This window comes from Triplophysa dalaica, chromosome 12, assembly GCF_015846415.1.
Source record: "Triplophysa dalaica isolate WHDGS20190420 chromosome 12, ASM1584641v1, whole genome shotgun sequence".
Lineage (NCBI taxonomy): Eukaryota > Metazoa > Chordata > Actinopteri > Cypriniformes > Nemacheilidae > Triplophysa > Triplophysa dalaica.
Window position 1 is genome coordinate 603,318 of NC_079553.1, and position 111,909 is coordinate 715,226.

General features: G+C 39.0%; 7 protein-coding genes and 1 long non-coding RNA gene across 8 annotated transcripts; 5 read left to right on the top strand and 3 right to left on the bottom strand.

The window, feature by feature from the left end:
* The first annotated feature begins 1,619 nt into the window (after nucleotides 1-1,619).
* On the top strand, nucleotides 1,620-18,568 carry mtf1 (metal-regulatory transcription factor 1). Its single transcript, XM_056762170.1, is given in 13 exon segments — nucleotides 1,620-1,731; nucleotides 2,170-2,214; nucleotides 5,464-5,962; nucleotides 11,020-11,258; nucleotides 11,356-11,487; nucleotides 11,571-11,644; nucleotides 13,907-14,040; nucleotides 14,124-14,198; nucleotides 14,275-14,371; nucleotides 14,894-14,956; nucleotides 14,959-15,353; nucleotides 16,125-16,182; nucleotides 16,262-18,568. Coding segments are annotated over 12 exon segments (2,139 nt in total). The 5' UTR covers nucleotides 1,620-1,731; nucleotides 2,170-2,191; the 3' UTR covers nucleotides 16,612-18,568.
* Nucleotides 18,569-20,535: 1,967 nt separating this feature from the next.
* On the top strand, nucleotides 20,536-26,284 carry yrdc (yrdC N(6)-threonylcarbamoyltransferase domain containing). Its single transcript, XM_056762171.1, has 6 exons — nucleotides 20,536-20,746; nucleotides 21,762-21,957; nucleotides 25,133-25,247; nucleotides 25,322-25,441; nucleotides 25,529-25,659; nucleotides 25,825-26,284. The coding sequence occupies exons 1-6, from the start codon at nucleotides 20,593-20,595 to the stop codon at nucleotides 25,892-25,894; spliced, it is 786 nt and encodes a 261-aa protein (XP_056618149.1). The 5' UTR covers nucleotides 20,536-20,592; the 3' UTR covers nucleotides 25,895-26,284.
* Nucleotides 26,285-29,988: 3,704 nt separating this feature from the next.
* On the bottom strand, nucleotides 29,989-34,868 carry eaf1 (ELL associated factor 1). Its single transcript, XM_056762190.1, has 6 exons — nucleotides 34,598-34,868; nucleotides 33,711-33,805; nucleotides 33,493-33,629; nucleotides 33,112-33,278; nucleotides 32,692-32,892; nucleotides 29,989-30,798 (listed from the first exon to the last, which is right to left on the bottom strand). Exons 1-6 carry the CDS (start codon nucleotides 34,698-34,700, stop codon nucleotides 30,749-30,751), a joined length of 753 nt encoding a protein of 250 aa, XP_056618168.1. The 5' UTR covers nucleotides 34,701-34,868; the 3' UTR covers nucleotides 29,989-30,748.
* Nucleotides 34,869-36,661: 1,793 nt separating this feature from the next.
* On the top strand, nucleotides 36,662-42,252 carry pmvk (phosphomevalonate kinase). Its single transcript, XM_056762191.1, has 5 exons — nucleotides 36,662-36,848; nucleotides 36,931-36,994; nucleotides 38,476-38,628; nucleotides 39,332-39,461; nucleotides 41,108-42,252. Exons 1-5 carry the CDS (start codon nucleotides 36,760-36,762, stop codon nucleotides 41,251-41,253), a joined length of 582 nt encoding a protein of 193 aa, XP_056618169.1. The 5' UTR covers nucleotides 36,662-36,759; the 3' UTR covers nucleotides 41,254-42,252.
* A 5,300-nt stretch (nucleotides 42,253-47,552) lies between these two features.
* LOC130433381 (uncharacterized) lies at nucleotides 47,553-48,640 on the top strand. The gene is made up of 3 exons (XR_008908573.1): nucleotides 47,553-47,708; nucleotides 47,863-47,981; nucleotides 48,072-48,640. It is a non-coding gene; the product is annotated as an uncharacterized LOC130433381 (long non-coding RNA).
* Nucleotides 48,641-50,487: 1,847 nt separating this feature from the next.
* Nucleotides 50,488-52,345, top strand: LOC130433380 (serine/threonine-protein kinase pim-3-like). The gene is made up of 3 exons (XM_056763215.1): nucleotides 50,488-50,780; nucleotides 50,910-51,038; nucleotides 52,228-52,345. Exons 1-3 carry the CDS (start codon nucleotides 50,495-50,497, stop codon nucleotides 52,305-52,307), a joined length of 495 nt encoding a protein of 164 aa, XP_056619193.1. The 5' UTR covers nucleotides 50,488-50,494; the 3' UTR covers nucleotides 52,308-52,345.
* A 3,359-nt stretch (nucleotides 52,346-55,704) lies between these two features.
* On the bottom strand, nucleotides 55,705-60,090 carry LOC130432661 (tropomyosin alpha-4 chain-like). The gene is made up of 4 exons (XM_056762148.1): nucleotides 59,286-60,090; nucleotides 56,570-56,630; nucleotides 56,050-56,121; nucleotides 55,705-55,787 (listed from the first exon to the last, which is right to left on the bottom strand). The coding sequence occupies exons 1-4, from the start codon at nucleotides 59,391-59,393 to the stop codon at nucleotides 55,705-55,707; spliced, it is 324 nt and encodes a 107-aa protein (XP_056618126.1). The 5' UTR covers nucleotides 59,394-60,090.
* Nucleotides 60,091-67,885: 7,795 nt separating this feature from the next.
* Nucleotides 67,886-106,268, bottom strand: arhgef2 (rho/rac guanine nucleotide exchange factor (GEF) 2). Its single transcript, XM_056762768.1, has 21 exons — nucleotides 106,005-106,268; nucleotides 82,044-82,206; nucleotides 80,941-81,008; nucleotides 78,464-78,527; nucleotides 78,085-78,217; nucleotides 77,615-77,724; nucleotides 76,040-76,183; nucleotides 74,985-75,235; nucleotides 74,755-74,880; nucleotides 74,490-74,607; nucleotides 72,661-72,909; nucleotides 72,499-72,575; nucleotides 72,237-72,409; nucleotides 72,043-72,110; nucleotides 71,775-71,963; nucleotides 71,585-71,689; nucleotides 71,142-71,194; nucleotides 71,028-71,069; nucleotides 69,914-69,964; nucleotides 69,456-69,822; nucleotides 67,886-69,095 (listed from the first exon to the last, which is right to left on the bottom strand). Exons 1-21 carry the CDS (start codon nucleotides 106,068-106,070, stop codon nucleotides 69,043-69,045), a joined length of 2,670 nt encoding a protein of 889 aa, XP_056618746.1. The 5' UTR covers nucleotides 106,071-106,268; the 3' UTR covers nucleotides 67,886-69,042.
* Between the last annotated feature and the right edge of the window lie 5,641 nt (nucleotides 106,269-111,909).

Consider the following 111,909-nt stretch of genomic DNA (forward strand, 5'->3'; position numbering starts at 1 on the left):
GTGTGCTAGGGGGTAAAGTGCAGTGCTTGATGAGTAGATTGTGGGTCTGAAGGGTTGAAGTGTGTTTGGGTAAAGAAGCTGTCATGTAGTCTGCTGGTGAGGGTTCTGATGCTCAGTTTCTCTCTCCTGATGGAAGGAGGAAGAACACACCGTGACTCGGGTGGCTAGTGTCTCTAGTAATCCTCCTCACTTTCTTCATCCACTCTCTGGTGTACATTTCCTTGAGGGAGGGAAGCTCTCCTCTGACGGTGTACCACTCTCTGCGGGGCTTTCGGGTTGAGAGCGGTGCTGTTTCTGCACCAGGCAGAGATGCAGCCAGTTAGGATCCTCTCTATTGTGCCGGTGTAGAGGCGAGTGAGGATGTGGAGATTCAGAACAAACTTCCTCAGCCGTCTCAGGAAGAAGAGATGTTGGTGAGCCTTCTTCATTACGGCGTAGGTGTGAGTGGTCCATGTGAGCTCCTCTGTGATATTCACACCAATGAACTTGAAAACAGTTGCTCTCTCCACTGGTGCTCAGTTGATGTCCTCCCAAACCTGTTCTAAAACAGCTTAATGGTTGATACAGGTTCTAAAAATGTAGTTACATGCATACATACATGCAAAAGTTCTGTTGATATTTGTTAGTGACTTTCTTACTAAACATTTTTTTATTGTTTTATAGTAAAAACATCTTAACATTCTGAAATAACGATGCATTTTCTTGACCAGAAAAGTGACCTAAGAATGAAATTTAGTCCTGTTTTACGAAATAAATTATGAGAATTGGGGAAATTTATGTTCAAAACAATAATAAAAAATGTGAAACTAAATTCACGTGTATTATTCTCACCACATTGGCAGACTTTTTTGATTGTTTTAAACCTAAATTTTACAAATTCTTATATTTTCTTTTTTAAACAAGACTACCCATCTTACATCATTTGTCTTGTCTAGATAATGTTTATTGATTTTTAAATGAAAATTCTGTCATCATTAGCTCACCCTTCTGTCATTTCATACCTGTGTAAATGAAAGAAAGATATTTGGAAGAATGTTTGTCAATTTCTATTCTGTGACATCATTGACTCCCATAGTAGGAAACATTCAATGGTAGTCAAGGGTGCCCCTGTTTTCCTAAAGTCTTCAAAATATCTAACTTTGTGTTCAACAGAACAAACAAAATATATTTTTAAAAATCCTACTATGGTGGAGGATGATGTCACAGAACTGAACATGGCTAACATTCTAACCAATATCTTACAAAACATTTACATTAAGTCATTGAGCAGACGCTTTTATACAAAGACTTACAGAGCGTTAAGAGCAATAAAGCCATATGTCATATAGCAGCAATAATACAATGGGTGCTAATACCAAATTACTACTTTCAACTAAAAAATGTTTTTCTTCTCATTTTTCTGTCAAGTATTCACAGAAGAGATTTGATTCGGTTTGAAGTAAGAACTTTTAGATATTTTTAATAGAAAACGAGTACGAATGTCATTTTATGAAGCGCGATTTCTAAAACTAAGAAATTGATGAAAAAGATTTTTTGTAAATGTACTGTTTGCAACATTTTGTAACCACAAATAAACCTGAATTTGCACGACTTCTGTAGGATGAACCTTAACTTCCATCAGTGTAGCGCGCAGAACACTGATCTGGAGTCAGTGCTGTCGTCCATGATGGCGCCGCTGGGCAGCGATGAAGACTCACCATTACAAAGGACCCTGTCATCTTTATAACACCGGTAAATAAACATGAAATGATTTTCATCTTGTCCATTTAATGGTGTAAGCGCGTATCGGAGTCGTCGATGTGTGTAAACTGCCTGTCTTTATTGTATTCCTATGTTGATGCTAACGGGTTAATCTGTTAGCACACATCCACCCTACAGAACATTTCACAGTTTTAACTTCTCACATTCATGCCACTCACAGTATATTCAAGTTCAACGATTGTTCGAGAACAAATAAGATCGTATCGTGCAGCGACAGTGTTTGAAGTGGCTTATAAACTAATGTCAATCATGTGCTAATGTTGCTAACGCTGCCATTGAATCCATGTAGCCTGTTAGCCTGTCGATCTACTCATGACAAAAATAACCCATTCAGCGTTGAAATGTCAAACGTGTGTTGTTGAATCGTTAAAGCCCATTTGTGTTGTGGATGTGATTGATGTTTTACAGACAGACACAAGCACATGAACCGATGACAGGAGCTTCGCTACACAGGTGAGCTAACATCAGTTAGCATGTCTGACAGGACTCACTGCGTGTTTTCATCTCATTCATTTCGTAAATGTCACTTTGTCATGAGATTTCACATCTACAGCGTGTTGTTATTCGAGTGCGTTAGATCAATAAAAAATGATGTTTTTGCTTGATAACTGTGAGTAAAGTCAAAGTGAACGTGGAAACTTCTAGAAAGTGTCCAAAATCATGACAAACACACGTTTGAACGCGTGTGTAAGTCGCTTTGGATAAAAGCGTCTGCTAAATGTAAATGTATATGAGTGTTTCTGGGGTTTATCGTTTACATGATGAATTCCTTTAAGTGTGCGGAAGGCTGTAGTAACATGTATGTTAATGTATTGAGACGCATATGTAGACATCGTTCTGATCATCACACGCTGATCACTTTCACTCATAAACACACTGAACATTGAGTCCATCACATCTACACACTCCCTCCGGCGGTAATAAACACGAGCTCACATTGTGTCCATCACATCTACACACTCCCTCCGGCGGTAATAAACACGAGCTCACATTGTGTCCATCACATCTACACACTCCCTCCGGTGGTAATAAACACGAGCTCACATTGTGTCCATCACATCTACACACTCCCTCCGGCGGTAATAAACACGAGCTCACATTGTGTCCATCACATCTACACACTCCCTCCGGCGGTAATAAACACGAGCTCACATTGTGTCCATCACATCTACACACTCCCTCCGGCGGTAATAAACACGAGCTCACATTGTGTCCATCACATCTACACACTCCCTCCGGTGGTAATAAACACGAGCTCACATTGTGTCCATCACATCTACACACTCCCTCCGGTGGTAATAAACACGAGCTCACATTGTGTCCATCACATCTACACACTCCCTCCGGTGGTAATAAACACGAGCTCACATTGTGTCCATCACATCTACACACTCCCTCCGGTGGTAATAAACACGAGCTCACATTGTGTCCATCACATCTACACACTCCCTCCGGCGGTAATAAACACGAGCTCACATTGTGTCCATCACATCTACACACTCCCTCCGGCGGTAATAAACACGAGCTCACATTGTGTCCATCACATCTACACACTCCCTCCGGCGGTAATAAACACGAGCTCACATTGTGTCCATCACATCTACACACTCCCTCCGGTGGTAATAAACACGAGCTCACATTGTGTCCATCACATCTACACACTCCCTCCGGCGGTAATAAACACGAGCTCACATTGTGTCCATCACATCTACACACTCCCTCCGGTGGTAATAAACACGAGCTCACATTGTGTCCATCACATCTACACACTCCCTCCGGTGGTAATAAACACGAGCTCACATTGTGTCCATCACATCTACACACTCCCTCCGGCGGTAATAAACACGAGCTCACATTGTGTCCATCACATCTACACACTCCCTCCGGTGGTTTCGTCCGTCATAAAAATTCGGACTGGGTTCGATTTTGAGAGGCTTTTTAACACATTCAGAGTCACCGTCCAAACGAGAGCCAAATACCAAAAAACGCAGAAGAAAATGTCGGACTGTATGTGTAAAGACCTATAGATTTAATCTGACTGGTCACGTGCTCTTAGACAGCAGGAGGGTGTTGTGTCAGCTTATGTTTATTGTGACTTTTCTTGGTATAGTTAGTGTAAAACTGGACATAAATAGTTTTCCTGCATTGTCCTAGTTTCTCATCACGTGACGTCAGAGAAGCTGTTAAAGGTGTAGTTCACTTAAAACATTACTTTTCATCATCATTTATAGTGCTGGGTATCGATTCGATTCCGATTCACAAGCTCTGGATTCGAGTCATGGTTACCCCGATAGCAAGCAACCATTGAATCAATTAAAAAATGGTTGATTTGTCAATGTTAATTGTATTGAATCAATGCAATTAATGCAGACTTTTTTTTTAAATTTCAACAAATCACCATTATTGTGATCAGGCAACTCTTTTACCACTTTCAATGTTTACAGTAGTGCTTTAATAAGAACACTTATACATTGATAGAGAAAGAGATGTTTTGAAAAGTTGACTTTTAAACATGACCAGTTAAAGAAATCAACATTAAAATACAAGAGTCTGGAGCTAAATTAAAAACTGATCACAATAATGGTGATTTGATGACATTTCAAAAAAATATCACCATTAATTGCGGGTGCAAAACTGATATTGATTCAATGCAATTAATATTTACAAATCATCAATTTTTTTAAATTGATTCAATGGTTGCTTGCTATCTGGGTATAGATTTAATACAAATCCTGTAGATATTTCTAAAAAAGATCAGTAAATATCACATTACAATGGTGAATTAAAAAATGAAATGAAGAGCCACAAACCTGTATATTAAACTTGTAACACACTTGGGTATATTGAAACAGAAGTGGTTATTTTAAATGTAAGATACAGTATAAGAAACAACATTTCACAGAATGATCTGTAAAGAGAGTAATCATCTGTAATCATGTGAACCGCTGCCTTTTATGTGAAGGTGATGTTACATTCAGCACATCCACCCGTTGTAAAAAGAAAAGTAACATCTAGTGGATAGTTATAAGCTGTAAAACTCACGTTAATGAATGTTCAGTGCTTGCGTATATATGAAAGATTTTTTCGATTTTTGAGAATCGATATTGTATTGATCTTTTAAAAAAACGAAATTTTGATGGAAACATTCCAGGATTCTTCTCCATATAGTGACTTCAATGGACTCCAAATGGCTGAAGGTGAACATGACAGTTTCAGTGCAGCTTCAAAGGACTTTAAACCAGACCATGAATCGCTCATTTACGAAAATAATTCAAATGTTTTTGCTTTATAAACACAAATGCTGGCCTTGCTCTGTTCTGCGATGCACGTTCATGACTTCATGTAATACGTAATTACGGAACAAAACAAGTCAAGCATTTGTGTTTATAAAGCATATACATTTTAATTTTCTTTAGAAAATGACCGAAGGTTTTTCTAGATGATATTCATGGTCTGGTGTGGTTTAAAGTCCATTGAAGCTGCACTCAAATGTCATTTACACCTTCAAGTGTTTGGAGTCCATTGATGTCCACTATATGGAGAAAATGTTTTCATGAAAAACCTTCATTTCTTTTCCACTAAAGAAACAAACACATAAACAATGATTATGAACATTTATTTTGAAAGTGAACTACTCCTTTAAAATGATTTATTATTTGTAACAAATGTTGTTTTGTCTTTTTGACCAACTCTATGTTACAGCCGAAAGAATAGCAAGCGTGTGGACACAACCCCAGGACCAAGGTCGTCCGTCAGGATCATGGAAGAGCATGACCCTCTCACAGAGGCAGTCATGCTCTTTGAAGACGAGGAAGAGGACAGACTGAGCGGAGAGGAGGAAGACGAGGATAAGATCGCTCATTTCGACAAAGATGACGGCATAATATCTGGCCCCTCGTCCTCCACCGGTAGGGTGTATGATCGCACCACCGTGCTCATTGAGCAGGACCCCATCCGTCTGGATGAGGACGGCGAGGAGGACGAGATGGGTTTTCTGCAGGACGGAGAGGGTGAGGGGGACGAGGGGTCCCTGGCTTACATGGCTGACCCGGACGGCATGTCACAGGGCTACATTCATCACACCATCTCACAGGACCAGATCCAGTTCATTATCAACCCCGGCTCCACCCCTATGCCCCGAAACATCGAGGGGGCCACGCTGACGCTACACTCCCAGTGCCCGGAGACCAAGCTGAGAGAGGTGGGCATCATATTCCTTTTCCTGCTGTATTTTAGGAAAGAAGGAAAAACACACACCTCACTGACTCGTCGTTTAGCTAAACTGAAATACCTTTTATAAGCAGATTGATATTTTAAGGGTGAAGACTTTTCAAGCATTAGAGCTTTGAAAACATCCTCCAGGTTTATCTCAAATTCATGGCTTTGTCAGATGAAAACATGACTTACTTGTTGAAAGAGGTTTCAAAGCTCAGGTGTGTTAGTCAAATACACAAGATTACTGTGGTGATGCGTAAATGAAAAGTGTTCTTAGGCCATGAACACACTTGACGTACTTGCGTCTGTGCAAAAAGGCAGCCCAGAGAAACAGATAGGCAGCGCAATAGAGGTCTAGTAGAATTGCTATTTGAATGAATACATCTGAGGCCCGTTCAGGGCTGTAAAAATGAGCATAAATAAAGTTTCTCTGAATGTTTGATGTGATTTCACAGCTGAGCTCTGGATCTGAGCATTCTCTTTGTCTTGACTGACAATTTATTTTATATTCGACCAATAAATGTGAAATGTTTGATCGTAGGTATGTCGTCTCTTTAGAGTATTTAAGTACTGAAGTATCACTAGCTGGGTTTCCATTAGGGCTGCACGATATTGAAAAAAACGTACATTGCGATATTTTTTTTCCTGCGATATATATTGCGATGTGTAGAAATACAGAACTGTTCAGCAGATGTCTTGAATTTCTCCAAAAATAAATAATTGATTCAATAATAATTGGGGTGATTTTGTGGGCATGTTCATGGAAAGTAAACGATGTGAAACCCTGAAAATGACTTTTTTATTTATTGCTATTTAATAATAAATGTTGCTTCTTACCCGAAAATAAGGGTTCATTTGTGAATGAAGAAGTGCAGTCTGGCGTCTAGAAGCAATCTAGTTATGGTGGATGATATATGCATGTATTCCAGGTTAAAACAGAGCGCTACACTAAAGAGGACACATAATTATCACATTAGGGAATTAACATGAGTGACAAAATAAGCTTTGCACTCGTCATACAGAGCTCTGTGGTGCCGACTTAAATGATCAAACAAATTAGTTGTGTTTATGCGTGTTGTGGCAACTACTGCACGGCACTCCCGACAAAGTACCTGTTTTTGGTCAACATCATCCTTTCTGTTGCCAAAATATTTCCAAATAATTGACGATGCGCTTCTTTTTGCGACCAAGTCGTGCATTTCATGCAGAGGCTGCGTGTCAAAAACGTGAAGCAACAACATGTGCTTTGTAAAAAAAAGCACCCATAAATCAGAATTCATTACTTTATATCAGGCAAATATAGAAAAAAAACTTTCCCTGCATCGCACCTCGTGCGATGTGACTATTGCGCATGCGTATATCGCGATATCGATGCTAAAACAATATATCGTGCAGCCTTAGTTTCCATACAAAGTTGCGAATTTATGGTATGTTCAAATTTGGAACATTGCATAAAAGATTTGTGAATAAGCACCGTTTTCATCCAACCAGTCAACTGTCACTTCCTAATAAGTGCCACTAAATATCAGTAAGAAGTAGGGATGGGTACCGGAACTCGGTACTTTATCGGTCTCGGGGCTAAATTGTGAAAGACCGAAGTATCGATAAGCTCTGACGTTAACGGTCCTGCTATCGGTACTTGTGAAATTAAGAAAAACATTTCCTATTTATTATTGCTAAATAAACGTTACATAGCATTTTAACTGACCAGCCATTTCTAATTTGAGATAATATTTAAGACATTTACCTGCATTTTCGTTATTCGCAATCTCGCACCGCACGCAAAATGTACGTCTGTTCCACACTACACGGAGCTCGCGCGCACACAACACGAAAGCTCGCGCATATAATAGTGACGATGGCGGAGAGAAACAAACGTTCTTAAGTCTGGCTATATTTCAAGCGAGTAGACACAGATAATGCTCGTTGCAATAAGTGCAACAAGACTTTTGCTTGTAAGAGTGGTAACACAAGTAATCTGGCTAAACATCTCTCTAAAGTGCATTATGTGCAGACAGAGAGATGCAAAGTTTTCGACTGCCTGCTAGCTAATAGTTCGTCATCCACGTCCTCAGGTGCGTATGCTAGCCCAGCAGTCTTTCTAAATAAAACAGACGAAATTTAAACATTGCATAAGGTTTCTTTAAATTATTATGTAATAATTGTATAAACACACATCACATAAAAAATAGCCTACATATAAATCTTTAGAGTGTTTTTTTCTGCAGTAGCCTAAATAAATCTTAAACATAAAAACCTCTTTCACAGTACTGAATTTAAAATGGATGAATAATAATAAATTATGCTTAAGAAATTATAAAGCAGAGCTTACCTAAAAAATTAATTTGTAGCGATGAAATACATAAACTTTTTTGTGTTTGTGTAAATTGCAAGAGGTTCCAAACCTATATAACTTTCAAGCCCAAACAGAGTTAACTACATTGTAATTTATGTGAATGTAAAGCTGCAGTTACAGTGAACCAAGCCACTCCAGCATCTGGTCCAAACAAAAGAGAAATCCAAAACCCCTTCACACTGAGCAGCATGTGTGTGTGTTTGTGTGTTCATACATATTATGTCCCTATTTATCATAAGTATTAAATGCACAAACACACAAATGAAGGAAATATGTGCTGCACTACACACATCATCACAAAAGAGAAGATCTCCAGCCACAACACATAATTGGAAAACATTTCTTTATTATTATTATTAAACAAAAACAACAAAAAACATAAACAAATTTAGGACCACATGCATTTTATCTAAATTCTCTATGAATAATAGGCGGGTATCAGTCATCTTTTACCTGCATTAAGATATGTTAGGTCAACGAATGTAAAGAATACGAATGTTTTAAATAGTGAAAAAAAACTCCAGCTTTAGTTTCGTCTTTCATAAAAAAAACGCAACAAAAAGTACCGATAAGAGTACCGTTAAAGTACCGGACCGATAAGTGGTACCGATAAAAGTAGTAGTACCGTTAAAACCTTAACGATACCCATCCCTAGTAAGAAGAGAAAGAGAAGCCACTGAATATAATGATTTTCATATAGAATAATACTTGCGCACACAGACGATTACAAAACACAATAAATGCAGTGTTTTTGTGGATGCCTGCTCTTTGGGGAACACGGTCGCAACAGTTCTATGAGGCAATTACAGAAATACTTGAGGACTTTGGTCTGGTATTTAAGAATGACCATAACAACCGTTCAGATACTGTGTAATCAGACCAATATAGTCTGGTTAGTTAGGTTATGCCGTCTATAGAAGGAATGCACGTGTCGTCACTTTACCACGTGAACACCACGAGAGCTTGCCGGAACGTGCCCTCCTAGTTGGCAGAACATCCAGCAAAATGACTACTTAGAATATAAGGAAACCCATTATTTGCATTAACCCTTTTTCGCTGAAATGAAAAACCACCTCAAGCAAGCGTTAAAACATTTTTGCAAATTGAGGGTTTTTAATTCAAAAATTGGCGTTTCCATCACTCGTTTCTGATGCGACGGTTCAAAATGCAAATAAAACCAGAGTGATGGAAACCTGCTTACTTACTGGCTGCTTTTGTTGCATTATTTAGTCAAAAGCCCTATTGGCACGGGATTAGTATTACTGGGGACCTCTGGTCATTTGTAATAATTGCAGATTGTCTGTGATCATGTGGCACATTCGCACGAGATAAGTGAAGCTTGTGATTTTACTCAAATTTACTGACTTTCTTGGATGTGATGGCAAGGCTTCTGTGTAGTTTTTATAGCCTATAGTTGCATTGTGTTTAATGATATATGACCGTACCTGTCAGCATTTAAGACCCGCTCTCGCAGTGATCTTCGCAACCATGGGTCTCAAATGCTGACAATGTTACAACGTTTCCATGATAAATAAATAAACGGGAGACTGACGGTCAAACCAAAGTTTTGCCAATGTATGGAAATGACCCAGCAACCAAATGAATGTCAAAACACTTCAGAGCAGCCTCCATTATTCGCAAACGGTGGATAAACCTTGAAAAATGATATGAGCCCGCCAAATCACAGAGATGCTGATTCGCATTGGACTAATATATCACAGGACCTCTGTGTTCGTCAAAATATGGCAGGTCAGTTGTGGGGGAATTTTGTCATTGTTTACTCATTCTCATGTCGTTGAGACCTCCAGAGGCTTTCAGTTGTTGTTTAGAAGCTAAACATGAATTCTTTAGGAAGTGGTGTTTTGAGTATTTTGGTTACAGTGGGAGTGGGCCGTCCGTCCAGAGACACGATAACACGAGCGGATCATATGCACGTGTGTGTATGTCAGCAGACAGACTCTTCAGTATTCATTCAGAGTCATAATGCTCATTTCAACACGCTACACAACAAACCTCTTTATACTGATGTAATGGCAACCAGAACACCCGAGCAACCGCATAAAACACTCATCTTCAGCAGTAGCAAATCAGCAGACAGTTTTTTTGACAAATGAAATATTAATATGTCTTTTTATAACATGAGGTGCATCTCAATTCATTAAAATATCGTGAAAACCCTTTCAGAAGCCTGACATTTCTGTTTCAAATATCCATTTTTGATTGATTCTATGTAATATTCTAATTGCCTGAGACTCTAAATTTTGGGTTTTCGTTGTCTGTAAATCATAATCATCAAAATTTCAAGAAGTAAAGGATTGAAATATTTCACTCCATGTGTAATGAATCTATATAATATATTGGTTTTACTTTCTGAAATGAGTGAGAAAAAATATTGACCTTTTCCACAATATTCTAATTAATTGAGATGTACATGATTCAACCAAATTGCCTGTTCATGATATTTGAACATCATTCTTACCTTAACACTCGCTGAAGATCTGCATTCAGGAAAAATAAGCTCATGACATCTATCAAACACATATATCACATATATCAATTCACATTCATGTCCAGTTTTTCTCATGTGGCAAGTATGTGCAATATTCTGGTGTCATCTGTGTCATGACATAAAGGTTATTTGTCAGGCCGTAGTGTGTGTGTGTAACAGTTGTTTGTTTGTGTGTCAGGTGAAGCGTTATCAGTGCATGTTCGAGGGCTGCACGCGCACCTACAGCACAGCAGGAAACCTGCGCACGCATCAGAAGACGCACCGCGGTGAATACACCTTTGTGTGCAACCAGCAGGGCTGCGGCAAAGCCTTTCTCACCTCATACAGCCTGAAGATCCACGTCCGTGTCCACACGAAAGAGAAACCCTTCGAGTGTGACGTTCAGGGCTGCGAGAAAGCCTTCAACACACTGTACAGGTGAGCAGCACACCTCAGCCGACGCCTCTCGTTCTTCTGTCAGCCCGGGTTTATTCTGTGATACCTCACACGAGGTTTTGGGTTATTGTGTCATCAGACTGAAAGCACACCAGAGGCTCCACACTGGCAAGACGTTTAACTGTGAATCAGAGGGATGCACCAAATACTTCACCACGCTCAGTGACCTGAGGAAACACATCCGCACGCACACGGGAGAAAAGCCCTTCCGGTGAGCTTTCCTCACACACTTCTGACATGCACTCCACGGGCCTTAAACCCGACAGTTTATTCACGCGTGTCATGTGTTTCTAGATGTGACCATGATGGCTGTGGTAAAGCTTTCGCTGCTAGTCATCACCTGAAGACTCATGTGCGGACACACACCGGTAAGAGAGAGAGAGAGAGCCATGAGTCTACACTGAGCAGCTGTTTGTTAAAGAAAACCCAACATCTGAGATAATTCATTGCAGGGTTTAAAGTTTTGGAGCACAGGACATCAAACGTCTGTTGTCATCATTAAAAAATATACGAGTGCAGTTCATCACATGAATGACATTAGTGTTACATACAGATGGATAAATTAGGGCCATATCATTTTTAGTTCTAATTATATAGAACCGTATATTTGTCCACTTAAATGACTCTAGTATACTGTAGTGTTATTTACTATAATAAACAGCGGTACAATTCCTAGATACTATCAACCTTACTATAGTATACTACAGTTGATCAATTTAGCACTACATATTTCTCTAGAAATAATACAAAAGTAATATTTTCATCTGAGTGTTCAGGTTAACAGGACTTTTATTTTGACGGGTTGTCGGGAGAAGGCTTGCGTTTTAGTGTGGATTTGACGATAGCTTTGAAATTCTGGTGAAATAAACTCTCAGAGCAAGTCTGGAGATGAAGTTCATGTGATCATATCATCATACAGTGCAGACGCAGACAAATCCTCGAGCGTCACACGTAGGGTGACCACCACTCAACAAACCAAATGTGGGACAGGTGTGTGGGACTGAAAATGCGTAAAATTGTGATAAAATAACAGAATGACAATATTTTAAAAACATTTTATAGCTTATCATTTTTTATTTTATTTAGTCCATTCCAACTACAACATAATTGAGGCATGGATGATATGTTATATAACATTAAAAAAAAGATTGTCGATTTCAATATATGGTTCACTGTCTCTTTAAATTTTGAGCACAGATCAGATGTAGAGCTATCATGAGGTTCACTTTGAAGATCTTCTCAAAAGGAGAAAAGTAAAGGAACAAAGAATAAACTAATAATTACTGTAGCTCAGTGGTAAGAGCATTGTGTTAACAACGCAAGGTTGTGGGTTCGATCCCAGGTGTTTGCACATACCTATGTATAAATGTAAAGGTCACTTTAATGTAAGTCGCTTTGGATAAAAGCGTCTGCCAAATGCGTAAATGTAAATAACGAAAAATAATTTCTCTTTTAAAACGTATTGTTGTCAAATAATGAATTTGAAACTTACTGTACAACTTACTCTGGCTTTACAAAATAGTTGTGACGGGCAGTTTGATACAGCACTGTTAAATATTTAAATAAACAATGGCACAAATAAACGTCTCATTTTTCGGGTTAAGAACGTGTTTCTTAATGTGAAAAAAATTACCGACAGACTGATGACATTTTCTCAATAGGCAACATGGGGGACAAGGGGTGAAAATGTTGTGTGGTACAACGCAAATCGGGACGGGTGGTCACCCTTGTCACGTGTGAAGTATGTTAAATTGTGTAAATCACAGAACAGACATGCAGAACAGCCAGATAACATATTAAAACAACGTCTGCATCTTGTTATATGCATTTGGCAGACGCTATTTTCCAAAGCGACTTACATTACAATATCCTATATATTTATACATAGGTATGTGCAATCCCCTGGGATTGAACCCACAACCTTGTGCTGTTAATACAATGCTCTTACCACAGAGCTACAGGAAAGCTAGTACAGCTGAAAAACTCACAAAATAGACTAAAACCAGTCAAATATGGGTGCGCCAGTGATAAATGTCACACACAACAAGCACAATGAGAAACTCACTTCACACAAACACGCAGCTCTGTCTAATTCACTACACTGACTCATTACTCTCAGCACTGTACAGCGCTGCTTTACTCAACTGTGCAGGACAGGAGCGCTCCAGCGGCCATTTACACTAATGGAATATAAATACAAATATAGAAACAAATGTTGTATATCAAATATTTGTTTAAAAACGTCATGTAAGGTAATAGTCATTTTTACCTGTAGGAGGACCGTATACTTTTTTGATGAGGTTGCACACATGTCTGAAGTCTTAACTGAGAAAGGAATATAGAAACACTACTAATCTTCTCCAGTAGATATAAAAAAAACCATGGAAAATAATTCTTGAATATAACATAAATACAGACAGTATTCTGTGTTTGAATACAGGGGTCGTCAGTAAACTTTAAGCATCTTGTTAGTTTGATTTTCAAAGTTGATCAAAACTAGGAGAGAAGCACACGGTTTGTTTATTTCACATAAGCTCAATGTCTCTGTTGATATCACACCAGTCAGGGTTGTTTTGAAGGAAAGAAAACATTTGCTCTAATACCAGCTCATCTGTCTCTGTGTGTTCCAGGAGAGAAGCCATTTCTCTGTACGAGCGATGGCTGTGAGAAGACGTTCAGCTCTCCGTACAGCCTGAAGAGTCACATTCGTGGTCATGATAAAGGTCCAGGATTCACAGTGAGCGGCTCTCATCCGCTCTCTGAGGTAGGCGCCTCCACGAGCTAACGCTTGTCATTGGCTGGACGGCAGGCCTCGAGTGATGCTGTTGCTCTTATTTCACATTACAGGACGCCAGTCATTCGCTGTGCCTCAGTGATCTGAGCCTCATCTCCACAGACTCTGAACTCCAGGACACCCACAGCGTAAGTGTCTCTTTTCTTTATGAAGACCTCAGCTTAAGTGTCTCCAGCTCATCTCGGCAAACGCTTCATGTTTCAGTCGCAGGGTTTGGATCTGAACAGCGTCACTCCAATAAGGATCTTTGAGCTGATGTTCCAGAGTCCTGAAAACAGCCAAGATGACCCTAAAACCAGCGGTGAGTACTTTAACTCCACCAGGATTATTATTCAGGACGATGGCGATGGATGAACCTGCTTTAGTAGTTCAGTGAGCGCTTTTATGCCACTCTGCTTTGCCGTTTTATGCAATAAAGAGAGATAGATAGTAGTATTTTTACTCGGGTCAATTGAGACTTGGAATTTTGTCATTTTGATAAATATTTTTAAAGTTTTATTTGCTCATATTTACCAAGGTATCATGTTCTAGTATTTCATAAACACCTTTTAAACGTTTTTCCCTTTTATACAGTACCTAAGTACATTAAACATAGTCTTTTTTTACACATTTTTTTTTTTAAAACATTCCATTAAAAGAAAATTGTGATATTAAAGTAATCGAGGATTAAAAAATGTTAAGACATCAAAATGTATTTATGGAATGTAGTGGAGTAAAAAGTATGAAATGCTTTGTAATGTTAGAAAATACTATAAATTATTATCTATTGGGAAGTTTTCATGGTTATCCAAAAAATCATGATTTTGAGCCTCTGTTCCTGCAGATAACCTCGTGGAGTCTTTTGGTCTCGAGTCATCCCCTCAGTCAGCCGTCTCGGACGCCTGCACACACTTCCTCAGTCTACTTCATCAACCTCATCCTGTTCCATCCCAGCTCCTCTTTTAGAGGCTCAAGCTCCGCCCACGACATGCCCCTCTGTGCCGGCCCCTCCCACTGCTGCCAGCGGACCATTATTGACCACGCCTTTCCCCTCTGCCCAACCCACTTCATCACACTCACCAGAAGTGCCCACCCCATTGATACCTTCAGTGGGCCAGCACTACACGGCTCAGAAGCCGGCTGTACCGGTGGCGACGACGGAGGCGGCACCTTTGCCTCCTGCCCCTCCCACCATAACCCTCTCGCCCACTCTCGGCCTGCAGCAAAACATCGTCATGTCCGATCACAACCTGCAGTGGATCCTCAGCACTGCCCGAGGCACACAGCAAAATCCTGATCAACAGGTCAGCTCATGTGTGTTATACAATTACAGCTCCAGCTTTAGTGCGAGTGACGCTACAGGAAATCTGAGAAGCTTCAAAGCAGAAACGTTTGTAGTTTGTAAGAGCACTGAGCCCGTATACACCAAACTTCTTAAAGGTGCAGTTTGTTACAACTTTGCAGTAAAATATCCTAAAACCACTAGGCTAGTGTTATATATTTTGTTCAGCTGAGTACTTAGAATATCTCAAATGTTTCTGTGCAGTCGCCTGTCAATGGCGTCATATCGGCGTTACCCTTTGTGACCACCTTTACTGACGTAGAAACCACATGACAACAATGTTGTGGACAAATGCGGAAAAGTGTCTAGCAAGCCAATTTCGAGCAGTCACTTATTTATGGACCACAACTATTCGCAACATTTATAAAACTTATCATCATCCGATAACATGATTACTCGTAGCCGTATGATTGATGGCCATCATTGGTGGAGTTGAATACAACAGATCCCATCATCCCAAGCTTCTTCACAGCGTCATCAAGCTACGGCATTGTTGATTATTTGATCATGCGCCCTCTAGCGGCGGTTTAACAAACTGTACCTTTAAAGTCCATCACTGAAATCATCTTGGAGGCGTTATTTTAAGGTTGAAAAACTAAAAGTGTTGCTTTAATGCTAAATGTATATTTTTCCCGGGTTGGGCTCATTTAACACATTATGCTGATACATTTCTGTGATCTGTTGTATGGATTGGTTCCGATACTGAGTGAAGTGTGTTGGCTTTCTATTTCAGGGCTCAAAAGTGGAGAAGGTCTTTTTTACGACAGCCATACCGGTCGGTGGACATCCTGGTAAGACCACCTCTAACTGGTGTTCTACAATCACAGTCATATGTGATGTGAAAATGTCTGTTTTTGTTCGTCGTCTCAGGGAGCGCGGTGCAGCAGATCGGTCTGAGTCTACCGGTTATCATCATAAAGCAGGAGGAGTCGTGTCAGTGTCATTGTGCCTGCAGAGACTTGGCTAAAGACAGGAGCGCATCACCTCCTCCTCCACCTCCTCCTCCACCACCACCACCAACCCTCCCTCAGACTCCTCCCTTGTGCTGCCCGTTAACGAAGGAGCCCATCGAAGCCTCCGCGCCGGCGACAGCCAACCCCCCCACCGACGGCATAGATGTGTCAGACCTGCTCAGTCCGGTAACAACCCAAAACATTGAGGTGCTGCTGATGGTGGCCGACGAGCTCTCCAACAGCGCCACCCAGAGTACTCCGAGCTAGAACCCGCTGTGTACGGATGGGTAGCTCGGTCATCCGTGTATGTGTGTGTGTGTTCTGGTGCACTTTTAAAGCGAGGGCAGTCAGATGAAAAGAGGCTTCTACACTGGCAGCATTGAGCCTCAGGAGAGTTCGACGAGCCCTTGTGCGGTGTGGAGGTGTTCAAAGGTTTTTGAAGGATTGCAGATGTGCACAGGAGATGATTGATCATCCAAAACAAACCCTACTTGAGTTTATAACTTGAAACCCGTGAGATTGATGTGAGAATGTTCTGCACATGTGTCTATCTGAGACTTCATCGCCGCACATTCATCTGTTTTATGACGTGTAATTTATTAGGAAGGCTGCAGTCATTGACTTGTGGTGAAGGTTTTTGAAGTTCGTTGACCCACTTGCCTTTTAAATGTAATTCTGAGGTTTGTTTGGCTGCCTATAACTTAGTATTTAATTTTTTATATGTTAATTTATTGAAAGACGTAATCGTTAGATAAATGTTGCTCCCCCGTCACTAAATGTCGAACACTTATTTTCTCTCCTGACTCCAGTTTATATTCTTTAAGTGAAGCCAGAAAAGAACATGCCCAAATGGTTTATATTTTACTCCTAAAGCCAGACTTGGATTTGGAATTGTGACGTGATGTTTGGGATTTTTCAAGCACGTTTACCCTCTTCCTGCCCCCTGGTTTTGAAATGATGTACTGAATTTAGATTTAGATTTTGAGGATGATGGGCAGTTTTTGCATTCTGGTCCTGGAGAATTGGGGCACCACAGAGGATCAGCGTGCTTGATGGTCCCGTCACACTCCACAGCCAATCACTGACATCTTCCTCTGAGCTCGTGGTTTCTCATTGGTTGTTACAAATCGGTATATTCCTGCACTTTTTTTCTTTGGTTTTAAACCGGCGTGAGTGTGGATGCAAGTCGCTCAGGGATACAGAGCAGTGCTTTATTATCATGTTGTGTGTCAGCTGCGTTCATTGGTTCCTGCTTGACGTGCATTACCCAGCCACGCTTCAGCCGAACCGTTGAATGACGCGTCACCTCAGTCACCTGCCACTGCTGTACAGAGGTTTTAAAGAGCGGGACATCGTGTAAATAATGGCTTTGAATTGTGACATGTCTTAAGCCTTTAGATTGTATTTGAATTTGTATTTTTGTACAGAAAGATGAGAAATCAGAGATTGACGCCCGTGCATCTCATGCACTTCTGCTTCTTCACATGTATGTCATTTCCCACATAGAAACACAGACAGACTGTTCACGTTAGACAAAACTTGCCTTACCCGGTATTACCTGGGTTCTTTCATGTCAACAATAATATGTGACTTTCCACATGTCATGAAACCTGACGTCTCTCCTTGTCGGACATTTGGCCTTATGTGCCGTGCCAAAAACGAATCCTTTTTTTATTTACGGTACGTAATGTCAGTAGGTCATCGTGCATCAAAACGTTTGGCTTTACAATGACAGCAGAATTGAATATAGTCCACTGCGAGTGTTCATATGCGGGTGCTGTGTGTGTACCTGAACAAATGAACACTTCCTCTATAATGGATCGTTAATGATGAAACTTTACAAGGAAATGATTGAAGATTTACCCAAAATTCACTTTAAGGAAAATATGTAACTATGCAACATCATGGAACATTGAATACAGACAAGAGAACGAAGCACTAAACGCTGGACCTCCCTCCTCACATGTTCTCACTTGTCAATGCTCCTTTTTAACCATATGCAAGTCATCACTAGAAAAAAAAGATGAGTGTCTACAAGCCTGTTTTTGTTGCCATCATAATGTTGCACACACGGTTTTGTTGCTTCGTATCATTTTACGATGTGAATCTGGGCATTGCAATGTTCTTTATTTTCATCCCTGTTCAACTTCTGCTTCTGTAGGTTGTACTTCACGGCACCCATTAACACTTTTGGATTTATTGTATAACACTCAGTTTTTATTTTCGCCTCATCCCATGATCCTCTCTGTGCCGTAAACCCTTGCGGTTTCGCCCGTCTCGTGTCATCTGAAGGCATTTTACTGACGGGTTGCAGATTGTAGACATGCATTCCTTCTCATGATGATATTTATTCATGCTTCAGAAGACGCCAAACATTTGAAGTAAATGAGTTTAAGGTTAAAGGGGAGACAAGAACTGCTTTTGTTACCCAAAGTGTGAGGAAACTGTACATGTAAAGATCTGTATTTTTAAAGAGAATGTGTTATGTGGATTTTCCCCCTCATATGCTTGTTTTGTATAAAGTATTATGGCAGAGTAATAACTTTTTGAATCAAAAAGCAATACAATACCAATGAAATCCTGTCTGTTTTCTTGCATTACTACACGTGTTGCTTGAATCAAACACATCAAGACTTTATTAACACATACCAGCGAACACCATTATGATAAAAGAGAAAGCGTTTAGTTATCCGGTCCTTGAAATGTCACGTTTTCAAGTCCTCTTTCCTGTGAAAACGCAGATATGAATGAGCAGTGTTTCTGACACTAGATGTGTCATGGATTAAATTTTACAAACTTACTTGAATAATTCTCTGAATCTGCAGAAGGTCATCGAGGATCATAGTGGAGAGTTCAATCTGCTGCTGTCTGTCAGCAATCCTGTCGTCCAGTTGACTCACAGACGGGCTGCAGGAACACTGCTTCACCAATGAAACACCAATAGAATCAAATCATGACTGAAATAGAACCAATTCAATGACATCACATGTACCTCATCTGAGGGAAGGTCTTTCATACGGCTGTTTGCATCTGTAGAAACGACAGGGTGAAAACATTGAATATATAAAATGTGTTTTCCTCCTGAAACAGTTCCTGATACAGTCTTACCGGAATTTAACTCCATGTTTGTGGGTTGTGCATTGAAAAAATCCAGAAACTTTTTATAATATCGTCCTTAATTATATTCATTAGTTAGGGCGGTAATTGTATCAATTATCTTTAGGTCCTAATTGTATTAATTATATATCAGTGTTAATTATTCGGTTGTTAAGTGGTGACGTAAGGAATACTGTTTCCGGGTCCAAGCATCTATTGTTTTGAAGCGGGTGTAACGTTACATTTCAAACAGCTGTTCATGAGTTCTGTTTACTCACATCGCGTAACTTATCGGATCATTTATTAACTCAATCTACAGTCTCCAGGCTTAAGGAATTTTAGACATCAATATTCTCATAAATTATGAAGAATAAGTCACTCACTGGTCATGAGAGATTTCTTAATGAAGATACAGGTGACGATCGCGGTTTTACTGCTCGCGATGAGCTTATATTAGCAATTATGTTATTGTTTGCCTATAGCGTCTTACTGAGCGTTTGTACCCGGAAGCAGTATATGAAGCAGTATTTGACCTTCAATATATTTTGATTCGTGGCGTCAGATTTAACAGATTTAACCGAAAATTAATTATGAATGGGTGTTAATTAAGCGCATTAACGCATTGACGGTTGACATCAAGTATCGCGTGATTAGACTGCTCCGAATGCCCTCGAGTCGCTCTCGCGCTACTAACGCTCGCTACTAACTTTTATCAGTCTGCGCAGCGCCGCATAAATGTCTACGAAAAATCTTACATTTCTTTCTTTTTTTTAACCATGATCAAAAGTTTTTGTTGCTCACTCCCTACTCTCACTTATTTTTATTTGAGGTAGACTCTCTTCTCAAATCTCTTATTTAACTATTAAAAAATGTAAAAAACAGATTCATGAAACTAACGTACATTATGGGAACATAATTACCAACAACGTCACTTCTGCCCTCAATTTCAGTTTCCTTTTACCAATTTCATTCGCACTTCTCAACATATTCATGTTAAAATAGTTTACAAGAAAATGGTAACGGCTGTCATATTTCTGAACTAAAGGCTTTTATTTGATCACTTCCGTAACAGGACTTCTATTATGAAGTGTTGCTGCAAGTGTCCGACTGAATGAAAGCATGTTGTGTGTGCGGCGTTACTCTTAGCACTTTATGAGTTTCTTTAGATTTATTTGTACGACTATCACACGCTTACACAGAAACTCTTTATCTTGTCGTAATCCCTTGAATAAAAGTGTGGACATGTGTAAAGAGCTGAAGACGAGAGTCCTGCGACTGTCAGACGACCTGAATACACACACACATGGTAATGAAATGTTACTCGTGCATTATAAATGTCATCTTATATCTTATCTTATATTATCTCGAGTCCTACTTTAGGTTCTGATAAGTCCTATAAGCCAAACTGTAATGATCGTTCTAGTGTACAGATCGGATGTTTCTATCGGACTGTAGTGACGCCTTGTTCTGTACACCTGAATAATACACACGTGGACTCGTGTCACTGCGGGGACCAACATTGAGTCAAAAAGCTTATAAATCATACAGAACGATGTTTTTTGAAAATCTAAAAATGCTAAAAGTTTTCTACGATCCTTAGGGGGTAAAATATACAGTGTGTGCAGTACAGAAACCATTATGCCCATGGACTGAGGTGTGTGTGGACATGTTTTTATATCACTCATGGGGACTCGTGTCACTGTGGGGACTAAAATTGAGGTCCCCATGGGCAAGAAAGCTTAGAAATTGTACAGAACGAAAAAAAAAAAAATGCAAAATGTTTTCTATAATAAACTCATAATATTATAAATCACAGAATTTCTAGAGACAATGGATGTGGAGGATTTGGTTAAAGTACTTCAGCCGGGGTCCCAACGTGTTGTGGCATATGGATTCATATAATAAACTGAAGCAAACATTGAAATATTAAAACAATGCTTGATTACCTAATGTACAAACATCTGGTTGCATCAAGTTTATAAAAGCCACAATCCTTAAGGATTTATAAAAATGTACAAATGTGAACTAAAGAGGTTTTAAAAATGACTGCTGGTGTTTGCATGTCCTTCCGTAGAACTGAGAACTAACTCACTGGTTCAGATGACGTTTAAAATGCAACATTCACGTAAACAAAATATGTTTTACGAGAAGTTTATTCTCGTAACATTTCGACTTTATTCTCGAGAGCTTGGATTTTTTTATTTTTAACGTAATATACAGTTAGTACAGTATAAAAAACAGCACGCCAATGAATATTCCTCACGAAGATAGTAAACCAGACGTGTGTGTGTGTCTTGTTGTTTTATTTCATGTGAACACAGATGTGACAGAAGTGTTGCAGTGTACAGCGATGGCTCTGAAAGTGGGGCAGGTTGTGGCGGTGCCCACGGACACTATCTACGGTCTGGCCTGTGTGGCACAGAACTCAGACGCCGTCCGGAGAGTTTATGACATCAAAGGCAGGAATGGAGACAAACCTTTGGCCATCTGTGTGGGTGAGATACAGGACATTTACAGGTTTGTTAACATTTCATACATCAGATCCTAAAAAGACTTCTTTAGGCCTTATATAATGAGCACACTTACAAGAAAGTGCAATAGCACGATGAGGACATGGCCAGCAGTCTTTCAGCAGTGCACCCAATAAAGCGCTCAGACAGCTTCAACGTCTAATAGGGATGTAACGATTCACTCATCTCGTGATGCGATCCACGATTCTGATCTCACCATGTGATTTATTCAAGATTTACTTAAGATTTATTTTGACAAAATGAGTCAAAACAAATTAGAAATGAACAACTTCCCTTGCATTATTTTGTTAAATGCTTCCCGTTTCTTTGTATGCTAAAATTATGTTTTGTTTCAAATTGCATAACTGAACTTAAATTTTAAAACAAGTTAATAATAGGAAAAGTTTCTTTAAACAAACTAATACTGTCCGTGCTTTTCTTGTTTTTTTTTTGCATTTAAGAAACATCAGCATGTCCACGTTTATGTTTGAAGTCAACACAGCAGCCCCTGCTGTTCAATTTTTTTTACTGCGATTCAATTCACACCTTAACCGATATGTATCATCACACATTATAATCGATTTTCAACCGGCTCACGCTGAATCCTTACATCCCTAACATCTAATGTCATTGTGTTGAAAAACAAAGCACACAGTGTGTCCAATGAGATGACACAAGCAGACTAGAAGGAAAAAGGTGAAAAGGTTAACTTTGTTCTCTCCAAAACTAACTCAGTCCAGCTCAGCTGTTTTATATCTCAGCATTATTCCAAAGCACCTATAGAGAAAATCTATTATAGCACAAAACAATAGAGACGGAAAACACAAGAAACTAATTCTGCCTGAGGATCTTATTATTCATGAAAGCATTAAATATCACATGATATTTATCATATTAAATATCACATAGGGGGCAGTCGTGGCCTAATGGTTAGAGGGTTGGACTCGTGACCAGAAGGTTGCCGGTTCGATCCTCAGGTCAGGCGGGTAACGATTGAGGGTCCTTGAGCAAGGCACCTAACCCCTACTTGCTCCCCGGGCGCTGCAGCGATAGCTGCCCACTGCTCTGGGTGTATGTGTGTTCACCACTTGCTGTGCGTGTGTTCACTACTCTCTGGATGGGTTAAAAGCAGAGGTATATCTCGGATATGGGTCACCATAACTGACAAATTAGTTACTTTCACTTTCACTTTCACTTCACTTCATGAAACAGTGAATGTCTTCAGGGGCCGGATTCACAAAACATTCTTAAGAAAATTATTCTTAACTGACATGTTTTCTCTTAAATCCTTATTTACAAAAAGGGTAAGGGATTTTACTTTTTTACCGAATAAACTTCTTAAGACCGTTCTTACAATTTTATATTATCATAAGTATATTTTTAAATGCTTGGTAACATAGACTACTAGATTACATGCGAACGTAAATGCCGTTTAACACATCACATGATAATATATATATTACACCTACAGGCTACGTAAGAATGCGATGACCTTGTTACACACATTACGCATATTGTATTGATATACATACACAGGGACCACACGAGCAAGTGAGTATTGTTTTATATATTATTTTAATAGATTGCCTAGAAGACAAACAGCGTTTCTGTGTCTTCTCTCTTTCCTTCCTGTGTGTGTGCGAGTCCTCGGTCACTATTAATGAGTTTGGTGCAGTGTTTGTGTTTCAGATAGAGGTCGACCGATATGCATTTTTCAGGGCCGATACCGATTATTACCGATTACTAATCATTTTGCTCATCATTGGATTATCTAGCACAATTTGAATTTATATAATAAGTGTAAATAATTTAAGTGCCTTCATAGCTTTATTGTGTATGTTGTTGAAAAGACTGCAAATGTTCTCATGAAGCTATAACGTATATAAGACAGGCATTTAATCACACCCATGTGTGTCTCTGAACATTTATGTGTATAAATAAGTTGCAAAAAATAACTCGATCTAACATCTGTCGCGAGCAGCTTGAGATGCGGAGTCTGTGTGTGCGCGTGTGCATGAGAGCGCTCTGACAGAAGACCGACGATTCATTCTTTATGATTTAAATGTCTTGTATTTTTGAAATGGCGTAACTTAAAATGACGTGCAAAACGCCAGCTCGATCAATTACAAGAAACGCATGTGGATGTGAATTATATCTACATGATAATAATGCGTAAATCCTGCGGAACCTGCAGGAAACCCACAAAGCTGCTGCGAAATTCAGGCACTAATTAAATTGAAGTGTTTTGCATCTTCAGTGCAGTGGATTGAGATTTATTTCAACGTCTGATGTTGCTTTACCTCAGAGAGCATGAACCCGAAGCAGCGCTTTCGGTGTGAGAGTGAAAAACACTTTCTGTTCCGCAGCCTCCCGTGTTGATTGGCCGGACTCGTGACTTAGTCCCAACAAATCAGAGGGGCAGTGGGCGGGCATTACTCTAGGCAACACTAGAGTGACGTGTTCCGACTGCTCTCACTAAATCCTTGTCTGCATCAGAGCCAAATAGCGCATTTCAAAATTAAATGACTTTATCAGCAAATCGGCTTTGAAAATGATCGATATTGATTATCGGCTAAATCCTTAATATCGACGCCGATAATCGGCCGGTTCGGTAAACAGTCGACCACTAGTTTCAGACCCCTCTTTTAATTTTTTTAATTGGTTAGAATAATTTATTTTTGAACAAAGACACTTTAGTAACAGTGCACTTTATTTTCACTCTTTCAGACCATCTATTTATTGGTGTATAGATGCAAATGTTTTGCTTTGTATACAAGGAGGGAGGGATTGTTCTAAATAAAATAGTTTGATCAGATGTGTTGTTATCAGTCTGTCAAAAACAGAAGTATTAACAGTAAATAAATATCTGTTCTGCATATCGTACAAAAACATGCAAATAATCAAATAATCTGTTTTAAAAAAACAATATCATTCGATCACTATATTTGATCTTAAGAAAGTTCTTATATTTTGTGAATCCGGCTTCAGATTTTGTTGTCTGTCCATGCTCATATTTGGGTTAGACAGAGTGGAAAATGAAACCAGAACCCTGTTGTCTCAGTTTCTAGATGGTCAATATGTATGATGACATTTTCGACTGAGATAAGCTGCTTTCATATTGTTGTGTGTCGAGTACGTTCATGTGTTTGAGTATGTGTGAAGCGTCTGACTGGTGATTTCAGTTTCTGTAAGGTGTCTGTGAAGGAGGATCTGTTGAGAGATCTGCTGCCCGGGCCTGTCACACTGGTTCTGGAGAGATCCGCCGCTCTCAACAGTGATCTCAATCCTTTCACCAAGGTGAGCGTGTCACTCTTTGTCACATGTGATGTTTCATGGATGCGTTTGTGTTTCATGGTGATTTGGTCCTGTAGCTCATAGGAGTTCGTATCCCAGATCATCCGTTCATGAGACGACTCTGTCAGATGTGCGCTGAACCGCTCGCTCTTACCAGCGCTAACGTCAGCTCACACACCAGCACGCTCTCTGTGCATGTACGTACACGCCAACATCATTCAAACATGATCAGCCCAGTGTTTCCTGGAGTGCACGCTGTTGAAACTTGATTTTTCTCTCTGAAGGAGTTTGAGGACCTGTGGTCCAGTCTGGCCGTGGTGGTGGACGGCGGCCCAATCGCAGACAGAAGTCGTTTGGGTTCTACTGTAGTTGATCTGTCTGTGTGCGGCAGATACCGTATCATCAGACCTGGCTGGTGAGGAACACAGCCAATAAAAATGCTCTGACTCTTTGTGAATGTTGTATGTAATCTATCTCTCATGGTTTCGTTGTGGTGTGTTACAGAGGATTCACTTTGTGGAATTTGAGTGATGTCATTTGTTACAGCTGCTGTTGTTGTTCTCACACATGTCTCTTGCAGTGCTCTCTCTGCTACGCTGAAGATACTTGAGGACAAGTACGGATTGCTGGAGGACTCTGTCAGTCATTGAGTTGGTTGGAGACCAGCAGATGGTTCACGGATGATCTTCAGATGTTTGTCTCTCTCTCTCCTGCGGTGAAACGTGTGTCAGCACTGGGAGAATGCAGAAGAGAGATCTCATGGACTGGTGTAATTTGGGAGAAATGAAAGACTTTAACAGGATACTGTACTACAGTAGATTCACAGCCTGCTTTATTACTTCTGGGTTGTTTATTCATTTCAAATGTATTGTGTTATGCTGATGATCGGACACTCTCTGGCAGAGCTGCAAGTTTGTATAAAAAATGAATCTAAACTGGAGTCTGATGTAAAGAGTAACTTCTTGCAGTACAGAGTTACATTGACCCAAAGTGGGTTATTTCTTATTTAACATAATAAAACTACTTTTACTAAACAGAAATATTCAATATTATTTCATAGCAGGTTTTCTAAACCACTTCTAAGTCTCATCTCATGATATAGTCAACTTTACTGTGAAGATATTATTTGTTCTGGGATGGTAACTGTGGAAAGTGACAATTGTTTTGTGATCTAGAATGATGGCAAACGGGTCAGTGGTGTGATGGATCTCTGTGATGGATCTGACATGAACATTAGCAAATCACAACAAAATAGTCCATAGCCACAAACAGGGCAAAGTATAACATAATGTATAGAGTATAATTGTGCCAGGGCCTCTCAACTGACAGAGGACCAAAAACCAGCACACTTGACCTAACTAATACTAGACAAGACATACACTGAATTTATAAGAGGTGGCAATACAAAACCATACAAACGATCAAACCACTAACAATACAAACCATGGAATTAACATGATATGTTTTTAATGTTTTTAACTTAAAGCCAAACAACTAAGCCTGTGCTCTTACTCCGTACAATTACAAATAAAGATATTAAAACAAATCAATAAAGTAAAGTCTTAATTTATTGATCAATGCAAAGATGAAAATATAAGAATCTTGTTTGGCATAAAAATCATGTGTGGCATAAATCCTTGCCGTCCCAATCTGCATGCAATTGTGATCCAGACGCTGTGAACCTACAGGATCACAATTGTGAAGTCTTGTGGAATTATTGTCCTGATGTTACAATTAAGAGAAGAAGTGTCTCCATGTGTAACTCAGTGATAATAGAGACAAATAAATCCATAAATCTTGTCCATGCATGTCTTTACCTAAAGAATCTATGCAACTTATTTGTTAAGTTTTAAATGTGTTATAATGTAACAAAAAAACAATGATATGTATGACAATGGCAGCTGATCAATATACTACGTTTATCAGTTTAAACAGTAATGGGAAACACATTAGATTAAATGAAAATGGTTAAATGTAATGTAGACTACACTCGGTACAACACAGCACACGGTTAGAAGATAAACACACAACCTGCACGCATACATTCACTGAAACATAAACAGTTCATTCCAAAAAATCATTCCAATCATTTCTAGATGTTTTGTGTCCAGTCCAGTGTTTGTTAATTTTAAACAAAATCAAACCTCAGGAGTGGCATGAAGTCATCTAACAGCAGTGTGGAAGACACACGACAACTGTGATCAGAACTTAGATTATCACATCAAAAATCTTTCTGTTATTTTCTCCCGTAATTTGACAGAAGTTTTCCCTGTAAAATGTAAAAAGAAAGAGTTTTTTAAAATTAGATTTATATAGATACAATTTTTACAGGTTGTTTCTAAAATACAGTCAAAAACTGTAAAACTACAAAGTTTTACTGTAGGCCTATATGTTGCTCAAGCTGACAGAAAATCTGTTTTCATTTTCTGCAAATAGAGAAACTATATTTTTATTTAAGATTTGTGAAAAATATTATTAGTAGTTCATAGAATGGAAAAATACCATTTTAACAGAACGCATACCTAGAAATAGTCCATTTTAAAATGAGTGAAATAGTCTCTTAATGTTTTGTGTGGCTTTACACAGCTAAATGAGCATTTGGCCCCATTCTAAAGAGAGTTAAAGTAACTCTGAATCAGATAATGAGGTGATGAATGAAGTGATGATTGAGCATTGGAGATGATAATGAGTAGAATCACTGAAGCCAAGAACTAACTGACTCACATGAAATAAACAAGATAAAACTATCTCTAGATATTCAACTCCACAAACAGCATTACCAGCTTCACTCATACTAACCAGATCGACTTGATTTCTGTCGGACCTCTACACAAGCTCTTATTGAGAATGTTGATGTTTGATTCTAAATGTTTGGTCATCATTATGGCCATCAGTTTTTCCTTTAGTTGGGCAGTTTACCATTTTCATTTTTCTATGTTTGCATCATTGTTTACTCAAACATTTAATTTGTTGAAAAGAAAGTCAGAAACCAAGATGATCTGATGATGCAACTTTCTGAATTAAAATTAGATTAATTCACTCATTTTATACCTGACCAAAAGTAGTTATTATAAAAAAATGATATTCACCAACGAGGTTATAGATTATTGGTTAGGATGCGGTCTGATCTCTGCTGTATTTGTTGTGTATTTGTGTTCTTTCACTAATGTAAAGTAGCGTCACTGGCTGCCAGATGTCTTAAGAGGCAAATATACATATGAATAAAGTGTGTTTATAATAGTTTACTGTTTGTTCTTCTGTGTTTCAGAACGTCATATCAGAGAGAAGCAGCGGTCAGGATTCATGGTTTTTTCAAGAGAACCTGTGAGGCTAAACAGCGTCTCTTCATCCTCCACCGATGGTACCTCCACTGCTGCCGGACCAACCTCTCTGTGATCCAGACGTCAGACGTCTGTGCCGTGTCAGTGCTCCCTCCTGGCTTCAGCAACCACATCTCGAGAGCAGAATGGCTGATCTCACACACTTTTTCCTGAAAGAATTACTCCTTTCACTGCTTTAAAGTCACCTTCTTATGATTGTGCTGATTAGTTGTAACACTCCTTATAATCCCTCCTGTGTGGTCACAGATGTGTGTGTGATTTTGTGTTTTAGAGCCCTGTGTCCCAAAGAAGTGGCCATGGTTTCTTTAATATGATGTGAAGGCAGTGAAGCACTTTCATCCAGGACCTTGAGACCCGACTGAATGCGATCGTGTCTCTGGACTGCTGCTGCCAGACGCTCGTCCGCTCGTCCAGACACCACACCTGTGCTGAGATCACCTGACTGAGAACAGACTGTTTCAAAGGGGTCTTCCTACACACATCCCTCCCGGCCCGAGCAAACATCTGACTCTGACAGATTCAACTGTGATCTCTTATCCCTTGAGCCGACTGATGTTGAGTCACTCTGGAGTTATACCATGACCTTATGTTAGTTCAGCCCTGCTTTTCTGTTCCATTTAATGTCTGTTTTAATTAAAAATCTGTGTTCCAATATTAAGAGCGTCCAAGTACAGTTTTCAAACTAAGGTCATGTACACACAGGGTCTGTTGCTTTATTTAAAAAAAAATATTGGAAGAAGTCATCAAGTTTGTATTCAGTTGGCATGACAACTCTCTTTTTGTTATCTCAAGATTGCTATATATGAACCTTAAAAATGTATGTGTATGTATCTTAGTCATAATGGTGCTCATCGTAAAAACACTGAACAATGTGATTGAATGTAAAGCCGCGGTCACACTTGAGTTTCCACTCCATTCATACGCATGCAACAGCCCGGAAACGCAAGGCCGTGTGGAAATATTTCGCATTGCGTAGCAAAATTCATGTTTGGTGAACTCTGACCAGCGAATTCACATCACGTGAGACCAAAAGAAGATCAACACTTCACAGCGTGACCTCTCGGTACAGAAAATCCAAAATGGTGGAATCGCTCATTATAGCAGTGTCACATCATCCTGTTTTGTACAACACAACTTTAAAAGATTACAAAAACAACTAAAAAGAGAAGCGGCTTGGTTTGAGGTGGCAATAGAAACAGGAGCGGATGGTAAAGTTTAAAGAGTGAAAACTTTCATTTAATATCATTATGCGTGTCATATCCTGTTCCCCCACATTTTTGCAGCACCGTCTGAATGAATTTCGCATGTGCAAATTCAAGTGTGATCGCTGCTTAAGAATGATGCACCACCAGCCAGTGGACACATGAAGACATGTTACACACAACAAACACACTACACAGTCGTTCAATTGAAAAGAACTGCAGTCGTTTGAGTTTATTGAGCGTGTATGAGCTCCCCCTTCATATTTATGCTTTATGTTAGCGAAAGGTCAGAGTTTGTTAACATCAAATCTGTTCCATACATTTCTGTTTTGTTGGTTTAACATGTATGTGAAAAATACACACACATATATATATATATATACACACAAGATATTTCTGCTTTGAATATTTTCATCTTTTTCTGTATTTGGCAGCAAGACATCAAATAATCATAATTACGCCTATGTTAATACACATTACATTGAATCATCTTACACACTGTATTCCGATACACATCAATATTGGTTGACGCAGTAAAACTCCAAAATCAGCCTTTGACAAATGAAAATAAAATTATTAATTAAGGTTTGAAAATAATAATGACATCATCTGTATTTGACCTCAACAACAAAAAAGAATCAAAGATCGGACTGCTTTAGGTGTTGCCAAATGTCCCAATAATCACAGAAAAACAAACATGTGACCAATGAACTTGATATATAACTTGATAAAATAAACAATGAACATTTAAAACCAAACAGTGCAATAGGTTTTGGATAACAAAGATTTACACAATCACTAAAACCAAATCTACATACACATCTAAAAAGCTTTCTTCTCCAGACCTTCTAGAACATCTTCCTGTTAAACTAAAGATAAAACCACTGATATTACAACATACATGAAACACTGAATGCACACGTCCCTCTTCATGTGAAACAGCAGGACATCATAGAGACGATCAGTCCATATCACTGTCACTGCCCGATTCACTCAGCTGAAGATCATTTCCTGACAAAACAACAGCACATCACTACAAACATTCTACACACTGAAGAGATCTTTATAACAGCAAAACAAAATGCATCAAGATTGAAGGCCCTATCCATGGTATAACTCCTTACTGAGTTTGGTTCAGTTTGTGAGGCGCAGCGCTTCACAAATAAGTTCAAGGAGAGGAGATGACGCAGCACATCCTTGTTTTCTTTATTTTGCAAAAGCACAAAAACTCACTTTGAAAAGGTTAAGTGACGTACTCATACTATTCATATCTGTTTGACCATAAATGTATTTAAAGTTGTTATTTAAGTTGTTTCTGCCGTTATAAGTTACTGCACAAGCAATTGCACCGGCGCCTTACACAAACCCACTAAGTTCAGCACATTGTCATGAGATACACAGAGCTCTGGAATGCTTGATTCTGATTGGCCAGTTGTGACACTCAAGGGTTTGTTATTCTCACATAACAACCTCTCAAAACTAACCCGGATGATGCAAATCATTATGACAGGTGCAGTTTAATATTACAAAAAAATGCAATACAAATATGTCTTTTAATAACATATATGACATTATAAAACAGTCAGTTCAGGTCCTTGATTTTGATTTTGATAGCGGAGTTCTAAGCTGTTATAAAATACCCCGATATATATCGTCTGACCGCACCACATAGCCTAAATATCATTTTATTTACATTATTTTATGAATCCATGCTAAGCAAATGGAGTAACTGTTTTATAAAAGCAATAATCCCCAAGAAGCAGTGTTTTACAGTGCATTTTATAACAGCTACAGGGTTTAAATGACTTCGCGTCATGCCACCACGCCCTTAGTCCTTATTAGAATGCCCTGTAGCCCATTGCTTCACATGGTTTATTTCTTTATTATATTACAAATGATTCATCCAAATTGCGTGTTCATGGCATTTGAAAGGTCGTGTCATACCTAAAAACCAAAAGTAAACGTAGTTTCCTTGTGGAAGGTCTGTATTTCTTTAAAAGGAGCTAATCAAAAATTTCAAGTCAATTTTTCATGTTCAATAACTTACTTATGTGGCAGGTAGTGTGTAAGTATGTAATAAGTGGTATAATGTACAGGCAGCCGGCTGGTATTTGCGGCGGGTCCTGATCACACTATCGGGGCTTATTTCTGCCCTAACAACCGGCTGCCTGTACATTATACCACTTATATTATGGCGTTATTCTATATCAGCGTGCAGACGAAGACAGACAGACAGAAATTACATGCACAGAAATGATTTAAATGCAAAATGGCAATTCACACACGCGTGTTAAACTGTGGATGTCGTAACTAACGATTCAATATTATATTGAGAATTGTGGCATCATTAGTCTTGTGCACATGTTAAACCCTTTAATGCGCAGCTAGCCGTGGATTATCTTGCTTATACCACAGTCATTTGTCAAATTAAAGCTGTTATTGATGTTTACAGTGTCATTTGTGATCAGACAGGTGAAAGCGACTCGGTTCATTATATCATTGATCATTGATATCATTGATATAACATTGATCAAACTGACTGGAACTCCCTGTGCATTAAACGCTTTTAACGCACACCTTCCAACCAGTCAGAATCCAGTATTCAAACAGACCATGGTAGAAATAGTGATAATTGATGTTTGGTTTTTTTTCTTTCAAACATTCGTCCCTGCAAAGTGCAAATGTTTCCCTTGGGGCTCTCTGTCTGTTGTTCAAGACTTGATTGGGAAACGCTGCTTTAATCCACTTTCTTGAGTTGAAAAGAACAATGTTTGCTCAAACTAGAGCGCAAACTTACCTGGGGAGCTCCTGAAACGGGCTTTTTGCGACCGGCGTCAGAACTCCTCTGATATAGTTCAGTTTCTCTATTAAGCCCAACACACAATTGTACAGATCAACACTCACTCAGTGTGTTCATCAGCTGGTTGCTGCCCTGGGGTTTGCTTGTGCCATTGGCCATATTATTCCTGCCGGGAGAGATGTGATTGTCCTGTTCTCCATCACTGCAGGAGCTGTCGTCACCGCTGCCTGAGCCACTGCCGGAGTCTGAGGAGCTGCTGCCGCTGCTGCTCATCTGCTCAATGATGTCCACCTCCGCCCGCAACTCTGAGACGGCACAATGAAAACAACCTGCATGTTACTGGTCCATGTAGAGATGTATGTTTTACATGATATCCCATATTCAAAACCTGACAGAGCAGTCATCTTGTTGTACTTTGCGTTAAGCCTAGAGTTCCCTTATCGTCACACAGCCTAAAGCATTGAGCACGCGTCACAAAGACGCACACCCCTGCCACACAAGAATGAAGAAGAGAACTCTCCAACCTCGCTTGATATCATCCAGGTGAGGCTCAGGTGATGGGTTGTCTTTACTCGGTGAGGTTTTGGGGCCGGCTCCTGGTTTGATGGGGGCTCGGAACTGTGATGACGGCTGGTTGGCTCTCACTGACTGCTGCTCTATGCGAGCTTGGATCTTACTGCTGCCCTCAGCTCTGGACATCACAAACAACAACACAATCAGGAGAAAGAAGAAGATGTGGTTTACATGGCATCTTAACCGACCAGTGTGTGTGTGTGAGTTCTCTCTCTTAACACTCACAACATAATGAAAAGTGTATTAGCTGCTGGTCAGGCTTTTTAAAGCAAGTCCAGCCGCTTGTTTATTCTGACAGGTTGTTATGAAGTGAGCTGTAATGAACGCTTCACCTTGTTTTCTTGACCTGTATGCTGCTGCTGAGCTTTTCCAGCATAAACCCTCCGGTGTCATGATTGATGATCAGAACGCAGTCTTTCTGATACGGCCGCTTGTTGCCCTTAAACACCGTCATCGGTGGAGTGGAGCCCTTCAGAAATAGATTGCAGCATGTGGAAAATGCAGAAATGCACATAAGAAGAGCGAGAATTTTGAAAAGATGAGCTCTTACTGGTATGTGTGGTAATGTGATGGTGACCTCATCTCCTTTTCCTACTTGTAACTCTCCTTCACAAGATGTGTCTATGGATGCAGGTTTAAAATCATCTGTAAAGGAAAAACAGCACACGTTTGTCTCCTGATCAATAACAAAATTACATTTGCCTCATTCTACTGTGTATTGGCCACTGTTGCTTTTCTTTCAAATGCTTACAAATCAATGGAGAGAGAGATGGACAGTAGGAATGTGCGAGGTATAGCGTAAATGTTGTATTAATGATGTGTGAAATCTCATTATCGCATATGTCACTCACTTTTAATAACCAAAATCAAAAACCCTTTCTTACTGCAGTGGTTTTTCATTTCTTTTTATGTTATTTAAAATATTTAATCTTTTCAATTTATTGTTTTCATCGTTGTTATTATTATTATGAGTAATCAATATTCTTATAATTACAAACACATTTTCTAAGGATGGAATTAAAGTATCGTTTGGTTATCATTATCAGCAAAATCCCAGAACACATCGAGATCTATTTTTTATTTTTATACACCCCTAATGGACAGATGTACAAACATTAAATCATAAATCAACTTTTTGGTATCCTTAAAATAGTATGTACGCATTTAGACAATGGTGCATCATCAATGTTGTGAACATTATATCTCTCATAATCCTACCACTAAAACTAACCATCACAGAACACCTTTGGCTATAATAATCACAGGAAGTGCCATGTTTACGTTGTTATACACGTGATGTCATAATGACATTTGTGCCCTCATAAACAACAGCACACACACGGATAGCGATTGTTCGTTATTTCCTAAATAAACAAGACACTGGTGTGTTATCAGCTCCTGCTGTGTAGAATGTGTTGTTGTAATCTATAGACTCACATCTGACGGTGTGAAACGATGATTTCGGTTTCTTCTCGAAACTCTCCCCGAGCTTTAACACGTGCTCCTCTTTATCCAGAGTCGGGTTCAAGCTGCCGTTCATCACTGCACATCACAGCTCACACATTCACATCAATTCTGACCTTTTACCATCATCATCATGACCATCAACAACAACAACAACAACAACAACAACAACAACAACTGAAAACTTGTTCAACACGCCCCAGACAGAACTAGCACTTCCGGAACACAGTTGAACGGAAACTGATATGATGCTGCGCTGAAAGTCACAAAAGTCCGCCCTCTCGCGGTGAGTTCTGGGTAATATCACCTAGTCGAGTGAACAAATTTACATACAAAACTGCCATTTAACGAACCATTTTAACAATTGTAAAAAGGCAGACATAGTGACAACTTGAATCTGAAAGTCAAGTTAACTTTCAAATTAAAACATGATAAAAAGGAAAATAAATAATCCTATTTAAGAAAACGATATTGGAGGAATGACATATATAGGAAGGAACAGGGTAGAGCTACAAGGTACTTAGGTCACTGAAGAAAGTGTTAAAAGGATACATAGCAAAAAAATAAATTAGGGTTTAAGTAATTTTCAAAATGAGCATAAGGCTATTAAGAAAGTAGTGTTGTAAACAATATTTCTAAAGTACCCCAAACTTTACATTTTCAACTCTGATGAATTAACACTGTATTTGCAATCTTATTTCATTGCAGCTTTACATAGACTGCCTTACAAACCCTAACAAAAGATAGAGAAAGGGAATTATAGTGAGAAAAACTCACTTGACAGAAATACAAATACTACTGAACAACATTTATTAATGTAACTGTAATCATTTACATTATACTTTTACAAGTTTCTTTGTTTTTTAAACATACTGGTGATTTTTCAGATCGAAAAATTCAAGTTAAATATTCACATGGTAACATCCGGGCTACCCAGGATAGGAAAAACAGTTGAGCCCAGAGCCTGTCTGCAATTGAACCGAACCATTGAACCGAACTATTGAACCGAACTATTGAACCGAACCATTGAACCGAACTATTGAACCGAACTATTGAACCGAACCATTGAACCGAACCAATGAACCGACGTCGGGCGGTCTATCAGAGGACGACAACCTGACTGTCTGTCATGATCCAAGAAGAGGTCAAGGCACGGATATAAAACATGTCAAGAAGATGACTTCTAGGGAAAACGAAGGCGCTCCGGTAAGTTTGCTGTTTCTGTACAATCAGACTCTACAGAACAAAAGTATGTTGTTGCTAATTATTTTTTGGAACTAGTATTATTATTATTTTCCGACGTCGGTTCGGTTCATTGGTTCGGTTTATTGGTTCGGTTCATTGGTTCGGTTCAATGGTTCGGTTCAATAGTTCGGTTCAATGGTTCGGTTCAATGGTTCGGTTCAATAGTTCGGTTCAATTGTTCGGTTCAATTACAGACGGGCTCTGGGCTCAACTGTTTTTCCTATCCTGGGTAGCCCGGATGTTACCATGTGAATATTTAACTTGAATTTTTCGATCTGAATTTGAGCAGTCGAATTAGACATATGTTTTCTTTGAAAAGTATTAACTTGAAATTTGAGATCTAAATAAGAGCAATCGAATTTTTTTTGTATCTGAATTTGTGAGCATTAAATTCAGGTTTTTAAATTGGAAATCAAGAATTTTCATATTTAAATTTCATAGAGGTAAATTCGAAACAAATAAATTCAGATACATGGTTTCCAAAGTAAAATAATTCAAAATCAAGTATTCATAGGCTGTTAAATTTCAAAACATTATGTCTCTTATTTGCTTCCATACCCGTGAGCTGATGGCGTGACGCTTGTCCGATTACCGTCAATCCAGCTAAGAAGTATAAACGACCCATTCACGTACACTTAAAATACACCAGTAACAGTTAAACATCACACAAAGCCTTCACTTACGCCCCAAAACAAAAACACGAAGGGGAAATTATCACGACGGTTAATAAAAACTTAAAGAGTAATTTAGATCAAAGCGCATTTGTACATTTGATGTGCGCAGGCTGTGTGTTTACTACGGTAATGTAAGTAAACACGAAGGCGTTCCTAGTTGAACATCGGAGAGCACACCGGACATGTGTCGCGAGTTGAGTTAACGAAGATAAAGTCATGACACCTGCACAGCCGAGGACTGTCCTTTTATTCAGTGGAAAACGCAAATCAGGGAAGGACTATGTGACGGATTTACTCCAGAAAAGGTGAGACGTCGAGGATTTTTGTGATATTTGAACATGCACATATGAGCGAATATATGACTAATATTGTAACTGTACATTACAGACTGTCTTCTGAGACGTCCTGTATTCTTAGACTGTCTGCACCTCTCAAACGGCAGTACGCTCAGGTACCACGCGCACGCGCACCCTCTCGATCAAATACTGAAGATGTGATTGACAGTACAATGTAAATAGATTAACAAAGTGTGAGTGAACAATGGCTCCAGACAGGTTTGGACAAATCGGGAACTGGATCATTTAAAAGAACAGACTGTGTGGATATAGAGTAGCAAACACATGCATATCAGTTATTTGTAAGATGTTAAAAAGGTTCAAACTCGTTTGGAGTGTTTGCCTAAATGTATAACTTCAGTCAATACTGTTGAACCTATTATCACTTCATCTGCTTCACTAACCCACTATAATAGCAAATTAAGTTTATTATCTTGTTGTTGACTAGTCTTCGCTTCAGTCGACATAAGAAACCCTTTTTTGTACGTAAACACTGTGATATGTTTTTGTGGGCGGAGCATAGGGCTAGATCGAATCTGATTTCATTTGAATATTCATTTAGTCATTTAGCAGAATATGCGAGATCCCTCTCTGCCTGGGACAACAATAGAGCGTTTTCACAATGACGTCAGTTAACTTCCGCGTTTCTCAAAGCAGTGTAGTCCAACATCCGGTTCGCCATCGTCTGTAAAATGCAGGTAAGTTTATTAAAAAAACAACTGTTATCTAGCTACCTGGACTTATAGCAAGAATATGACTTAACTAAATAGAGAAGTCCACCTTCACCAGCAGTTGGAAGTAGTGCAAACTGACGGTAAAAACCAAGAAGGAGAAGTTTTGAAATGTTGTGAGGAAAAAACATCCGCTGAACCTTCACTAATAAACAAGTAAAAGAGATAACATGACATCTTCCGCAAACACTGCTTCAGAAGATCCGACGTCATGTGAAAAGGGCCTATTGTTGTTATTAAAAACTTTAACGGAAGGAACCATATTGGAGGACACACACACGCTCAGTCAGTGGATGTGCAGACAGGATGACCTCCAGTTAAGTGGCCAGATATTTACACCTGTCAGACGGAGAAACCAAACCAAGCGTGTATAGTGAAACTGAGCAAATACAACTGCTTGAGCACACACCTGACACATAACATGAGTCGTCTCACTGTTCCCTCTCCCTTCATTCTCATGCACTTATGGAAACTGAACAACAAGAGATGACAAACAGTTTTATTGATGTTAAGTCTCTGGCTGCTAGTTGCACAGCTAACAAAGTTTCCATATATATGTGCTCAAATGTTAAGATTATGTAAAAAATAACTTTCCCCAGTTTCTAATACGGTTATTAGACACATACCCAGACCATAATCCAGACCAACACAAGACAACAGTTTATTTCATCTTCAGTGATATGAAGTGTGCGCTGCAAATGTGAGCACTTAATGATTGTTTCTGTCCAGTGGGCCGGTTTTATTATGTGTAACGACAGCTGTGGTCAGTGGTTTAGTCTGGCGGTGGCACCAGGTATGTGTTAACCTTCATATTAGAGTCTGTACTGTAATCTCTGATGAAGTTCATGTATATGTGTGAATTTTAGGATCATCATCTGGACTACGAGGAGCTGTTGGGTGCTGGTCAGTATAAGGAGCGCTACCGCTCCGACATGATCCATTGGGGTGAGATGAAGAGACAAGAGGACTCGGGCTTCTTCTGTAGACTCGCCATTAAAAACGTAGTACAACCCATCTGGGTACGAGCGCCGACAAAATGCAGTCTTCAGATATTATAGAGAGATAAATTGATCCCGGAAGCTGCAATCTGTGAATGTTTGGGTTAAAAATAAAAAAAAACAGTTACTGACCAAGTACATAAAACAAACTGTGTCTTTACCTGTGCCGAGCCCAGGTTAGTCGTCTGGTTTAGTTTCTCTGGTGTGTTCCGTTAAAGTAAGTTCTGTCTCCTGTTGTATCGGTGGCGGAGCCCGTCTGGGAGTCAGATCACTCTCATTGGCTGTTCGGCTTAGCGAACTAGCGCACAAGAAAAAAACTGTGTTGTGTTGAGTATGAGAACACTGGCCCTCCAGAGTTTTGACACTGCTGTCTTATCCCGTCGCGACCATAAACGTTTTTTTTGTTAGTTTTGAGTAGCCATTGGGCTGGTTTTGTCAGGCAAATTTGACAACCAACTTTTCTTCACTCAGAGAAGCAGTGCCAAAGCACAACACACATAAAGACTCCTGCAGTTTTAGTTTTTAGACAGAGGCCGTGGAAAGAGGCAAACGTTACGGATTGCAGCTTTTAGATTTTTTAAATGACACCCCAAAGATATTTGAGTTTTAAATTCAGAGTCACTTTATATTGATGACACCGAGCTCCTTCAATCACAATAGTTGCTAGGATGATAGTTGATCATCTGTGTGACTGATCTCACACCCATTTGTGTTCATAACTCAGATCATCAGTGACTGCAGAAGACTGTCAGATGTTCGTTGGTTTCAAAAAGAGTTTCCTGATCAATGCATCTGTGTGCGGGTGGAGGCGTCTGAGGAAACACGATCACAGAGAGGCTGGAGTTTCACTTCAGGTAGATATTTGAACCGTACTTTCTTGAATTGACCCTTCATTTCCTTTATGTGTTTACTTCTCCCGTTTGAATCTGTAGGCAGGTGTTGCACAGACACACTTTTGCAGTATGGTTATACACTCACCTAAAGGATTATTAGGAACACTATACTAATACTGTGTTTGAGCTCCTTTGGCCTTCAGAACTGCCTTAATTCTACGTGGCATTGATTCAACAAGGTGCTGAAAGCATTCTTTAGAAATGTTGGCCCATATTGATAGGATAGCATCTTGCAGTTGATGAGATTTGAGGGGGTTTCACGAAGCTCCCGTTCCACCACATCCCAAAGATGCTCTATTGGGTTGAGATCTGGTGACTGTGGGGCCATTTTAGTACAGTGAACTCATTGTCATGTTCAAGAAACCAATTTGAAATGATTGGAGCTTTGTGACACGGTGCATTATCCTGCTGGAAGTAGCCATCAGAGGATGAGTACATGGTGGTCATAAAGGGATGGACATGGTCAGAATCAATGCTCAGGTAGGCCGTGGCATTTAAACGATGCCCAATTGGCACTAAGGGGCCTAAAGTGTGCCAAGAAAACATCCCCCACACCATTACACCACCACCATAATTGCATTAATGAGAAATTTAACAATAATATATTTTCAGTTGTATGCTTTAGTCAGAGCTGACATGAACATATATATGTATATGTATATATATATATCTTGTAAGATGACAGAATTCTTTTAAAAGACTCTATAGGCTTTTCCATAGAGTTTATTTATATCAAGGGATCCTTTGGATCATTTGGTTCTGTCCGACAAAAAGGTATTTAATGCAATGGAAACTGTCAGAATTTCTTTGATGTTTTTTTCTGCAGGGTAGTCATACTTGTGTGTAAAAGCACTGTGAGATTGAGTCGCTTATAATGTGCATTTGAAAAAGCAACAGCCGTCAAACACGATCATTAAAAATATACTTTATTATCATTAAAAATACCTGATGAGGCTTGAGGAACAGTGATAAAAACATGTCGTTAGGCATTTCCCATGGTGTGTCCCAAGTCGCGCACTTATGCACTATTCTACGCCATTTTGTAGTATAAATGGTGTGAGTAGTGCGTTCACATTGAAAATTCTTTGCAAAGAAGTCCACTAAGTACATGGATGATGCACTTTCTCCACCAAAAATATGAAGTGTGGAACTGTGGACCCTTCACGCACTCGACGGTCGCAGTTTCGGGAGGCGAGGCTATCAGACGCTGCTCGAGCGAAACTCACGTGCAGAGGAAATATGTTTCAATCTGATGATGACTAAAGTCATGCAGAGCAAAACAGATGAATACTACATAAATGTACAATGCACAAAGGGATTAAAGACCAAATGTAAACCTGTTTGTTGTTCGTAAGTCATGGAAATCATTTTCTGGAGCCCCAATTGTAGTGGAATCAAGTTATTAGTGTTGAAGTCATTAAAACATGTTTTTTATCACATAAACTAGTAGCTTTTGCAAAAATGAATCAACTAAACCTGTATAAATGTCTCTTTGGTGAAAAAAGGTTCCTAACATTCTCCTGATACAGATTGTGCCAATGGCGATCTGATGGGTCTGACTCTGACTCAATTTAATTTTAATAATCAGTGTTAATTTGATTCTGCAGGTATCGATGATGCCGAGTCTGAGTGTGGTTTGGATGAGGGTGTGAAATTTGATCTGATCATCAGGAATGATGAAGATGATGATGTTCTGGAGAAACAGATGCAGGGATTACTGTCACTGGTTACAAACAGGATGAAACTGAATTGATAAAGATGCTTAACAGATCACTGTTCTGTATTCTTTAGCTCTTTTCCTATATGAAGAGTGCATCCTCCAATGGCTGTGTTCCAAAACCAGCAAAACTAAAGGCTGGTAAGGCCACTTCATTTCGAAAGCTCCTTTAAAGTCCCAGTGAAATAAGCAATAACAAATCCATTTTTAATTAAATTATGCAGTGTTTATTGTAAATAGTTAAACAATGTGTTTCATTGTCTTTTTTAAATTCATGTGGCGTCATAATCTTAAATTTAAATCTGAAAATGCACTTCCGCTCACTTGTGACTATCTATCTTAAAAGACGTAATTTAGACCGCTTGGGCGTTACATCTGTTAACTCCTCCCATTCAACGCTCTGTCTCCTGCCAGTTTAAAATGTTTTAATCCATCCAATCAAATAGCAGTAACAAACAAGCCTACGTTTTTCTGTTTTAAAATTCCGTTTCACTCGGAAATGGGTCGGAATACGGAGGTAAAAATGATAGCAACTTCTGGTTCAGGGGGGCTTTAAATGCAGCCTCAAAATGCACCTTCTCTCGCTGGTCACAAATAACAGAAGCAATGGACAAGGCCTCGGTTACCATGTGAATTATTCTGTTTCTGTTACGACTGCATATTTTTAAATATCAGAAATCAAAGAGCCCGCGGCTTCGCTTTTTAGGAGCTGTGGCTCACGTGGTATGTAGTCTGCAAAAAACGGTCCTTGCCAATGTTTTAATATCATAAATTATGTTTTTCAAGAATATCTGCTGCTTTTTGTGTATGTTGCATTTTACAACTGTAAAAGTTGATGAATTTCTGTTCAATTTCCATGAACTACTGTTGGGCAGTTTATTCTAGTTCAAGTTGAAGCGAGCTCTATTCTCATTTACTATATGCAGAGACATACAGAAGCAATCTAACATATATAAATGACTTTAAACAATCACTTAACAACATGTAACAACACAGTGGGAACAAACTCTGGATCAATAAAAATATGTGGTTTTAGTTAGTGCAATGAACTAATTTTTTTTCCCTCACTTGTATTTCCACGTTCTGCGCTTGCCTTTCCACATGCTGCAGTTCCAGTTTGATGATAATTGGGGTAATTAGGTAATTATGTAGATTTTAAATGCACACTTTAAATCGACAAATGCTTTCCTCTCTCTATATGCCAATTGCTTTTCTTTATCCATTTGTCAATCGAGTCAAAAAATGCCATTGGACAGTACAAACATGTGGGCAACCAATCAGCTTTCGGCTCAGTTTTAGGATACACCCTTTCTCACATATGCCATACGAAGTAGATGTAAGGCGGAATTTCATTGGACAGCGAGAAAGCCCAACAGCCATTAAAACAGTGACTTTATTGCGCCACACACTATAAGTACATGGCATGGCAGAAGTTAAATATATGTGAACAAAACAAGCATACAGACAAACGCTCAAATTAAAACGTGTTTGCACACAGAACAAGACCCTATAAAACAGGGGTTCTCAACTCATGGCCCTATAGATCCACCTTCCTAACCAGCTCAGCCTTAATCTTATAAAAACATGAATCACCTTAAAGTTCCTCAAGTGCCGACTGCTTTGTATGCTTTTGAATCGCTCTCACGATACTTTAACGTGATACGCCAAGCAATCTGGGGCCCGTTTCAATAAGGAAGTTCAACCAACACCGAGTTAAAATCTGAACTCTGAGTTGATTTACTCAGAGAATCTCTACTCTGAGTTTTCAGTTTCAGACCAGCTGATTTGAGTTCAATCCACTCTGAGTAAGTTCACTCTAGGTTACGCACGTGCAGCATGGCGATGAAAAGCCATCATCAATTGAGTGAAGATAGCACGATTCACCATGGCAACGGCACGTGACAAAAAGCGCTCTGTTCATTTCTCGCCAATCGAATTGAAGGAACTGTTACAAGCGTATGGTGAATATTAAGAAAAAAAGAGCAACACAGCCACAGCAGCAGAAGAAAGAGAGTTGGCGTGGGAGAAAAGTGCTTCACGTGTTAATGCGCAAGTTTATGTGTCAATCACTTTTATATTTATTTTGTTGAAACTGTGAAAATGCGAATTATATTTAACTCTCTCGCTCTCATGTAGGTGATATCCTTCTGCAATAAAAAGATCTTGGCAGCAGCTGAATATGAAATATACGACGGCGTCGTAAAAAAAAAAAAACATTTCGAGAATAAAGTCGAAATGTTACGAGAATAAAGTCGAAATATAAAGTCGAAATGTTACGAGAATAAACTCGTAATATTTTGAGAAAAATAACAGAATTTCTAGAAACAATGGATGTGGAGGATTTGGTTAAATCCTACTTTAGATTATGATTTAGCAATAAGGAAATTCTTTGTCTTTTGGCGCATCATCACGGAGTTATAATTAGTAAAAGGACACTGCAGCGATCATGTAGGAAACTGAATTTATTCAGAAGAAAAAATCTGACATGAAATACGAATTAACTCATTGGTTCAGATGACATGCTCAAACATAACTTCAACTCTTAAACTACAACTTTCACGAAAATAAAATGCGTATTACGACGAGTTTATTCTCGTAACATTTCGACTTTATTCTCGTAATCTTGAATTTATTTTATTTTTAACGTGCCACTAAAACGCCGTCGTAGAAATACAATAACATCATTTATTCAGGAAAGTTTAAAGAAATAAAATGGTCTTGCTAGTAAGATGCCTGATTGGGAAATGTTAAATATACTTCTTAAACTGGCCATAAAAGTTCAGATAAAACGTCCAAACGGGGCCTCACAATTCTCTCCCGACATAAATATAATTCTCTGCGAAAAACTGCAGCTTACTCTTCTCTGGGTTTCTGAATAAACGAACATGACATTTTAAGTTCTGTGTGACTAAATAGAGCGCGATTAGGAACACGATCAATAAACATATGACGTATGCAATTTCAACACCGCTCGCGCTTCGAAAAGGGGGCGGAGATTGTAACAAACCCTGGGTTTGCGGAATAAAACCTGCTCCCGACCAGGTTAGGTTCACGGAGTAGGTTACTCTGGTTACTCTCTCGGAGTATAAGATACCTCGATTTCTGAAATGGGCTTGACTTACTCCGCGGTCGCGGGTTTGACATACCTCGCGTTCTGAAACCAAAAACCCTGAGTATTCCGTTTTCTGGGGTTGACTTACTCTGAGTTTGCACTTACCCTGCTTTCTGAAACGGGCCCCTGCAAAGCAGTTGAACTTTATTTATCCTGAATCCTTTAAAAAGCTTTTTCAGGTGTTTTATAAGGGTTAGTTCATTCCAATGAAACATCTGAATCACGGCAGAATATCCAGTTAGAACCTCTTCACAGGGCACTTACGGACTTGCTAAGCAAACGTGATGCGATTTCATTATCATAATATCCATCACAGTTTAACTTCCAAGAATCAATATTGTATGTTAACACATAATATGAACGCTCACATAGCAAATAAACTTACAGGAATATATTTCTCCAGTCAAAGTTTGTTCACGTTTGAACCGAAACTAGATGAGATCTAAAGTCAACACTGCTTAAACTTCAATACTGGAGAATGCACCATGATCATAGTAACACACTCACATCAAACTACACGTTGTCGTTTCTCTAACAATTTATTCACAGCGCTCAATATTATGCATGTGAATTATTTTCTTATTGTGACAAATCGTATGTCGTTGGAAAGGTCTAAGACTATAAAATAAATATTTCATCACTGTTTTATACAATCATTTATGTAAGAAGAGGAATTGATTCATAAATGACAAGAGTGTGCATAAGAAAGATTTATGTGCTGCTCAATGTCTGGCGGTACACACATGTTTACTTCAATATTTTGGATGAAAATTATTATCTTATCATGACAAACTATATATTGTCAGAAAGGTCCAGGACTCTAGAATGCATATATGATCAGTACTTTATGAAATAAAAGTTTTTAGAGTGTTCTGGTCTTGAAAAGCCCACCCTCAACATCTTATCCAATGATGAAAAGGCAAGACGGTCAGCTATGTGATGTATGTTAATTGTGTTATTAATCCTTACCTGAGGATGGAGCTCTCAGTCTAGGATGTGTTAGGTCGGAACCTGCAAGAGAAAAAATAAAAGAGTTCAGTAGAACAACAAGTCGCATGAAACCGTGTCTCCGTGAGTTATTAAAAAACACATCGAATAAACATCACAAGCTATGAATCGGTGATGAGGCTGATTGACACCAGGGTTCTAGGAACAGGCTATAGGGTGTTAGTGGAAGCTGCCCAAAAACAGCCCGCGTGGAACCATGCGATGGATCCTGAAAGTGCCATCGATCTCAGTTTTAGCACTTTGTGGATATCACAGTGGTCAATGCCTTCATACTGCACCATCAGCTGGCTGCACAACAGAACCGCTGGATCTGGAGCTTCCAGACTGGAGGCCTCAGAATGAAAGCTGCTCCGCCTCTGCTCCTTCCACCTCATCTTCTGTTCCAACAGAAGCACACTCAGGACATATCTGCCATAAGCCAAAGCACATCACAGAGCCAGGCAAAGATGAGAGGAGAAGATGCAAAGTGTGCCATCAAAGCACTCCAGTAATGTGCCCTGCATGCAATCTGTTGCTGTTTCCATCAGACACGTGATTGTTTCAATTACTGGCACGATGAACATTATTTGTAATAATTGTTGTAATAGTTAGAAAGTTAATAGTAAGAATGTTCTAAAATACTGTAAATACTTCGTAAAATTTTGAAAATTGCAAATTGTTTATTCTGTAATATGTTTTCTAAAATTCATTTCATATCCATTTCTTGTTTGTGTCCATTTGTCACTGTTCATTGTGTCTGCTCATGGACAAAGTAAGAAGTGAAAAAAGCATCTCAATGTGTTTCTTTAATGTTAAATGTCATACCAAGTAACTAAGTATAACTCTTATAACTCATGAAGCTGAAGACTTAAACACAATAAAGACCGTCATCTTGTCCACTTTGATTTGTGAATTTTTTCACAGCAAAGTTTGTCTGCCAAATCATGTACAATTGTTAGATACTGAGGATGACAAACACACAGTCTCTACCATTCACAGCTACTTCAGTGTACATGCACTCAAAGTTGATCCCGATTTACTTGTTTATGCAGCCTTATTTGATATAACTTCACGAACAAAATCGTCTTTTTTATATAATCTTACACCTGTGTTTATTATGTAATATTATTAACGGTTTGAGATATTATACATAATTAGCCTGTAAATTAAACAAGACAAGTGAGTCTTACAAGTAACTGTACTGTTGTGATTGGTGAATTGTTTCTGTGTTTTGTTTCTCTTTCACATGTTGCTTTACTTTATATAGATAGTTTCACAAATGGCATTGCAATTTTCTCATGTTCTTATTCATAAAAAATGGTAAATATTCTTGCTTCACACATGGTGGACACAGAAGGGTAAGTCCATTGTCTAAGGAAAAGTTCACCTTCAGAATGAAAATTCTGTCATTTACTCTCCATCTTGTCATTTCAAACCTCTATGAGAACATTTTGCTCCCCATTTAGTTTTTTTGTTTCGTGTCAATACAACAGAAGTTAATGGGGGACACCATTTTTTGGTAACCAACATTTTTCAAAATATCATCTTTTGTTTTTTGCAGACGAAAAAAATAATTAACTAAATATGACAACAGGGTGAGATTTCTGTTTGAGACATTAAACCACTAACCGTAAATTACAGAATGTTATAGTGGACTTAAGAGAAACTAAGACAGGCTTTGTTTTCCATTGTATTTTCAGGTAATATTTCAGAATGTATGGACTTGAAAACCTTTTAAGCATATTGTTTATGATGTGATGTAGCCATTAAACCGACATAATTGGAACAATTTTACTTTGGAAGTAGGTCATGAGGCTTAGTGCAAAATTGTCAATTTTCCAGTTTTTTTTTCTCTGTAGAAGAATTCCTCAACGAAAAACTAAAGAAAAATATTCATTGGGCATTGTCGCCTTGTTAGGGATGCATTAGAATTGTTGCATTAAAAGATCGCCTTTCCAAGAAAGGATATGTAAGAAACTTACTTTAATCACACATTTTATCTTTATTTCATGCTTATAAAATAAATTAAGGAATGACAATAGTGTGAGTAAATCACAATCTTGATGAATCATGATCACACACCATCCTCTTAGTGTTTCTAACACTGGACACTAATGGGCTGGTTAGTGTTATCATGTTTTTTTCTTAAACACAATTCAAAGCAGTAAACCTGGCACGTGATTATATGTAATAAAAATGTTCTTTTATTTCTCTGTTGCTACAGATAGCTCAAGACTTTAACCTCCTCTTTGGTCCAGACACATCTTCCAAACTGCTTCAGAAGTGGCACAAATTCTATAAAGAAATGGTGATTGGAGAAGCAGAAGTCTTACTAACCCAACCCAGTCTGCCAGAATTCAGTACAATAAGGAATCTTCTGCAGATCACCAAGGTATTCTGTACTTATCCAGACGAGACTATTTTTAGTGCAGTGTGTCAAAGACAGTACTAATGATGACTTGACACAAAAAACTGATAATTTAAGATTGTATTGGACCCAGAAACTATAAATAAAATGTAATATAAACTTGGCACTTTTCCTTTAGAGTGGGCCAGTGATATGGCATCCTTCCTGCTGCTCCTCCATATTCTACCACCTCAACCTTCTAAAAAAAGAGAACATCAGTGCAGCTTGTTCCATGGACCATCTAACGTGTTTCACAAGGTATGTGCCACACCACAGTTTGTAATCAAAGTAGGTACCACAGACTAAAGACGTATTACGATGTAAATTAATGACAATTTCTCTATTAAGTCATGTAGGAGCTTAGAAGAACATTTGGACAGTCAAGAGGTACAACCCCAGCCATTCCTCCTTGCCTCTGGAACTCTGAAGCAAGCCGTCAGCACCTACTACATTGTGATTGACATGATGCCCATCCCATGCCAGGGAGCCATTGGCAGCCTTCGATGAACGGATCAAAGCGCACTTCATTTTTGGTGTAAGCTATGATGATGCTCTCAACAACATGTACACATTCCTGCACACATCAGTCTATGGTATTGATGTTGATAGCACTAAAGAAAGTCTGAAGGTTAAGGAATTGAGAGCCAAGCTTTTAAACAATGTATAAGTGCTACATTAGCAGATCGTTGCATTGTGCACCTAGTTCGTTAATTCAGCACCTTAAGTTTTTTCATGGGTTATATCCTGGCAAACGATTTATGGTTATTTGTGCCCAGGAAGGATGTTCATTGCAGTTTCAAAGTTATAAAGGTTTTAGAAAGCATTTAGATAGTTGTCATAATAATACTGTTGACATGGGCACAAGAGGTGAAATTGTGCAAACACCTTTCACCAACAAAGCTCACAAAATGATGATGCTGACATGGACCTAGATGTGATAAATCCACCTTCATCCGCGTCAAAAGATCAGGCAAAAGAAATGTGTACTTCAATTATAGCGAAGTTACAGGGCAGTGGTGTCACAAACAATGTTGTGTTATGTGTTGAAAGTAAAGAGGAGTATGTTAATGAAGTACATGCCAGTCTTAAAGAACAAGTGCTAAGTGCAATGCTTGTTGACAATTCAAGTAGAATCAAAGTTGAAGAAGTCTTCACCAATACCTACAATCCATTTAGTGACTTAAATACAAACTCTAAATGGATTAAGTATTTTCGTGATAAATGGGGTATTGTTGAACCCATCGAGATTCACTTAGGCATGAGATTTGAATCCAAGAGAAACAAAGAATCTGGTGTCTATGAGCAGGTACCAGTAAATGACACCTTCATTTATATACCCCTGTTAATAGTCCTGTCGCGGTTAGGAAATTTCCCTTGTGGTAAATATGGGTGGCACAATAGCGCAGTTGGCGGTATTAACGCACCCACCCACCCACTCAGATATACTGGTTGTGTTGATTCCAGTGGACTCTGTATTAGCAGTATACTCAACACTGACAGTGTTGATAATTAAATTAATTAGTGTCTCTGAGTTAACTTTAAACCCTGACTTGGTCTTCATATCCATTGTGGTGTTAATATTTTACACTAAAGGAGATGGAAGAGTACACTGTCACAGTGTTAATAATGCCAACTCTCTCAACAGTGTTCATTTAACACTTCAGCAGTGGTTCCCATATAAACCCTGGTTGAGTGTTCATATTAACTCTGATGCTGTTAAATTTGCAGTGCATATTCACCTGATTCATTTTCTGATTTATCTTATTAGACTACCTGAATAAAGTTTAATAACAGTTTATTTATAAAGTATATGTTCGATCATATTGTGTTGTACATTCATTCATTGTTATTGTGTTAAAAACATTGATCAATTGCTTTATAATATTAATAAAAACACCTTCATGCTTGTTTACCAATGACTTCTCAATGTTCTTATCGGTCCCAAAAGAATTGTTATATCTTAAATATTTACGACACTTCACTGTGAAACCATAAAAGACAGACAAACACGCAGTCTACATTCAATGCAAAGCTAAAAATTATGCTTCACGGGTTTGGGTGAATAAAAGGTCCAAAACGCACCACATAAGATGTGAAAATAACGTTATTAAACGCCCAAGGGTGAATTAACAACGTAAAAACAATAAAACAAAACGTTTCTGTCATGTTGTGAAAACACATATTTATAACGTAAACAAAACTCAACATTTTGTCGTTTTAAATACATTGGAGAGAAACGTTATCACAACTATTTCACAAACACGTTTTTGTGTTTACTGGGGCGCCAACCTTTTTTAAAAAAGTTACCAGCCTACACCAGCGTTTATAACATTTTCACCAAACTTAAAGGCTCACAGTACATTTTCTGCAAATAATATATGGACAAACAATATGTCAACTGAAAGAACAGAGTCTCAGCTTTTAAACAAAAGAAACCGTCTTCATTTGTTTGTTTTTTATCACTCCGTAGATGTGGGTAGGTTTCTTCAAAAATACATCACTTTGATTAAACAGCTGAGATAATTAACTTTCATAAATTTTCTTCATACTCACATAGTCACTGAAAAATGGTTTTAAATTAAAGTAAGGTAAGTAGAAAAATGCATTTGTTTGTATCAACACAAGTGATTTATGAAAATAGAAACGCTGCCTACCATCTGTTAACCTTTTTTAACCTTTTTTTCCAGCCTGGGCATGACGAGCCTCTATTGTGCGAAGTGGCTATAAATCTGCTGCTACACAAACCAGTGAAATGGACCAACATTGTACAAATGTTGGACTGGTTTGTAGAGGATGGTACACACATCCTCATAATGGAATATCCACATCCCTGCGAGACCTTGGCAAACTTCCTGGAAAGTCATAAAGGACGTCTGAAGGAAACAGAGGCCCGTCATCTCTTGCGTCAAGCAGTGAACGCAGCCAAACACTCCATTGACCACAATTTAACTCATGGAGACTTACACAGAGAAAACGTCTTGATCAACACAAGGACGATGGAGCTCAAATTGATCGACTTTGGATTCAGCAGTCTAATCCCAGACACTCCTTGTGAAGGTGAGATGGACTAGACTCAAGATTGTCCAAATCTACAGTAATGAATTGACCCCATTATACTTTGACTTGAAGGACATTTGCTAATGAAATGTTTGCTCACTTTGGCTTGCGTTACACCGCGAACTGAAGGGGTTGCGGAGATGGTCTTGTCTATGGGTAGTCTGGTCTTCATGATGACGACTGGATATGAGGCGTTCAATCGCAGAGATCAGGATCTACTACACAACCCGAGGATCAAGGCCCTTGGTTTATCTAAAGGTAAAAGACCAGCACTCACAAAACATCCTTGTTAAACACAAACCAAGCATCTTCTCTCATCAGTTTTTCTCACCAAATGCTACTTTTTTACTATAAATTGAAAGAAAACAGGATATTGTTTCCTGAACAATAAATGAAAATACATATTTCTGTAGCTTTTGTTATGTTTGACAGTGTTTTACAATGAACATACGTGACTAATCGTTTCTCTCGTAAACACTTCTCCTCACACAATGCCTTGATCTGACGATCCGGTGCTGGCTCCCTGAACCAGCCGACAGGCCAATATTAGAGGAGCTCCTAGACCACGAGTGGTTTAAGCCGGATTAATGGACAAGAGTATCTTATGTTTTTCTTCTACTTCAATTAGTTAATTTAGCATAGCCGGTGGTCCTTCTGTCCTTCAGTCAGTGCAACAAATAAAGTTTTATTTAGATGGTGTTTTAGAGACTCTTGTTTGATTAAATCCGATGAGTTAACACTCACTGACGCTCCTGCTTTAGCTGACTGATTTTTTTTTCATTTTCCCTTTTTTACTATTCAGTAATAAAGTAATATTTTTGCCCACAAAAAAAATACTATTAGTGTTTTATCATTAATAGTGTAAAATTCTTACATGCTGTAGTTTTTTACCGTACTAAAAACAATAGGGCATAATCTACAACTATATGTTAAGGGGATACTTCACATTTGTTCGTTCTGATGAACACAGAGAAAGATATTTGGAAGAATGCGTATAACCAGAAAGATTTTGACAGATTTTGGGTGCAAAATCTGTCTGGTTGTAAATATTCAAATATCTTTCTCTGTGTTTATCGGAACAAAGAAATGTATACAGATTTAGATTTTGCGAGTAAATGACCGAATTGAAGGGTGAAGCATCCCTTTAATATAAACCAGTACCTTACCAATATATTTTCTATTTAAACCGCGTACAAATATTTGAGTCTTTTCCTACAACTTACTAAATTATAATAATACATTTATTTTATGTAGCGCCATTAAAAGTTTCCTTCTCAAAGCGCTGCACAAAAATCAAAACAATACATCACACATTAATAAAGCAGCACAACAAAATACTGTAAAAAACAAAGCAAAAGATCCAGTCAAATAAAAGCAGTTCTGAAATAAAAAGTTTTAAGACGGGTTTGAAAGTGGCTACAGAGTTTGCTTTCCTAATGTTTATCAGGAAAGAGTTCCAGATCTTCGGAGCATGAGCAGAAAATGCCCTATCACCCATGGAGCGGAGCCGTGTCTTGGGCACATTAAAAAGACCATACTGAGAAGACCGTAGATTTCGACAAGGTTTGTAAGGAATTAAAAGATCACACAGTTATCGTGGGGCCCGGTCATGCAATGCCTTAAAAGTTAACAAAAGGATTTAAAAATCAATACGGTATTTGACAGGGAGCTAGTGTTAAGACTCTAAAACTTATGAAATATGATCGCTGGATTTAGCCCCAGGAAGAATTCCAAAACCCAGAAAGGTCTTAGATACTCCAGCAAGAAGTGCAGTATAATAGTCAAAATGTGAGAAAACAAAACAATTTATAAACCTTTCAGCAACTGAGATGGACAGCAAAGGAATAAACAAGTAATAATTCTCAAGTGGGAAAAGGATGTCTTAACAGAGTTCTGAATAAAAGGCTCAAATGTTGGCGAGGCATCAAAGATGATTCCAAGATTTTTAGTTTGCTTTGAAACTCCAGAAAAACACCATAAGTAGACGTTGTCATAGGGTGGGCATTGTGCAGTTAATGGGGAGAGTTTAAAGACAAAAATGGTCAGACATCCAGTTCTGGATCATAGTAACACAGTTACAGAGATGCACAGTGTCCACATTTTGGCCTGATCTTGAATGAATATAAATCTGTCTGTCATCAGCGTAAAATTGAAAATTAAGATTGAGCGATTTAAGTAATTCGACAAGTGGATAAATATACATGCTGAGAAGTAGACGACCCAAAACTGACCCCTGTGGATAACCAGTATATTAGTGACCGACCTTGGATCTAAAGCCACCAATACACACAAACTGTCTGCGGTCATTAAGATGAGACCTGAACCAGTCTATGATTATCTCTTACAGACCAAATACACATTGAAGGTGATTAAGTAGCACTGCATGGTCAATGGTATCAAAAGCTGAGCTAAGATCCAAGAGAATGAGAAGGATAGAGCCAGAATCAGAGTCTGTTAGTAAATCGTTATTAACTTTGACTAACGCAGTCTCGGTGCTGTGCAATTTCCAGAACCCAGATTGATGGGGCTCAAGTAGATTATTTTCTATTAGGTGGTTGTTCAATTGGGCCGCAACTACACCATTAAGAGTTAAACCAGATATGGAAGACTCGAGATCGGCGATAGTTAGAAAGAGAGTTCACATCACTGCTTTGCTTTATTAAAATGGGAGCGATGGCAGCAGTTTTAAGTGCTACAGGCACCACACCAGTGGACAAAGAATCATTTATTAAAGGAAGCACTAAAGGATAAAAATATCAAAGCATGATTTGAAGAGACTACAGGGCAGAAGGTCGAGTGTGCAGGTGGACGTTTTCATTCAAGAGACTTGCCTGCAGTGTGTCTCAGATTGTACTGGATTAAATTTAGAAAATGTCCTACCAGAGAAGGTTAATGAATTAACAGTTTAAACAACAGACTCCAAATAACTGCATATGAGTTTGTGGACATTAATAAAAATCTTTCTGAAAAACTGAAGAAAATCATTACACAACTGATCAGATTCAGTCATGGAGCTGGAGGCATCTGCATCAAGTAAACTGTTAATTATATGGAATAGCCCTCTAGGATTATATTTAATTATTTTCAATAATACATTAAAAAAATGTTGATATTCCAAATCAATAGCCACTTTAATGTGCCAGGCGGTCTCTCAAAGCTTGATAAAACACACTTAAGCCTGTGCAACGCCACTTTCGCTCCAATTTCCCTCATGCAACCTTCTCTGAGCGCAGATAATGGTTATAGGGGGCCGTCCGTACAAATGAGACATGACGTGTTTTTAGGGGAGCAAAGACTTTAAAAGTTGGATTTGAGAGCATCATTAAATGATGAAATTTTATCCTCAAGGGAAAAGGAGGACATAGCATTTAAAGTAGAGAGAACTGAGTTTGCAAAAACACCATGATCAATCGACTGCCATTTACAAAATGTAATAGTACGAGTGTACTATTATAGAATATTACTATTATAGAGTGTACTACTATAAAATAAAATATTATTCTATTTTATTAAAGTATTTTAAACTAAAATACTGATCGGGTGTGTTTGAATGGGTTTGGAGCTCAACTGTCTAGATCTGGTTTGCCCACCCCTGACACACCCTGTGTTAATATCAAACGTGGATCATGAGCATCTCGTGCATAAAACACATTCTTACAACACGATGCTCCAGTTAAAAGAAGTTTCAGCTCGCGTCTACACTGGCGAGCAACGTGATGCATGAAAGACAATGGAAACCATCAACTGTATTTTCCACTGATGCGGAGCGATTTGAAGCAATATGTCGATTTGAAATAATACTAAAATCGGGGAAAGCACAAATTGGAATTAATTTCCTTGCAAGATTTGGACGTGTGTATACAACTGTTGCATCTGAATACGCTTACTTACCTACTGTGTAGTAGAAGTAAACAACAAAGTATGTCCGAATCCTCAGTATTCATAAGGTGAGAAATGGTCTGCTGGTTACGCCCACATTCTGAAGCACCCAGCGACTGATACTTGGGATAGTCTTCTATTCCATGAGCCCACTGGACAGGAAAAGTTCATACAGGAGCATGACTAGAACTGTGAGGCAGGTGTTTTCAAAAGTGAGTATTACCAGCCAACAACGTGTATCTTTGCGTTGCAGTCGCATTTCTTTAAGTGCTGTAGCGTTGACATGTAAGATGCTACATAGTGAAGTAAATTCGTGATTTTGGGGCTTGATGAATCAGGGAAGCAAATGCAATGATACAGACGAGCCAATAAGTCATCGAATGTGGGCAACCACATTTAAGTATTCTGAAGTCTCCGTTTTATCTGTTTACATGGAAATGCGGCAGACCTTGTTTTAGTTTCAAAACTCCAGGACTGCATTTAAAGTCTTTTATTCAGGGCCAAAAACTCCTGAATGAACAGAGACACAACTGAGTGTTGATAGTAAATGTTTTTTTTTTTATTTGACCACATTCCTTCACCTGGCAGTGGAATCTCTTATAGTTCACTCACCCCAGGTGAGCTTAAGATCAACAACGTGTCACAATGGACTTGAATTTACAAACCGCTTGTTATCAGCATCAGTTATGGACAAGAGAAATGACAAGGGTTGGTCCAGACAGTATTTGGCCCCAGTATATCTATGGCCCCTTTATGGTAGTGAATTAATAACATCAGTCACAAAAATAGCATCTAGTAAACATGATTTGGTGTTCTGATTAGTGATTCTGTACCAGTTTAACCACTGCACGAATACTGCTCATAATCCAACAATAAAATTACACCTTCTGTACTAGTATGATCAGGTTCAAGGTCACTCCTGAAGCAAAATATTACGTAAAAAAGCATAACTACAGAGCGCGCAGTGGAAAGAATATGAAAGAATAAGCTTCAGTAAGTCACCCACAGCATAGAAAGCAATAGTGCGCATGTAAGACGTTGAAAGCTAGCAAATGTTGAGCTCCTGCAGGGTTGAATCCAGAGTGGCATGCATCTTGATGTTATCTTCTCTGGCTGTGGCAAGCCTCTCTTTAACACAGCAAATAAAAGCACATATTTGTAGTGTATCAGCATGTTTGACAACAGACGATCTAAACCTCACATACCTGGATTTGCAATGTAAAAGAAATCTTGAGTAGATTCACACAATATATTATAGTATAAATCCATGTACTATTGACTAAAGACAAGCCCTGGATTGTGATTTAACGCCAGGCAGCTCATATTCATATCAAGGTCCAAAAATGCTTAGTCAAGCAACAGGAATCAGTTTAGGTTTGTGCTGTTTTACCTTCCAGGTCATCGATGGTCTTCTCAAGCTTGGACACGGATCTCTCAGCAAACTCTGCTCGAGTTTCAGCCTGGCAGAGACCCGAAATCATACACACACTGTAAAGATAGCTGTGCTTGAAGTGTTAAAGAACATGAGACAAACTTAATAACAATTGTTCACTTCTACCAGAAAGACTCGGAAGGCCGAAGTTGAGTATTCAACATTTATTGGACGCTGATAGACAGAATATAGATTATATAAAGATGGTTATTGGTTTCTTTGGAGTAGGCCCTGTCCGTGGCTCGCATCCAGAGGGCCAAGAAGTCCTCCACTTCCCGCCTTGAGATGGTAAGGCGGGGGCGTAGCCAACCCCCCTGGGGTTATATTGACAGGGACCTCCTGGTGGTGGTGGGGAGGATGGGGGCGAATCACTGTTGCTTCGACTGTGGACGTAGAAAGGGGTAAGTGGCAATCTTTTATGTTTCATTTTAGAAGGTGATTGAGTCTTCCTGGCAGAACTAGCGCTGAAGCTATATTTCTTTCAGTCTGCCAGTCAGGATCTTGATTTCCTCTTCACATCTGTCCTCTTTATCAGAGTACTGCAGGAGAGAAGCACAGAGAAGCAGTCAGACACAAGAGTCTGTACAATCTCCTCTTTATTTATATGAAACATTTAACACAAGGTGCAGTGAGCTGGAGGTCACAACATGACACAAACACATGAGGGAAAGTATCGAAAGTTTTTGATTTGACTGACAGCGCCTGAATGATTCACATGACAGGCCACAGACGCCACAACCTCACATCTCTTTACTGGCCATCTGATAAATAATGTGCACAACATGGCTAGAGCTAGCATTACACAGATGGGTGGTCGACGAACCTATCGTACATGTGTCCTATGGTGTGACACAGCAAAATAAAAACAAATAAACTGTTCATATTATAATAAAACTTAATGATATTATATAATATTATTATTATTATATAGTTTTATATGATGAACATTTATATTTATCATATAACAGAGCATAAAGCCGTTCAGACCGCCAGCGACAAAGTGATGCGATGTCATTCATCTCAATGGAAAGCTGCCGACTTCTGGTGACACGAGCAAAAGTGACCATTGCTGAAAGGAAGTGGGCGTGTCTATATTTACATATATACATTTGGTAGACGCAAAAAGAGACACTGACATTGGAAATGTAATATACATGTCTTTCTGACTATGTGCTATATACTTGGATCCAACCCATGACCTGCTGCCATGCTCCAACCACTAAACCACAGGAAGGCTACCTTTAGCGAGGTGACACAGTTGAGATTTGCTCAACTTTATGCAAATGATGAGCGACTTTTGGGAGTAAACAACAGTAGGAGTAAAGCAGCGGTGCTCACATCATCTGTCTCTTGTCTGCAGAGTTTGTGTATAAATGTTTCTAGAGCAACCAAAGCTAGGAACACCTTCTAACCAACTCATAGCAAGAGACTAGTAGCTCTGAACACACGATAAGAGAGTTTTATCTTCATTGTTGTTTATCTTCATACGACACGTTTGCATAATAGTCTGTCAACTACCGTATACAAAAAGAATCTTGGCAGTTTCTCTTACGTCAAATTTGAAACATGCTCATCTTTAAAGGTACAGTAAGATAACAGCAGAACACATTACAAGATCATTGTGTCAGAGGAAGTGTTTCATGTGATGTGATGGGGAAGCAGATGTAAACAGACATTGCACTCAATAGGGCTGTCCAACGGTTATTCGTAACAAACTGTATGCAAAAAGTTTTTGTATACATAATATGTGTGTGTAGTTATGTTTATATAAATACACACAACATAATAATATCATTGAAATATGCAACTTGTATACAATTTATATGAAGCAAAATGATTGAATATATCAATATATCATTTCTTAAAAGTAAACAATGTATGTGTGTAATGTGAATAATAATTACACACACACATATCTTATGTAAACAAAAACATTTATTTTCCAAACGATTCCAGAACAGAACGTCATAATGTCTATTGCTAAAGTTCTAACGTGATTCATGTAATTAATTAAAAATCAATCAGGTTTGACATGATAGGATGATTTGACATCTTGCATCTTTACATAGACAGTGTTTTTCCTTTTAACTAGTCTACGCAGTATTTTGCTCTCTTGAATTTTTCACAGTTTTAACTACTAGTGATGGGAATCTTGATTCATTTGATTGAGTTCATTCAGTGACTATTTCGTCATACTGTATATCACATACATACGCCAGTAGGTGCTTGAGTCAGTCTTTTACAGGAGGACATTGATCCCACTTGGGTGCAGACTTAAAGAGTGTCTGACGTGATTGATCTCTCATATTTAACAACAGCAACAACAAACTATTTGTTTAAGTGTCATGAATGCGTCAAAATCTCGAATTATGATTATATAAATACATGCTTACAAAAAACATTGTTATACTTTCATTATGAAAATAACTTTTTACTACAAACCACAGTTAAATCATCATGTTTGTAAAATATTAGATTTATCGTTTAAGCAAATATATTTTCAATACAGCCATTTGTATTGCGATAAGAAGACAAAGTACACCAAAAGATGGTCACTACCTCACTGTTTTAAAATCTTGGTTCAATTTCATAATGGTCTTTACATTGTGTCCATTTCTGTGCTTATTGAACGAGCGCTCTCCTCTTTCATGTCGTTCATGAGTGAGTAGCAGCAGCAGCTCATTCAGTTCGTTTATGAAAGAGACGACTAATGGTTCATGTTGTTCACGAACGAGAATCAGAATCAGTGAGTCCTTTCGTTCCTGTAAGATTGAGATCTCTCTCGTTCAGATTCAAAACACTTGTTCGGCTCGCTCGTTCAGTGCATTCAATCAATCATATGCACCGTTAAAACTCACACTCGAACGCCTTTGGCTCGTGCTTTAGACACACTTTTAAGAGAAGAAGCTCTGTGCTCGAGGGAAGATTGGTTCAAAAAGAAGGATTCGTTCATGAACATAACATCACCAGTAACTGCGCTGGACTACATCAGCGGAAACACAAGAGAAGAAAAATGTAAAAGGTGAAGTGAATCCAGTCAAAGCCACATTCAGAGATCACATCAGAAAGCTTTGTGACCGCAGATGAGAGAGAGAGCGATGTACACTATGTGTGTGGTAGGTGGACAGCCCATGAGAAGCAGGACTGAGGTGAGGTCTGGTGAGGAGCCCCGCGGGGTTATTAAGGGCAAGTACCTTCTCCTCAGAGGCCTGCAGGGTCTTCAGCGATTGGTCGAATCCCCTCAGCTGCTCCTCTAGAGCTGTTTTGGATGGCCAGTCACACAAGCGCATGCAGAGGGTCATATAGAGGAGGGGTTGGGGTAGAAACCAGGCTAGAGGAGGGTCCAGACCGCAGAGCAAACAGCCAGAGAGATGAGGAGGAAGCCAGGTTATTGAGTTCTATTTTTCTGCTCAGGAGCGACATCATGAGGTCTCGCTTCAGATGTGTGCTTGACATGTAACATGCACTCGAGAAGCAATAAGGCCAGTACCATGGCGTCAGATTTACATCACCAGGACTGTAATACCTCAAATTAGTTTTTGTCTTTTTGTAAGTATTCACCATCCTAAAAAGTTTTCATGATTCAATTCACGCGTTCAGGTCATAAAATTCAGGACCACAAATTCAAATTTACTATAACCAAGTGTAAGATTCGGGAATGCAGGGAAGAGCAATCGACTGTCGACCAAGAGTGCAGAACCCAAGAGAAGAACTTCTGTTGCTTCTTTGGTAACGGCCACAAGGTTAGCGCTGCGTTAGCACGCCGTCATGTTGTGCTACAGAACATTTCTCAAATTAAGTCATCAGTAAATTTGATGTCACAGTTAATGTTTCACTGGAAGATCTCCTTGATGCAACTTTTGTTTAAGTAGAAGTCGGCCAGTGGAAAAGTAGCGCAGAAGTACATAAAAGCTGTTTATGTTCATTTAAAGCTACTTGAACAGAACACCATTCTTTGATCAGAGCTTTCCTGTGGCTCAGTGGTTACAGGAAGGTGCTATCAACACCAAGGTCATGGGTTTGATCCCAGGGATTACTATACATTTGTTTTTTAAGTATAATGCAATGAAAGTCACTTTGGATGAAATCATCTGCCAAATGCATAATGTAATTATAGTTCTTACTGCACTTTAACTGCTATATGAGGTTTTGTCTTAGGTTTCAGCTTATGTTTTGAACTTAATTCTAATTTTATGTTAAATTGCACATTTTGTTTCAGTGCATTTTTCTGCAGTGCAGAAGGTTTAATGAAACCTTAAAATGTTAGAATTATTGAAGTTGTATGTGCAACTGAAATTGTTAGAATTTTGAAAATAATTCTGTTATTTTGTTTCATTTGGTAATTTTGTTCAAAACATTGTGATGCGTATGGTTAACCCTGCATCTAGATATTTACCCAATCATGAGCAGAGTATATCGTTACACCTCGTATATAGAATGCGGTGTAAAGAATTACAAATAAAATATATTTATCATTATCTTCTCTTCTCTAGAATGGTGATAGGCCACATAAAAACATTCAAACGCGCAATATACATTTCAGACCTAATAGAGCAGTAATAACTAGTAACTGGAAATGTGCATAAAATAGAAATGCTAAAATGACATAAAATGTTCAAGTACAATTACAACAGTTACTGCATCATCAAATTTACTGATGAATTCATTTGAGAAAGTTTTTGTAGCACCACATGGCAGACGTGCTACGGCAGTGCCACCTAGTGGCTGTTACCAAAAGAGCATCAGACTGACGGTCGATTACTCTTACATTTACATTTAGTCATTTGGCAGACTTACAGTGCACTTATTACAGGGACAATCCCCCTGGAGCAACATGGAGTAAAGTGTCTTGCTCAAGGACACACTGGTGGTGGCTGCTGGGATCGAACCAGCAACCTTTGATTTACCAGTTCAGTGGTTTAACCCACTAGACCACCATCTCCACTCTTCCATGCATTACACTGATGTTACACTTGCTCATAGCCAGATTAAATTCTCAAGTGGTGTTTGACATCCTAAATATTGAGAGCTTGAATAATGAAAACCTGAATTTTTAGGACAATGAATTCTTACAAAAGATTTTATAATAATTAAGATGAAGGACAATAAAGATCGAGGTTATAAATTTGATGGCTTTTTCAAATTCAAGTCCCGTTGATACCGTTCAAAGTTAAAAGCATTTGAAAAGATGCCATATAGCAGCGGTCTGTTTAGAAAAGGGACATGAACGGTCTTCTGGTTCAGCGTCTGTCACAAAGTCTGCATTGTTTGTCAATCTTCAACAAGCCATGCGAGGCAGATGTGATGCTCCGATCCACCTTTTTTGCTTCCGATACATCATGCTCGACTTAACATTCATTTCCTGACCCGTAAAACAAAATAACGAACAAATGATTCACAAATTTAGTGAATTATTTATTAAACCAGCAAAATAAAACAAAATCTTCACTATCTTAAACTTGAAATTCAAAATTAAAGTGCAAATTAAGCAGCTGAATAAAAGCTTCACTAGCTTGATAAACAGGTATAAATTAATGGAAACAAAATCTGTGAATAACTGTTATGTGCAAATATAATTTAAAAATCAGTACACAATAAACAATAAAGCAGCTGAAATTGAGCAGAAAAGCAATAGCTTCACTGCTTTAGATATTCAAACAGGAATCTGCTCTTTTTAATGCTTTAGTCATTAAAGCAAAGTCCACTAAACTAAGCTAAAGTTTAGTGGAAATCAAATTTAACATCCAACACCGAAAGATAAACAAAACACTAGCTTCCCTAGCTTGTGCTGCACATGTAAAAATAAACGGAAAAAGATATAATAGTTTAGTTGGTGCAAATAGAAATTCAAAGTCAAATTATCCCCAAAACTCACCGCATTGACATCTTTATTTTTTCCGTATACATGTTTGCAGACTTTTTGGTACAGTTCAGGTCTCAGTTACGCTTCACAATGTCGTACCGCGGCTCCAGGTGCTTTATAAGGAGTCTGAAGACATTGTTCGCAACGACGGACAGCGGTTGCAAATCCATTACCATGAAATTCAAAATGCTTTCAATGATTTTCGCTGCTTTCACACTACCAGATGGAAATTTCTGAATTCTTTCCGCTGTCTCCTCCAAAGTTAGCTGCTTCGTACCGTCTCGTTTTAGTTTCTTCAGCTTATTGAACTCGGCGTGCTTAAATTAGTAGTATTATAATGAACAGCTTTATCACAACCCCTCGGAACATTTACTTCGCGTGTATTGCAAACAGCGGTGTAACTTGTTGGCGTAGCTGTTCTAAAGTAAATCTAAATGGCAGATATTTTTTGTCGCTCCATGCTGTTCGCTGCTCAATGTAAGCTATGTTCGCTTGTTCACGCGCACTACGTACAGAGCATGTTGCTAGCGTATGATGTCACACGCTTCGCAAAGCACAGCCACGAGAGTGTTTAAGCGCCGGTGTCTCCAGGAACTTTTACATCGCCTAGCAGAAATTTTATGTCAGCTAGATCGGGTATCGGTGCAATTTGTCACCGATACCCGATCTAGAATTTTATTCAGTATCGACGCCGATTTCCGATACAAATATCGGATCGGAGCATCCCTAATTTGCTCCCTGAACTCTTTGTAATTTGCTTTGGATAAAAGCGTCTGCTAAATGACTAAATGTAAATGGCCCTCAGGAAGACAAAGCCATTTATGGTCTAATTGTATTGTGGCCAATTGTGGGGCATACAACCAAATACAGTTGAGAACCACTGATCTGAAAGCATTTCAATGACATTCCAGTAATACAGGTCATAAAGCTAATGGACACGTGAGAACAGGCTTTAAAGAGTAGATATTTACCATAACATGTTGGAATATTCAAGGCCTGAGGTCATCTGCTTTTGGACTGAAAAGCAAAACATAGACTTCAGCTCTGAAACAAAAAACTCAGACATCCTCATCCTACAGGAGACATGGAGTAGAGGAGACGGACCCACTGGTCGCCCTACAAACTACAGAGAATTCATCATTCCATCCGTCAAACTGCCTGGCGTCACACAGGGAAGAGACTCAGGTGGAATGCTGATCTGGCATAAGTCCGATACGCCCACTGAATAAAAATGATTAAAACTGGCCAGTTTTACAAATGGATAGAAATCAACAACACCATGACGTCAACAGATAAGAATGTCTGGAATCTGAAGGAATTTCAGTGCGTAAAGGACAAGTGCGCAAGCCTAAGCTGAACAAACGTGATCTCTGATCCCTCAGGCGGCACTGCAACAAGAATCGTCATTCATCTAGAAGCGAGATCGCCACATGGGCTCAGGACTACTTTGGCAAACCTGTGTCAAGTACCACAATACGTAGTTACATCCACAAATGCCAGTTAAAACTGTACTGTGCCAAAAGGAAGCCCTATGTTAACAGTGTCCAGAAGCGCCGTCGACTTCTCTGGGCTCAGAGGTATCTAGGATGGACTATCATACAGCCGAAACGTGTACTGTGGTCAGATCAATCAGTATTTCAGGTATTTTTTGGGAGGAATGGATGCCGTGTGCTCCAGACCAGAGAAGAAAAGGATCATCCAGACTGTTACCAGCAACAAGTCCAAATGCCAGGGTCTGTCATTGTATGGGGTTGTGTCAGTACCCTAGGCAAAGGTAACTTGCACTTCTGTGATGGCACCTTTAATGCTCAAAGGTAGATAGAGATTTTGAAGCACAATATGCTGCCTTCAAGAAGACATCTTTTCCAGGGACGTCCATGCATATTTCAGCAAGACAAAGCAAAATCACATTCTGCACATTACAAAGTCCTGGCTGCAGAGGAAGAGGGTACGGGTACTTGACTGGCCTGCCTGCAGTCCCGACCTGTCTCCAATAGAGAATTTTTGAAATTTTGAAGCGCGAAATGTGACAAGGAAGACCCTGTATTGTTGCCCACCTTAAGACTTGTTTGCAGGAAGAATGGGACAAAATGACACCTGAAACACTTCATCACTTGGTGTGTTCACTCCCTAAACGTATTTTATGTGTTGTGAAAAGGAATGGCAACATTACAAAGTGGTTAATGCTTTACTGTCCCAACTTTTTTTGGAATGAGTTGCAAGTCTGAATGACAGGAAAGAATGTATATTTACAAATGACATGAAGTTGACCAGACAAAACATGAAATATTTTGTGTTCATATTGTCTGCAATGAAATACAAGTTAAAGTAAATTTAGAAATCACTACTTTCTTTTTTTTTATTTGCGTTTTCCCTACGATCCCAACTTTTTCTGATTTGGGTTTGTACTTTCACACTATTTGTTCCTTTAAAACAGATGCTACTGAAACTGCATAAAAAAACTTGAAGAATGAAATATCCACAACAAAAATTCAACATCACAAACAGATACTTGTTTTAGCACACGCTTGTTTTGTAAGACACTTTCCTGTCTGGTGTTATCATACACATTATGAAATGGTATAACCTCTCGCTCTCATCAGCAGCTTTCTCTGCATCCTCCAGCTTCTGCAGCGCTGCAGTCAATCTGTCCTGAGCCCTGTCCAACTCTTCTGCCATCAGCTGAACACGTCTGCTCAGAGACACCACCTCCACCTGGAACACAGTTTGAACACAAGTACACAGTCCTTTGAAGAAATATGTGTCTGCATTCTATTCAACGTTTACCTCACCAAATGCATTTTAAATGTATTGTGTTAGACAAATGCTATGCCAAATAGATCAAAACCTGAAGTGTTTTGATATCCTGTATAAATCTCGTAAAAATAGCCTGTAATGTGAGTATTTTCTTCAAGAACAAAATTCAATTGTTGCAATATTTTAAACGTAGAATATAAAATAAATAGTTAATAAACGTATAAATAAATATACAGCAAATTGAAGCACATAAAAGAAAACATATCAGTGGAAAATCAAGTAGACATCATTAAAACCGAAGGAAAACTGAGCTCAAGAGCTCAAAGCATTAACTAAACACTAAAACAATATAGAGCATTAACTTAACTCGCCTCAGTTTTTGCCGTCATCATGCCCTTCATCATAAAGACCTGTGCAACGGTTTCACAGAGAACATGAAGATACAATAATGCCAAACTTATGTTCCTGCGACATTCCAAAACACTAAATGTTCTGTTTACATCATATTAAAGCATATTAGGTAACATAAAGGCTCACGCTCATAATTTGTCCGGTGAAGTGCTTTCTGTTCATGTTCAGGCTCTTCTGCATTTCTTTAGATAATACGCTTTATAAAGGCGAATGCTTAATGTTAATGGATTAAGCCACATTTAGCTTTTTGGAATGTCGCAGGAACCCAAGTTTTGTACACAGCGCCGGAAAACAGCTCTGTGTCCTGCACACAATGAAGCCGATGCGGCTGCCGTTAGAAGTGCACAGATGGTGGAGGGATGCAGCGCATCATGTGCTCAACAGATCTGACAAACGTCTGACTGCACATTGTTGCTTTTTAGCCACCATCTTAGTCTTACACCTGTTATGGCAAGCCGAATTAGCTTTTAATCATTCTCAGGATATGCGTTTTTGATATCGACAATTACATTTTTACTAGTTAAAATGATCATTCTTGATAACGATTACTGTTTTCGTTGTCAGTAATTACATTTTCACTATTAAAAATGTGAATTGTTGATATCAACAATGATGTCATCACTCACAGAAATGTGTATTCTGGATATTAAAAGTTCAATTTCGACTAGTAAAAACGATATCAAAAATTAATATCCCGAGAATGAGAGAAGCACAGGTAAAGAGACGCACAGGTAAAGAGACTCACAGATAAAGAGACGCACAGGTAAAGAGACGCACAGGTAAAGAGACGCACAGGTAAACAGACGCACAGGTAAAGAGACTCACAGATAAAGAGACGCACAGGTAAAGAGACACACAGATAAAGAGACGCACAGGTAAAGAGACGCACAGGTAAAGAGACTCACAGGTAAAGAGACGCACAGGTAAAGAGACGCACAGGTAAAGAGACGCACAGGTAAAGAGACGCACAGGTAAACAGACGCACAGGTAAAGAGACTCACAGATAAAGAGACGCACAGGTAAAGAGACGCACAGGTACGCACAGGTAAAGAGACGCACAGGTAAAGAGATGCACTGATAAAGAGACACACAGGTAAAGAGACGCACAGGTAAAGAGATGCACTGATAAAGAGACACACAGGTAAAGAGACGCACAGGTACTCACAGGTAAAGAGACGCACAGGTACGCACAGGTTAAGAGACGCACAGGTACGCACAGGTAAAGAGACGCACAGGTACGCACAGGTAAAGAGACGCACAGGTACGCACAGGTTAAGAGACGCACAGGTATGCACAGGTAAAGAGACGCACAGGTACGCACAGGTAAAGAGACGCACAGGTACGCACAGGTAAACAGACGCAAAGGTAAAGAGACGCACAGGTACGCACAGGTAAAGAGACGCACAGGTAAAGAAACGCACAGATGCTCAGCTTCAGGATGAGAGTCACGTGTTGTGAAGTGAGTTTCTTAAATCATCACACACATACACCTGACGCGCCTCTCGACGGGAAATGACGTTTCGCCTGAATCCTCCTGTCAAAATAAAAGCTGTTCGACCAAAGTCCCTGGAAGGAAAGTCACTGCACTCGGTGGATTGAAACGGCTCCTTGCCGCTATATACTCTGTCTGAAGGCAAGCGACACCGCTTCCGGATCCAAGCGCGTGATCAAAAGTCATAGACACACAACAAATAATGCTTATAAACACTCACTCATGACGACGTGCTGTATACTAAAGGAAAAAACTTGACCCTAGCCCTTATCTCAATAAAGAAATCAAACTCGGCCAGACACCGAGGGCTGGAGACTAGTGTACACTATGAGCTCATAAAGGGCTGTTTAGTAGTCTACCCTCACTTTACCCTCATTGTTTGTCTTTTCTAAGCAGTGTTTATTTTTATAACAGGATTACAACATAACTATAATAAAGAATATTAAAAAAACAGGCAAATATACAGCAAAATGAATAAAACGGGAAAACGCCGTTTATTAAAAATACTAATCAAAAACAGTAAACGTGTGTAAGCACTGCAAATCGTACAGGTCTGAGTGACGTTTTCTAAACTGAAGAACATCATCACCCTGTGTGCATATAGTCTATTGTTTCTGTGAGATGCTAAATTGACAATGGATTTTAAATATCGCTGAGGCGAGGCAAAAAATTGATGGCAAAATCATGAAAACATCAAGTGGTCACATCTCTGGTTATTTTGATCAATGAGTCGTACGTTTGTCATGCGGTCTGATCACATAGATGTTGTGAGGTCATGTAATAACACAACCAACTGATAACAGCAAGTTTATCATTTACGCAGACCTTATAATAGTCCACGTATATTTACCCAAGATGCTTCGAATAGTGTAGAGACTTTGCTGATGTAAAATTGCTTAATTTGTGTTGCCATGGTAATGTGTCAGACTTTAATGCACTGTAGCTCTTTTATAGGTCACATCACACAGCTGGTGTTTATTTAGATTAAAGCGTAGAGGAGGGGAATCTGCTAAATTGCAAACTGATTTTTGGTGTCTCGAAGGATTCTGACATGGCGAAGCAATACATTTACGGTTAACAGTGTTTCATTTCACCTGCATGTGTCAAGAGATTAAGATCAAACTTAAAAGCACACTGTGCACTGTGATGGTGCAGTAATGCGTGAGCTCGTCTCAGGACAGCTGTGTTGGTATATTTGAGGCCTGCGATCAAGGAAGTCAAGATAGTGTCGTGTCTGAACTGTAACTGATTCACCCACAATCACACCTTAATCCAACAACTGGTCAATGTATTCATAGATAAAGAGTAAAATAAAGTGACAAAAAGCATGATTGCCTTCATGTATTTCAACAGTACAACAAGTTAAAAATGCAATATACACAAAATGCAGCTATTCATTAGCTTTGATATGAGCTCACTGAAACATTCCAACAAAATTGTCCACACAAAATATCACCAGTGTAACATTAAACAAAACTTTAGTGTCATTTTCAAGTGGCCAATAAAGAGTTCCTGATCATGTCATTCCATTATTAACATCAACATCAATATATGTACTGTATATATAATATATATATATTTCAGAAGAGACTCTCAGCTCTTCATCACCTACATTTATAACCAGTGTTAGGTTTGAGTATTGATTACTGCATTCAAAGTCCTTCTCAAGCTGGGCATTTTCCATGCTACATGTCATAATATCAACAATATCCCACAACTCCCGCACCCCCACCCCCCCAACATGATAACAGCAGACTGGACACTTCACTATGAACACAGTGACAATCTACAGATCCACATGAGCAACAGAGGTCCACTTTGAGTTGGACCTGGAGTTTAGAGTTCATAATGAGCACAGAAGAATGTGTGGATAGTGTCCTTCATTAACACAATTACAAGACTAAGTTGTAGTGATTCTTCATCTAAGTCATGACAGAACAGTGCTGTTCATGAACGCACACCGGAGAGGAAAAACCACAACCCAATTGAGAGTTTGTGGCATGATGTGAATGGGACGGTGACTCTGAAAAAGATGCTTCAGTGAAACGGATCTGTTGAAGGATAAGCAGGAGCCGTTGCTGCTTAAAAAGGAAAATTGGCAAAGTTTCATTGTTTGTTTGTTATTAGTTTAGTCAGGCTGTGACATTCACAGCCTGACTAGTCAGTCACATTCCAGTCAGTCACATTCCACATTTCATGAGAAATCAATGCACATATCCACACATGTTTTCAAAAGTTTACAAACAGCGTTTCTTTTCATGTAAAAATGCAACACAATTTAAATTAAACATAATTTTAAATCGCAATCCTCAAAAAAATTCTAAATTGTTCTAAACTACGATAATATTATATAAATGTAATGGCATAAACATTATTTTACAAAAGAGATTTGTAGGGTTTTGGTTGAGGTCCTCAGGTTGGTCGGGTGTTAACTGTGGGCTTCATTACCGCACTCGCCCTCCTCTGGGATATCCTGCAGATCTGAACACAAACAAACACACACACGTGTAATGAGCAGAGAGAACCGGACATTCAGCTATTCAAGTAAACCGTGTCTTTATGAAGTCTGACGTGCAAGCAATATGGTGGAGAACAAAGGCAAACATCTCAAAAAAACATGTCGGGGTCACAAGACAATATCTTCTTTCCTTCCTCACGTTTTAGGGATAAATGTAAGGACTTGGAAATATTCCGGAGCCTTTTAAAGAGCATCTAGACTCATCTTCACAGTGAACAGAAGGAGATACAGTACGCATCTGCGCAGACAGAGCTGGGAAAGCAAGGCACACGTGGGCCTTAATCCTCAAACTGACACAGCAATGGAGGAAAGTAGAGGCTCACCTCTGGGGCTGTCAGCCCGGGGGGATACGACCGTGTCACCGTTCTCCTGTACCCCTTTTGTTTGATCCACTGTATCCTGTGATGTCACTGAGTCCCTGGCTTCCGTTGAGTCTTTAATACGCAGCTTTTGAAGTTGTTTATCCGCTTGATTTAGCGCTCTGTCGCCCTTCTTGTGTTTGTCCTGGGTGGCCCGCAGTCGCATCACTTCCTCCTGTAGCAGGTTGTAGTTGCGCTGCAGCAGTGCCAGATCACCCTGTGTACCCAACGGACCGCCCTCCTCCGGCAAAGCATCCCGCGACGGAGTATGAGCTGACGGATCTTCCAGCATGTCCAGCTCCAGGAACGAATCCTGTCTAATCACTGCGGCCTGACACACAGAGAGAGATTCTCACACGTCAGTGGCAGCGGTTTATAAAAACAGAAAAGCGGCTGAAGGTCATGTACTCTGTGAACCTCACCTGTAGCGCATGCAGCTGAGTGCTGAGGTTTACAAGTCTCTGGTGCACCTCCTAAAATACACACAAACACTTGCATCACATATGCCCTGTTCTCATGTCGTGCACAGCTACACTCAAAAACATACCCATCCTTGTTCACAGTACTTAAAGAATGCAAGTAACTGAATTAACGTAAGTGTTTGACTGGTCAATTTAACACTGTTGAGTAGAATGCAAAACCCTACACTATTGGACCTATTGTTGAGTTGACTTCATATAAACAAGTTTATTGAACATGACTGGTTGAAGGGGATTTTCAGTTCCCAGAATGCTTTGCGTAAAACTGCATTTAGGCAGTAAATATTGGAATTTTAGTGTTATTTTAAGTGTTTTTAAGGGCACTTCACTCTCATTGGCTAGTGAGATTGGGATTGACGGCTCCCTCACTAGGAAGTCAGAGCAGCGAATTTTAGAGAGCATTTGTTTGTACTCAAATTACTCTCTCAATTTATTAGTATACTAGCAGCGAATTAACAACGATTTGCTAAAAAAAAGTTCGTTATCAGAGTGCTCCGTTTTGTTCTTGTTAAATATTTTTGTTTGTGTCTTAAAAGTTTGCATTCATTCTTATTGGCACTAAAATAACTCCATTTTACACCTCACAACCTTCACCTGTGAATTGTGTGCATTTGTTGGTACATATATACAAATAAACTGGATTTGATATAATTCACAAAACTTGTGACTTTCTGATATATAGGCTTTCTGAATATATAAATGTTTTTTCTAAATGATGTGATTAACATGAATGGGATTAACTGTAGGTGTTAGGCCCTGTATTCACAGACGCGCTTTTACGTGGCACAGCACCAGCACTGAGCACGTTTTCACAAAACACGGCGTTTCTATTGGACAAAGCCCCTCATCCATAAAACATGAGCAGAGGTCATTTCTGTGCAAATCAGATTTAAATCATTCTTCATCCAAATAAACAGGATTCTACGCCTTCACTGGTATTTGAAGTGTGATTCATTGGCCAAAAAAAACACTAACATGAAGAATAAAACATGAATTTACCAAGAACTCACTTATTGTGTCAACAGATTGATCTATTTGATTATTTTGAAAGATGTACCTCATTTAATGTCTTTTCCAGTAGCTGGTTCCCGTTTCTGTCCTGTAAAATGTATATGATGTGTTTAAAGAGATGTCAGAGAAGCAGATGAGAGCATGTGGCTGTCTTTCTTACCTTGTCTGATTGAATGTTCCTACCACGTTTTCCTTTAACTGAAATCACTCCGTCTATTGGAAGATCAGGAGGAAATAATTTGATCAAATTTGTCAAAAGGAACAGGAAGACATTTGTGACGGAGCAGTTACAGCCATAAGATGATTTTTTGATGTTCATCTTATTTGCATGTGCACTATAACCTAATATAACCTTTATGTTTTAATATTAATCACTACTAACACTGGTTTAAATTCGTCTGTCCACTCCATTTTTAATATATGTTGACAAATATGCACATTCATTTTCACTCGACCATTCGCATTGTATGAATAGACCTGTAAGATGTCCGCTGATGCATAAAGGGACCTTTAATTTGTAAACCTCTATGAGTAAAAATCTGTACTATTTTAGATCATAGAGGAGTAAATGTGATCTACATGGGCGTGTACAGTATATTGTACCTGTTGTTTTAGAGATCAGCTGCGCCTCTTTCTGTTCACCGTTCAATCTGCAGGACTGTCGACGGTCGTTGCTGGAATCCAACAGCACTTCACTCAGTCTGTCCACTGAACGTTCAAAGAAATAAACAATGACCATCGTGTCTTTCATACCATGTTCTGTTCTTTACATGAGGAGATTCTACCCGCTCACCCTCATTGATGGCATCGTTCAGCAAGCGTTCAGCCTGAGGAGCGTACGGTGTATCTGCTCTGAATATATTCCTGGAGTTTGTGGGAATGGTAATGTTTTGACGTCCCGTGACCTCTGCTAGATCTGAGAAGAGCGTCACTCGCTCCTGTAGCAGCTCCAAAACCTCACGGTCCTTCTGCTGGATGTCAGCTGGAGAGACAACAGGACAGAATCAAATCAAGAGCACGAACAGATCCAAGAGACTGCTGGGAAGTAAAATAGGACGAACCTCGAAGTCTACGGAGCAAAGCTTTGTCCTCGGTTTCAATCAGAGGAAAATCCTCCCTCGATGGGCAACTAAAAGAAAGAAGGAGATAGATGGAGCAAAGTCAGAGTCATAGGTGTCGACGGTGCAGCGATGTTTCAATGTTACGTGTGGATTGTGTTGAGAGGATGGTGCAAAAAATTGGGACTGATTCTGACTTGCTCACTGTCTGCTGAATGATTTTCATCCAGGTCTTCCGGTCATTTTTGGAGGTGGCGTGGAGCTCATACATCTCTGGAGGTGTGGAGTGACTGATGAGGAACATTCCTCGCTCCTGATTGGCTATATCTCTAACAATCAGGTTTTGTAGGCACAGCACTGCTGGTTTGTCCTGGAACGAGAGGCATAAGGGGTCAGTTTGTGGCCCACCTCCTACGAAATATCACGTGAAAATAGTTTCGAGAAAAGACTACGACCCACCAAACAGGGAAAAATGTATTTTTGGTCTTTCTCCTGCATGAACACGAGGATGTCCGTCATCAACACAACGTGCACGTCTACGGAAACAAAATGAAGGGTTACTGATAATCCACCGCGTCTATGTGAGGTATCATAACACGCCGCGGCACCGATGACTGGAACCTTTGAGTCTGGATCCCTGAGCCTTCCACAGAAGTGTTCCTTCATGAATGAGTCTGCGGCGGAGCAGCTCGCCACCACGAAACACCCCTCCACCCTTCACCTCCGTCTGAGCCCTCGGGTCCAGACGGGACTGGATCTCCTGCAGACGTTGTGCTCGCTCCAGCTCCTGAACTTGCTGATCCACCGAGCACAACAGCTCCCGGATCAGGGCCATAGAGTGAACCAAAGACTTACTCTCCTCGTCACTGCCTAAAGTCAAAGAAATCGGTTTTCAGATCAACACAGGAGCCAACCAAGAATGTAGCTAAAGATATGATGTGAACCAGTCCCCGCAGGATTTTGCAATCGCAGAATTAAACACTTAATCTAACTTGGCAACTTGCAAAAGTTTGAGATTTGGCCTAATTTGCTTTCCTGTGAGTCAGTGGTAAGAGCAGTGCATTAACAACACAAGGTTGTGTGGGTTGGATCCCAGGGGATTGTACATTCTTAGAAACGAGTGTATAGGATAATGCAATGTAAATCGCTTTGGATGAATTCAATTCAAGTTTATTTATATAGCGCTTTTCACAATGTGTATTGTTTCAAAGCAGCTTTACAGGGGCAAACGAGAAAAACAGATAAGTTAGAACACAGCACAGTGCATTGTATTTATACAACGAGTAAGATCATTCTAATAAATAATATCTAATTTCTAAATAAATAAATAAATGAATGAAAGCATCTGCCAAATGAATAAATGTAACTTTGGCCAAAGACACGCCATGCGACGTCCTCGCATCACTTATTTTGTCAAAACCTGCTCCAAAAGTCAAGCAGAGAGATGCTATAGAATGGAGATAGAAGGGTCTGTAACACATCATCCATTGCCATATATTAAAGAAAAGTGCCTCTTGTCTCCTTTCCTTCAGTCGCTGAAGGTGTTAGCATTAGTCGTTGGGCTTTTTTGGCTAAAGGTTGGCTTTGAGTCAAGTCAGCATTAAGGCCGTGACTTGACTTTCCAATTCCGTGTCTGTCTCGTGGAAGTCTGAGTTCTACACATGTACAATACAAATGAGTATGTGTGTTCTACCAGACCATCAGAGGGCAGCGCTGAGTCACGTCACTCACAGACCCATTGCAGATGAATGACTGACGAAGTGTTTTCCCCATTCCAAACAATCAGAGCAAACAGCAAGACAACAACCAAACAGTAGTGAGAGGGATATGTTTCTAAGCTTACTGTTCTTAGTTTCAGTGTGATTGTTTTGTATCATTCTTCGTTGACTACAGCAGTGTGCACACTATCCGTGTGTGTATTGACCCCTAGTGGACTAGTGCACTTTTTTTGCGCATGCACTGTTGTACGCGGACGACAGCGGATCCTTCTGATGACAGACCATACTTCCTGCTTTACCGCTGTGTGTGTGTCACGTTCTTAAACAACACGCCTCTTTATTACGGTGTCAATGAACATTCATCACAATCAACTAAACGCTGATTTCTTAAAACTATGCAAAGTTCATAAACTCATTGAATAGACATTTCCACAACCATAAACATGACAAGACATGAAACCATATGTGATTGGTTGCTTGACCTTTCAGTCAAAACGGGCATTTGGTGCCTTTTAATCATAAGTTATGCAGAAATAATGTTTTCACAGGGGGTAGCTTTAGAGAAGAACCCTATTTGCCAATTCAGAGTTTTTTTTTACTATTTCTTAACTGCAAATGTTGTAAAAATATTAAGCATTTTTGGTCGCAGAAATCACCAGGTGTGTATAACCAGTTTCCATGTGACCACAGTGAAACATTAGAAACATTTGTAAGGGATCACACAAACCAGACCTTTGGTGTTGTCCAGTATGCGCTGGATGAGGACGGGATATTTGGTGATACGCTGAGTGACCAGTAATATGCACTCTTGAACTCCATGTCGCCGAAGTAAAGAACCCCTGCTGACCCGCTTGAGAGAAGAACATCAAGTCAACAAATCAGCCAAATATTGCACTCAATACATCGTAATAAACAGGAACAGAAATGAATTCACACCACATGTTATTAAGCGCTCGGCTCTGACTCAACACAGCTCCGTCTTCCTCTGAATGCTCACCCGTATGAAGTGCTGGAACTTCTTATCTCGGGCCAACAGCTCCTTATAGAGCTTGACAGATTTAAGGTGGCGACTGCAGAATTCCACATAGCACTTTCTCATCTCCTCAGCGTTCTGACCTGAAAACTAATGGACACCAACAATCAAAGCTAATGTGTACTATGATCAATAATTTCAGGATGACATCTTCATTTTTGGAGGAACTTTCACTGCAATGTGACGGAGCTCACCTGCTCCACCAGAATATCTCCCAGCTGTTGGATGGTGAAGTTGCGGGCGCTGCCAGGTGCCAGGCTGTGACTCCTCCGTGCCAGCAGCAGACTCAAGAAGCGCGAGTGGAAGGACAGCAGCTGGTCTAAGCAGGGGAAAATGGCATGGACTACACCCATCTCCAACATCAGCTCCTCCAGCATCCCTCTGCGAAACACCCCCTCCATGATCCGCAGCGTCCGCACGTGGTTAAACTCTGTCTGGATCAGCTCTGAGAGAGACGCATGACGTCGATTTTCAATCAGCATCGCCCAAAACACAGTGCTCTCAAAAAGAAGAACCCATTTAGACTGCAACGTCCTGACCATTCTACAGATCTGATATTTTGATCCAAACTAGGGCTGTCAAACCGTTCATCACATCCAGAATAAACGTTTGTCTTTGCATAATGTACTGTATGTCTGTACTGTGCATATTCATTTTGTACATGTATACATATCAAATATAAAAGGAATAAATATATGTATTATTTCAATTATTGGTAAATAGAAATAAATGTAATTATGTAAATATTTCCTAAATCTGTTTGTGTATGAGTTTATAAATACAAAACAATTATGCACAGTACACAGACATATATTGTGTCAACCAACACTTTTAATAAACACAAATGTTTATTGTTGTGTCTGCTTACTGATGATGTTTACAAACTAGGATGGACTATGTTGATCTTGATGAGTGTGAATAGATTTACCCAGTAAGTTTGGGTAGATTTTGTCTCATTTGGGATACTATATAGGCACATTACTATTTTCACCCGAAAAAGGGTTTTAACCCCTTCATTTCTATCTTTTGCTGTAGTGTCTCAGTATAATTTTTTTGTAGAATTAGAACTTATTTGTAATAACGCAGTGAGATTTTTTTTTTGCACAAGGAGTCTGACAGCAGCCGGTCATCATTGAGTCTGTCTATTGTTACATGAAGAAAGAGAGAAAACGGAGACGGACTACATCCAAAAGAACTGTGTCCATGTTGCCTTCTGGGTTTACTCTGTCTCACGTGCACACTGTCTCACCATATATAACATCTTGTCTCTTAATGACATCTTTGCGATGAGACTGCAGATAAGGGGAGTCCACAGCTAGGCTCCAGGAGTCTGCCTCAAAGTCTTTCCCATCATTCTTCAACTCCTCAAGCATTGGCGTGTAATACATCTCTCCTGTGGAAGTGAGAGCACATCCTTTTTAGCAAACCACATACAACCCTATTTCCAAAATAGCCCAGTGTGAAGTGCAAGAAAACAGAACACTGTGACTCTCAATAACACACATATTATCTTCCCAACAGAACGAAGAAAGAAATGTTTAAACTGAGAGAATGTACTAACGAAGTGAGTTTAAAGATGTCGCAGGAAAACAAAGTTGGAAAAAATGACTGAAAAACCCAGCTTAAGACACATTTTGCAATTTATAAGGCTCACTGGCAACAGTGACTGTATAAATATGCCTGTATAAAGAGAAAATCTTAGGTAAGAGGTTAAATAGTAAAGTTAGCATACTGATGTTTAAGTAACAAATAGTTATTGCTCACTTATTGAATAGTCATTATTAACTACTAAATGCTTTGAGCATGTGACATTCGTTCGGATGCTGGTATGAAAAAGGGCAGGAGTGATACCCCCTATTTTAAACATTTCTGTACTGAGAAGTCACTGTGATGTTTTGATCTTCTATTGATCTCACACACTCACGTGACACGAATTTGCAAGTCCGCGTTCCCCAAACTTGAACTTTGCTACTCAGTAACATATCTTCGGACAGGTTTGAGTTTCTGGTCTGATGCATTTACATGAATGGAAGTCAATGGAACCAAAAGTCAAGTGTGACCACAGATTTCCATAGACTTAAAGAGGGTATATGCAATATGCAATGGAATTATACCTTTTCTCCTTAAAAGTTGCAATTTGACATGCTTTTTATGTTGTTTTGCAAACAAAACATTGCTTTATAAGATTTGCAAATCATTACATTCGGTCTGCATTTACATTTAACAGTCTCCAAATAGTTTTGAAAATAGGGTTGTACGTTCTCTCTCATTACTCGGCTCATTTGAATGCTTGATTCTGATTGGCCAGTCGTGACATTCCAAGGGATGTTATTGAAACGGTTTAAAACTAATAACTAATAACTAATTAACAAAACTAATAACACCCTGTAACACTGCCCCTCTAAAATCATTTTGAGACAGGCAGTTTAATAACACACAAAAATGTATTATAAATCTGTCTTTTAATAACAGATAAGAGATTATATTTACAAATGATTAAACCAATTTGCCTGTTCGTGACGTTTGAATGTCGTTTTTTACCTTTAAACCAAAACTAAACGGCTTTTCCTCTGTAAAAATGAGCTAATCAAATATTTCAAATCACATTTTATGTCCAGTTTTTTTCTCATGTGGCAATTAGCCGTGTAATAAGTGTGATAATGTACAAGCAGCCGGCTGTTATGGTGAAATGAACCACTTCAGTGTGACACAAGACCCTCTGCTTCACATCCTGATCACACTGTCGGGGATTATTCTGCCATAACAACCGGCTGTCTGTACATTATCACTTACATGTCTTTGTTCTGGTTGTAAATGTCTTCACCTTCATCGTGGAGGGACTCCATTGACATGGCTCTGTTCCTAAAGTTCAAGGAGTCTGTGGAGTGAGAGAGAATCCGCCGGAGTCCGAGAGGAGAGTCATCGTTCAGAATTCTGTTCCGAACACAAACATCAAGTGTCAAGATCACACAGTGTTTGGTGTGGTTCAATGTTGTTATAAGGTACTGAACTTCACGTACACTGGCTGTGCTGACATAAAAAAAACTGAGACACACATGTGCATCTACATCTAAAAGAGCAATAGATTTTTTAGAAATAGATATATTCAGGATTACATTAAAATGCTAAACAGGTGTGTTGGAGTTAAGGATCTAAACTCTCCGGTACACTGGCCATCCATGAAGGAAGTTATATTTCTACAGCGTCATGTTGCCAGGACGTACACATCTACATGGTAGTCAGCAGAAATCTAACGTAAAACTCGAACAATAGCACCGACTCAGACAGTCATACCCAGCTATGTTATTGGTGGAAACGCTCTTGTTGAGGGACAGGCTGGAACGGCCTTTACGGGAACCCAGTAGAGACTGTCTCAGTGTCTCTGACGGATAGATCGCAGAACTAGGCCTCTCCTTCAATATCGTGTCTGGCAAAAGAAAAACAACAGGAATGAACGACTGTATTAATACTTCGTGTTTTACAGATTCTGTTCATTCTCAAACTATCAAAGCTCCAGGTCTCAAGCAGTGAACTATGAACACACCCACAGCTGTGTTTCCTGCTGGCAAACCTGTAACATTCAGGTAAAAAGTGGGACTCTAATCTGGTATAATTACAGAAACAAACAGAAGTACAGTAAACCACACTGAAGGGAACTGAGACAAGCACTCACTTTTGCTGCGGAGCGCAACGTTCTGTAAAGATGTTGTGTTCCTGACCAGCGCCAGCCTCTGTTGCTACAATGCAAATATAAGATTGTTCACATTAGAGTCATGTCTGAAATATTCACATACATTTCCTAGATTCTAGATTTGAGGTGGGCGGGAAGGCCAAAAATCTTTTTTATGGAATGAGTCATTTTATTTCTAGGTCACAATCTCCCATTATCGTTCTATATCTTATACCTCGTTTTTCTTAGATTGATTTCCTTTATTTATTACAGTTCATTTAAATGCTCACCATAGTTAAAACAGGCAAGTAATTAAAATGCACTGAAGATATCAGATTAAGTTCTGATAATGAGATTTATTGTTTATTTATATTTATCATCTGGCTATATCATATGTATACAGAAGGAGGATAGACGACATGTATAATATACATGCCTGGTGTTCATGGGGTCTGTACTGTAGGTCAGATGAGCACTTTTGGTTTGATGTTTCTTTAGGTTTGTTTATTCTCACGCTTGGGCTGCAACAACTAATCGATAAAATCAAAAATTATTAATAATGAAAATATTGGTCAAGGAATTTCATTATCGATTAGCAGTGATGCCGGTAACGCGTTAGTCTAATTTGACCGCATTTTTCAGTAACGAGTAATCTAACGCGTTACTTTTTCCAAACCATTAACCAGATTGAAGTTTTTTATCCAAGTCACTGTGCGTTACTATTTTTGTAATTTTCCTTAGTAAAAATGTATATTTTTTGCTTTCTTCTTCCGTCTCAGGGAGTGAAGTCACGTAGCATTATGCGACAAGTCACGTTTTCAGCACGAGGACAATTCACGTGTAATAGCCCAAACCACACAGCGACGCAAACGTAATCAACAATGGAGGGATGAGAGAGATGCGCGTTTGTAGCTGGAAATACAGTCACGAGTTTGTATCCGCTAGATGACAATATTAAGGTTCGTTGTACTCTCTGTGCTGGCGACAAAGTGCTATCTAGCTATAAAAACAACAACGTCAAATTTGAAGAAACAATTGGAGTCGAAGCACAGCACAGCCCAATTTACAGAGCAAGTCCGGCCAGGTGTTGCGAAGCAGAGATTGGACACGTTCAGAACAAGGGGCGGAAATATTATAATAAGAAGGACTTCTTACGTCAGTAAGAGCGCGATTTCTGAAGCGCTCGTTTTCTCACAGGCTTGCAAAGATAGGCTCATATAAAAAAGTGAATGATTTGTCTTTGAGTTGTCAATGAGTTGACAGATGCACAAGAGACCAGATTTTAGCATTTAAACATGGAAAAAGTCTGTTTTTCATGAAATGTCCCCTTTAAAGCTGCACAGTTTTATGGTTTAAAGGGGAGAGGTGTTTTAAATTACAAAATTAAATTTTAAATGAATTTAAAATTTATAAATGAAACGCCCTATTTGTGGCGTTTGCACTTTGCAAAGTTCACAATAGGCCAAACACCCTGCTTTGGGGGTTTATTTATATCAAAGGTGGAATGTAATGAAGAACACTTTTTGTACCATACTTATGTTTTATTTTTTATGGATTCTTTTTACTGTGCTTCACTATATTTGAATAACAAATACCTCACTTTTCATGCCACAAAAAAAGATTTCTTTGGGTTAGTTTTAAACTTTATTAAAACTATTAACAGCTTCACAAAGCAATCTGACTTCTGAAATACGTGAGAATGAGCTTTTTTATATTCTCACGAAGATCACTTCAAGAGCACTGCGAGTGAGAGATGTGCCGGACTGGAATGGATCACTAAACTACAGACTGAAAGAAGGTCAAAAAAATTATTTGATAAGTTCATTTGTTACGGGTGGATTCATTCACGTGTCTTTTCAGAATAACACCCAACTTGCAGAGCGCCGAGTCAACCACGCCCACTTATTTACGTTCCGTAATATTCCGTTACTCCGCCCAGCCCATAATTGTAAAGATTCAGAAGATTCTAGGAGTGACCAGCCTGCTATCTGGCGAATAGCGTTTTGGTGATTTTTGAAGCTTGACAGATATGGTCTTGATGAAGTGATACAAATTTTTTGCAAATCTCAAACACCACAGTGCAAAACCAGAATCTACAACTGTTACTAACCACAACATAAATGCAAAGCAACAACAGAGCTACCAGTAAAATATATGGAGAACATCTGCTAAACATCTTAGAAAGAGCAGCTTTACATCCATTCTAAATCATAACCACCAAAAAGTTCTTCTAGAGATCTATATGACATCTGACAGCAGACATCTCTGAGACGTATTGCAGATGAGCAAATCTTGCAGATGTAAATGCAGACATCAAATAGACGTCTGCCAGATGTTTGTGTGCTATCAGGAAAGCCTCTCATAGAAGCAGTTATTAGTTTATGAATGCAATGCACATATAACCCATAAATTACTGGTTAAATGACATCTACAGTATCAGTCTGCATGTTTAAAAACAACTTTTTTTATGACCCTCTTACCTTCTGCTTCATTTTTGCGCAGTTGGCCAGTGAGTCACGGCAGCGGTTATGGATGGTCACATTGCAAGCTGGAAAACAATAGACCACAAACAAAAATGATCTCTCAAATAATACATCTTAAATAGTAACAAAATGATACCAAAAGAACACTACAAATGAACACCGAATGACAAACGAATGACATCATAAAGCCACAAGTCTTTGTACAGAAGAGGTCGGCTCTAACATGTGAACAAGCTTGTGTGTCTGAACAGCTGGTTGAAAGAAGAGAAGACTGTGTGATTGTTTGACAGGAGGCATGCAGCTGCATCTTTAACTGAGAATGTACACTCGGTCTCTTCACACGCATGTCAGTTCTATAATAGTCATACTTACTGTTGCGTTCATTTGAGCTGATGTGACTAAAGTAAGAGAATGTTTTTAACAAACTATTTTCAGGTGAGCTAGTTGTGACTTTGCAGCAGACATTAACAGTTGCTCGTGTGTACTTTGGTGTCATATGGATATCTTGGTCAATGTCAAACACTCCCTGGAGACTCAATGTATAGAACATCTGTTGTATGTTAAAGGTTCAGACCAGGGGTGGACAACCTTTTAACCTTGAGGGGCACATCAAGTTTTCATTTGCACACTCCAACCCATCACTACAATTGTTCACACCTGCATCTAAATCAACGCGTCACTGCTGCTGTTATGCAGTATTCAGGGAGAGAGACTCTTTCTCGAGCCCTCGGGATCTTCAGGATCTTATACTCTCAAGGTCACGGGTCATTCAGCTGTGGTAAACACAGTGGGTCTGTTACAGAAAACACTTCTTCATGACTCATGTTCTAGGACAGTGGGCGGGAACCTATGGCCTCCAAGCCACGTGTAGCTCTCTTCAAAAAAACATTCATGTTTTTGACAAGCCTTCACTAAAGCACAAAACAAGACCGCTGTATGAAGCCTCTGAATGTGCTCCAAATACAAAACTAACATGTTGAGTCTGACACGCCTCATCTCTTAGTGTCTGTGATGATCTATTTAGAAGCAAATAAGAGTTTGTCGGGTGTGAAGGCAGTTAATGTGTGATTTTGAAGAGGATTGTTGTGTGCGTGACTCACTGGGGCAGCTGAGGGCTTCTTTGGCAGTGATGCTCTTGTTGCAGGCGGAGCAGAGTGTTGTCGCAGAAACGCTGAGAGAAGTGAAGAGATGACCATTACTGTAACGCGCCTCACGCTCTTTCGTCTCTTTCTCTCGCGCCTTCATCCGCTCCTTCTCCTTGTTCTGCAAATACACAAGGAATAAAAACAATTGCTTTCAGTTTCGTTCAATACTTCTTTAGATTCACCAGCAGGTTTCATGTTTTAATGGGAAATGCATACGGGGTGATGACGTACTTCCACTGAACTCTCAGTCGCTTCCAGGTCATGTGTTTGCTTTGAAAACCTTCAGATTTCAACAAACCGACAGCACTACAGCTGAGCATTTCAAAGTGGCTCTGTGATCTCCAGTAAGTGCAAAAGTTTACTTCACTTTTTTTCTTATTTGTGGAAGAAGCTTGAAACGGATAACATGATACTAATGCCTAATTTATGATTGTATTCATTATGGACCTCATACATTTCTTATTTTTATATCATTCTTTATTGTTTAGCCCATTTCACTATAAGACGGCCTGGCATGTAAGAACGACACCTGACATGGATTATACTTTCCCAATATTCTCCTTACATATATGGAGACTTGGCATGTTAAGCATTCACTTATGGAAACATATTTTAAGATTCATCAAATAAACACAGTAAAAAACATATAATTGCCAAGGAACACAGATGCGGTGGAACAGTGATCACAGGTGTGTGTTTCTGGAGTTATTTCAACAGCTTTTATGGACACATTCATGTGCATCTACACTGAAACTGCATTGTCTACGGTGAAATGAAAACTTATGCAGCAAAATATCTTTGGACGACTTGGGTTTCCAGTCCGACGCATTCACATGGCTATGAATGGAAGTCAATCGATCGAAAAGTTTTGTCTAGTTTGCTCTGTGCCTAGTAGTCAGCATTCAATAGTCAAAACAGGAACCGGAAGAGCTTGTGACTGAGACTGAGTTTGTCTACCAGTTCACACAAATCTGGCTTACAACAGACATATTTGTGATATATCATACGTAGTGATACTGTATATTCAACAAACGGAAACGGCAAAAAAAAAAGATGAAACGGGATAGCCAATATTGCGAAAAACATCAGAAAGACCAAGGACCTAATTTGAGTGATGTAAGCGCATGGTCTAAAGCGCATGGCGCAGGTGCACTCAGGGCGTGTCCGAATCCAATTTTGCTAGTTTAACACCGGGAAAATGGTCGGTGCACCCAGGCACAGATTCTCCTGATTCTCTTTATGAACCGAGGGTGTGTTTTGATAAAACGTGAAGTAAACCAATTAGAGTCTCAACTCCCATTCCCTTTAAGAGCCAGTTGTGGTCGCACCATGGTGGATTCGTTATTTACACGGCGGAGTAAAGAAACACATCTGCTTGTGCACGAGGTTAAAGAGGTGACATCGTAGTCCATTTTTTATATTTGGCATGTTTGTGTGCTGCTGCACGTCCAGCTGTGCACCCGCATATATCCGCATATTACTAACCCACTCTTTACGCGCCTTAGACTTTAGAGCAGGTTTAAATTGGTCTATGGTGCAGTCTATTTTCAGTTCCTCAAAATAGCAACGCGCAAACAATGCGCATGGACACACCTCTTTTTTTAGACCAGCAGGCCCATGGGAGCAAAAATGAACACAAATGCATTTTCTATTTAAACGGCGCTGAAATTAGCAAAAACACTTGCGCCGCGCCTTTTGCTGGGCGTGCGATAGGGCCCCAAGTCAGACGACGCTGAAAACCTGCCTGACGGCTGACCGGCTCCAAGAAACATGTAGAATACAGAAATGATCACTAAACAGGTGGTGGATGTTTTCAGTATGCAGAACTAAAAAGCTTCTTGGCATCAAGTCAGCATGGAACTACGAACAGGAGGATCCTTCAGGAGGCATATTTGGATTTATAGCATAAGGAAAGCTGACATTTGAATAAATCTGATATGACCGGAGACCAGGGCTCTGGACTCATTTTTTCGAACTTAACAACTTACGATGTGGTGGCATCTTTTTTTATAATAATCATAATGACCTTGTATAATGACCTCAGTTGATGAATCGTTCTGTTAATTTGTCACTCTGTCTTCAAAAATAGTCAACTATAGACCACTTAAAAATATTTTTTTTAAGTCTTCTCCACTTTATGTCGTATTTGTTTTTATCAAGAGGATGTTACAACAGTGTGCGTAGTCGTAGCCTCAGACATCACGCTCACGGACCCTTGGCTGAACATCTGATGCATGAGGCAATCTTTCTTGGAAACACTTCAGCAAGCTCAAAGTCGTCATCTGATTGGTTGAAATTTAGAAGATTTCCAGGGGACGTGCATATCACATTCTCTAACGGCCCGCCTGAAAACAACACAAGTCGTCTGATGGAACACGTTTGTGAATGTTCACCGGTCTACTACTGTGGGGACGTTTCCACGTCTCTAAACTCAAAACGAAACTTGATTAGATGAATTAGATGCACCTGTCAGTCATATGGCCACTTGGGCGGGCTTTGACCAAAGAAAGCTGCCAAAGTTTGCGAGACTACAGGGTGCCTATCGTTCATTCACTTCTTAATGAATAGGGCGAAATGTGTTGTCGAACACTCCAAGTTTAATAAACAGGTTCGTGCCTCTTCATTTCTTTTTATTAGTCCACAACTCTGATCAGATGTTTACTGTTCTTTTTTTTTATATCTGTATGATTGGTGTTCAATCTATGAGGGCTGGAATGATTCCTGGAGTAATTTGAATAGAAAAAAATCATAGAGGCAAATTTTTTGCCTCAAAGTTTGTTTAAATCCATTTATTTGGGCAGAGAGAGAGCGTGAGATACAGCCTAAAGCATGTGTCTCACAACAAATGTGTGAAGACTGCCAACACCGTTAGAAGCATGTCGATAGTTTACAGACAATTAAAGTTCTGATAATGTCACAAAACGCTGGGTTTAATTGTTATGAGGAACAATGCACGTCAGTTTCAAACATTCATCTCCGGTACAGGAAGCACACAAACACAACTTCCTCTTGAGAGGTCAAATAAGGGCATCTGAGGTAAAAAAGGGAAAAGGGTGCATTGCAAAATAAGACAGCAGAAACTACAGAGTGCAAGACATTTCCTTCTCACTGCAAATATAGCACCGGTCATAACATTGTTTCAATTCCCCATCAAACTCTCCTCAAGAGTGAGTCATTAGCTAGAACGCTGAGCAAATATCTCACGGCACACATTGAGTGTACTGTACTACATTAAACAAGGGTGTGTTCAACTGCACACTTCAGTCCTCTGGGTATATCACATGCTTTCACTCAAAGGTTTGCTGATTTGAAACAGATGCTGATGGTTTTAAAACTTGTCATCTGCTAATATTGATTTGATTCTGATATAAACCCCACAACACTTTCCAACACCCAGTAAAATTACAGACATGAAGGAACCTTTACATTTACCAAAACGATGAAAAAATGAATCCAGAGAATGTTCATAATTGACAAAACCATGTGTTAGAAACAAAACACAAACGTTTGAACTGAAAGAACCCAGCATAGGTACATTTATAACTTAAAATCTGTATAAAATGATTTTAAACCCACACAGACCAAGAGAGCTGACATGACAAACTACAAACTAGCTGTATATCATCATAGCTGATGATTTTTATTTAAAGCTAAGGACCAGCCTAACAAACAGGGCAGGAACACATTGGCCCAGTGAGAATTCCAGGTTTACATTTCTGAAATGTGAAAATAAACAACGAAATTGTAAGGTCTTTGTGTTCTAAGCATTTTTGTTATTACTTCCTGTAGTGTTTTATGTTATTGATTCAGTATTCCCTGTGGAAAAAAACACCATAATCTGGTTAGGTAGGTTTGAGGCATGATAGCTGGTTTGTGCTGGTTTAAACTGGTCATGTACTGGTCCTGAGCTGGTTATAGATTTTTTTAACAGGGTTGCGATCAAGAGATATTTGACTTAGGGGTCGAATTAAAGTCTAAATGTTGGTATCATGACAACACTACCTTGAGTCTCACACTAATGCAGCGCTTCATTATTTCAGTAAAAGAAAACATGAACGCATTTGGCAGAAGCTTTTATGCAAAGTGACTTATGCCTCGCTTCCACTGAGCGGAATCTTTTTGTACCTCACGATTCGATTCATATCGATTCTTGGGGTCACAATTCGTTTAAAAATCAATTCACGCGTATTCGATTTTTAATTAAGATTTTCCTTTAAAATTCAATGTGATATATATGTTTAGATTTTATTTCATTTTGCTAGAATGATGGCGTTCTATGTGCGTCATTAGGTTCATCTTCGCTTTACAAACCTTGCATATTGCATAAGTTTTGTCAAGCTCCTTCTTACCATAGAGTTGATCAAATCTGAAGTATTTCCAAAAACCTGCCCTCTCTAAAAATGGGACAGGGAGTACAGTTTTCACACACAGCCTGCACTGGTGGCGGACTGACGTTTCTTCTCGTCTTTCCACATGAAATAAAAACTAGAAGAAATTCCAAATTTGCAGGTAACACATGCGGTAGTACTTGTAAAAAAATTATTTCACCCCCGCCATCACTGTTGCTGAGCAACTGTCGGGTGTCGCACCGCTCTCGCAAATAAAATCAGATTTTGGTTTTGATAACATCAACAATTGGTATAGTAACTACAAAATCGATTTTTTGAAATCTGTGAATCGATAACAATCGCTAGAGGAATGAATCATGATTCAAATGTGAATCGATTTTTCACCCACCCCTACTATTTTGGTACCATTCACAGTGGAAATGGAAAAATTTGCGTTTCGTAGTGAACCGTACTGAACCGTACCACTCAGTGGAAACGAGGCATTACAGAGTATTCAGGCTCTACATTTCATCAGTTTGTGTGCACCCTGAGAATCGAACACGAAAAACCTTTTGTGTTACCACACAATGCTCTAACAACGGAGACACAGGAAAACCGGTTTTGTTTATTTAACCGGTAATATGAGATTGTTTTGACTTCCCAAATGGAGTATCAAGTGTTTTCTTATTGACATGAAAGGACATTATTACAGTTAAGTGATTTGGATTTGCTGGCTGGCCATGCGTATAAAAACATTGAGTCTAATATGAGATCATAGACAAAACCTCTTGACAGACCGTTTCACTGTAATTGAGTTCAACAGATGACGGAGGACAAGCTGAACAGCACACTTGACTGTATCATTTCACAGGTGTCAGGCGAGGACGTGGAACATTTTTACAGTAGAATTTTTAATTTAATACGTGTTATTAATATATCGCTACTGTCCTTCTGAAAGCCTGGATCTCAATTCTTTTACATTTCTTGGCCATAAATCATTACATGAGTCACCCTTTATATTTGTTAGTGAGTTTGCAAATATCTTCTCAATAAAAAGTATTAGAAGGTGCTTGTCAATCTTGACAACACAGTATGTAATCAGTGAAAAAGGGTTTCTTTTTTCCATTTCCTGAAAAGGCTCCGGCCTCTGGCGAACGGCGGCAAACCCCCCCGCTCCCGCTTGGACGACAGCCACCCCACCTCGACCCAGGGGCGCGGCAGCAAAGGTCGCCGTTCCACCGAAGCTTTGACGGTGGCCGCACTGTGCACTTCCGTTTCCCCAGAGCCACCGCTTCGGGCAGCCACTGGCGGACGCCCTTCGTCCGCGCTGCCCGAACTCTCCGGCACCGCGAGGCCACTAGGCGGCGAGGACTCTCCGACAGCATGTCTCTCCTTCCTCCCGGGTTTCGGCACCACTGTAACACATCTCAATAAAATGGAAGGAAGGAGTCGGGAACCGGAAGACATTCTAAACATTTAAGAAATTAATATAACAGACGGCGGCCCCTCACGGACGACCGCCGGTGAACAAAACATAATATAAATACAAACATAACATAAGTTCGGGCCCGGTCCTCTCTCTTCGACGGTCCGGTCACTCGTTCCTTTTATATGCTCCCATCTCCTACGTGATTCGAGATCATTTGGACATACAAGGTTTCAGAAGGACAGCGACAATATGCTACTTGATATGAGTAGGGATGAGTCACAAATTTGAATATTCGATTAGTTTCTTTAATTATAGTATTTCGAATAGTGTGTGCGATCTTAATAACATTTTCCGTGTTTTCACGCGTAACGTGCTCATGTAACCAAAGGGTGGCGCTGCCAATAACGACGGACCTTAAACCTAAAGGCTGTCAATCAAGAGACATTAGAGGAAAACATTTTCTCACTTCAGTTTTTAACGAAGTTATGCACACTGTAGTCCTGTGTGGCATAACAGATATGATAAATTGAGACGATGTCAAAAATGAGTTCTGTGTGGCTGTCCGTTAATAAAAATGAATTAATGGGAAAACTCTGCGATGCATAGCTGGCTTATCATGGATGCACAATCATACGATGCACAATCATATGAGGGCGAAGCACCCAGCAGGTCCATCCACAGAAGAGCGGAGCAAATAATGGCTTTAATTACTAAGATGATGGCTAAGGATATGCTTCCGATCGGCTTTGTCGAAGAAGAGGGCTTCAAAAATCTTATGGAGTTTTGTACATCCCGAGTTTACTGTTCATCTAGAAAAACCATCACTGCCAGACTGGAGAAACTTTTTCATGACAATAGAAATGGAAGCATTTTGAGCTATTAATTCATGAAATCATTCCAGACAACTCATTCCGTTAATATGTTTTAACGCGTTTTAAGTCTGGTCTAAAATCTTTATGGCTTTATTATATTTGCCTTGATCGATCGCACTGCTGTTTTTTAGTTGGTATAAATGTGCATGATTATATTTTATAAGGAAATGTTCTAGCATTATGAGCGGTTGATGCTGATCGACGTACTGTAAGCGCTGTCATTCAGTTGTTAATATATTAATGTTTCAGCGCGTTATCTGATAAATTAGCTTTCCCTCAGTTTCACAATGACCACGATTTCATGAACAACAATAATCTGATATGAACAGGATTCAGTCAATCCTCTGATTAAGAATGGAGCATGTAAACAGAGCTTTTTGATGATCTTAATCCCTCTAAACTCATAATGGCAGTAAACACAAATGTGATTAAGACGGGTGGAGTACTTCTATTTAAGTAGCATTATGGAAGTGTGATGCATGAACACACCTGAATCGCACTATTACTGGTGTATTGGAACATTGGCGGCACTCAGATCACACACACACAGGGCAGTGGACCGATGTTTGCTTTTACACAAACAACAATTCAAGCTAGAAAGCAAATTTTTGGTCCGAACGGGAAACAAGAAAGATGCCAACAATTCTAGAAAATAAATGAAACACCAAAAACTGTTGTGTAACCATGGCGAAGACGAAGTGTTTGTTGATACATGAAATTATTGAGGGAACATGGAACGGCGTCGCTTAAAGACGTATGTAGTGTCACATGTAACACTGGAACATGAAAGGTTTATTCTTAAAGCAACTCACGTAAACACATTAATCCTTATATCAGTTTACTCAGAATAAGGCAAATCACTTGATTACTGACGTCCATGTAAACGTGATCAATGTCACCTGATTTGGCCAAAGCATGTTCAGCTGTCTCTGTTATAGCTGAACAAAGACTTTGATTGTATGTGTGTTGACACAGCTGCACACACATCAGCGGTAAAAGCACGTAAATGATGCATTGAAAGAGACACAGTTTCGAGCAGAGTTTAACTTCGTCCTCCTCCAACACACCTGTCTGTCATTCAAGTGATCCTGAAGACGTTGATTCAGCTGTGTGTAGGGATGGGTATCGTTAAGGTTTTAACGGTACTACTACTTTTTTCGGTACCACTTATTGGTCCAGTACTTTAACAGTACTCTTATCGGTACTTTTTGTTGCGTTTTTTTTATGAAAGACGAAACTAAAGCTGGAGTTTTTTTTCACTATTTAAAACATTCGTATTCTTTACATTCGTTGACCTAACATATCTTAATGCAGGTGAAAGATGACTGATACCCGCCTATTATTCATAGAGAATTTAGATAAAATGCATGTGGTCCTAAATTTGTTTATGTTTTTTGTTGTTTTTGTTTAATAATAATAATAAAGAAATGGTTTTCCAATTATGTGTTGTGGCTGGAGATCTTCTCTTTTGTGATGATGTGTGTAGTGCAGCACATATTTCCTTCATTTGTGTGTTTGTGCATTTAATACTTATGATAAATAGGGACATAATATGTATGAACACACAAACACACACACATGCTGCTCAGTGTGAAGGGGTTTGGGATTTCTCTTTTGTTTGGACCAGATGCTGGAGTGGCTTGGTTCACTGTAACTGCAGCTTTACATTCACATAAATTACAATGTAGTTAACTCTGTTTGGGCTTGAAAGTTATATAGGTTTGGAACCTCTTGCAATTTACACAAACACAAGTATGTATTTCATCGCTACAAATTATTTTTTTAGGTAAGCTCTGCTTTATAATTTCTTAAGCATAATTTATTATTATTCATCCATTTTAAATTCAGTACTGTGAAAGCGGTTTTTATGTTTAAGATTTATTTAGGCTACTGCAGAAAAAAACACTCTAAAGATTTATATGTAGGCTATTTTTTATGTGATGTGTGTTTATACAATTATTACATAATAATTTAAAGAAACCTTATGCAATGTTTAAATTTTGTCTGTGTTATTTAGAAAGACTGCTGGGCTAGCATACGCACCTGAGGACGTGGATGACGAACTATTAGCTAGCAGGCAGTCGAAAACTTTGCATCTCTCTGTCTGCACATAATGCACTTTAGAGAGATGTTTAGCCAGATTACTTGTGTTACCACTCTTACAAGCAAAAGTCTTGTTGCACTTATTGCAACGAGCATTATCTGTGTCTACTCGCTTGAAATATAGCCAGACTTTAGAACGTTTGTTTCTCTCCGCCATCGTCACTATTATATGCGCGAGCTTTCGTGTTGTGTTCGCGCGAGCTTTCGTGTTGTGTGCGCGCGAGCTTTCGTGTTGTGTGCGCGCGAGCTCCGTGTAGTGTGGAACAGACGTACATTTTGCGTGCGGTGCGAGATTGCGAATAACGAAAATGCAGGTAAATGTCTTAAATATTATCTCAAATTAGAAATGGCTGGTCAGTTAAAATGCTATGTAACGTTTATTTAGCAATAATAAATAGGAAATGTTTTTCTTAATTTCACAAGTACCGATAGCAGGACCGTTAACGTCAGAGCTTATCGATACTTCGGTCTTTCACAATTTAGCCCCGAGACCAATAAAGTACCGAGTTTCGGTACCCATCCCTAGCTGTGTGTGACCTAAACTCTGACGGACACTCCATCTCCAGCAGCAGGGCCTCTGGTTGAGACTTGACATCATTGTGCTGAATTTCTGTGTGCTTGATTCTTTTCAGCTTCTCAAAGTGATGTAATTCAGTAGTCATTCAATGTCTGGCTGGCCCCCAACACACAACAATCCCACAAGTCTCCAGTTACACAGTGTCATTGTGAAGGGTCCGTGTTGGGATTACAACTAAGAATGACTTTTATATTTAGCAATTCTGTATAAAGGTATTTCTACAGGGTCTAGTTGAGCCACAACCCAACAGCCAGAGCGGAGGAGCAACAACTCCGCGTGTGAAGTGTGGGAACATGATCTCTGTAAATGTGTGAGATTGGATACTATATAAGCTGAAGTCAATAAATAAGAGTCTAGCATGAGTAGTAGTCCCTTTTGAGTGCTTAAACAGCCCTCACTTGAGACCATTTACATGCCCAGATGTAATAAAGTCTTCTCTCACCCGGGCAACCACCTCTTTACTTGTTGCCCTCCGGTAGACGGTATCGGTCTCTCAAGACCCTCAAACTGTTTTCACCCATGTTCAATAATTCAACTAAACTCCATGTATTATAGAGGACAACATCTCTCAATCATGCTTCCCTCATAATAAACTTTAAGGTTTCTGAAATATTATAACACTGAGGACCAAATAAGTTACGAGAATGAACTATACATAACGTTTACACTTGTTTATCTGTTCTCTTGTGCAAAACACAACACAATAACACCGGATAAAAAAACAATTTATAATAAATAAAAAAAAAAGGGTTTGTATCCAAAGACTTCTGTATCTGCATACAATTATTGTGCTTTCACACCGCATCATTTCAATCCTGCAAATAAACTGCACATTTTTGTCTAATCCAAATATAACAATGACTGAGTAATTAGCTTTTTTATATGTATAAAACACTCGTACTCTAGCAAACAAGACTGTGAACAACCTGGGTGATATTCTCTATTAGTGGTCGACTGTTTACCGAACCGGCCGATTATCGGCGTCGATATTAAGGATTTAGCCGATAATCAATATCGATCATTTTCAAAGCCGATTTGCTGATAAAGTCATTTAATTTTGAAATGCGCTATTTGGCTCTGATGCAGACAAGGATTTAGTGAGAGCAGTCGGAACACGTCACTCTAGTGTTGCCTAGAGTAATGCCCGCCCACTGCCCCTCTGATTTGTTGGGACTAAGTCACGAGTCCGGCCAATCAACACGGGAGGCTGCGGAACAGAAAGTGTTTTTCACTCTCACACCGAAAGCGCTGCTTCTGGTTCATGCTCTCTGAGGTAAAGCAACATCAGACGTTGAAATAAATCTCAATCCACTGCACTGAAGAAGCAAAACACTTCAATTTAATTAGTGCCTGAATTTCGCAGCAGCTTTGCGGGTTTCCTGCAGGTTCCGCAGGATTTACGCATTATTATCATGTAGATTAGGGCTGCAACAACGAATCGATAGAATCGATAAAAATCGATTACTAAAAGAGTTGGCAACGAATTTCATTATCGATTCGTTGTGTCGCGCGACGCGGAGACGTTTGATTATTAAAAAAATAAATAACTTTATTTAAGCGCGGAGCGGAGTGAACACACTCGGTCTCTCTCGCGCACTGATGCTAGCAGAGTTCGGCGCATCATAAACAGGGAGGAGCAAAAATAAAATAAACCAGCGGAGTTAGAGAAAAGATACATGGCGGAGGCAGAGAAATCAACGCGAACCAAGTCATCAAAGATGCGGGAGCATTTCAAACTTAATAAAATGAAAAAGTGTGTTAATTGCAATATATGCAAATACGACATGGCATGACACGGGAGCACCACAGTAATGATCCAGCACCTGAAACGGAAACATGTTGGGTTCTTTGATGAGGAGGAAGGGAGTTCAACAGCAGGTTAAGTCACTACAGAATCCCACTTTTGTTCCGTTTTGAAGTGAAGAACGTAATGTCGCTGGTGTTTACTCGTTATCCAGCTTGACAAGTTAGCGTTAACTCGCTATTAACAATAGTAATGCAGGGGTGGTAACATCCTTTTTTGGACCATTCATTTTTCAATCTGTTGTCATGTATAGCTACACTGCAAAAACATCTTTTCTTACCAAGTAATTTTGTCTCGTTTCCAGTCCAAATATCAAAAAATTATTAAATCAAGATTACTAGAAAAGAAAAATGGCATGAGAAAATTAAGTGATGCTTAAAACTTCTGTTTAAGATTATATCTCATTAAGATTATTTTTCTTACCCCATTGGCAGATCATTTTGCTTGTTTTAAGCAAACAATTACTTAATTTTGAGGTGTTTTTTCAGAAAGCAAGACATACTTTCTTATGCTATTTCATGTGTCTAGTAAATGTTTCTTGATTTAAGATTTTTTTGATATTTGGACTGACAACAGGACAAAACTACTAAGTTAGAAAAGCAATTTTTGCAGTGTGTATTCTGTGCTATGTCCCATATAGGTTATTATTGATAATTATAATTTAATGAATAAGCTTCAAGTCAATTTGAGAGAGAGAGAAAGTGTGTGTGTGTGTGTGTGTGTGTGTGTGTGTGTGTGTGTGTCAGTGTGAGAGTTTGTGAGAAATCCTGTTAAATTTTCTGATTTGAATTGTTCTTTATTTTTTATATTTTTATTTTATTATTATTATAACAGCTCAGGGAGGTTCAAGGAGCAAATGTTTGTGCACTTCTTCACACTTGTGCAGTTCTGTTTTTGTATAAAAGGTTGGATATTAATGCTTTTCTTGGTTTTTTGGTTTTTATCCGATTCATCGATTAATCGAACAAATCGTTTATAGATTAATCGATTATTAAAATAATCGTTAGTTGCAGCCCTAATGTAGATATAATTCACATCCATAGTATAACAATGGTTTTTCTCTGCAAGCGAGCAGCACACTGCACATGCGTTTCTTGTAATTGATCGAGCTGGCGTTTTGCACGTCATTTTAAGTTATGCCATTTCAAAAATACAAGACATTTAAATCATAAAGAATGAATCGTCGGTCTTCTGTCAGAGCGCTCTCATGCACACGCGCACACACAGACTCCGCATCTCAAGCTGCTCGCGACAGATGTTAGATCGAGTTATTTTTTGCAACTTATTTATACACATAAATGTTCAGAGACACACATGGGTGTGATTAAATGCCTGTCTTATATACGTTATAGCTTCATGAGAACATTTGCAGTCTTTTCAACAACATACACAATAAAGCTATGAAGGCACTTAAATTATTTACACTTATTATATAAATTCAAATTGTGCTAGATAATCTAATGAGGAGCAAAATGATTAATTGAATAGTTATAGTATTGTATGCAAAGTCATCAGATCAAATGTTCACAGAATTCTGCTTGGTGCTCACATCTTTCTTTTGTTATTATTAATATAAGTGTTATGATTAAGGTTTCTCAGTCAGAATTAAAAATGTTTCAAATGTTTCAGAGTCTGTGTTCCTAATTTTTATATAAATTTACGTTTTTACACCATTGTAATAAGGTTCAATAAAAGGAAGGAAGGAGATGGGAACCGGCAAACATTTAAACATTTGATCAAAATAATAACAAAGCAAAAAGACAGCCGGCAGTCCCTCACAGACGACTGCCAGCGAATAAAACATAAATACAAACATAAACACGTTGGGGCCCAGTCCTCCCGGTCCGGTCACTCGTTCTCTTATATGTTGCCGATCTCCTAAATGATTCGAGATTCAGCTGGCGCTCATTGACAATTACTCACCGGTCTCGAACTGCCTACTCCACTACAACCATATATATATATATATATATATATATATATATATATATATATATATATATATATATATATATTAGTGGTGGGCCGTTAACGGTGTTAACGGCGTTAACGGCGTTAACGCAGTGAGACTATTATCGCGCGTAAAAAAAATTGTCGCCGTTAATCTATTCTCAAAGTTGGGTTGAGAGCTGGGTCTATACTACGCAAGCTATGATGACTTTCACCTTGATATTTTAGCGCGGATGTATACCAGTTTAACTGCACTGTACGGAGCGAGAACGAGATTTTTCAACTCGCGTGATTCGCGTCATTCGCGGAAGCAGAAGCCGCCTCATCATCTCATAACTAGGGCGTCATTCGCGCGATTCGCGCAGCAAGTAGGTCTATTGGCTCTTTGCATTAACATATAAATCACTCGTGCTTGACACGCCATTCGCGTTTGGTGTGAACACAACATAACGTTACTGTGAAATTACCGCATCAAACGTGACGTGCTAACATGGATGCAGCTATGAAGCCGCCGGGTTTGCTTCAGGGAATATTCATTTTTAAGAAGCTTCCCAATAGAAACATCGACAAGACTAAGGTTGTTTGCACCTTGTGCAATGCGGAATTGGTTTAAAAAAAAAACTCTCAACAGGTAGTGGTCTAGCTTTAGTTGAAACCAGTAACTTTGTATTGAGATCTAATGTATTATGGCTCCTGTATGACATATCGCTTGTTGCTCCCTAACTCTTTGTAAGTCGCTTTGGATAAAAGCGTCTGCTAAATGACTAAATGTAAATGTACTGTAGGAGCTCTTCCAGTCTCAAGTACCACCTAAACGCAAAGAATCCCTTAGCTAATGCGGAAGTAAACACAAGTTCATCCATCCATCCATCCATTTTCTACCGCTTATCCGAACTACCTCGGGTCACGGGGAGCCTGCGCCTATCTCAGGAGTCACAAGTTCATTTTATTGAACATAATTTAATTTTCATCACCAATTATCATAGTAGAACAGCTTTCTCAAGCAGTTTGTGATGCATTTTGGAAACAGGAGATGAGCCCCTGGTCTAATGCGCCACCTGGCTTTAGACACCCGTTCTCAAAGACTTACTTTTAGTCATTATTTGGGTAGCACACATTCTGAATGCCTTCGGCAGAATTCAAATGAGCCATTTTAATCTAGATTAATCTAGATTAAAAAAATTAATCTATGCCCACCACTAATATATATATATCGGTTCAAAATATTGTTATCAGTCCAATTCACAAGGAAATAATCGGTATTGGCCCTGAAAAACGCATATCGGTCGACCCCTTTTCTCTATAGGCAGATCGTTCTATCGCAAGGTTGTGGGTCGCCAATAAACGATAGTATTGAGGGGCGGGGCATACGCATCTATCTATGACCAGCTGGATTTGTGGACAGAAAGCAGAATGCCCATGTTTGACTGCAATTATCATTCTAGTGGGCGTTCAGTGCAGCTAGCAACTAGGGATGAGTCACGAATTTCGAATATTCGAATAGTTTATTTAATTATAGTATTTCGAATAGTGTGTGCGATCTTAAAAAATTTGCTGTGTTTTCATGTGTAACGCGTTCATGTAACAAAAGGGTGGCGCTGCCAATAACGACGCACCTAAAACCTAAAGGCTGTCAATCAAGAGACATTAGAGGAAAACATTTTCTCACTACAATTTTTAACGAAGTTACGCACATTGTAGACCCGCGTGACATAACGGAAACGATAAATTGAGACGATGTCAAAAATGAGTTCTGTGTGGGGTCCTTAAAATGAATGAGAATAAAGTGCAGTGAAAACTCTGCAATGTAAAGCTAGTTTATCTTGGATCAACAACTGCACAATCATTTGAGGGTGAAGCACCCAGCAGGTCCATCCACAGGTCAGCAATCAGGTGCTAGTTTATGGTCAGAACAACCAATCTGGATGCCAGAAGGGCGGAGCAAATAATGGCTTTAATTACTAAGATGATCACGAAGATATGCTTCCAATCGGCTTTGTCGGAGGAGAAGGTTTTAAAACTCTTATGGAGTTTGTTCAGCCCGAGTTTACTGTTCATCTAGAAAAACCATCACTGCCAGACTAGAGAAACTTTTTCATGACAATAGAAATGGAAGCATTTTGAGCTATTAATTCATGAAATCGCTCCGAACTGTTATTAAATGCCGTCATTTGGTTAATATGTTTTAATACGTTTTAAGTCTGGTCTAAAATCTTAAGGCTTTAATATATTTTCCTGATCAATCACACTGTTTATTAGTTGGTAGGGAAATGTTCAAGCATTATGAGCGGTTGATGCTGATCGACGTACTGTTCATAAGTGCCGTCATTCAGTTGTTAATATATGAATGTTTCAGCGCGTTATCTTAATGTATTGCCTGATGTAAGATTTCCTATTCCATAATACATAAAGCAGTGTGCGGTTATACGGATTTAAAGCGTAATTTTTCTCTCTCTCTCTCTTTCTCCGTTTGTGTGTGTGTGTAATACTGTAAATGCGTCCATATGGGGGAGGGGTGCGAATTTCGAATAATTTTCGAATAGTTCTCATCGATCTTCTAATATTATTTTTGCTTTAAATGCCCATCCCTACTAGCAACATTGTTACTTCCCAGTACCGCAAAAAAGTAAACTATTGTCTTTAAACAGAGAATTTCAATTGGCAAAATAGGGTGTTTTAACAATCGGCTTTAGACCAGAGGTTCCATATCCCATTGTACTTCATATTATAGGTACTTCTCAAACAGACGGCTACTCATCAAGCTCGATCACGGAAAATCTCAATTTGAAGGATCCTTGGATGTCAGCCTTCGTTTTGCAGCTTTTAATCATTGTATTTTGAATGATACATGAAGTGTATTCTTCACGTCCTCCAGTAACCCATAATCCTTTGCATGAGTGTTGTCAATTACAGTCCTCGCACCCCCTCTCCCAGCATGTTTTATGTAGGAAGACATCTTAAATATTCTGGGAGAAGGGGGGCGAGGACCGGTATTGAGAAACACTGGTCCATAGGATTTTCCCTTTGCGAACCTCTGGTTTAGGCATATATGAAGACAGAAATCGGATTCGGAAAAAAAAATTGGTTTGAGATAACCACAATGAGTGGTTATAAAATTATCTCTGAGTTTTGTTAATATAGTTGGACAAATGGGTTACAGAACAACTGTCCAAACTGCATAAAAGTAATGCTGCGAGCACTCGGTGGTAATAATATAAGGATATGAAGACCAAGAGAAGACAGACTCTGGGAACAGTTAATGGTTTAAATTTTAGTATATTTAACACTACTGTGCTTTGAAAGTGTACAGACACTTTTCAACATGCCAGTAAAACTGAATTAGAATCAAAATGTGCAGTAAACGGGGTGATCCCCCTGTTAAATGAATAACTGGGTTAGTGTTACGACATGCTGGACTGCTCTAATAAAATGTGACATGTTCCTCCTGTCTCAGTTCTGTGCCTGAGGCTCAGAGTACAATTCTGTCTCTATCCTCTCAGTACTAATGGAGTCAAGTTTGTACTGTCCATGCCCTCACCAAACACAAAATACATACAACACAGTCTGTAAAAACAAAGATGGATGGACAGGGATGTGTGCAGGATATCCTTTCTGTAGCAAACTGAAGCAACAATCACAAGACAACATAAGATTAGGGGTGTAACCATATTTCGTGTTTCGATATTTCGAGATACAAAAATGTTACGATGCGCATCGTGGAGAGATGGCGATATTTTACAATACGTTTAATTCTATTCGTTGAGCAGTCAAGAGAAGTCTCTGGGAGAAGAGGAAGCACAAGACACAATCTGTCTCATCACGTGCTTTAAAGAGCGTCTTACTTTCCTTCAAAATCGAGTGTGAGTGTGAGCTCTATCAGAGCATTTCATTGGTTGAACATAGTGAATGAATACAAACTTTACGAACGAGTCAACTGAATCAAAATGAAACTGAATGAACGAGTATGTCTTTCGTGGTCTAATATTCTCTGTGTTGTGACAATCCAGTAGTTACTGAACTTTTCTGAAAAATAAAGGTAATGACCTGGTTTAATTTAATTCTAAGGTAAAGTAAATTATGTCAAATCAGGTACATTTTTATATAGAACATTTAATTACACCAATTAAATGAGTTAATACAGATAGATTTTATTAGACTAATGTAATGCAGATTTCGTAGACTAAAAGTAGACTAAAATATGACTATAAACTACACTATGATAAATTGGGATGACTAAAACTAAATTGCATTTTAGTCAAAAGACTATGACTAAAACTAAATCAAAATTTGCTTTCAAAATTGACAGTGATCTTAATTCTAATTTCAGTTAAGCCTTTAAATGTTACAATTCTTTTTTAAATTGTATGTACAACAAAAAAAGTTACTTAATTGTTAATATTTAGAAAATAAATGTTTTTTGAATTTCAGTTTCATTTTTTAATGTCGTTCAAAATATCGAGATGTGTATCGTATCGTGAACCCAGCATCGAGATATGTATTGAATGGTGAGCGGAGTGAATCGTTACACCTCTACATAAGATGAAATATATTATACATGAAACTGGCTTATGTTCTTTCAGATGTAGGAGCTTGTTTTGTAGTAAGTGAATGAACAAAGGTGTCTTTAGTAAGAGAGGGAAGACGCACAGGAGAGGAAAATGCTGGCGATAAACACTGGAGAACACAGGTAAGAAGTCCACTTTGTGAACTGAGAACAGATGAGGTGTGTGTATTTATTGCCCAGTCCACACTCCACGTTTCAGTTTGAAGACGCATCTTTTTCTCTCTGTTTTGGTCTTCTGTCCAAACAAGGGCAGCATTTTTGTTTAAAAAAAAAACTTTGTTATTCGTTCACTTCCGATTTACAGACTGCATGAAATGTTATTTTAAGGACATTGTAATAGTTTAAGTCAGACGTGCCAGGGCAACAGTGGAGGAAAGTTAATAAAATAAAATGTTAATAAAAGTTTGTCTGTTGTCTTCATTTAATATAAGTGAGTTTTTCTTCGTTTCATTGTTGTGAATACATAAAAATGATAATAAACCACAAACTAAGTTTTATTTTTAAAGTAAATACTTGATGCATTCTTTCTAAAAGCGAATGCTCGCCCTGACCTGCCTGAAACACCTCGTGTAACCACACCCACACAAATCTACGTCAGTTGGTGGTCTGATTTGACTAATGTTGTGTTCAAACAAACACAAACGCGAATGGCACGTCAAGCACGAGTGATTTACATGTTAAGTCAATGCAAAGACACGATAGACCTACTTGCGGCGCGAATGACACGAATTACGTGAATGAGGCGGCGCAAATGACGCAAATCGCATGAATTGAGCGTTCGCGCGAGTTGAAAAATCTGAACTTTTGCGAAAATTCATGCCGCATTAACCAATCAGGAGCTTGCTCTAGTATTGAGATGATTATGATGTTGCAATAAGGTGCAGAAATCCCAAACAACAATGGTGGACAAAATAATCGTTGCTGTATGTGGATACCATGAGCTGTAGGATACATCTTACTTTTATCGAAACAGAAATAAAAAGGATCTTGCTTAGAAGAAAGTGGGTGAAGAGGTCGGCCAATCTGGCAAGTTGTCAAAAACGATCTTTACACAATTTGAGCGATATATATACACGAGACTGGAGCCGCCTGGCAGAAGCCCCTCCCACGATGCAAATTCGCATCTGCAATGACGCGCGAATGAAGCTCGAATGAAGTGAGTAAACTCAAAATGTTCAAGCGTCCAAATACGCGAATAGCACTATTCATTCGCGTTTGGTCTGAACACAACATGAGATCGCCAAAATGTAATCGCAAGTAAGGTGGAGTACCTGTCAGTATAACCTGATGTTCCAAATATGATAAGAGGCGTTCACACGCTTGCAGTATTCCATCTTTCACTAGGCACTGGTGAACTGGCCAATCACAGCACACCTCGCTTTTCAGAGCCGTGAGTTTTGAAAAAAATCCAGAGGCGGAGCAAAGATGAGATACAAACATGCACGGTCGCGGGAGAACTAAGCGTTCAAAAGTGTGGTTACACTTCACCATGGCTGATGCTGACAGTGACGATGCTCGTTGCCAGAAGTCAAGTGCAACAAAACCTTTGCCTTTAAGTGTGGAAACACAAGTAATCTGTCAAAAGTGCATCATGCACAGACAGAGAGATGCACTGTTTTTGACTGCTTAGCCCAATCTAATTCATCTCTTGATGCCCCATCTACATCAGGTATGTTTGCTGAATGCTAACTGACTTTACTTGAACTCTGAAGGATTAAGGAAGAACTTATTCAAATAAAGCGAAGTTAAGTCTGTTCCTAATTAGTTTCTTTTTATATCAAAAAGTCAAATAATTTATTTTGGGGCTTGTTATTGATCACCTATGGTACCAATGTGGTACCGATATTACCGGTATTAGATTCTGGTACCGTACAGTACAGAGTTCAAAATTTTAGCGGCGAGGTGTTTTTTAATTCAGATCTTAATTTTAAACAGGTGATAATAATGTATAAAGCTCCTTCACATTAATTATATGAAGACATTTAATCCAGACACTCTTCTCATGTTTCAAAAACATAGTTTACCACGCGTCGAACGATGAGGAAGTCAAAAACAAGGAAGTGTGAAAAAGGCATAATACGGAGGCAATCAGTACGCATGATAGATATATTACAGAATGTTTTAAAGGTAATAATATTATCTGCGATTTAGGAGCAGTGAAATAATCATAATGACACCACACGTGAGTTTGTGCCAGTATTTTGTCAAAGCACTGTCACTCACAGTCAGTCAGACCCCTTCAATCCAACTCCTGTGGCCCGTATACAACAGATGTTTTTTTTGGCCATACTCGACTTTCAGTTGTATTAAAAAAAGAGTATGTGACAGTTCAGAGAGTAGTGGCAAAATGGATCTCAACAGACAAATGAAGCTCTGACATGACACAGGACACTTTTCCTTCAGTTCGTGCTCAGAGAAAAAGTTGTTTCCTCAGTGCTGTACGGGAACAGACGTACTTTTGTGGGACAATCCTGTGGTGTCCTGCTTTTAGTAGAGCCCTGCGAGAATAAACCAGTGAACTCTTTTGATAGTCAAGGTCAGCAGGTTCTGGCAGCGAGAGTGTTATCAGGTAGATCCCGGGTGTAGGGTTATGTTTGGTAAAGGGAAATATGAGGCTTTGTGATGATCTGTTCAATAGGGGAATAAAGTCTACATTACAATTCTTTATATTTCTTTGGTTAAAGTGTAATATTATCTTGATGTACGTTATCATTACTGATACGGGTAGTTTGCAACTAGGGATGCACCGATCCGATACGGGTCTTTTTTGCTGGATCGGGTGATACTCTAAAGCTTCAGACGGACTAACAATCAGGAAATGACCATAAATGTTGTCATGCACTGTATTCGATGTCATGTATTTCGATAGCTTTATGCGAGGAATAAACCAATATAGCATAATTAATAAACTCTGACCTCCACTGGTGCAGTCATCTGTCAATCTCAATCCAGCATGCGTGTGTCCAGGAACAGTCAGGACGTTACTCGTTCCAAAATTTACAATATTCTTCATAACCACTAGATAATAGCCTGTGGTTTTGTTTAAAATGCATTATACCGTAGACTGTACTCGCTGAGTGTCACGTTATAGGATTCAAGCACTGGAAGCGGTCATTCGTACATTCGGTTATTCGTCATTCATACACAATAACTATTTTTTTTACTTTAGGATGGATGCAATGTAATATGATTTAAACACATAACATATCTCTTCTCTTTGTGTTATAACTGTTTTGAACTTGGGAAGCAAAGATCCCCGAGACATCAGGATCATCGCTCGTGAGGGAAGCGGGTGCATTAAGCGCATCATTATGCATCCAGGATGTGCATGAGCGAGTTTGGAGAATTTTATTCTGTGATAGTTTTGTGTAATAAACAGAGATTTATTTTTTAAACATTTTGTAAGTATCTGTGGTTTATGAGACCACATTTTTATTTTGTAAGGTTTTTTAAGTTTAATACAGCACTTAATTACATTTAAAAAAATTATACTTTTCTACTTTTAAAAGTAAAAATACTTAAGTAAAGAAAAGTGGTAGATTTGTGTGGAAGAATGCCCACACAAATGGTCTTTAAATCTTGAAGGTTCCATGGGCCACTTTTATGAACTTTGATCTTCGGTTCTCTCCATAGATTTTCTATGGGATTTAGGTCAGGTGATTGACTGGGCCATTCAAGCAGCTTGATTTTCTTTCTTTGAAACCACTTCATTGTGTCCTTCTGTCCTTCATTGTGGACTTGTGTTGTCCCGGTACATTTCTCCATTCATCCTGCCTTCAATAATATGAAGTCTGCCAGTACCCCTTGCTGAAAAGCAGCCCCAAACCATGACGCTTCAACCCCAAAACTTAACTGTTGGTTTGGTGTTCTTGGGGTGGTGGGCAGTGCCATTAATTCTCCATACATGGTGTGTAGAATGACTGCCAAAAAGTTCAATTTTGCTTTCATCTGACCATACTATATTCTCCCAATAATCCACAGGCTTCTCCAAATGCTCTTTCGCAAACTTTAACAGAGCCTCAACATGCTTTTTGTTCAGCAATGGAGTCTTGCGTGGTGAGTGTGCATGGATGCCATGGCGGTTCAGTGCATTGCTTATAGTTTTCTTTGAAACAACAGTACCTGCTGATTCAAGTTCTTCCTGAAGTTCTGCCCGAGTGGTTCTTTGCTCTTAGAGAACTCTCCTGATTATTCTTTGGACTCCTTGGACAGGGATCTTACGTGGAGCACCTGATCCTGGCCGGTTTATGGTGAACTGATCTTTCCTTTACGGATAATGGCCCACACAGTGCTTACAGGAACATTCAGCATTCTGGAAATCCGCCTATTACGAAGATCTACAGAGAGTTCTTTGCTTTTACCCATCATGAAGTCTTTCCTGTGTGCCTCCTAGGTAACGAGAAGCCTTTATAGGCCATCAATTAGGACTAAAGCAGCTGATATCAGTTAGTACTGATAGGGGGCAGGGTTTCTCTCTCAATACTGACAGATTTCAGGTGATCTCCTGGCTTTCTATGCCATTTTGCACCTTGTTACCTTCATGTGTTTAATACTTATTCCCTGTGTCATTTCACTTTATTTATTATGACTGAACTTGTATACTGAAATGTTCTGATTTCTTTGTATGAATTCAATATTTGGCTTGATGGCTGCATCTGGTGGAAATTTTGTGTCAATAGCCCACTTAGAAATCCCCTTACTGATAAAAATACTGATGTGTCAAATACTTATTTTCCCCGCCGTATGTTTCATAGCGCTTTTCTTTTCTAGCCTATCCAGTTAAAGATTTGATCAATAATCATGGTCCAAGAAATAATAGTGAAAGCATCCACTGGCCATTCTTCCTCCAATCGCACGCCTCCAAGTGAGAGATTAGCACAATGTTTGTGCAGGAGACCCAGGGAACGACATAAACACACATACATCAGCAAGTCTCTCTCTCTGTGCATGTGTGAGGTGAAATATTATCATCACTCATATCATCATTATCAAATCAGTCACTACCTGCTTGACCCGAACCAAACTGTAGAGAACAGGTAAAGGATAAACCAACACAGCATTGACACAGAGGTTTTCACCTGGAAGCCAACATAGCGAATGCACCAGTAATTCTATCCCATTAGCACACCATCAAGAGGCGCAAATCCCTGAGCTCTGCCTTTCATCTCTTCTGTTATGCCGGAGGAAATGCGAACACCTTTCCACATCATCTTCTGCACGGCCCTCCTCACCGTACCCCTTCATTTCTGTGCTCAACGAAGATTGGTGCCGGTGCTTCATTCTCTCCAACATCCTATCATCACTTCTTTTGTCTTTCTGATGGGACAACGGATGGGTCTGGTGATGTACCTGTTATCTCTGTGCATGTTAATGGATGCAAATTTAAAAGGACAGCGCGCGCCACATGCAAGGTCAAAAGCTCTAGGTACACTGTGAGAGTGTTTGGTCGGGTAAGGTAAAAACGCTTTTAATGTGGACATATCTATAATAGACTTATTCCTGTAAAAACAAACGAATTAACCACATGAACGCGAAAAGAAGACATTTTCACAGTGTGCACTAAAATGCAAATCTTGTCTATGCAAATGCACAGACTGTATAGAGATCAACAGACGCCGGTTCACTATCAAACTACTACAAAACAAAGAATTCTACACACTCGACACTGATGTGAATAAAATGGGGATTGAAAATGAAAAGATGGAAAGAAAGACTTGCAGAAAGCACGACAGACACGTTCTTAAGAAAAGCACACAACCACGAGCAGGTTAAATGTAAGTTGAGGTGAATGTGTGAGGTAATGCAGTGTTTCACGCGCTGCAGTCTTTGTGTTTCCCTCCCCCACTGATTCTCCTCAGAGCTCTGCAACGTGTTCACACAACCGCACAATAGACTACAGCACACACGCATCTATATATCAGTACACACACGTCTGCGATACACAAAACACACGTTGAAAAATAAAAGGAAACGGCACGCAAATACACACGGGTGTGTCGTTGATTTCATTTTGTATTTAATTTTCATATTGATCATGCGACCAAATAACAAAGACGCCGGGCGAGATCGAACTTATCGGACCGCAAGAATAAACCCAAAGTAAACCTTCACAACACTCGCGTCAAGAGTCATTCATCGTTATTGTGTGGGTCATTGTCTTCTTTAAACGTTTTTGCTAAATGCTGCATTGCTAAACGTGTGTATGCTTCAGAAATAAAACGGAACGGGAAATGACGATTAAGTTCAAGATAAGGCGTTGAACAGCGTTATAAATCCGTTATAAACTCACCTTTAGATTCGTGTCTTTCATTTTATCCTGCCGTGTTTTCGGTAACGGGTCCGAGGAACGGGACATGCCGAGAAAATGAAATCAACTCCGCCAACAGGAGCCGGGCAGTTTAACATCCACTTAAATCAAGCGAATCCAGAGAAAAGCGTCCAGTGATGGCAACACAACCATAAAAACACACGTTTATTAAGACTTCATTCAATCTCGAGTGAACACAGCTTTCATTAAACGGGTTTTTTTTTACAGGAAACTCCGCAGCCCTCTTCAGCGTGATACTGACCCCGGTCAGACTTTTAGCCAATAGTAGCCTATTATTTCTCTGACTGACAGCCGCTCGACCTATCAGCGTTGGCAAACACTGAGGGACTCAGCCCATCGCAGCTGCTGCTACAGTACAGACGATACAGCGCCAAATGGTGTGTGTCTGTGCGCGTGCGTGTGTGCGCGCTCAAGGGGGGTGAAGTGAAATCCTTAACAAAACACTAACGCGAAGAGCATTGCTCCTCTCATTACAAACATTAATCTGAATATGAAATCTATATTCGTGATTATTGCTGGAGTCTTGAAATGCAATTCAAAAAGAGCCTGTGTCCAATGATATTAATAACGCAGGCATTATACTCCCTGCTGAAAAACTATAGAATCCTGCCCAAACACAATAGAAAATGTAAAGGATTTAATGTTTAAAATGGAAATTCTAGTGGTTTGGTTTTACTGGTATGTAATGGATTCTATTGATTGGATATTATGTCCTACTGGAATGAGGTGCAAATACCACTATAAAATGAATTTTGTAATATTATTAATGGAAAAAGCTAATGATTCATAGTTAGAATAGAAACCATTAGAATTTCTGTGGTGGTTTTTATTTGGTTTCAGCAGGGCTATACAATTGTTGGCTTTTTCACATATGTGGACATTCAAACATGATTCTTTTTTAAACTGTGTCTGAGTTGATACACTTAACATGTCACAGGTTATTTTCCTTTTTTCAATCATGTGATATTCTTCTGTGAAAAAAGAAGTCCAATTTTGGACTGCATGCACAAAATCTGTCTTTCTTCTGTGGACTCCAAAAGAAGATATTTTGAGAAATGTCTCTATGGCTCGGTGTCCCTACAGTGGAAGTCAGTAGGGATCAATGTTCTTTAAATACAGTCTTTTGTGTTCTACAGAAGAAAGGAAGTCATAAAGACATGAGGGTGAATAAAAGATGAAAGAATTTTCATTTTTAGGCGAGCTATTAGTTTAACTCTTTTAAATAATGTTCTCACAAATTTTTTTTTTTTTTGTTCCATAAACCATTACAAAAATGTCCTCCTAGAAGATAATTGAATGTAGGCTTTAAGTAGAGCATTGAGAGGTAGAGTTGTGAACACAATCGTATTAAGGACTCAAATACAGGACTGACAACCATATTCTGCTTTAACTGCCGTATTCTGGTGAACATGGTCTCTTACATCAGCTCTGGCCTTTAAGAATTTTATTCCTCTTACTCCTTTACTAAAAAAGCGAAATTCAAAATGATGGGACTCAATTAAACTGTGAGTGAGAAACTGCAGTCAGAGCCCTAATAAAGAAAGGGGAAAAGTGATATCTGTGTGACTCAACATGGGAGAACATCACTAATCTATAAAAAGTAGTACATGGAGGATTCATATGAAAGATATTCCTTCAATAAAGTTTGGTAAATTTGTTGAGCTAATAGACTGCAATTTATTGCATATACTGTTAGCCTAAAGATATGGTTCAACTTAATATCCGCTGCTAATGAATGATCTACTTTGTGTTGTTTCAGTCAGTCAACTGCATGATAAGACCCTTAACAATTTCAGACGGTGATGTCACCCAACAAAGATCTTGTCTGATAAGAGAGACGGGAATTGGAAACAAATACGGTTTCATTTACTTGTTTGAGAAATAGTTTGGGATGTTGCCCATTTATAAGTCATTTTGGATGAAGTGTCTGCCTAAACAACTAAATGTAAATGTAAGCAAAGTAAAAAAACTTACATTAATTGTACAGTCGGAAATTCCTAAGCTGGTCGCCACATGAATGTTTACACACTGGCAAAAACATCTTCAAAACCTGAGCAGGTTGAAAAGAGGTTGTGCACGATGGCGGACAGAGCAGGTACATTTACATTTACATTTAGACATTTGGCAGACGCTTTTATCCAAAACGACTTACATTGCTTTACCCTATACATTTTACATAGGTATTTGCAATCCACTGGGATCGAACCCACGCGTTGTTAATGTTCTTACCACTGAGCTACAGGAAAGCACAGGAGGTGGCCAATTGAGCATCATGAGGACATCCAGTATTTGGTTACCACTGATTCCACTGTGTCTGACTTCATTCTCATCACACCTAATACATCATGTAAACGTGCCACAGTCAGATATTTTTACAGGTTTTCATGGTTGCAAAGAAGCCAGTAAATTATTATAAGTAAAGAAACAACGAATAGAGAAACTGAAAAATCAAAAATAGCCTTCTTAGATTTCCTGCAATTATTTTCCTAAAGACCCTAAATGGAAAGTGTTTAATGTAAGCGAACAAGCTTTATTTGTAAAATGTATGTCTATTGTCATTTTAGTTTTAAACTCTGAAGAAGATGTCTGCACCAAAACAGCCTAAAACTAATGTGAAAATTGCTATTCTACAAAAGTGGGAGTAAGTAAAAGGAATTGCTCTGTGTTATACCTTTTCAAAAGTTGACATATTTAAAATATAATTATTTTGAAATACATGTTGCTTCCTATTCATATGTAAATTTAACTGTGAAAAGAAAAATGTACATTTAAAAAAATCTATTTTAGCTGACGTTTCTATCAACACTGTTGTTCAAAATATTCCCAAATGTTCAAAATAATCAAACAGATTAAGTAATGTAAATTAAATGTTATAAAAAAGTTTTACTTACTTTAATATTTTAAGTTCCTGAAACACTTTTTTTTACTTTTGATTAAAGTATAATGACGCAAATAAAAATGCAAAAAATTGATTTGCTCCTTGTTCAATTTACTTAATTTAAACATGTTAATTCAACACAATTGGTTAAGAAGGATTTCCAATTCCCAATTGCAGCAGGAGAGTAAATAAAAAAATACTATTTTATAATGATTTTGACAAATGTATGACGATCAAATCAATTTCACTTTGTCGATGTTATGTCTGGTTCGTATAATGATAAAGTCACATGGATCAATATGCAGAGTTTTATTCGAAGGTAATCCCCAGGTGCTCAGAACTGCACTCAAGAGATGCACTATAAAGATCATGTGATAGATCAGGTCTATTTGGATCCATCGTGTGGTGAATGAGTGGTATAAACAGAGCCGATCACTGTATTGTTTTTTGGGAATAACAAACTTGCAAATGTTGCGACTCGCCAGTCAGAATCAAGCATTCCAACTAGCCATGTAATAATAAAACGTATTCCCAGATAACAACCTCTCAAAACTACCACCCGGTAACCCAGAAGCAGCAAATCATTTTGACAGTTTTTTTGACAAATTATATTGTATTTTAATAACATATATGACATTATATACTGATTAAACCAAATGGCATTTGAACTTTGTTTCTCACCTTAAAACTGAAAGTAAACGTTTTTTTCAAATTCATATCCGACAGCACTGTGGGTTGTCTTGTAATGTTTCTGCCATTATGTAGTAAGAAAAAAAATATATATATTAAGTCTTTCTCTTCAATTTATGTATTGTGTAAATTTCATTCACATTTTTACTGAAGTTTACAATAGTTGTTCTCTGTTGTTTTATAGTATCTTTCAGACTGTTTAATTTTAAAATTAATTTTAAGATAAGGTGTGGTGTGGTAAATAGGCTTTGCAAATAAAGTTTCTGTATTGTTCTATTATAATTCTGTAACATTTATTGTTTGTCAGTTTATGGTACAATAGTAATTTAGTTTTTAACTGACTGTTTGAAAGTTAATATGTGTTTTGGATTTTTCATTAGAGTTGCGACAGTTAAGAGAGACAGTATATTTCATCATACTTCCAGGGAACAGTTATTTACTGAAGATGGCAATGCGTACAAACCTAGGTATGTACATGTAGGCGTGGTTTAACATGCCTATCACTCAAAACATCTATTAGGATGGGAAGAAAAGTAAACTGTATGCTTGAACAGTGTTGATAATTTAACAAATATAGTTTTGTTATACGTCTGTTTGTTGATATTTTCCTATTCATTTTTAATGAAAAAAAGCATGTTTGAAATTAAATCTCTATATGCAATCTCTTTTACAAAAGTTTTTTTTAACAAAATGAACACATAGGGGCAGTTTCCCAGACAAGGATAAGACTAGTCCTAGACTAAAATAAATGTACGAGCTGTCCAAAGGAAAACAACTTCCACAGAAATATCTTAAAATACATAATTGCCTTTGCGTTGTCTCATAATGCACACAAGGAATGTTTTAGTAAGGCGTGTGTGTTAAAATCACTCAAATTTCCTAATTAAACTAAGCCTAGTCCTGGTTTAAAATAATCCTAGCCCATAAAGTATTGAGAATGTGAACCTGACGTCACGCCCTAAATCGCGTGTTGCAGTGGCGCCGCCATCTTGTGAGGATAATACTCCACTGCTATGATTGTCCTGATATGTACCGTTACTTGTTTTGTTTGATATACAGAGAAATCGAAAGTGAAATAATCAGGGGCTTTTTCTGAACGGCTCTGAGTAATGCTATTTCAGTTTTGAACACAGCGAGACCGACCTACCATAGTTACATCTCTCAATCAAACAAGAAAAACAAAACACTGTATTGAACAGAATAGCAGCCATCCTCACAAGATGGCGCAACATTCAACGCGACATCGATAGACAAGCTCTATACAGTGATCAATGTGAATATCAATACAATTCAAATGTTGTACTTTTAGTATTTCAGGTGTTATTTATTATAATATCTTATGCTGTACATATCCTATTAAAGAACATGCAAAAATAGCTCGTTTTGCATCTGACAAAACTGTAGCAGGTGAAATGTAGTCTCAGCCTCTGACTCATGCCCACGATCATTTGACTATGACACACTTTTCTGGAAACACTTCAACACGTCGAAGTCGTCTTCTGATTGGTGGAATTTCACAGAATTTCCGGGAGACGTGCGAGTCGCCTTTTTTTCAACGGTCCGCCTGAAAACAAGAAAGCCTTCTGATCTGAGTAATCTCTCGTGTTAACAACGGTTGCTTTAAGAATTCATCACGATCGAGTAAACGCTGAATTCTTAAAAGCATGTGAGGTTCACGGCATACACTTATTTTTGTTTCTGTTATCTTTTGACACCTTCATTAATGTACACCGGTCTGTTACTGCGGGGACATTTCCACGCCTCTAAACATGACGCGGAACAAAACAAAACGTGATTGGTTGCTTTTCCTGTCAGTCATATGGCCTCTTGGGTGGGCCTTTCCAAAGAAAGCGGCAATAAATACCAGACCTTCAGTATGATGCGCGAGACAAGGTGAAATGAAGTGATGTCACGCGTGCGGAGGCTTCGCAACGTGAGTCGAGAAATCCCGGAAGATTCAATGAGGCGCGTATAGAGGCTTGTGTCGCTTTAGACGCTTCCGCCTGAGTGGTTCAGTAAGCGGTTCAAAGTTTTGACAGCAATATAAACCCAGTAACACAAGAACATTCACTGCGCTCTGCCCAGTTAAGCTCAGACACTTTACACTTTTAGAATAATAATATTGCCCCTTCTGCTTATTAGGACCAAATAATTGCTTTATACACATTTGATAGCCCCATTCGTTTCATGCCAATACGTGTATCACAAAGTTATGTTATACAATAATTATATACCCCCAGAATATATTCATATAGATAGATAAGTCTCTGTGGAAATAGATTTTTTCTTCACCGTTAT

Bases quoted from the DNA above. Each gene is read 5' to 3' on its own strand.
- yrdc (XM_056762171.1), top strand. From the start codon at position 20,593: ATGAGTTTCTTTAGATTTATTTGTACGACTATCACACGCTTACACAGA. The intron at 25,248-25,321 runs GTGAGCGTGTCA...TTGGTCCTGTAG, and splicing joins ATCTCAATCCTTTCACCAAG to CTCATAGGAGTTCGTATCCC. The intron at 25,660-25,824 runs GTGAGGAACACA...TGTCTCTTGCAG, and splicing joins CGTATCATCAGACCTGGCTG to TGCTCTCTCTGCTACGCTGA.
- eaf1 (XM_056762190.1), bottom strand. From the start codon at position 34,700: ATGAACGGCAGCTTGAACCCGACTCTGGATAAAGAGGAGCACGTGTTA. The intron at 33,806-34,597 runs GTGAGTCTATAG...TTTCCTTTACAG, and splicing joins ATCGTTTCACACCGTCAGAT to ATGATTTTAAACCTGCATCC. The intron at 30,799-32,691 runs GTGAGTGTTGAT...TTGTTTTGTCAG, and splicing joins CCAGCTGATGAACACACTGA to GAAATGATCTTCAGCTGAGT.
- pmvk (XM_056762191.1), top strand. From the start codon at position 36,760: ATGACACCTGCACAGCCGAGGACTGTCCTTTTATTCAGTGGAAAACGC. The intron at 38,629-39,331 runs GTACGAGCGCCG...TTCATAACTCAG, and splicing joins ACGTAGTACAACCCATCTGG to ATCATCAGTGACTGCAGAAG. The intron at 39,462-41,107 runs GTAGATATTTGA...TTGATTCTGCAG, and splicing joins AGGCTGGAGTTTCACTTCAG to GTATCGATGATGCCGAGTCT.
- LOC130433380 (XM_056763215.1), top strand. From the start codon at position 50,495: ATGTTGGACTGGTTTGTAGAGGATGGTACACACATCCTCATAATGGAA. The intron at 50,781-50,909 runs GTGAGATGGACT...CGCGAACTGAAG, and splicing joins CCCAGACACTCCTTGTGAAG to GGGTTGCGGAGATGGTCTTG. The intron at 51,039-52,227 runs GTAAAAGACCAG...AATGTTTATCAG, and splicing joins GGCCCTTGGTTTATCTAAAG to GAAAGAGTTCCAGATCTTCG.
- LOC130432661 (XM_056762148.1), bottom strand. From the start codon at position 59,393: ATGACCCTCTGCATGCGCTTGTGTGACTGGCCATCCAAAACAGCTCTA. The intron at 56,122-56,569 runs AAATATAGCTTC...CGGGTCTCTGCC, and splicing joins CCTGACTGGCAGACTGAAAG to AGGCTGAAACTCGAGCAGAG. The intron at 55,788-56,049 runs GTAAAACAGCAC...GCTGTGTTAAAG, and splicing joins GACCATCGATGACCTGGAAG to AGAGGCTTGCCACAGCCAGA.
- arhgef2 (XM_056762768.1), bottom strand. From the start codon at position 106,070: ATGTCCCGTTCCTCGGACCCGTTACCGAAAACACGGCAGGATAAAATG. The intron at 81,009-82,043 runs GTGAGTCACGCA...ATTGTTTTCCAG, and splicing joins AGAAGCCCTCAGCTGCCCCA to CTTGCAATGTGACCATCCAT. The intron at 71,690-71,774 runs GTGAGCGGGTAG...TTGAACGTTCAG, and splicing joins GAACGATGCCATCAATGAGG to TGGACAGACTGAGTGAAGTG.